General features: G+C 47.6%; 6 protein-coding genes across 16 annotated transcripts in view; 2 read left to right on the top strand and 4 right to left on the bottom strand.

Annotated features, from left to right (window-relative positions):
• Window positions 1-21,270: 21,270 nt before the first annotated feature.
• znf516 (zinc finger protein 516) lies at window positions 21,271-53,320 on the bottom strand. Of its 6 annotated transcripts, XM_011605373.2 has the most exons (7): window positions 52,519-53,316; window positions 46,083-46,162; window positions 32,722-34,890; window positions 29,538-30,800; window positions 27,620-27,724; window positions 26,130-26,200; window positions 21,271-23,881 (listed from the first exon to the last, which is right to left on the bottom strand). In XM_011605373.2, exons 3-7 carry the CDS (start codon window positions 34,442-34,444, stop codon window positions 23,822-23,824), a joined length of 3,222 nt encoding a protein of 1,073 aa, XP_011603675.2. In that variant the 5' UTR covers window positions 34,445-34,890; window positions 46,083-46,162; window positions 52,519-53,316; the 3' UTR covers window positions 21,271-23,821. The 6 variants fall into 6 exon arrangements, with proteins under 6 accessions (XP_011603675.2, XP_029694297.1, XP_029694293.1 ...); XM_029838437.1 differs by lacking the exon at window positions 27,620-27,724 and having other exon boundaries at window positions 52,519-53,320; XM_029838433.1 differs by lacking the exon at window positions 26,130-26,200 and having other exon boundaries at window positions 52,519-53,319.
• A 13,253-nt stretch (window positions 53,321-66,573) lies between these two features.
• LOC101079740 (zinc finger protein 236) lies at window positions 66,574-88,464 on the top strand. Its single transcript, XM_011605372.2, has 32 exons — window positions 66,574-66,809; window positions 68,755-68,879; window positions 69,662-69,826; window positions 69,917-70,095; window positions 70,217-70,347; window positions 70,915-71,087; window positions 72,537-72,659; window positions 72,916-73,089; window positions 73,173-73,350; window positions 73,438-73,710; window positions 73,830-74,033; window positions 74,120-74,246; window positions 74,337-74,597; window positions 74,675-74,904; window positions 75,055-75,156; window positions 76,640-76,782; window positions 77,483-77,586; window positions 77,950-78,101; window positions 78,188-78,364; window positions 78,456-78,762; window positions 79,079-79,182; window positions 79,295-79,729; window positions 80,136-80,284; window positions 80,821-81,049; window positions 81,138-81,311; window positions 81,985-82,143; window positions 83,370-83,524; window positions 83,598-83,723; window positions 83,801-83,995; window positions 84,938-85,067; window positions 85,559-85,732; window positions 87,490-88,464. Exons 1-32 carry the CDS (start codon window positions 66,758-66,760, stop codon window positions 87,606-87,608), a joined length of 5,529 nt encoding a protein of 1,842 aa, XP_011603674.2. The 5' UTR covers window positions 66,574-66,757; the 3' UTR covers window positions 87,609-88,464.
• Window positions 88,465-89,717: 1,253 nt separating this feature from the next.
• On the bottom strand, window positions 89,718-98,469 carry LOC101075449 (myelin basic protein-like). 6 transcript variants are annotated; one of them, XM_029838308.1, is made up of 7 exons: window positions 98,202-98,469; window positions 93,897-94,001; window positions 93,763-93,789; window positions 93,458-93,487; window positions 92,691-92,774; window positions 92,576-92,594; window positions 89,718-90,861 (listed from the first exon to the last, which is right to left on the bottom strand). In XM_029838308.1, the coding sequence occupies exons 1-6, from the start codon at window positions 98,319-98,321 to the stop codon at window positions 92,592-92,594; spliced, it is 369 nt and encodes a 122-aa protein (XP_029694168.1). In that variant the 5' UTR covers window positions 98,322-98,469; the 3' UTR covers window positions 89,718-90,861; window positions 92,576-92,591. The 6 variants fall into 6 exon arrangements, with proteins under 6 accessions (XP_029694168.1, XP_003965970.3, XP_029694170.1 ...); XM_003965921.3 differs by lacking the exon at window positions 92,576-92,594; XM_029838310.1 differs by lacking the exon at window positions 93,458-93,487.
• LOC101079512 (myelin basic protein-like) lies at window positions 98,404-120,360 on the bottom strand. Its single transcript, XM_011605369.2, has 4 exons — window positions 120,104-120,360; window positions 113,619-113,665; window positions 109,275-109,344; window positions 98,404-98,740 (listed from the first exon to the last, which is right to left on the bottom strand). The coding sequence occupies exons 2-4, from the start codon at window positions 113,649-113,651 to the stop codon at window positions 98,442-98,444; spliced, it is 402 nt and encodes a 133-aa protein (XP_011603671.1). The 5' UTR covers window positions 113,652-113,665; window positions 120,104-120,360; the 3' UTR covers window positions 98,404-98,441.
• Window positions 120,361-126,182: 5,822 nt separating this feature from the next.
• Window positions 126,183-134,108, top strand: galr1a (galanin receptor 1a). Its single transcript, XM_003965937.2, has 3 exons — window positions 126,183-127,156; window positions 127,237-127,302; window positions 131,605-134,108. The coding sequence occupies exons 1-3, from the start codon at window positions 126,491-126,493 to the stop codon at window positions 131,923-131,925; spliced, it is 1,053 nt and encodes a 350-aa protein (XP_003965986.1). The 5' UTR covers window positions 126,183-126,490; the 3' UTR covers window positions 131,926-134,108.
• A 2,469-nt stretch (window positions 134,109-136,577) lies between these two features.
• Window positions 136,578-141,807, bottom strand: part of depdc1b (DEP domain containing 1B) — a 5,316-nt gene continuing 86 nt past the window's right edge. Inside the window, exons 1-11 of the mRNA XM_003965922.3 lie at window positions 141,723-141,807; window positions 140,439-140,704; window positions 140,025-140,169; window positions 139,435-139,562; window positions 139,231-139,361; window positions 139,114-139,161; window positions 138,890-139,030; window positions 138,631-138,797; window positions 138,369-138,545; window positions 137,944-138,126; window positions 136,578-137,821 (exon numbers count right to left, since the gene is read on the bottom strand). The exon at window positions 141,723-141,807 is cut by the window's right edge and continues 86 nt beyond it. Of these exons, the coding sequence (XP_003965971.2) occupies window positions 137,657-137,821; window positions 137,944-138,126; window positions 138,369-138,545; window positions 138,631-138,797; window positions 138,890-139,030; window positions 139,114-139,161; window positions 139,231-139,361; window positions 139,435-139,562; window positions 140,025-140,169; window positions 140,439-140,704; window positions 141,723-141,770 (1,599 nt within the window). The 5' untranslated portion in view covers window positions 141,771-141,807 and the 3' untranslated portion in view covers window positions 136,578-137,656. The remainder of the gene's footprint in view (window positions 137,822-137,943; window positions 138,127-138,368; window positions 138,546-138,630; window positions 138,798-138,889; window positions 139,031-139,113; window positions 139,162-139,230; window positions 139,362-139,434; window positions 139,563-140,024; window positions 140,170-140,438; window positions 140,705-141,722) is intronic.

Raw genomic sequence — 141,807 nt, 5'->3', positions numbered from 1 at the left:
AAGGAGAGAGGGAGGAAGTGGACGACAAAAAAAACATGCAATAACGCACAGGGAGCACTGTCAGGCTGGCTGAAATGTGGGAGGAGGGGAGAAAGAGAGAAAGAAAGAGAGTTCAAAGTGTGCCGAGACTGAGTCCTGTCCTCGCCGTGTCCTTCCTCCAGCCCCGAGTCAAGCATTGCTCATCTTGTCACATTGAACTCCAGATGCTCCTACCCTGGAGAACGCTCAGGCCGCGGCCATTTTTCTTCATTCTCGCTAACAATTTGGTAATGAAATATTGATTTTTAGTTAGATTCATATTGATGCCATTAGCTTTGCATTGATAAATCACGTTTGGCCGCTTGTCTAGCGCGGCGGAGCGAGCGCCAGGGCGGAGAGATTACAATCAGAGCCACTGATGTGTTAATTTGATGGATATTTCCTCTTCTTTCCTTCCTTCCTTCTTTCTTTCTGTTTCACTGCATTTTATAACGTCATCTGGTGTTTTTCTTTTTTTTTTTCTTTTTTTTTTACGAAGCACCCCGTGAGGATATTTATGTGCGTGTCCATTTCTCCAGAAATAGCCTTTCAGCCGGGCCTGCCAGTGGCGGCGAGGCACAGCTTTAAAGCCATTTTGTGTCGTACGGAGAGGACGTGATATGAGGGACTGTTTCACACCCGTTGAGTCGAATGAGGGGAAACAGGGGAGGGCGAAACTATTCCTGACATCGAAAAAAAAAAGAAATCACAATTGATGGGAGGCCTCTTCAGTGTGTGATAACCGCCCATTAGCGAGGAGGGTAGAGATATGCATTTTATTCAGTTTTCCCATATTTATTGTCAAAAATATTGGAAATATATGTGAAAGCAGGGGAAGCGGCACTCCGGATGCCTCCGTTTGTTTTTTTTTAGTTTTTTCCTTCGAGGCGGTGACTCGTTTAAACGCCTCAAAATGTTGGAGCCCTGTTAAGCGTTTCACGTGCTAGGTTGGGAGAATATAACATTTGAGAAACATTAGAATCATTTTCCAGATTAAGGCGGTTTTTTAAATGAGTCTCCTGCTGCAGCGTCGCCTTCCAACTGCAATATGTGTCTGCACACAGTCATCTTAATGAAAGGAAATGATGGCATTCACTTTAATGACGTGGAGTTCAAGGACTGCTTATTGTTCCAGAGAAAAGCCATCCTTTTTCATGGTAATATGACTCTTTCTCCCCCCTTTTTTCCCTCTTCCACCGTGCAATTTCATTTTGAAAAACAGACACTGAAGGTTAAATGTGCTATATAGGTTGTCAAAATATGAGGGAGAAATCAGGATGTGAAATGGATATATTGATAACGCCTCCCTCATGCAGTTATCACTGTTTTGATAATGCTTCATCTCGACGTTTTTGTTTCCTTTTTCTATCTTTCTGTGTGATTAGTCAAAGCAGATTACAGCCCTAATTATCGAAGACACGTGAGCGGCGGCGCCGCCTCACTTCAGTTCTGGGGGCATCTTACAGCAGAGGATCAAGGCGGCCTCGCTTCCCTGCCTCCCGCACACAGTCGTCCGCAGCTTTTTAAAGGAAAGCGACCCACGACAGTCCGATTTACGGTCTGTTTACCGCCTGTGTCATAAAACAGCTCCCTGTTTACATTTGTTCTCTAATTTACTGCTCTGCGTGGAGTGAATCTCCCACATGCTACTTCTCCAAATATTTTGGTCCAAATGCAATTTTGTTTGATGGAATGACAATAACTGGTATTAAAGGGAGGCAGATGATTCCCAGACGTCTGGGGTGCTCTGACATTTACTCGAAACACAATTAAACCCCAGAGTTATGGCTTCTTTAGGGTTCCATGCTTTCCCTTTGATCTTGCCCTGCCCCCGTCACTCGCCGTGGATTATAGGGCCAAACGGGCTATTTGAGGAAAGGCCAGTCAGGTCCAAATGGGGCCGGTGCAGGAACAGCGGCTCCACTGAAATCATGGCCAGCTTCGATGTGACTGCAACAAATCTATCAGATTAAGCAGCCAATTTGGCTCCGGTACATGCAGCGGGTGTCATTCTTCAAAATAATGTCCAAAATAACAGCAAATGAGTGGCTGTGGATCCACTGGATCATACAAGATCTGTTTTACAGCAAAGTCACTGTTCTGTTGCAGAAAGTCTCAGAAGAATTTGGCATAACTAATCATTTCAGCACCATCGACCAAAAAGTGTCAAATTGCAAAATGTGTTCTTAAAGTGGCAAATTGTCAAGTTTAAATGACAAAATATGCAGTTAAAAAGGCAAAATGCGTAGTAAATGGGCAAAATATGTAATTCAAATGGTGATCTGTGCAGTTGAAATAGTGAAATGTACAGTCAAAACAGGTCATAAACTAGGTAGAAAGGGCACAGTGTACAGGTAAAATTTCAAAATATGCAGTTGAAATAGCAACTTGTAATTAAAGGATTAAAATCTGCAGTTGAAATGGCAAAATGTAGAGTTAATAACTTTACTTTAACATCAGTCTTACCACTTCCTGTCAACCATGAATGATTGATTGAGAGCAGAGGCATTTGGTATTTTTCCACATCCTGAAAACATTCCAACACCCCAGACTTCAGTTGCTGTACAAAACTGCATCAAAAACATGCTGAACTGCATTTCACCCGCTTTGGTCCAACATTTAATGTATAATTCAGTATTAATTTGCCTCCTGTTGCCCAGCTAGCATCATCCAACTGAGCCACAATATGTACACAACACTATCTGTTTTGGTTGTCTGGAACATAAACACTCTGGAACATAGATCAGAGTGATCAGAACTAATCTGATTTTTGTTGTTGGTTGCTCAGACTTTGTGTGGAATCCCTCCCCGAGCATCAGCCGTCTGGGCGAAAAGGCCGTCTGCTTGATGTGGTCCACAGTGAGGAGACATTCCTCACTTGAAGCCAGACCTGCAGGTAGTTATCTCGTGAGTGCTCCTCTGTGTTTAGGCTGAAAGTCCTTACCTTTACAGTGGAAACACTCCAGCCTCAGGAGGATTTATTGATCCCGACTCTGGCCCATTTGTCCTGGCGTTCGCTGTAAAGGTTTGAACAGTGGATGGGGAGTGTATTTTAGCCGCGGCAATAAAGTTATGGACGAAAAGTTATTCCCTGAAAGGCTACTTTGGGAGAGCTGACCCCTCATTCAACCGAGACTCGAACACCTCAATTTAGATTCCGTATGCACTGATCGATGAGTCTTTATGTGGTGCTGCCCTTTACAGTAGTGTACTACCAGGCTCTTTATTACTTTAATGTCTTTCTAGTGATGTCATCCTGAGGTCATGCTCAGACACGGAGGCTGTCAGTGGCGCTTTGATTGGCAGAGGCACCGCTATGGCTCAGCCAATGGCAGGCCCTGGATGGTGGCTAGTTGTCATGAGAATGGGTAGTCAGGGGAGGGGCTTTGTTAGCACCTCAGAAGCGTGATGGAATCAATATCAAACCCCCGAGGCATGGCTGTGTTCCCCGACTAGCCGGTAGAGAGGAGAAGACAGCCGCTCGCTCTGCAGATCCAATATTACAGCTCAGAGCCACTAAATGAGTGAGAGAGGGGAGGTGGTGGTGGTGGGGGGGGTCTGAGGAGGGGAGACAGAGCAGTCAAACATTTCAGGTCCCGGCATTCTAGAGTAATGAAGCATAGCAAGAGAATATACCTCTGCGACGTTTGATAAAGATGGGCTGACAGACCAATCCAAATAGGTTCCTCTGTGCACCGCCACATGTCTATCTATCACCTTTCCACATTACACGCGGGAAGAAGGGAAACACAGAGGGCAGTTAAAGGGAAGGGGGCAAGCAGGCGGTAAAGGGAAAGTAAAAATTGACTCCGACTGTGGGAACAGGTGGGGATACCAGGGGTGGTGTGAGAACGGTGGGAGTGACGGAGAGGGAGCCGGCGGAGCCTCGGCAGCTGGTGGATTTTATCAAGGCCGACTGGCTGGTGAATGAGGCTCAGGGGGCCCGCGTCCTTGCACCCACCAGTTTGCTTTCTTCTTCTTCTCCCCTCCCCTTACTGCAGCGAGACAATAAAGAAGCAGATGAGTAAATGTTGCACTTTTTACGTTCTCATCATCCCCTCGCACTGCCCCTCCATCTGTTACTCCCTCGCCAGTGCAGTAAAAGAAGAAAGAGATGGTAAAGAAGAGGACGAGCAGTAAACATTTCAGTTGGAATCTGGGATCGCCACGGGGATGATCTGATGATTTCCTGTAGTAATCTACTCTGCCATTCCCTGCAGTACCTGCATTCATACTTGCACCACTAACATTAGCAGGCTTTCCTTACCTACTTGTACAGTATACTGATGATTAGAAGACCATATTCATAATATTGCTATACCTGTTAGCATCTGGCTAACAACCCCGTATCCGTACAGGGGGTGGGGTTGTCTCTAAATGGTTTGCTTCAGGGTAGGAGTTTAGAAGGGACATAACCGTACTGCAACATTTAGCAGGAATGTGCCACAGCTTTAGCCACCTCCTCGCACCGTTCTGAAAGCAGTAATCTCAACACCTGCTCAAATAACAGCACGCTCAGTTGATATTGATCATTATAACAAGCCTTTGCTGACATATGGTTATTTATTTCTCGTCGGTAAAAACTTTTCTTTTTTTGCACTTTTCAGCAAATTCACTCCTTTTTAGAAAAGCTGCTTCGACACAGAGAGGGAGAGAGGCGAGAAGAGAGACAAATAGAATAAATAAGCCTCCCATAACACAACATGGCCGTGCGTCATCCCCAGGAGGTTGTGTGTGCGGAGGCCGGCTGCCTGCTGGCCAGTCAGGTACGCTCATTGCTCTCAAGTCTCTGGGTGATTAATGAAATCTTAACGGCAGGCCAGACACAAATATTCATCACCTGGCTGCCCCTATTGTAATGCACGCGGAGAAGCCGGAGCGTGACAGAGGAGAGGGGAGACGAGAGCCGGCCCAGAGACAAAACACTACATGGGGCACGGGGATTATTACCAGGCCCACAGAAACGGCTTTTTTTTTTTGTTATCCCAAACAAAATGGAGGCGTTTGATTTATGGACAGCCGGCGTCTGTTTGGAACAAGTAGAGACACAGATTCATGTCTGCTATTATGAGCTGTCCATGTTACTGGGGTAAGAATTTAAAAACGGGGGTGGGTGGGGGGTTGTTACGGCCTCCTAGGAGCAAGACCTTCTGGGAAAGTCCAGTGTCGGCTCCTTGTTGCCTGTGGCTCTGCAACACTGTAACGCGTGGGTGAGGTGTTGCATTACACTGTATATCACAAGCAGATGTGGGCGCCCGGGGGTGGCGTTTGGAAAGAGTCAAGTGTTGGCTGTGGGTGGGACTCGGAGTGACGCGCCGAGAAGGGGGAAAAAAAAGTTTGATGCACCGACTGATACTGTGTTACCGCACAGAGCGCGAGGGAGGGACGAGATCTATTGTATCGTCAGTCCTCGCAATAAATAAGGCTTTGTGCGCAAGTGATATGATCGCTTTGATTTATGACATACATGCCAGACTCCCAGGAAAGCGCAGGATTCCCGGGATTCTGTGTGGATTTTGCCACCCCCTGTTCCTGGAGCGGGGGGCCACAGGGACAAAGAGACGCGCGCAAAAGCGGCCGAGGAAGCGAGGCGGTGTTCGGCAGACGGGCAGGGAGATTGCGTGTCGGTGTGTGCAGTGTACCATTGACTCCTGCGTGCTCCCAGTGATAGATAGTGTCAGGTTAGGCGGCTCGGTGGCAGGTCGCACACTGTCAATGCGACGGCTGTGCGGAGAGCAGAGGCCCTGAAACATCCCAACACCCATCGCTGATCCCTGTCAACATACACGGTGGTGCTCTGCAGGTATACCTGCACACGTGTGTGTGTTTTTCCTGTTAGCACAACTTGAATGCAGCAGTGCGCACCTCGGCCTTTCATATGTAGCATCGCCTTGTCTGAGGGAAAAAATAAAACAATTCTTAACATCTCGGAAAACAATTACACCGGTCCCCTCTTTTTTGTTCAGTAAGGATCTTTTTTTCTTCCTCCAGGCAGCAACAGAGAGGCAGAGAAAGAGAGGAAAAAAGCTTTCATTGTTCCATTGTTCACATTGTGTCATTCTTTGCCGCGGAACAGTGATTGTTTGCAGCGTAGTTAGGAACACAATGGTGTTCACATAAAAATGAGCCACTTAGCTCGCACTAAATTGCAAATTGCACAGCACTGCAGAGGAGAGCTGGGCTTTCCAAATTCGCTTATTCACATTTTCCGCTCCCGTCCAGCCCCTATAAAACCCAACGCTTGTGCTGAGGTGGACAGAAACGGCGACAGCCGCAGCAAACGCTCAATCTGTATCCTGCGTTTTGATAGGGGGGGGGGGGGACAGCTACTCAGTTTTATGGATTGTATTATCTTACAATATAAGCACTGGGAATGGAAACCTGTTGCATATTATTTAATTTAAAGTATAAAGTCGGCAGTGACTATTCAGGTAGGTATTAGAGCAGTGGAAGGGAGGGTGAGAAGTTTCGTAAACATTGTAAATTCTCCAACAAAAACTTGCAATTAAATGTCGTATCTTTCTCAGACCTCTGATCTATTTGTGAATGGTTCAATGACACTGAGATCAACTTCACCACAAGTGACCTGTGTGGACAGCTAGTTATACCGAAATGCATTTCACCTCGGCCAGTGATGGCAATGAATGGCAAAAAGTACATTCTGTGAAGTACAGACTCTCAGGTGTGTACTTCAGCTGTTAACAAGCGTACTAGTGCGTACTGCGTACTTACTGCCCATGATTTTAAATCAAGGCCTCACTTCCTGTTTCACCACCCTCGTCCACCCCATCAGCTCAAGTCAACCAGGGTCTCCAAACTTATTTCAATCACAAAGACGCGAGAGCGCCATAGAAGCACGGCCCAGTGCGCTGCTTAAGAGGGTGGAATAGACAATTATAAGGTGTGTCACAGCTGATTTCAGTCACACCAGGTTAGATCAAGTCATCTGCTTTACGGGAATCCTGCAGAATTGCCTTATTGTCACAATGTCAGGTGATTTGTTGGCTGCATTAAATGCTATCTTTATCTTTTTGGCATCCTGTGATTGATTGACCACTGTAGGTTCACGCAGAAGCAAAGTGGCGTGGTCCACTTTTACAGCTTCAGATCTGAAAAGTGGCCATGAGGTGCCGTTTGTGACGAGTGGCTGGAAAGTATTGTGTCATCTGTAAAGAAAAGAAAAACGGTACAGGGAGGGTGGGTCATTTTTCAGGCGGCTGTTAAAAAATAGTTTTGCATGGGTGCCTTTGCTCTCCTCTTAGTAAAACACGTCTCCGAGCTCTCCTGCTGCCGCGACCAAGAATGAAGCACTCTCCTGGGCCAGACAAAATCAATTCCTCACTCGGGCAAATTTCCTCCTTCCCGGCTTTTTCTCTTCAGCCTGCCTATTTGTTTTTAATGCTGTCATAGACTTATGGCCCGAGGAAGGCGGTTATGGCGAACGGCATAAACTACAACACCTGACAAACGTTCAGAATCCCATTGAACTTTCATTCATTTTTCAGGGACGGTGGCCCTCAAACTTCCAGAGGTTTCGCTGCGGGAAGGAGTGATGTTGTGAACTCCGCCGTTCCTCAGATATGGCACAACTTTTTTTTTTTTTTTTAAAGATCGCATACATCTGCGCCTTCCCGATACCCGCATTCATCACAGAGATGAGTTGATTTGAATGATCCCCTGGATGAATTACCTACAGCGAGGCTGGACATGCACAGCATTTACCCGAGATAGAGGTTCTTTCCTGTGGGAAATCAGTACCCAACACCCCCATTAAATCAAGCATAATCCTACATTTACTGCCCCACACTTCTTCACCAGTACAACACTGGTGTCATTAAGAGATGTTGTCCGCTCAGTCGTGATATACATGTTCAAAAAAGGATTTATATTGGCGAGAATTGATTTTCAAAAAAAAATCTATTCCTATTCTCCTACCCGTGTGAGCGGTACTCGGTTAGGGAAATCCTACTTTTGGTGGGCTGCATGAGAGACAGGCCTCTTCTTAATGATCTCAAGTGCCAATTTACAAGCTATAAATTTGAGATATGGACTAACGAATTGGCACGAGACGTGGGCTATTGTACCAGACACAATCCCCTTTTTGATAAGACAAAAATCCCCCTGTGAGCAGTCATCTTTGTGTATTTGTTCAGAGTCACTTTCACACGCTTTGTGGCTCCTCCCCTCTCTTTCTGCCTCGACCCGGGGTGATTTCCATGAGAATCAACTGAGAGATTAATCACAGTGTTGCTCTACTCCCAGATGTCATTCAAGGCCTTTTAAAGACATCAGCACTCTGTGACGTTTATGGGAGGAGAGAGATATGAGCTTGGCAGCTCTGGTCCAAAGACCCTTGTGAAAGCTCCCTCTGGGACACTCATGCAGTCAGTTTGCTACTTGCAGCCCGGGCCGTCCAGAACACACCCAGACTCGGAACCAGTCAGAGGCAGATCTAATTGACAGCTCTGCATAATTTATTACTGGTCTTGCTAAAATAATCAGACATACTTTCTGTCAAGTTTTATTATCTTTTGTTTTTAAAAAAGGAGAGGTATTTGACCCTTGCTCTGACCAGATGTCAAAGTTGCTGCATTTATGAAACATATGATTCAAATTGTTGCTTTAGAAGAAAGAAATGAAAACAATGATAGCATCTTTTTGAAAGTGTCATTGTCAGCATCCATCCATCCATCCATCCATCCATCCATCCATCCATCCATCCCTCCCTCCCTCCCTCCATCCATCCCTCTTCTGTTATCTTCCCTAATCGAGGGTACAGGGCTCACCTGTGTTGCACATATTAAACTCTATCTAGATGTAAATTTCCACATTTAGAACCCCGAAGTTCTGCAACCAACCCTCAGGATGGTAAATGTTTTATATTATAAAGATTGTGTGTAGTTTGGCTAGCAAAGAGCCAATTGTTTGCTTTCAGATGCGCTTATTTTGTCTCTTAACCTTCTTTCCATTACACAGTGCTAACTCTACTTGCCTCCTCTTGACTTGACTTTCCTCAGTTTTAGTTGGTTTCCATTAGAGTTGAGTAAACATTAGTGCTATCATCATAGCAAGGTGACCCAAATCTCATTTGTTTGACATATGTGACATAAACACAAAGGAGGATGTTGAGGTCTTGTGAACAAGTTCCTCACGACCCATCCAGTGATGCCACTGTCTGGCCAATTAGGCGCCTGCAGTCTGTTGATATCACATTTTCGGCTTTGCTCACTTGGAAATAGAGCCGAATATGTACTGTTAAGGTCACTGCTAGTGGGTTACCATCTCTTGGCCCTCAGTCAAGCTGTATAGGTGCTTGTAGAAATGTCCCATAACTGACCCTGGTTCCGTCTGGCTTCTTATGTAGTGATGTTATCATATTTTCTACAGACTCATTTAAAATATAATAAGTAGCGCAATGTATTTCTAGTAGTGGTCTGTACTTTATAACTGGTAATAACAGGAAATTCCTCCACATGTGCCGAGCTCTACCGGGTCCTTGATAATGAAAGAGAGAGCACACAGGCCTCGAGTGATCTCTGAGTGAAGGTGGTGGGTGGAGGGGGTGAGCTCATTTAAAGAATCAAGTGAAGTCAAGACGTGTTAATAAACAGTTATGTAGAGCCCAGGGGGTGGGGGCGCTCAGGGGTCGTGAGGATAGAAAAGAAGGGTGACGGGGTTGGGGAGGGTAAGATGGGGGGGATCATAGTAGTCAAACCTCTGTTTCCTCCTGGGAAGAAGAAAGAAGTTAATGACACCCTAGAGCTTCTCACCCACACCCACCACCCCTCCCTCTCCTTTATGGAGGGTAGGTGCGATACACTCTTCTCGGCGGTGCGGCGGCCAGGGAGACAGCCATGCCGCCCCGCTATAACAAAAAGGGAGAAGGAGGAGGTGTGATAGCTGTGATTATTATTACTAAATATATTATAAAACAGTGTGGGGGGAGCACAGCAGCAGGGCAGGGCGGGGTGGGTATTCACCCATCCGCCCACATGCAGAAAGCCGTTAAAGATGCAAGGAAGAGTTTAAAGACAGCGCCTTTTCAATGCCAGGGCAGATGGGGAGGGGTTAATGAGAGCCTTGGTGAAGGAGTGGGGGTGAAGCCTGGGTGCCAGGGTGTCACTGGAGGAGACAACAAGACCTGAAGTGGGGTGGGGGTGACACCGAACCTGTAACAAACAACCGGTAACAAACATGGCCAGGTGGCAGGATTTTTGAATAAGGTGAGGTGAATCTTTCTCCGGGTTTTGTCAAAATGGGGCCAGGAAGGGGGAGTGGGGTTGAGGTGGGGGATGGGGTGTCTCAGGAACCGCACTTGACGGAGACCCCAGCAGATAAGCTTTGGCTGCTGTGACATTTGCAGAAACAGCGGAATGTCGTCAGCGTGGGGTGATGTTTTTACCGCTCTCCTGTCTGCGATGTATCGTTTCCCCAAGTTTCAGCGAAAGTAGAACAGCGGTGACAAAACCAACGAACAAACACACGAGGTGATGCGGAAGCCGCTGTTTGATGCACAGATGAAAAGGATGAGTTAACCTGCTACACCATCCCACAAATTATCCCGGCGGGGGTGTCTTGACAGCTACGCGAGCGGCACTGACCAGCGGAAAGTTGAGTGGAGTCAAGGTCCTCACAGGAAAGACAGTCTAGGCTGAAGTCCCGGGGCTATAAATCCCTCCTGTTCCAGTCCAAAATTCATTAATGGCCACACAAACTGGCCAGTGAAGCCAGATGGAGGGAGAAATGAGCAGGAGAATAGATGGCGTTGGACGGGTGGGGACACAGGGTTCAGGATAACGGGTTCCACTCCAGCGTAGTGTGAAATTATCAAGCGTTACCTGCTTTAATTTTCCAAATACAAATTAAATCCCCAGTAAGCTGACTTTAAATCAATAGTTTCATTTAAGAGGCCGCGTGATTTAACAAAAATGAAAACTAGCTGGTCTGGTCAATGGAACCGGGTCATAAATCACACGGCTTTGGGAGGCAAAAAGCCGATTTGACTTGTATATGGAGCGCTGCGTGGCCGGGGCGAAATGAACTCACGTTTTATTAGGACTCATATTGACCTGCCTCTCCTTCACCACCCTTATAGCATCATGCTACGCACACACCACCAAGCATTAATCCTTTACCTCGCATTTCTTTTCTGTTTTTCTTGTTCCACAGCTCAATTCTGGCGACTCTGTGGTTCAAGAGGAAATAAAAACAACAGATAAGACGATCGAAACTTTTTTTTAAAAAAAAGGAAGGGGGGGTAAACTTGAATCGGATCTGGAAACAGCAGAAACAACAAATGCATTGTCAAACTGCAGGGGAAAAAAGGGAAAACATGTCTCGGCGGTGAGGTTTTTATTTGTACATCAGTCGTGCATGCCAACATCAAACATTTAATGTCAGCGTTCTTCAGAGACGCAGACGAAAGGAAGCGAGATGCGAGCCTCACATTGTCATCACACAATCAAACAGTCATCCGCTTCTCCAAACAGCTTGCAGCTCAGCTCAGCTGGCACCAGACACTCACATTATAATAAAACAGTTTCTCTTAATGCCGCGCTTACGCACAGACGCGCAAAAACAATAATAACGCGCCGCTTAATAGGTCGTCCTGACAGCGGGAAAATGAAAGTCGGCTCGGATAACAGCTGCCGAGGTCTCTGGCTGAAGAAGGCCGCAGACATTAGGCTTAATTGTGGATGAATGATCCAGAGATCCACAATAAATCCATTATCAAGTTGTTATGTCATACTTAAACTCCCCCCCAAAGTGTCCCCATACGTCTTGTCAGTGGTTCATTAGGCATTTGGACAGGTAAGGCTTTCTGAGCCGGGCCCACAGCTGACCCCGCATTCTGCCTCTGTGTTCTGCTTTAAAATAATGGACATTCCCTGTCCTGCGTCCATCAATCACACGGGGAGAAAATAGTGTCGAGGGGGGGGGGGGGGAGCTCAGCATTAACTGTTCCAGCCGGCTCCCTGACTGCAGATAGATTAGCCGGGCATTAGCAGTGTTTCATTAACCTTGTGGAAAGTGACATCCTCGCTTGATTAATGGGCATTATTAAGAAAAAAGAGATTGTATTTTCCAAAATGAACCTTTTGTGAAATGTGTGCAGCACTTTTAATCGGCCTGTTTATTAATCATTCATGATTTTTGAGGCAGTTCTGCAGAGATCAGATGTGAGGGGGATGGACAGGGCTGCTTGCAGCAGGCTAAAAGGTTCTGTTGTTTCCATTTCCAGTGTGACCTAAAGTCCACGGATGCCTGAAACCTACCGTGTTTTGTTTATTTCTTGATTTTTCTCAGTAAATAACTATTCAGCTTAGCCAGCTGTGCTAGTATTTTTGCATAAACCTGCCATTTTGAGTGGATGCACATTTATGTTTAACCTGTTCCGGGATCATGGGTGTAACATGTACTCCTCTACTTGTCTGGAGATCTATAGATACATAGTTTATACTCACCTATGAACTATGTTTTTCAATGTTTGTGTTGTTTATTTAATAGTTCCTGTTTCATTCCAGTTGACACATTCTTTAGAGAATGAAACTGAGGTGCTGCGTTGGTGAGAGCCACGATGGGCCTCTGCACTAGGTTCTCCACCACGCGGCCACTCGTTATGCATTTTGCGGCACTTACGATGGAGCACTTTCACATATTTGCATTAGAATTTTTTACTAAAGTGGCACTTCTTCCACCCGTGACTGTAAATTATCAGCTGCTGTTGTAACCCAGAGAATCAAATCTGAGCCATTATGAAGACATTTGTTGGAAAAATCCAAGCGTGGGGAGTTTATTTGTCTCACATTTCACATTAAAAAAGGGGGGAGAAACTCAGAAGTGTTAAAAGAGCAGCGGCGGAGCACAGAACGGAGCGCGGACGCCTATTGATCGAAACATTAAACCACAAAGTGAAGACTTCACAGGAACTGCCGCGGAGGAAAAAAAAAAAGAAATCAGCAAAACACACAGACACCTCAGGCACTCTGCTTCCCTCCTGCTGCTGCTTTATGTCACAGCGAGCTGTCTGTCCATGACGTCCGGCAGAGAGGGCGATGGTTCACACGGGAGACGGCCCGTCCATCACCTCTCATCCTGCCAGGCTCTTCTGAGGGTTGCTGTCCGGCAGGTTGGAGGTAAGGCAGGGGAAGGGGGGGGTGCGTGTGAGGAAGATGAGGTGAGGGCACGATGATGCTGTCCGGTCCTCCCAGCCTGCTGTCTGGAAACGTCTGTGGGCCACATGGGAGCCCACGGCACTGCCTGATGGGTCGACCAAACCTCTCTGCGTGCGTGTGTGTGTGTGGGTGGGTTGTTTAAGCGTGTGCACCTGTGTTTACGTGTCCTTGACCATCATGCGTGCGTCGTGGACGGTGACGTAACGCGCCCTTTCCAGGCTCAGTCTGAAAATAAAAATCTCTAACACGTGTTCACGCATATGCACGAAGTTTGAGAGCCTTTAAAGGGTTTATTGTCTAGAAAATGCCACAAGGAGTCTTTGCACGTGAACCCAGGCATCCATTTGCATCCGCCCGCATCCTCTTTAACTTCTACTCAACCTGAACCAGTGGTCGTGCTCAGCCCCGTCGCCCCTCCCCCACCTCTTTTCCTCTTCCCCGCAGCCTGCTGCTGGGCTGGAGAATGACTGACGCTGTCATAACGTCTGGCAGTCAAAGCGACCCGGCTCCTGATGGGTGGCGGCAAACGCAATGTGACACAGCCAGCAGTATCTGGTTTCTAATGCACCGACTACATTTCATATGGCTCAGAGGGGCTTAGAGCGGCCGTGGGGAGGGTGTGTGTGCGTGTGTGTGTGTGTGTGTGTGTGTGTGTGTGTGTGTGGGTGGGTGTGTGTGTGCGTGTGTGTGAGAGCTTGTGGCTGTAGGAGGTAATCGAGCAGATGTCAGGAAAGACTCAGAGAGGGGATGTGTACACTACGGGACGACTGAAACCTGTCACATTGATTTTCAGTGGTCTCGAGCTTGTGTGTGTGAGCGTGCGTGTTTGTGAGTGTGTGTCCATGTCCAATGTGAGGATTTTGAGTGTTTGCAGTTAAAGACCTGCAGAGGCAGACTTATTTTTACTTGGAGTGCTGAGGTGGTAATCGGTTGAAGAAGTTAAATAAAGAAATACATGATTTTTGATTTTCAAACCGTCTCAATTTAGTCAGCATTCTCCACATAAATTGTTGCATGGAAACGACAGATTTAGTTTTACAGTACAGCCAAGAATAATTAAAATAAAAGACGTTTTTCAGTGGGATTAATCAGGCATATTCGTGACAAATTTGCTTAAAAATGACACACAACTATATCTGCTCTCATTTGTTCCAGAAACCCAAATTATTACCCTGCTTACCTGGTGATTAGCACATTTATTTTCAGCCTGAACATCACCCACAGATGATCAGGATGGGTTATTTTTATCCACATTCTCAGATTCTTGTCCTGTAGACAAGATGAACCGGGCCGCTCTTAGACAAAATGTCACAGCCATATATCCTCAGGCTCATTTTAGCGTGGAAAGCAGCCGCGGTAGGCTCTTGCTGAGCGACATGAGCAGCAGCGTGACATCCGTTCACCTGCCTACCGCTCCTACTCCCTCCTTCTCTCCTTCCTCTTGTACAAATCCTAGAAAAGCACAAGAATCCCAGCAGAGGAAACACAGACGCTCTCCAGGTTCTAGGTTAAACACAGACACCATCGCTACTGCTGCCGCTCTCCTCTGCTCCCTCTCCCACCATTCATAGTGTGCCATCTTTTGGCTGCATTCAGAAGTGCCTCCTCTGACTTTCTTTTTTCTACCCCCCCCCCCCCCCCCCCTTCCCTTTGCATGGAGGGAAAGAACATAAAATCAGTGAGATGAAGCGAGCTGCCCGTCAGGGGACGGATACTTGCAACTTAAAGCGAAACTTGAGGAAATCATCAGATCTCCTGCAGCCATGCGGAGGGCTGCTGCTGCAGGGTTTCCTCCCTTTCATCCCCGAACCTTTGCAATTTACGCAGGCACACACACACACACTCACACACACACACACACACACACACACACACACACAGACGTGCATGCCTTTTTATGCCTCATGAGCCCCTTCCTGATCAGACGATTGGCTGAAAGTGATAATGGCTGAGATAAATATGACAACTGGGTATAGAACCAACTTAACTCGTGTATGTGTGTGTATGTGTGTGTGTGTGCACAAAAAAACACAGAGTGAGAGAGATTTTCACCTTCCAAGGGTCACTCTCATCTCTCTGGCTCATTAAAAACAGCCCCATTAGCAGTGTTGCTTCAGAGCCTGACTGCCGACAGACGTGTGTGTGTGTGTGCGCGCGCGCGCGTGCATGCGTGTGTTTGTATGTGTGTGCGTGTGTATGTGTGTGTGGTAAAGACATGCAGGCCTCTGGGCGGCAGAAGAATACATTAAGCAGCAAAGACCCCCCCTCTCACTTCCTGACTGACTCCTGTTGGGACTGCTTTGCATTTCTAGGGTGAAAACTTCGGTCATCAAAGACAACATATAAATGACTTCTGTACGTATTTTAACGTTTGCGGTCGCTCACGTGCGTTTGACGTGAACGCTCGTCCTTCGGTCTGATGAAGATTTCCCCGGTGGATCACGGGCAATGTCACTGAGAACTGAAAAGAAGCAGATTTGAAACGGGAACAAGACATTCAAGGGATGCAAATCCCATAAGAGTCGCAAACAACTTCACTTTGTTAGCTCATGAAAATTCTAGCAGGTTTAATGTGTCTGTTGGGTCAAGTTTTAAAAATATCTCCTTACCACGTTCATGTCCCACTCAAAATTGGAATGACGACTTGAACAATAATTGATTAAATCATAATTCAATCCCCAGCGTTGGTCTCTGTTAATAGCTGCCCCCTAAAAGAGTGTCAGTTCACCAAAATGTTCACTTGCCAGGCTATCTGTTAGCAACGGCCTCCTGAGTCACAACCCCTGTTTCCTTTCATCAAAATGCAGCCTAAGCGTATGGACTCGGTACCTGACCTGACCGCTTTAACAGCCAGCGTTCTGTAAAGCCCCCAAATTATAAAACGACTGGGATTGAGATGCAAATTCTGGATTTGCTTCAAAGAACTGTTTAGCATAAAAGATGCGAAGATAAGGTAAACAATTCCTTGACACGTCTTTTCGGCTCATGAATTAAAAATCGTCTATGTTTCACTCGGGGCGTATTTTGCATGGGTGGGGACAATATTCTCCTCTTTTCTAATCTGTGCTGAAGCTTTGCTGAAATATAGCTTATTTAACTCAAGATTGAAGGTTTTGTCCCAAGGTTACAGCGAGGCCTGCATTAGACGATAGATTGTCTGGTGTGCTTTGAATGCAGTAAAACCTGCGTGTGTGTGTGTGTGCGCGCGCGCGCGCATGTGTGTGTGTGTGTGTGTAGACATGTCGAATAAGAGTGATAACTCACCCCGCCGGTCATCCATTAAGGTTGAACCAGGATTCGAACACTCGACCCGTCCGAGCTGCCAATAACGAGGAGAAAATTACAGGGGGGCTTAAATATGCTGCCTAATGGCATCGGCACCGACACTTCGCCAATATGCATTTAATGGTGCGGTGGCGCCGGTGGCCCGGGACGCCGGCAGAGCCCGACACTGACACCGGCTGAAGATTGGCCTGTCCGTCAACGGGCAGCTCGCTGCCATTACCCATGATCACCCTCAAGACTTTTAGCCGTTTTAACCCCCGCCCCTCCACTGGGGTTTGTCCTCCCCAGCCCTCGCCATTTCCCTTTTTACTGCCACCTCTTAGCTCCATCTGCACAATTACACAAAAAACATGAGATGAATCTGGAAGAAATCCTGATTTCTGCTGCTTTCTGTTGTCCACAAACATAGCAAACATCAGTTGCTCTTTTAAAGTTTTACAAGCTGCTAAAAAGACCTCCAACGTCCCTTCCTCACTTCCTGTTTCCATCCCAGCTCTGACTTTTCCGATCTGCCCCTCGTTGGTGCAGCTAATTTCCAGATTTTGTTGGAAACCGAGTTTCATACGCCTTCATCATTCATTCATGAGCTTGTGTATCGTTTCATAAACACGACCTCGGGGTGGTGTGTGGCGAGGATGCGTTCAGCCTCTTTCAGATATTTTCTTATTTTCTTTGTTTTTATCAGAACTGTTGACCTATCCGCGGAAGCACACAGGGCCTAAACTGCCCTTGAACGAGGCTGAGGGCCGTCGGTAATTACTGAGGGGGGGGGTTGTGGGTTGAAGCCAGCCGACTGTCGTTTCTTGCGCTCTAATCTCCACCGTGTACAGATCTGAGCGGAGAGATGATAATGGAACGCCAACATGTCCGCTGAGAATCTTATCCTCTGTGAGTCGGCTTTGCCGGAGAAGTACGGTGACTGTAGCCGCTGAATGAAAGAGGAGATGAAGGGTATCGGACTGCATTTGTTCAAACCGTGGTGGTGGGGGGGGTTGAGCTGGACGACCATTTTCCTTAATCTGGCGTCAATTGTTGACCGATAGAACAGATTCCTGAATTAAAGGCTTCACCCCCCCATCTCTTAGTTCTCTTTCTTGTTGTCTTCTTGGAGCCGGAAAAAAAAAAGTGCAATTTGAAAAGAAACAGACGGACTGAAAGATTCCTGCCAAGAGTGCGATGTGAGACGTAAGCCGCCACCAGCTTTAGCCGGTTAAGTCTCAGACTGCGAGGTAATGAATGTACAAAGGCAGACGTATGAAATGTCATTAATGTTAATTCTAATCACTCTTTAGCTATTAAGCACAAATTAGCGACGGGGATGTTAAATGTCACGGTCCGTCCTGGGATTGGTGCAAGGATAGGTTCTCATTTACATGCTTAAGATCCCACATAATTCTAACAGGAGGCTGATGGGAAGCAAGCGATGGCGATGATGATGATGGTGACGATGATGATGATGATGATGATGACAAGCGGGCTCCCCAGAAAAAAAAAAAAAACACAAACGTTTTCTGGCGGTTCATTCTTCATTGTTCCCGCTCAAGGTTGTTTTCACGAGCTCGTCGCCGGGACGTCGTTGCCTTGAATAATTCCGCTCAGGCTTTTTCCCCTCTGGTTTTAGAGGTTTGCGCTATTTAAGACCAATCACGTCAGCACGGAAGGGGATTAATCCTGTGGGCCGGGACACGAACGTGCCTCAACATCTCCGTGATTCTGGTCAGTGCATGAGGTGGAGATGGACGGACGGCCGGCTGGGTCTTTCATTGTCAAATAGGTGCTCTGTATCAGTCAGGCGCAGCGTTCCTGGAAAAGACGTCACGTCGGCATTTTAAAAGCGAATCGGCCGCACAAACAATGTGGTGTAATTCACTGCGATGGACAGATTAACCTCGGTGCTCCGCGGAGGCCCTCTGCATACTTGTCCACATTGTTCTAATGGCAGCCCACGGTCTTTGGGTATATCCTGTGTGTGTGTGTTTGGGGTTTGTTTGGTTTTCTTTTTTTTTTTCATGGTTTTTGCTGCTCTCTCTTCCTCCCTTCTGTGGCCGCAGTCGACTCCGCCAGAGTAAATAACATTTGATATGCATAAACAGGCCCTTCCTATTCATTACTGTCAGAGCGTTGGAGTGCAGGAGGCGGAGGTCAGCATGTGAAGGTCCTCCTCAGGCAGCAGAAACGCCTGTGGTAGCTGTCACTCCGTTACCAACACACACACACACACACACACTCACACTCCCCTATTAGCACAGGCTCCGGGTCATAACCTTTCCGTGGCATTTTGCAATTCCACAACCCTTTGATTAGTGCAATATTTACATATTTCACAGTGGAGAGGGCGTTCTTGTGTCGCAGACACTTGAAGGGTTGTAAATGCGTTTGGCCTTTTGCCTGGGAAATGCGGAGGAGTGAGACTCTCCGGTGGTAACCGTAGTCAAGGCTGCAGCGCTGATGCGTAGCGCCGCTCGTTTTTGTGCGCATTTGCCCCCTTCCTCCGCCCACGCCGCCATCGCGCATGCACTTCGGCTGTTGAGTCTGTGATGTGGCCCCCGTCCTCCTGCGATTGGCCGTTTAGCGGCCATTAGAGAGGGATAGTGCTCCCTGGTGGCAGACACAGATCACGCCCTCTGACTCCAGAGCAGCAGCGGGAGGGTTTGCACAGAGGAACAGGGGGCGCTGTAACAGGAGCTCCTACTGGCCTGCAGATCAAAACAAGTAAAAGGGGGGGAAATGAAATATATATTTTTTTTTCAAGGCATTTCTTTAATAAATTTAAATTTAATTTAAAGGCACTTCTGATGGGAGTCACGTGTTACTGCAATTTGCTAGTTTTGATGTAATGTCACAATAAAGTAGCATAACCCCACAGAGCTGATGCACGCTCATAAAATTTTCATGGGTGTTCCATATGTATGTTTACATTATTGAAAAGCCCCTGATGCTAGAAGGCTAGTTATTGCATGATTGCGGGTGATTACGTGTCATTGTTTGACGAGTTTGGATGCAAACATCAGCTGCGCGCTATTTTTGTGAGGAGGGGGGGCTTTGATTTGTGAAGAAATTCAGATGTGGCCTTTTGCACTTGCTAACAAACAAGCTAACAACATGACAGGTGAAGGAAAACACTGATCAGGAAAACACTGCACATTTTTTGTGGTATCACAAATTGAGAGCGTATTAAAGCACCAAAGGGGAAGATCTAGAGGTTTAATTGCCGCCTGATTTATTTCCTCCTCTCCGCCTGTCAGGTTTGGTTACCTGAAGCTGCGAGTCACACACGGAGACCTCAGCTTCCACTGTCAAACAGTGATAAGTGTTTCTCTTTTGAGCATACTGCTACTTTATTTGTGTAACTACGACTGTTGTCTTCCGCGCCTTTGTTGATTGATGATTGGAAGGGAAAAATCTCATCGCGGTGATTAAAACGGTCGTCCAAAACCTCCCTTTTCCCGTGTTGAAAAGGTGGGAGGTTGAATCGGCAGCACGAACAATTGCTTCCTCCCGCCGCGCCGAGATGTGAGATCTTTATACGTATTTTTTAAATAAAAGCCGATTCTTCAGCTCACCCATCCATCAAGTGTCAGTCAGCCTGACGTTCGGCGTATTTTCCATCGCCGTCAGTCACTCTGTCAGCTTCCCTTTGCTGTGTGACAGAAGGAAGAGATGTCAGCAAACAGGTTTTTCCAGGGAGCTCAGGGCCATCACGCCTGCGTCGGCGGTGACTGATGAGGTTGGGAAGAGTGACGGGCAGCTGCGGCGTCTCCTCAGCCCGCAGGCCCGCCTGGCATTAGCGTCATGTGCCATGTTCTCAGAGGGAACCTGTCATTCAGCCGTCGCTCAGGTCGACAGACAGATGGTGCACGTAGCCACCGAACATGAAAGGGACTGGCAAAGTAGCGGCGGAATCCCCGGGTGGTCCCCTCGCGATTGAAGAGCGAGTGTTTTCTCGCCGCCGTCGCCTGGCAGCTTGGCTTCAACCGGGCGGCCACACGTGGACATCAAGGTGCCGGCGGGCCGCGGCGCGCTTCAAAGTTGCCATCCATCAAACACGTCACAGGATATGAAAGAGAGCCGGTTGCAGGGTGGAGCAGGTCCGACCTCGTCTCCATGAATCATCAACGCCGTCCTCTGCTCAGGGAGGTGGACGAGGCTGTTCGGTTGCTAGGTTCCTGGCTTTAATGATATCAAGCGGATCGGGGTTTTTTTTTGCTTTCTGGCAGCCTGGATTGATATTTAAAGTCTCCGCGTGGAGAATCTAACCAATTGTGCAGAGAGGATCGGCTCAAAACAACAGACAAGAGGCTCAAAGCGGCCATGGTTGAATGGATCGTCACCGCTAAATACAAGGTCGAACACAGAGACAAGAAAGTTTAGGGCGCCGTTCGTAAATGGACCAGGGTACAGTTCCTGTGACAGTAACCTTAGGATGAGGCTCTTCCAAGTCCTGAAACCATGGTGACGGTAGTTTGTCCTGCAGGTGCTCCTACTGTAACTCCTGGACTGTAAATTATTACCAAATTTTAGTGACACCTCTTAAATTAAACCTGAAAGGCTGCACTTTAGTCACCTTATTTCAATTCAACGTGGCCGCGCCGGCTAAATGAGGCCTTTGTTTTTGTCCAAATATTTTTGGAGTCCTTTTTATTTCCTCGGTTGAGATAAAGCGCTCGCTGTGGCTGTCACCGCTCTTTGTGAGGAAAAGGAATGATCATTTTTTATATATATAGACGCATTCAACCATTGTAACGGATTGAAAACAAAACAAGGCAGAATCACATGAAACGCCGCCAACAGGTGCCATTTTGTGTGTCTTTATTGTGGACATGACACTACATCTTTTTGAAATGATGTACAAAAGTGTAACAGAACTGAGAACGGCTCAGACGAGGTAGAGCTTTCACATCGGCTTGCTGGCATGAAAACTACACAAGTATATATATAAAAAAAAAAACCAACAACAAAACACAACCCAGAAAAATCAAATGAAACAAACACGCCTGTCTGCCTCTGTCCTCTCATCCTTTTTGAAGTGATAATAAATACAGATATCAACCAAACACTTTCCGAATAACAATGTCTTCTAAGGTAAATTAATCACGAAGCTCATAACCAAGGAAAAACGGACACAAACAACTTAAGAAGAATAAAAACAAAACAAAGGACAGAAGAAGAGCACGTGCCGACCCCTCGGGGAGGGCAGCCGCTCCCGGCTAGCTGCTGAAGACATCCTACAGTTGAGCAAAGAGACAAAAACACTCTCCCGTCTTTTGAGCTTTCTTCTGAAATAGCGCTGTCAACGTCGCCAAGAAGCCGCAGCTGTTACAGGACAAATCATTTCTTATTCAAATCTATGTGATTAGTCTAATCAAAAGCCTCTAAACCAGAAACGAAGCATGTTAGCGACACCATTAAAAAAAAGACATTCTGAAAGGAACCTTAGTTAGAACGCTGGGAGGAATGTTTAAAGCGGTAACCTAGTCTAAGTGCACTAGTGACGCCATTTGGTTTCTACTGCTGTATATGAGGGTTTGGTAAGATTATACACGTACACTTTATATTACACACACACACACGCGCACACACACACGCACGCACTCCTGCTTCATAGGTTTCTAAGTCACACTTCGGAGAAAGTTCATCTTAAAGGGAATTCTGTACAACATTGGTATTAGTACTACACTACCTCAAAGGCTAGAGGATCCGTTTCAAGTATTTTCACTAACCACACCTTCGGTTTACACCTGGGTGTATTTTTTAGGCATTAATCTATGTATGCATTGCTCAAAACCCCACGAAAACACAGTGCTCCCAATGCTCTGCAATCCTTAACTGATCGGGAGGATTCTCCTCTTCCTCTTCTAGTCCCGCCATCCGCGAGCTTCCTGTTCCTCAGAGTGACTTTTGTTTCTAGTGCCGATCAACAAGAAGACACACGAGAAACGGCAAAGGGAACGAGTAACAGTCTCTGCTTCGCACCAGCCTGTGAAACTATAAATATCAGCATTACACAAAGCGTTTAGCAGGAACGCCTGACCTCCAATACGGTACGGAGATCAGAAGAGAACCCACTTCCACAGGCAGAAACGCACATTCCCACGTGGATCTGTGCTGAGGGGGGCGGCCGTTACTGTCCGGGGTTGTCACAGGCTAACGACAACATCGATATAGCTTAGCTTAGCTTGGAAAGGGAAAGGAGGGACAACTTGCCTGGCCTGGACCTTCAATTTGTATAATGTTAAAGTTCCATGCGTTTGAAAACAAAGTTCTATCTACATATCAGTGTAACTACCTTCTGATCCTCCACATGATACTTCTGTGTTCCTGGCTGGGCTGAGTTTGGTACCGTTCACATATTTCATTAAGAGTATTATAGCAGTATCAAAACAGTGGGATACTCTTTTGTTGCAGTGCACCTCTGGGCTGGTTCTAGTGTCTTCTTATTGTTCCCACTCTTTTGCCGTCTTTCTCAGTCAAACTGTAGGAAACACACTCTAATGTGGAGGAGTTATGGAGGAAAACTGCCTTCCCCTGGTCCCTTCCTCCTAAATGGACAATAATTGAATGGCCATAAAACGGCGCGCTCGTTTATATCGGCTATTAAAAAAGTGCACTCTTTTTAATGAGCACTAAAGCAGACACCCCCATTAGCGTTCTCCCTCCTTCCCTCCCTCACCCTGGTTCTAATCACCGGCTGTACGGCAGCAGAGCGGTCACCGTTCTCTCGGTCGGGGCCGGAGGCAGATGGAAGTCTTCGCCTCGGCACCCGGACGGATTCAACCCGCAAAGTGTCAGTTGACGAATTGCAGAGCATCGTCTCGTCTGGTGTCCTGAGGAACGCGTGGACTCTTCCACAGAAGAGAAAGGGAGCGGCGCCGCTCGTTGGTAACAGCGCCGCCGCTCGCCGAGCATCGGCGGCGGGTCGTCCCAAAATGGCTCCTGTTAAAACTTGAGCGCTATGAATCCCGGGAGGTGATTAAAACAGCACAGCGTCTGCGTGGGTTCTGCAGAAGGGTCCATGCTGAAGAAGGCCAAGAGAGTCAAATCATGCAAGTGCGGCTCCTCAGAGTTCCTGTCTTCTCTGTTGCAGCCCTATTGTGGTTCTAACAAAGGCCTCACACAGGTTTAACCAGCTTCCTAAAAATCTTCCTAAAGTGTCTGAGGCGAGCAGGAAGTGGCTGAATAATGACGTTTTTATGATGGTAATGATTGTTTAGTCCAGATCCAGGTCTATCCAGTCTATAGCTGTTGGGGAGTCAGCGGCTCCTCCTGGCTCAGCGAGGAGCTTCTGGTGTCAGGGTACTGGCTGTTGTCAAAAGGCATGTGGTGGACGCTCTGCACGTGCGTCTTTAGGTTCCCTTTCTGAGAGGCTCGGTATGGGCAGAACTGGCAGCAGAACGGCCTCTCCCCTGAGGAACACATACACAAAACAAGGGATTAGCTCACAGGGGCCACCAGGGGGCCGAGAGCGGACATCACGCACAGGATCGGGACAGGAAGGGATGTTCTGGGGGGGATTTAACGAGACAAACGAATAAAACCACAGACAGGACTCTGCAAAGAAAGGTGGCCAGACAAAAACTATCTTAATACAAGAACAAAGCTACTCAAAACCCCAAACGTTCCCTGGAGCTGCAACAAAACCTCCTTTTTAACAAGAAGAAACCTTGAGCAGGACCGGGCTCGTATGGTTAGGACCCTGCTGCTGACGGCTGACTGGGTAAAGGAGGAGGAGATGATGGATACGGGACACGTGTCTATGGAAGAAGAGCCAGGATTCCGGAAAAAACACTTACATGTGGAATGTTGAAGGGCAGTGGAAATGCAAACCACCCAGATTATTTCACATCCCTACAAATAAAAGCTCCTAATGTGAACTGTTCCATATTTAGCAACCATAATTGCTCATTCCTGACCTTGATATTTTTGTATGTGGACTGTAAAAAGTATCCAGACCTGCCTGTTTACATCAGTCACCTGCCAACCAAATTAGCCCCTCCCCCTAAAGTTACATCTGCCTTTATTCCAACTTTTCCTATCAATTCACTGCCATCTGGTGAAGTCCTACTTTTGTCTTTGTGCGTTTCTCTTCATCACAAAGAGCCAACCTTTTCCTCCCACACACACACACACACACACACACACACCTTTACTCCTTCTAATTAGACTGGCCTACAATGGTACAGGCAACGCGGCAAAAAAAAAAATGTATTAGGAAAAAGTAATAGAAGAATGAGCAACACACACCTGAACAAAACAAATGAGATTGCCATTTAATTGCACCTAATTATCATTTTGATAAATGGAAGCATATCAAAGCGGGAAAACAAATGGCCCCCTGCGCCCCTCCCCCACACCTCTCCCCAATGAAGAAATGAGGAAATATAGCTGTTATCATACATCATCATAACCACAACAGAGGGAAACGGAGGTGTGTGGAGGAGAGAGAGGGAGCTAAAAACAAGAAAAGGTGTAATTCATCAGGAAAGGTGAGGAATGGCGAGGCGTGAGAGGAAAGCGGGAACCTCCGTGACACCGCCCCCGTGAGGGAGCGCCACAGTGGAAACCAGTGCGCTACATTACGCTAAAGGTTATCGCCATGGCAAGGAAGTGTCAACGCCACATCTAATTGGACCCCTCCGCCGGGGCCGCTCCAATCAGTCATCGCGCCATGACTAGCTTGAGTCGGCGCGGGTGAGTGAGAGCGTGATTTATGGTGATGGAGGAGCGGCGCTCTAGTCCTGAGCTCCCTCTACCCGAAAGATTTACACGCCGTTTAAAGGAACACAAATCCTTCACTGTGTAAAATGAACTTTGAGCTTCATTTTTCGGTCTAAATGATGGATTCAAAAAGTGCTACATGTGACCGGTCTGGACCAAAAAAAAATGATCCCCGTGATAAAGCTAATCTAACAAACCATAAACCATTTTGGGATTAATCATTTCCAGATTTTGGCCCGAGTTTAGCTGTCGTATTACGTGAAAGTTACGATCACCTTTGACAACCGCACCTTCCAATAAACCATGAGCGCTTCCGTAAGAATAATTAAACAGTTTTGAGACGGAAACCTTTAAACGCTAATTTCTTGTGTGAAACAGTTTCTTGTGATTTCCGAGGGCCACATTACAGATCATTCAAGCCATCGTCTGAACCGCATAACTCAACACAATTTATCAGATATCGGCAATAATCCGACTGTGGCAAATCTGATGACCAACCCGAGATGTCTCCCCGATGCGCCGTTCACCTGTGCACATGAACCTGAACTCAACACGTGGGAGGGAGACAAAAGACAACAAACGTGGGGGGACAGAGACGGACAGCAGCGGCTAACACCAAGACTGAGGCCTTCGCTGGGTGTTTTGAAGACAACAGGAAGTTTGAGCCTTGCGCCACCACGTGCGCGCTCACTCCCAAAGACATCCCATACATTTTTAAACCAGGGTCGGATCTGATTACTCCAATTATCCGAATACTCCGTTATCATACGTTTACAGTGATGTAAAAATGACAAAAAACAAACAAACACTGGGACGGGACTGTCACACACAAACACACACACACGCACACGTGCACATGCCGATGCAAGACAATCATGACGAGGAGCATGCAGAAGCGGTGAGGGATGCCCGTCGGTTAGCCATGGTGCCACATACTTGTCTGGGAGCCTCAGAAGCAGTGGGGTGAGCGTCAGTACTTCTGTGGAGTCCGTTAAAATCAAACCCAACTGTGAGGGAAGAAAGAGGGAGGGAGGGGGGGTTGTGGGGGGGAGGAGGGGGGAGGGAAGTTGAGGAGGAGGAGGAGGGCATTTGGTTAAAAGCGCTACCAGATACATCAACACAAGCATTCTGTTCTGACCAGCACCACCCGATCCCCCACCCCCACCCCCACCCCTGCCACCAGCCTCCGCGGCAGCGTTTGCCACCAGCGCCCTCGCTAATAGAGCGGAGCTGGCAGTGATGATGATGGCGATGATGGCGGCGACGATGGCGAAGGAACCTGGTCGGGGAGAAGCGGGTGATTTAATATGACGCATGTTAATGGAGGCCTCGGGGTGGCTGGCCTTTTCCGCGCGTGCACGCCCGCGCCAAAGACAACCATCGGTGACAACATTAATTACAGCCTCGGCGAGTGTTTACAGATCCATGCATGGATGCGTGTGTGTGTGAGCGTGAGTGTGTGTGTGTGTTTACAACGTGGCTCGGGGAGACGCTGAGCTCTGCATCACTTACCATTTGGCCTCTGTCACTTAGAATCACTGGCGCCGCCACATATCATTCACACTCTCCATAAAGAAGCTACTTATCTGCGTGTCTGCTGCGATCACGGCCGGCGCGGCTGATGGACGTGACGGCGCAGGAGAGGAAGGAAGGAGGAGGACAGGCAGGAAACGGGAGACGGCGGCGGGCAGAGCGGGGCGGAGGAAAGGTGCGGCACGGTGGGGAGAGGGAAATGAGTGAAGGGAAGCGCCGCGTGCGGCTAAACTTATTGGATCCGCCGCGTCCTTCCGCATGCAAATGTAAAGCCGGACGGGCGCCGGGTCGCCTCATTAGGATGCGCGCTGCCATTTCTCTAATTGACAAGCAATTAATAATGTATACAATTTGTCACAGGTCAGGATCCAGAGCAAATCATGTTTCACTTTAAAAAATAGAGACAGCTGTCCGGCCCAGGGCGGCGAGGGGCGCGCGGCGCCGGCTGCCACGCTCGGCCGAACAATACCATCCGCTTTGATTTATCTCGGACGTATGGAGAGTCGGCCGGTGAAATATCGCCGGGAATGAGAATGTGTGCGCATACATTCGCTGTGTTTTGTGTCACTGCTTTCTAGGTGAGCGGATGGCTGCGAGCGGCGACGGAGTGTGTGTGTGTGTGTGTGTGTGTGAAAGAGAGAGAGAGAGACGCTTGAGGGGTGGACTGTTCTGCAGGTTAGAGGCGATGGAATTCATCGGTTTTGATGCTCTTGGAAGCACCATTAGCATTTGTTAGCTTTCAAACATGGCTGACATTCAGATCAACACGTCCCTACTTGTTGGGCTTCAATAGCCTGTGTGTGTGTGTGTGTGTGTGTGTGGGGGGGGGGGGGGGGGGGGGGATAATTCCAAAGGCTGAGCTATCTTAGCATGTGTGGATGCGCGGCCTTCACCTGTGTGGGATCTCATGTGCGTGCGCAGGTGGCTGGGCTGGCTGAAACTCTTCCCGCACTCGTGGCAAAAATACTGTCCCTGCCGCATGAGAGACCTCAGCATCCCTGATGACACACAAGAAAAAGCAAGACGCCATCAGTTGAGTCGATTCTGATGTTTAAGAGAGGCTGGTGAAGCAAAAATAACTCGGAATGTTGGGAAAAGACGATCTTTAGTGCCAGTTTACGTGCAGGGAAGTCGTTTTTCCCCCGCCGGAGAGCGTTTGCCGAGGCTGGACGGGGATGTAAAGGTCAGTGGGAGCCGGCCAGAGTCGTGGAGGTGGCGGCGGACTCGCGCAGGCATCATTAGTATGTCTAATGTGTCATTATGAGCGGCTAGCTCCGGGGGCTGGACTGCAGCTGTCACACAGCATCATCTCAGAGGCTGACAGCCAGACACACACTCCACACACACTCTCACACACACACACCACGCATAAATTACAGGCAATTAAAACGCCCCGGCTGTGATGTGCCCGCTCCGCTGCCCGTGTGTCACATGTCAGGTGTGTGTGTGTGTGTGTGTGTGCGTGTGCAGTTGCGTTTGTGCCAGGAGAGGCAAGAGTGACGCAACCAACTACACACGCGATAAACAAGCGCACAGGCGGCCACAGAGGTTCTAGAGTTGCGGAGAGCCTAACTTTCCGGCATCCGGATCAATACGGCCGCCTGTATCCACGTCTGGGGCTCCCGCTCACTCGGAAGAGGTTGGGAGCGGTTTTTAAATCAAATTCACACCATTTTTAACAGCGTTAATGAGATTTCCTAAATGATAATGAGCGGGTATTGGAAACATTCCCAAGTGTTCCGGGTCATGAAGCAAATGGAATGCACAGCGCGCGGGTGGAAGCGTGGTCATTAAACATAAACCTATTAGGTGTTGAGGGGCAGAAGAGGGGACGCTGTATTTTTATAATTTAGAGCACTTTTTAATAAGACGCCATCAGCCGTGCGGTAATGGAAAGGATCCCATTCTTGCGTGAGGTTAAAGGAAAGATGGCCGAATCCATTTCACCCAAACTGAAACACACACACGCGCGCACACACACACACCTGTGACCTCTGCTGCTGACAGGTAACACGCCCCAGGGTTTGGGGTACTTCCTGTGGGAGTAGGGGGGCAACACAAAGCCCCGGCAGACACGTCAACATCACGCACCGAGGCTGCCGTCCACCTGAGCAGCACCCGGTGGTTCTACGTTTGTGTATCCGTGCACGTTGGAGGGACGGGACAAGGAGGACGGGGGGGTGGGGGGGGGGGGGGGGTGACGAAGAGCTTGTCTGGCAGCCTAACTGCTGGCCTCCAGATACTCTACCTCCACTCTGCGCTGCCAGCCCTTCTCACTGACGCACTCATGAAAGACAAGACAGAGCTGAGCGGAGAGCACGGCCGGACACGCACACACGCTCACACACACTTCGCGGGGACGGGAGAGCGACTAGGTGGCTCAGGAAAGGTCACTTTATAGTTTGTGACTCAAAGGGCTGAGGCAGATCGTGACGCTATGTGCCTGGACGGGTGACAGCGATGTCATGTGTCCGCTCTGGGGCTGTTGTCTCTGACCCCTGGCTCCAAACAACCCCACTTGACCTCAGAGACACACACACACACACACACACACACAAAAGAAAAATGCCAAATAACGTGCGTGGTCTGTAACGACCACTTCCAAAGCAGCTGGTGGGGGTAATTATTCCATCTCTCTCTGACGCTTTCTGCTCGCCCCGCGCCGTTTTGCTAAAGCGCGGCGCGCATCTGTGCCGCTCTGTCTTTGGGGGCGGAGCTGTGACCTAAACAGTTTGCGACGGCTCGTCTGGCAGCGAGGACACGGAGGCGAGGCATGACCCGCAGACCCACAGCCAGATTAACGCCCCCTACCTGTGGGATCCAGCATTGCGTTAGCGGCCCCCCAGCGGTGGTAGAGGGCAGCCAGCTCGTGGGGGCTGTAGTTCTTGAGGTAGCCCAGGATGTCAGTAGGCACATCCGGCATCTCTGCGATTGTCTCCTGCTTCACGTCTCCGCGCTGCTCTGAAAGCAAAGAAGTAGAGGAGGACGCCCCGTGGGGGTGCCCTGCCGCGGAGCTGTGGCCGATGGCGCCGGGCCTCGGGCCGTTCGGCCGGCCCTGGTTGTGGGAGTTGGACAGCGGCTGGTGCAGGAAGCCCCGAGCTCTGCCGTACTCGGCGAGGCCGTGTTTGCTGGACAGCATGAAGCCCAGGCCCTCCTGGGGCATCAGGTAGCGCTCAGTAACCCGGGATGTTGTGGAGGAGCCGGGGCTCGGCGTGGAGGAGCGTGAGAAGGAAGCAGCGGTCCTCTCCGAGGAGCTGGAAGAGGAGCCCGAGCCTGCGCGGTGGTAAGGATCCACTTTGGATCTGACGCGAGGCTGCTGAGTCTGGTCCTCCGTGTGTCTGACGCCGCTGCTGCTGCTGCTGCTTCTGCTCTTGCTCGGTCGAGCGGGGGCTCTCCCACCTTGGCTGCCTGAGGCGGTCGATGATCCCCTGAAGCCTGAGAAAGAGGAGGATGGAGCGGAGGAGGATGGCTGAGCTGCGTGGCTGGCCGGCTTGCTTTTCTTCAGAACCTCGCTGGACTGCGTTGGGGGCCGGGTACGTTGCGCTCGCATCACAGAAGGCAGCGGGGAGCACTCCTTTCCCTCCAGGACTGGAGGGGGCCCAGTGCGTCTCTTGGAGGCTAACGAATTGTCCTTGGAGGATTTGGAGTTGTTTTTTACTGCCCATTTTGGAGCAAGATTGGAGCTGCTGCTGTTGATGCGATGAGCCACAGTCTTGTGCATCCACAGCACCTCAGGATATCGGGTGGAGTGAGAGCAGAAGGAGCACTTGTGGCTTGGGAGGCTCTTCCTGTCCAGGGGTATCTCCCTGCAGCCCTCACCCCGCACACACAGATCCACAGGGGTCAAAGTGGGGTCAAGGGTGGAGGACTGAGCAGAGCGGTAGGCAGTGGACGACACCTGAAGAAGAGGCCTCTTTAGCTTAGCACAACCGCCTGGAGTGCTTCTGTCGGGGCTTGCCACCGGGCTGGGTCTGGTTTTAGGGGATGCCGGGTGGTAGATCCGGACGTGAGCCAAATAGGTCTTGGATTCGGTGGTTACAAAGTCACAGAGACCGCAGATGTAAGGTTTCTCATCTGTGGAGAAAAGAAATGGCATTCAAAAGATCAGTGACAGACCAAAAGATCATTTACTCTCTGCTCAGAGTTCTGAGTCAGAGCGCAACAAATCTGCCTGGGCCGCACACGTGCAGCACGCAGTTCGCAGAAAACACCACGAGGGGGCAGTGTTGGTCAGGATTCTCAGGTCTCTTCCTGCCAACTCAGGAATTCGGGAATACTGTGAGGAATACTGACATTCAACGTTACATTTTAGCCCTGGTCGAAAAGGTCAGTTAATATCAAAAAGGAACAAATAATATCTGCAATAGTTTACAGTGTGTGTTTTTAATATTGACCATATGGTGCTGTAACATCAAAATTATCTATCTATCTATCTATCTATCTATCTATCTATCTATCTATCTATCTATCTATCTATCTATCTATCTATCATAGTTGGTGGTGATGTATCCATCAGTTAAAACATAGGTGACCCTGCTTAATAAACATGCAGTCAATAAACTACTTCCTTTTAATTTACTTAATAACTATTAGGTTGTAATTAAGATAAAATATAAGGTGTAGTGCAATGTGTAGTTCTCCGAGTCTCCACTGGGTGGCGGGTGTGAGTAAAAGTGTCAGAAATGAGCAAGAAAGCTAAAAATAAATCAGGAATGCTGAAAGGAGAAATATTGTTGATGTAAAGTGGAGGTAAAGGGTATTTTCAAGGGTCCTTTTTTCATCTAGATCAATTTAATTAAGTCCGTTTTCTACTTTTGAATTAAATGTCTGAGGCACGAGGGGCTCGAATGTCCTCTAAGTGTCTTTCCTCACTGCCTGCATCCCTCTCGATCAGAAGGTAACTCTATAAATAACCAATCCATCAGCCCGCTCGGCTCAGTGGGAAGAAGGGAGGACACGAGGAATGAAAAGAACGGAACAGAACGATAGGATGAGCAGAAACCTTTAAGCTATTGGCACTGAAACTGGTATGTTGAAACCACCATATTTTATAAAAGAGGTCCTTATCTCAGAAGAGCCTGTGTGAGAGACAAACAGGAGCAATATTAAGACCTAAATAATCGAATAATTATGTATAAAATGTGGATGACTCTTTTGGGATCTGGATTGATAAGCTGTTAATAAGAATGACCCCATATCAAACATTTACATGAAGCCTGCTACAAAACCTGCCGGTGAATAGTAAACGGAAAAAGATTTCAATGGCAAAGACAAACAAAGGAGAGCAAAAAGCATATTTGCACACGAGTTGGGGGGTTGATGGGAGTTTCCTGAGACAGGAAGAACTGAAATAGCACACAGCTTGATCAGGCCTGAAGAAATGTGGCTATTTTTGAAAAGTCTGCCCTAACAGGAAGGAATGGAAGCAATCATTACAGTTCTGCACTTCAACCTACAAATGTGAGTTTGCTAAATGCAGGAGGAATCCTCCTTTTGCCATATTCTGACAGTGGCAAGTATTTTACATGGCCGCCCCTTCCTTTGAGCCTCAGCTCTGTTTATTGGTTGTAGAGGTGAAAAAAATGGTAGGTATTCCAAAAATGCCCTTTCCACAGCTAACATGTCACTGACAGAGGAGTTCCAGCTAAACATTAACTCTGGTGTTCTGTGATACAAACCATCTGGATGGGTGTCTACTGAATGTTACCACTGCATAATGGCTGTTGAACACAATTAGTAATATTGTCATTCTTTTCTAATATTGTCTGAGTTGTTGCGGGTGTAATTCTTCGTTTGACCACGTGGTGGCTCTAGTGCCCACTTCGAGATGAAAAGCAGAACATTTGCGAGGCTCATTTCATGATCTCATATTTACAAAAAAACCTGAGAATTTCAGATCTAAAAACCCTCTGTGTCCTTAGAGTGCTGAGAAAAAAGAAAAACAGCTCCTCAAACTCTCTTGAAAGCCATTTTCCAAACACTGCTTTCAACAAACCTGCAATCTCTGCAGACTTTGCGGTGCCCATCTCGGAGGCCTGATCCCCCAGGGTGGATGCGGGCGGAGAGTCGCCGTACCCTGGCGTGCTGGGCCGACTGTGGGAGCCTGACTCAGGGTCACTGGTGGAGCCCCATCGGTCGTCCCTTGACGTTCTCTCCTTGTATTCGACGGAGGGTCTCCCTCCGTCTCTTCTGTGGACCCGCTGGTGGACAATCATCTGGTGGCGGCTGCGGAACACCTTCCCGCACTCAAAACACTCGTTAGACTTGGAGAGCGCCTGCGACTGCGACGACCGCCGTCTTTCCTGGCGGGACGAGGGCCGGTACTCCGAGTCGCTCAGGCTCTCTGGTGTCCGCTCTCCTGAAGATGCCAGGCCTCCCAAACCGGAGCTACTTCGTCGCCCTGAGCTGCGCTTCTCTTGACCTTGCAGGACAAAGCGGCTGCTTTCCTTCTCGAAAACCACGGCGGCTCCAGCGAAAGCCTCCTCCTCCATACCTTCCCCCTCATAAGAAGCCTTGTAACTGGGTTCCAGCGGTTCCACAACCTTTCCTTTCGTTGCTAATTGCCAGGCCTGGTAGCTGCAAATGGGATCCAGCTCTGGAATTCTTTGACCAGACGTCTTCTCCTCACACTCATCATCATCCGCCATCTTCTCCTCAACAGGCTGGAGGTTCAAGTATTCCATAAAACGTCTCTTGGCAGCCGGCGAGCCTTCGTCATCAGGTATTCCGCTCTGCAGCTTCTTGCCATAGTTCAGACTGTGGACCTTCTCGTGGGCCCTCAGACTTTCCCTGTTGTAGAACAGGTTCCCACATTTGGAGCACATCTGATAGGGTGACGTGACGGACCCGGTGGTGGCGTCCGGTTCCTGTGCTACGTCGTTGATGGTCGCCGGAGGCTCAGCCATGTCGCCTTTAGAGCGCGACCGTGACCTGGTGTTGTGCGTTTTCATGTGTGACTTCAGAAACCACGCCTCCCGGAAACGGCGCCCGCAAATGCGACAGCAGTGGTCCAGGATCCCTGCGTGTTTCTTCATGTGTGACTTCAGGAACCAGGCCTGGGTAAAGACCTGGCCGCAGGTCTCGCATGGGAACGTCCCATCGGTTGGTGGCTGGAGGGGGTTGGGGTCCATCACCGCCTCTTCTTTAACGGCGGCGTCCTCCTCGATGTCGGCGGTGATGTGAACCTTTTCAATATGGCTGAGCAGTTGGTCTTCCCGCTGGGCCTCGAAGCCGCACAGGCGGCAGCAGAAAGGCCTCTGGTCCGTGAAAGACTTCTCTCGTTTCATGCTCCTCCCGGGCAGCTTCCTCCGGGTCTCCTCGCTCACGTCCCCGTTGATCATCCTGTTACAGGCAGAACTGCTTTTGGTCGGACTCGTACCTCCATCGAGACCCTCGGACACGCTCATTTCCTCCTCCGCCCCGCCCTCCTCGTCGTCATTGGAGTGGTAGCTGGAGAGCGTGCCTAGTTTGTGGCTGCGGATGTGAACTTTGAGGTTTCCCTTCTGAGAAGCCCTGTGGTCACAGTAGGGGCACTTGTACGGACGCACCCCCGTGTGGCGCCTCATATGCTGCGACAGGGAGCTGAGGAACGGGAAACTGCGCCCGCAGATGTTGCAGTCGTACGTCCCGGGGATTTTGTCATCCTCGCCCTCCACCAGTGGTTCCTTCTGAGCTTCCTCCTGAGTTTTTATGATGCCCACACTGTCTCTGGGATTCATCGTATGGATTTAACGGCGTCCTCTATATGACCTCTGACAAGTTCACCAAGTCCTGAAATGCCTGCTATCTGCTGCTGCACATCAAGTCGCCCGCTTCTGCCAACCTGCTAAAATATTATCTGCCTTCAATCATGTAGAAATTACGCCGAGTCCTCATTTATCACCATCCAGTTACTTGGAGCAGCGCCATCTATCCGTCTTAATGGCGTCGGCGGCGAGTCAAAATATGTGCAGGCTGGTACCGTAAAGATAAATATATGCCTCTTTAATGTTCATGCACGGGTAGTAAAGTGCCAACTTTACAGCTGGAGTTGTAAAGTTTCTGCGGCGTGGCTGCGCTCAGTTCCAGCCCCTTTTTGTGGCGCGTCTTGAGAGTAATCCTCAATTCTGAAGCATCCTGGCTGTTCCCAGTCCAACCAGTACACACCAGTCACTGCTGTATTCACCTGAAAAAGGGAGAGAGGGAGAGTGTGAGGGTTTGAAAGAGACCTTGAATTGGCAAAGCAATAAAAATGACCCAAAAGATTTCACACACCTGACACAGAATCAAAACATACGCATCCTCCTACAGTGTGTCTTACACATATATATTTATATCCCTCAATTCTAAGGCACAAAGACATCGGTCTATTATTTGTAGATGATATTCCTGGATCATATTTATCTCTGATCTGTGTGTGTGTGTGTGTGTGTGTGTGTGCGCGCGCGCATGTTGTGTTCTTGTACATGCGATGCAAGGACATTTTCAGGGCGCAAGGACATTTTAGCTGGTCCTCACTATTTCAAAAGGCTGTTTGAGGTGTTTGAGACTTGGTTCTGATGTTAAGGTTAGGACTGGGTTGTAGGTCTGGGTCAGAAGGGCTTACAGTGGGGCATTTAGTTGTGATGGGTATAGTAAGGGGCTGGGGAATGCACTATGTCAATGGAAGTCCTCACAAAGATACAAGTACTAGTGTGTGTGTGTGTGTGTGTGTGTGTGTGTGTTGTGCGGGGCATGAGGTGTCGGACTCCACAATGGCTGAGTTGACACTTTACACAATCGGTGTGGGGGGGGGTGGGGGGTGCGGGGGCTGCGATCACATCAGCAAGATCAGCAGTGAAACCAAACTCCCTCCCCACGCTGGCCTCGCGGGCCGCCTCGACTGACACAGTCACATGACCAGGATCTAAAGCACACAACAGGAAGCGGCTCTTGAGACAGTTGACTTTCTCAAAAGCAAGTTTGCAAAGAAAAAAAAAGAAAAGAAAAGAAAAGAAATGCAAGGAAAGGCAAAGAAGTGGAGCGTGATGGGAGGAAACAGACACTATTTTCACTACTGTTATAGCAGAAGCTGCTTTTTTTTAAAAATCTGCCATGGTATAATTTCTACAAGGTAAAAACAATTGAATTTTATTGCAATCTGAGCGGCTGCTGAAGCGCCAGAGCGTGAACTACATGAAAAGTGAGTGACAGCGTTATTACGGGCTTTAATATGAAGTGCCGGAGCCCATGAACGGAGTTACTGCCAGCCTCTAATTATAAGTGGATAATTGATCATAATCATAAGAGGATAAGGTGGTGGAGGAGGGAAGTTAGTGCAAGAACAATCATTTATCTTCCAGCCTCCCGCTGAAAACGACTACCTGGCACAAGAGCCACCGATCCAACCCAAATTAGTGGTCCCGGAAAAATCGGTTCCAGTTAAGCTATCCTAGTTCCCATTAAAAAAAAACACAATGGCGGTTTGTGGATGTGAGTGCTCAGAAGGTCGTGGCGGTGCCCAACCAAAACCACAGGGAGATTTGTCTGTTTTCACGTTCAAAATGGAATTAAATAAACTTGGGGAGGAAATAGAGCAAAAACGCGTAAACGTGATTCACCTCTGTCCGCCCACTGACGCCCATTTACAACTTCCTGTCGCTGCTCATTACTGGCTTGCCGATGTTCTTCCAGTTCTGGTGTTAAAAACGGACGGATAACCTTATTTCCCATTAAATGAACGCGGGTCCGCTGGGAGGGACGGGTGGATCGAGGAGGGAGCTGAGCCTATATTCCAGAGTAAGCCTGTCATCCAGCAGACAGTCACATGTGCAAATTGAAATGTAATGAGATTATCCCCCAGAAGGGAAACAATGCGGCCTCCTCACTATACAGGCAAAAAAATGGCTTAAGGGGGGTGAGAGACACACAAAATGAACCATCAGCAAAGTCATCAAAAAGGAAAAGAGAGCTCTGCTAAAGGCTAACACGGCAGGACAGGAAGGCTAAACTGTGTCTCCTCAAGGTGACCAGAGTCCCCTTAGATAAATCTCCACTGTCGTTGACCTTCTCTAGCCAGCAAACCTGCCGTCTCTCACTGATATGCATCCCAAACGTGTGGATTGAGTAGCGTGAGGCTGAAATTACAATGATGTAGTGTAGTGTTTTGGGAGAACAATGCATTTTTCCATCTCTGAGGACCTTACGGGTCTGACGGGGGCATTCGTGGATACTTTTGGATCGCTTTTAGTGGATATTATGAGTCGCCACAAGCAAGTCAAGGCCGCTTCCTCTTTTATTCTGGCCTAACGTCTCAGGTCCAAAACAAGGAGGACATCCAGTCTTTTCTATCTCTGTTCCTCAAAGGCTGGAGGTCCACTTCTAGAACGTTTCCGAGGTCGGTCCTTTAGGCAGTCTGCTCACATGCGCCCCCTAGAGGCGCAACGTTTGGAGCAACGATAACCTGCTGTGACACAAAGGTTTTGTTCCTAATGACAGAGGACATCGTCATCTCGCCAGGCAGCATCTTGATCATACCAATCATGTTAGATGACACACATCTACTGCACCCGGGGGGGAGGGGGGGGCACCTAATCATTATCATTGATAATAACTGCAGGTCCTTCCTCTGTGGGACATCCTTCAGCCCTGATGGGATCCTTTTTCCCTCCCACACAACTCAGCATTTGAGCTGAAGAGAAAACACACAGCCGAGATGTTGGGGGAGTTGGGGGGGAGGGGGGGTGAAGAGAGAACTTCTTGTGTGGATGCACAACACACCAGCTCATACATGCATGCAGGATCGAGATGTATAACAGGCTGCTTTTAATGACTGCACACATCTTTTTAAGGTCTGTAAGTGGCCGGCCTTTTTGCACCTCTGCATACAGGCAGCATTGAGAGCTTCAAATCTATAGCGGGACATGGACACACACACACACACACACACACACACACACACACACACACTTGCTGCTTCATGGAGCACAATATACAGAGAGCACTTTACAAAACTCCCGCTATCCTGTGTGCATTGCTCACAAAGAGGAGACATTCAGTTCTCAAAAGTAGGACAGAGGGGATATATGTAGACTTATGCAAACACACACACACACACACACACACACCATAGCCAGAGTATTCTCAGACTAATCAATAATCCATTATGAACAAACTGCTTTTGCACTAACACTGAGCTGTGGGGAGAGAGACAGAGAGGCAAAGAAAGAGAGAGAGAGAGGGAGAGGCGCACAGCTGGACACACACGCACGTGCGTGCACACGCACACACACCCATGAGCTGTTTGCTAGTGTGTCAGCTGTGGGAGAGAATCTCTGGTGAAATAGATGCACTTATATCCTAAATCATAACAGACAATAAATCTTCAGTTAGAAAACAGACTGAAATGTCTCCATCTTTCCACCGTATGTCCACATGGAACCTCTTATCAGTGAGACAAAAACGATATCAGCCAACATGCACCTCCAGGACCGACCCCCAGCTATTTCCTTCTGTGAGGACGGGATGGGAAGAGCTCTGCGCAGATGCTGCGCGGTTGCTGCGATTCCAATTGCGGTGTGTGTCAAAGTGAACAACGACTCCAGCTTCACACATTAACTCCAGCCCAAGTCTGGTTGCCCCCCCCCCCCCAAACTCTCATCATGAGGCTGCTGGATCCAGGGCCAGTCGATCTGGGACGGGAAAGTCTGGCAGAGTTACTGTATGTTGGTGTTGCTGGAGTCGGGGTCCGGTCTGTCAGAGCGGCTCAGCCTCACATGCGGGAGGAGCAGTGGGGGGCTACGTGGTATTGTCAACATCTCTGATTCCCATTCCATCCCTGACCCCCCCCCCCCCCAACTCTTAAACATTGCCAGAACAATAGACGTGGTCTCTGCTGTCTGTCCCCCACCCCAGCCCCCGTTAGATAAATAGGCCGAGAGGGGATCTTGCCTGCCTACTTTATTTGCGTGAGAAGCCCATTTGGATTGAAAAGAGTCCACTGAGCTTGTGTGTGTGTGTGTGTGTGTGTGTGTGTGTGTGTGTGTGTGTGTAAAGGAAATGGCAGGTGTTTGGGTCAATACTGTCATGTCACATTTTGGGTGACCATACATGCTAGTCTGTGGGTCAGGAGTACCCCGGCTGTTCTCACAGACCATAATATAACTCTGAATTGCTAAGTGTATCCAACTGATCGTAAACGCCCTGAAAACGTTTGCCTGCACATTTCACCCATCGAAACGGTGCATTCGCTGACCCGCTGCTGTGGTTCTAGCCCGGTTAAAAGCCGACAAGACCTGCCTGTTTCCATCATCTACAACTTCCTCTGGGAACTCATGCATGTGTGTGTGCGTGTGTGTGTGTGTGTGTGTGTGTGTGTGTGTGTGTGTGTTTCCAGCCCCATGGCTCCCCACCCCCACCAAGTTTTTCTCACACCGCTTGTTAACCCCTGGGTGCTCCTGTTCTCAAAGTTCCACAGCAGCGATTCCACACAAACACGCACCAAACCGTCACTGCGTGATCTAAACGTCCCTTTGATTATGTTCTCGTCCTTTTTTTTCCCCTCTCTTTCAAATTAGAAGCATGACGATTGAGTGTGGAGGGAGGCGTTAAATGTGAGCACTAACTCAACCTGTTGGCGTTTCATTCAGGAGACTGACCTTTTTAACGCTGCGGTGGAGACAATGTTTGGTTTTAGCTTCGCTCCCAACTCTCTTCCCCCTCCTCTCTTATTTCCCTTCGCTTCTGCGCTCCTCCCTTCATCTGCAATCTGTGCAACCTCTTCAGATGAACCCAAATCAGTCTCCCTGAAGTGTAATTACGACGCTGACCACGAAGCCCGGCCGCCGCTCTCTCACACTGTCACACTTCCCGATAAAAGAGTTTCGTTCCGCCCAGATGACCCCGCCGATGAGCGGGTTTTCACCAGTGGGCATTGTGATGGAACGGAGTTTTGGTGAACGACCAGCCAAAAGGCTCTTTAGGCTGACGTTGGACATTTGGAGTAGTGTATACAGGCGTGGAGACAGCCTCTTAATTAAATAAGTTTCATTCAGTCATTTAAGTCTTTGCCACTTTAAACATTAATAACATAAAAATGAGGCCCGTCTCTGAAGCCTGGCTTTGACATTTACACTAGATTTATCACTCAACGATAGAGGCCACTGCCCCCTGCTGGTGCGGAGTGTTACACTACTAGTTCTTCCAGGTTTTTCAACAAGAGCTAAAAAAGATGATGTCATTTGCCAGTGGGAGCAGTTCCGGATCATTTAGCTATAAATACAATGACGGAAGCTCTAATGAACACAACCACGCAGGGTTTAGGCTGTTGGGAGACGAGCGATGATGTCGAACGAGAGCAATGAGGATGGAAATCGCTTGAAAGGCAACAGATGATACATCACGCCTGTCAGTCAATTGTTCTGTAATTGCTGATCTAAATCAGCTCTTGAACACATGCGTGGCCTCTTCACGGTACTTTTCACAGCTCATTTAGTTGCTTATTTGTTTTTGAAGCCATTTGATATCCACCGTATTTTCAACTCGTCGCTACCTCCAGGCAAATTCTCAAGAACGCATCCCGCACGAGTCGTCAGGGGAAGAACAGGGCAGCAAATCTGCCTTTTAACTCTTCTTTACCGCCTGCACACACACACACACACACACACACACACACACGCACACACACACACACACACACGCACACACACACACACACACACTCATGCTGGCAGGCAGGATGGGAGGGCTTCCACAGAAATCTCCTGATGGCTCTACTACAGAGAGAATGTGTGGGCTCTGAAAAGCAGTTGTTTTTGAGAGACGGCTCACATGCTGCTCAAACACACAAGCCAACAAAAAAGTAAATAAATAAATAAAGACTCTGTAAAAAATAAATAAAAAAACAGAAAATCACATCTCTGAACAAAATAACCTGTAGGTAAAATCAAATTCCCTATCTGGGGGCTGCACTCAAACCATCGCCTGGTCCAAGATTTACTTTAAATGTACTCGTTACCTTTTAATCCAAAACTGAAATAATCCTGGACGCTGTTACATCACTGTAACAGCGTCCAGGACAATATGCTTAACATTCCCAAATGTTGCACATTCAATCACTATAATTTGCTTTCAGTGCTTCGATTTAGAGTCTTATCTCCGATACACAGCACACGGAGAGCAGACAAAGTCCAGCCTATTCAGAGGAAAAAGCACCATTCAACATAGCATCAGATAAAAATGGAGTTTGAGGAGAGATTATCTAGGCCAGGTGAAACGCACACAATCGCACACTCAACCACCCTCTCACTCACTGCCAGGTTGACAAATCAGACTTCACAGGCTATTCAGTGTAAATAAAGCTAAATGTCACCTGAAAATGTCGAATTGATCAGACAAGATTAGCATTGGCTGTTTTGGTTTGCTGCCGTTTTGTGATAGTTATAAATTTCACATTTCTGAAGAAACCCTAAAAACAGCTCTGAAACCACAGTTAAATGAGAGCAAAGTCTGAAACGGAAAGTGAAAAAACAACATTTTTAAAACCAAAACTCTTTTATGAAATGTAATAAAAAAGAATGTGAGCTCAGGTTAGCATAACAAGCAATTATAGCTCCATTGTATAACACTTGAAACAACAAAGGCCAGTCAGTGAGCAGATTTTAAATTAAGGTAAATAAAGCAAAATATCTTTTTGATTCACTAATATGAGGGGCCGTTGAGTTTAGGATCGTGTTTGCAGTCCCTCTGGGATTATTATGGAAATATGACTGTCATACACAAAGTTCAATAAGAACACTGTGAAGTCGTTATTGACGATCATGGGTCCCAGGGGAATATTCAGAATGGCTGTGTGTGTGTGTGTGTCTGTGTTCTTGTTCTTGTTACATAGTGAGGACCACAATAGATATTTCATGTGCAAAGTGAGGACATGATGGGGAAGTGAGGACATTTTGTCCTTAAAACCTCAATGTGCAGTTTGAGGGTCCTCATACTTTGTGTTAGGATTAAGGTTCGAACTCTGTGCATATTATGGTTAGGAATTTAGGCCTGATGGTTGGTCGGAAAATACAAAACTGTGGAAACGATTGTCCATGGTGGTTGTCACAATGAAAGCAGTGCGTGTGTGTGTGTGTGTGTGTTTGCGTGCCCTCAAACATCTGTCCAGGATTTTATCATCATACATGCTAATAAAAAAAGAATCACACAGCAACTGAAGCTGCTAAAGCCAATAACAAATGCTTTTTGCAGACACACCACTGTCTTCCAGGGAGGGAGAGAAAATGGGCCCAGCAAAGCTAGATGACACATTTCTCTTATACGCAAGCTGACGGGCATCACCGTGAGTGAACGCGTATGCGGTCGTGATGGATGGCAGCGTAAGAAAAAGTACTCTCATCTGGGTCACGTCTTGTCAGGCTGACTGATTCGCATTGATGAAATCAAGCCATCTTGTTAACCCACCGAGTGGAAAATAAAGCACAACAAGCCAAAGACCGGAGGAGGAGAACAAGAGCAGCTGAGGAGAGGAAGACGATGACAAGAAAATGAAAGCGGTGGGGCAAATAATGAGAGGGAGGGCAGCGGAGGGGTGATAAGTGGTAAATAGCGGTGTAGTGTCATGGCAGGGGATGGATTGGGATAATGGGAGCTGACTGAGAGGGGGGCCCGGAGAGACTGACGCAGAGAGAAGAGCAGGTTGTGCGCACGGGAGAATACACCAGGCACGTGACTAGATTAGGATTACAGAAAGATATATTTGTTGTAAAGAGATAGAACACTACATTTTGGACTTTCCTCCTCATGACCTGCTTGTCAGTAGCCTTTTCTCAACTCCCCCGTTCAAAAACCTCAGGTAGCAAACGCTGGGCTGCTGATGGACATCTGGAACCATCGGAGGAGGCAGAGGTGTCAGACTGACAAGCTGCCCGGTAACAGGCAACATCGTGTGACTGGGATCCTGGAACTGTCCCAAATATGATCATGAAGCCTTAGATTCAATGTCACCTGCTTCTTTAAAGGATTTAAACTTAAAACGGTTAATGAGCATGCGGTTAATGACACTCAAAAAAGACACCTATTTGGAAAGCGGCATTATTTTAATGTCTGCAATATTGTGTGTTATTAGATCTTAATCGAGCATGTATGCAATTTCTGTGCTGGCAAATGTTCCTCAGAGCTGAGATGCTAGTGTGTAAGTTCTTTAACAGGCCCCTGAATGCAGCGTCAGAAACTGATATATAGTTAGTCTTCTTTTCACAATTGTGCTCATTTCTGCTGAGAGGTAGCTCCGTTTTCCTCTCATTTAAGTCACAAGCACAAACAAAGAGAGAGCAAATGTTGCATCAATCTGCGGTGTTTGCGCAGATCTCCCCAGAGAGACTGGATGCCTCCTGAGGGAGCTACCTTCAACAGCAAGGAGCAAACAGCCATTATACCAGCCAGACAACGAGCTACCGCTAACACACAACAGGCCTTAAAAGGTGACAGCGGATTAAGCACCCACATCATTGGTGGACAGATTTATTACAAAAAGTATCAGGAGGAGTTCCACCAGCAAACCTTTAACTGGTCATGACGTTAGCAGGCAGCGCTAATGTAGTTAATAGCTGGGCTGCCCCAAGAAAAAATTGGACATTTTAACTGATTATATTCCCCGCCCTGCTGCAAAATCATGTGTTTCTTATAATTCACCTGAAACAAATAAAGAATAAGGAATAATTTAGCGAGTTTTCCAAGATTCAGTAGCCATGTTTGCTATTCGCAGCCGCAAGCTAACGGTTGTTTGTTTCCAGCCTCGGAGCAAACTGGTGGGACATATGAGGCCCTCAGCGATTGTTTTATCTTGTAGAAATAGACAGAGCAGCAAAGATTTGTGTCACCCGAGGTCCTCATAGTGTAAATTTTGGAAAAGAAAACAATGCCTGTTTTCCATTTTCCCAGGAAAAATTCAGGATGTTCTCCAGTAGATTTAAGGAAAACAAATCCATTACTGCCACCGATTGTTGTGGGTTGGGAGACTGGCCTTTATGGCCTCTTTTAAGTCCATTAATTACGTGATTTTGTGGACTTGCACAGGTATAATCTGATGGGATTAGAGGCTATATTCTTTAAATAGAGTTCTGCGACCAGGGATTAAATGATCACAGCCAGCCGGCCTCAAGAGCAGCAGATTTTCATCTTTAGATCGTGGATTTAGTTACACAAGAGGCGAGTGACGGAGGAAAACATCCGAGCCGAACCAAAACCTTGAACCCAAACAAACGTGAAGGGAGAACAGTTGCAGATTATGGGTGTTGTGCCCCGTCTTATTCTGGGGCTGTAATAACCTGGACAACCTGCTCTTTTCTGGAGGGGTGCAGGTCACGTCTGAGGTTGAGGATGGAGGACGGAGCCACTCGAGGCCTCGGCTCTTACTATCCTCCTCACATCTGGATACAATGTGGGCCGGGGGGGCAGCTGCAGGGGGGAGTGCAGGTCTGCTGGGGAGTCTTTACAGAACATCAAGAGGCTCTGGGAAAAAGGTGCTCCTGCCGGTGGTAGATGTGGGGTGTAAAGGTGGGGGGAGCACTCAAAAGCTCCCTGTCTTTGGTGCCCTCCTCTGACTGTAAGGCCCCGAGCAACAGACAGACAGACAGACAGACAGACAGCCTGTAATTGAACCCAGGAAACAGAACGTAAAGACAAAGAGCCCCGATGGGGGCAGAAAAGCCCCCAAACTGGGCCAAACAACCTCACTTTGGTGCATCCTTTATGTCTGCTGCCCGTCCACCAAAGCCACTCTCACACGTGCACGTGTGAACGTGCCCCACTGCATCGTGATGCTGGGAAATCCTAACGAGTCTGCATAAATACAGCAGCAGCCCCCTCCTCAGAGGGGAGCGCAGCCGCGTTGGAGGCTTCCACCACCGACGCTCCACCATCCCGACCAGCTCCAACATCTGCGAGTGCATCCATGCGCGCTCTCTCCACCCCCCCCACCAGACAAGGTGGCGCGTCCACTATGTGGCCGTCCATTTTGTTAAACAGCCGCTTCAGCCAAAGGAACCTAACCTCTGCCGTCAGCTCTGGCTTTCAGGACGCAGCGCCCCATCAAGGCGTTCCTTTGCTCTCTTTCCTTCCTCTGGGGAGGGAACAGCTGCAACCTGCACCCGTCTGCTGCAGACTCATCCTACAGGCATGCTCGGAGTTCCACTCTGCCTCTGATCCACATGTGGACTCGGGGGTGAGCTCATTAGCCCCTGGGCGACCCCCCACTCCCCCTCTCACCTCTGTCCTCAGTAACCCTGAAGCCCGTCCAGTCCTGATAGCCGTGTTTTATACTGGGCAGAACTGGCCTCTCACGGGCAGCGGGCAGAGCCGACCTGTCCTCCTGTCCTCCAAGTGAGGGTCTGCTGGAGCAGAAATGTCTCGTCTCCCAAAAAGGACAAAACAGTAGCGACAGGCGGGGATGTCGATAACAGGCGCCGCTCAGAAGGCCCCCTTATTTAAAAAGTAATGACTTTTATTTGATGTTTTTGGGCGGCATGAATCAGGCCGCCGTCCCCGGCACGCTCGTGCGTGCACTCAAACACTGGCAGATTGGCTTCACGACAAGGTTAGGCTGACATCAACGGCTAACGATCACTTCCTCGTTGGGCTGAATGATTAGCTGCAGTAGCCTGCAGACATTTCCAGCTTGTCTGCCTGAGTTGATCAGACATGCAACATAACTGGGCTCCAGTCTGTGCCGACCCCACACAGACACACACACACACACACGGGTTGCCTTTTTAGTGTGGAAACACACTAAAACTCGAAGAACGAGCCTTACTTTTTGTGATTATTTCGAGAAAACCGAAGGAAGCAACGAAGCAGGAGGAGCCGACCACGATGGCAACAATCATCTGCAGGACTGGTTTTAAGCAGAGAGGAAGTGGAGACCGACCGTTTGTGCCGTTCTCTTTCAAAGTAGGCCAGCCGCGGCAGTACCACTTACAGACACTAGGAGCTGTAGAGATGAGCCTTTCAACTTTGGAGTTTTGGTTTTGAATATTCAGTGTTGCTTTGTGAAGGGGGCATATGTAAAAAAAAAAAAAATCATCGTGAAAGGAGAAGAAAGGTGTGAATTTGTCACTTAAGTGTTTTTCTGGTGTTTTTCATTTGTTCCCCTGTATTTCTCAGGAGCTCTTAGCACATCTGTTTGTGAAACAGGGATGACAAGACTTCTCTTTTTCCATTCTGAATCTGCTGTGAACACAGCTGCCCACACAAAGAACCATTAAAAAAACCCTTAACTTAAACCTTTAAAATATAAATCCACCTCTTTTGTTTCCATTCATTCATTAACTAGAAGAGAAGGTTGAAATCAAAGGAAATGGAGCCTCTCTACTCGGGGAAACAGTCCGCCCATCCCCCACTCACCCTTAATGCCCTCCGGGCTGCTGTGAGTTTGGATTAAGTTTGGGTGCTGCCTCCCCTCCCTGCCGAGCCGGCCATCACCCCTGCAAAACACACACACACACACAGTCAGTGTGGCCCGACGCGTATAAGGGAGGCCGCAGAGAACCAAGACACGGAAAAAACAGCTTTATAACAAAGCCATGGAATAAACTGATCCGAGCCACCTCTGTGGTGGACAAATAATTATTAAAACAATGTGCGGCATCGGTGAAAGAAAAGGTGCATTAAGCTGCTGGGTAATGTAGTTTTTGTGAAAGAACTGACGGTATTACCTTTTTTTAAAGGCCTTTTTTGGTGCTATCTCATTAAGGCTGGAGTGTGTGCATGTGCGTGTGTGTGCAGGCAGCAGCGGATCAATAACGGCAGTCTACTATAGTGACATCTGGGCTCGGACAAAGAGCGCCGTTCCTTCCCCGGCGGCTCCCTGCCTCCATCCCCGACCGCGGCCACGTGGTTCCCTGGGCTGCTTCTCCCAGCTAAGCTTATTCCTCTTCTCTTTAATCCCGCAGCAATCGCGGCAACAATGCCAAGCGCCTGTTCTGCGGCAGGAATCTAGTAACTATGATCACCATGTCAGCTAGACCTGACAAGAGCTGCTAATGGTGACGGCCACCCTGGTGTGTGTGTGTGTGTGTGTGTGTGTGTGTGTGTTGAGTTGTTCTGTCAGAACTGGCCTGACAGTTTCTGGTTCCGCGCCTTAAACATGTGGTTTGCTAAATCTTTGCGTTGAAAGAGGGGCTGAAAGGCTAGCGGCCGCGCCGCAGGCGCTGATAAATTGGGTCGATACCCGACCCCAATGATTTCCCTGCTCTCAACACGCTCCACCTCTGATTTAAGTGACCGTTTCTGCGCCTTTCTGCAGCTGATTGGATTATTGTTTGATATTACCAATAAAAGTTGGAACAGTCGGTCAACAGTGAAGGTTCTAGCGCACGTTTATCTGAGTTGAATCGCTCCATTTATTCACGTGGATGGCATGTGCACTTATAAACTTGGTTGTTTTTAACAATATAATCGGGATAAAAAGCTTCCGGCTGATGAGTGAGGGATCTCTCCACACCCACATTCAGCTGTTATTACTGGTCTTAATGACAGGACATGTGCGAATACCAGCCGATCCCTTTATTACAGTCACCCGCACAGCCCAAAAAAACTTTTCAAAGTCGCAGTAAATAGATATTTTTTCTTTTCATTGAGGTTTTATTTGTTTTTAAATGCCAATCATTGCTTCTTCTTTTTTTTTTACCAGATTTTGGAGTGTCAGAGGGGCTTTCCCACAACTGCGTCTGAGAAGCGGATTTCCATCGAGTGAGATATCTGACGATGAACCATAACTTTGCCAAAAACAGTTAGCACCCCCCTCCCCCGTCCCTCCAGTTTAAGCTGGTCCAGTGCCTCAATCCCCCCAGCGAGCGCCTCCCGTTCCCGCCACCAGCTCGACCCCTCTCCTATCTTAATCCTCTCATTTCTGTATCATTTTCGGCAGGGCTAATTTACCAGCGCGCACACTTCACTACCTGGACGGGGTTCTTTGGCTCTGCGGGGCCTCTATCGATCCATGCGGGGAGGGGGTGACCCATATAGAGGGCTTAGCCACCCACCTGTTACCCAAGTTTTGAGAAAGGGGGCAACCAGAAATGTTTCTGGGCTCACCCGAAACGTGAGGCGCGACGAGAGCGGCAGCGGTAAATTCCTTCCAAGGAAGCAGAAAGTTTCCCATGGAGGGCTCATTTATAATTTAACCCGTTAGCTCTGTGTTTCTAGGCTAACACAGAGAGCTTGCCCTTTCAGAGTGGAAACCCCCACCATGCAGCAGGGAATCAATGCCGTCACCACGAACAGACAGCAGATCTGCGATTCAAATGATCAGCAGCAGCAAAGAGAGAATTAGTTATCGCCTATTTCCGACTTTAGCTGAAACGCAAACAGATAGCAGCAAAACCAGGTATTTTAAAACAGGTTCGGTGTTGTGATCTGTGGCATTAACTATGCACATGTAGGACTGGAACCCTTCCAGAACCGAATTCCTCGAGGCGCAGGAAACCACCAACAGACGCCTCATGCTAACGCTTGGCAGTCGCCGTTTGAAAACCCAGCTATTCATCCGTCCGGAGGTCTCGCGGAGATGTGCACGCTGAGACCGCTGACATTTTCCAGAACACTGAAGGCGCTCAGATGCAGCAGATAATGAAACGTGGAGAGAAACACTGACCTGAAAATATCAGCAGATAGATGTCATACGAGCTGATACCACATATGATAACGCCAATTTAGCAACCGGGCACTCCTTACGCAAATGTAGTTGCTACAGTTGCTACACTAGAATAAAGTTTGAGTTGTCTTTTTAGACACTTTTATGCTAAAACTCCTCAAAGGTTCATCTCATTTTGGCAAAAAGCCTATATTAGCTAGATTTTTTTAAGATATACATACTGTCTCTGCATAAAACTGGCAGCCCACGTGGCTAAATCTGTCGCTATCACACTGGTATCTGATACTTTGCTGCATCTCTAATATTAGGGCTACACATTTAGCGTGACTTGCTTGTCTTTTTCTCCCCTGCCAAAACAGACCAAAAGCCACCAAAAATAAGTTGAACACTCAGTTAAAAGTTGCCATAAATGTCAAAAGGAGAACCTAATTCAAGGACTGGTTTTAAATGTGCACGCTTAAACCAGGACGCAGCAGAGGAAACGTCGGCGTGAAGCAGCTGCGACTGAGAACAAAGGTGCAAATCAGCCTCTCAACAAACCACCCCGGCGTTGAAGCCCCTCTCATTGGGAAGGTAAATGATTCTGTCTGTGGCTAAAAGGCACAAGGCAGTAATGAGTAATGAAAACAGCCGTGTTAGAGCTGCCATTCAGCGAAGGGCCTGCTGCTGTGGAATGTGAGGCGCCATTCATTCACATGCGTTAAAAAATGCATTTCTGCCACCACAAAGCCCAGCCTTGTCCTCATTGTTTTCCACCACGCCAATACAACACTTCCACGTTCTGTAGGGAGAACACGCACCCAAAAAAGAAGGAATAATCCAACTGCTAATTTCCCTCCCATGAGGGAAATTAAAATGGAGGGCGGAGGGGGCGAAATGAGGGAGAGTCTTTCAAAGGGGCAGAGAGCCGCACCGGCGCTGGAAGTTTGATCGAGATAAGCGGCGGCGGACGGAAAAGTAAGCACACAAGCCGCTCGCAAGAGACAAACAGTCCTATTGACAAAAGCGGAACGTAAGAATGCGTTTATTCAGAGCTTGAAAAGAAGCACGACGGTGGAAGGAAATCAAACACAACGAGCGCTCGCTGGACTCTCCCGAGGCCGTTCCCCTAAAACTCCAAACCTGACCAAAATGTGGACGTGGGGCATTTAGGAGCAGACAAACCAAAACTGATAAGAAAAGAAGAGAGGCAGAAAAGCAACCCCCCCCCCCCCCACACACACACACACACACACACGTTCAACAAGTGATCTCTGTCTAATTAAAATAAAGACCAGACGGCCATCTTTAAAACACCAAACAAGCATGACCTCACGCTGCCATTTCATTAAACACTTAAATAGAAAAAACACTGTTATTTAAAGCTCCAGTATCTCCTTAGATCTATTTCTGGTGATGTTCTGGGGCCACAGAACAGGTGCCCCCCCCCCCTTAAAGACCGTTTGTCATCAGCGCTGATGGAACGAGACGGACGAAACACGTCGTCTGAAATCTGACAGGGCAGAGACGACGTAATCCTGTCTGCAAAACAACGCTCTGTGTGTGCACCCCCACCCCCCCAGTGTCTTTCTGTACGTGTGAGTGAGTGACCCGACACGGGAAAATATACTGTATCTGCAAAACAAGGAGGAGAGAGAGACAGAGGGAGGGAGGAAGGGAAGACAACTGAATTCAGAGGTTACATCACCAAACAGGAACACAGTGTGTGTGTGTGTGTGTGTGTGTGTGTGTGAGTGTGTGTACCTGTACATTAACTGAAGTTTCAATCCATTATCCTTCTTAAACATGTGTGCACGGAGCCTGTGTGTGTGTGTGTGTGTGTTTATTTACATAACTCCTCCAGCCTCAGGGACTCTGATGACAGCCTGTATTAAACTGATAATAAGTTTACCCCCACCCCCCCCTCCTCCTCCCCCCAGTAGCTGTAATTGGAACTTTTCTGGCTCCTACTACCGCTCCTGGACTTCCCAATCTCGCCTCTAACGCGTCACAATCGCAGTAAATAAAGGCAAATAACTTCATTTTGCATGTGATTTGCATCGCAAGGCTCCCTGCAGCGCGTCAGCCCAACGTTCCCCCAAAAAATTGCCTCCCCATCTCATCTGCCCCCGCGGCTGGGGCAGTTCTGCCTCCGAATCCGTTCCCGGTGGGTTTTAAAGGCTGCTCCGCTGGAGGGGCAGCAGGAATAACAAACAACAAGGAGAATGACACACTTCCTTACCAGGCTCACCAGCGCCGCGATCGAACACTGACACGCACAGAAATGAGAGGAGACCGGTGCAGCTCGGGAGGGAAAGAAAAAAAAAGAAGCAAATGCAAAGAGTCCAGATCCGGCAGCGATAAGAGAGGAGACACTCAACTGATCCCGGAGCAGTGATCGCGCCCCGAGCTGCAACTGTGCACGAAAACGTCAACAATTGTTATTTTAATTATTATGTCCGACGAATTCCGACCTCCTTGTGTTGAAGCACAGTACAGGTCCCCCCCCCCCCTCTCTCTCTCTATCTCTCTCTGTCTCTCGCTCGCTCGTCTCCAATCGTTTCGCTACTGCTGCCTTCAAATGTGGTCGGAAATGTGGCAATCATTAAAGTAATGGTCGTTAAGCGACGGCTAACGTCTTGTAAATATTGTAATTTAACCACCCCGCCTTTTGAAGCATAAATGGGCGCCGTGTGGAGCGGGCGATACGATTTATTTCGAGGTGGCCGTGAATTGTAGACGAGCAACTTATTCAGAGTTTAGATTTTGCAGACGGTTCCCCATTTTCTGCCACCTGAGTGAAGGCGGATTCATTAAAGACACATTAACTCTCGTGTTTGCGTCTCTCCCGTGTGAGTTTCTGATTTAAGAGTGATCAAAATGGCGACCAACAGTCATTTTCCAGTTTCACTCGAGTCTAAGCGACGTGATCTGTTGCGTGACTGATCAGATAAGATTAGGCCGTTACAATGAGGAAAAACGGACTCAATGTGGGCGCTTGAACGCAGCACAACTAAAAAAAAATGCCTGATGTGAACTATAGAGGGAGAGAGAGAGAGGGATGATCGAGGGTGTAAAAAATAAGTGGGAGAAAAGTTGTCTGTAAACCTGTCCATGTGCGTGCGCGCGGGCATGCGGGCCATTGTGTTTCGTTTTCTGCATTGATTCGTCATGTGGTGCGTTCACTGCGTTTCAGCGAAGTTGGCTGTTGATTCTACACCACACACCCCCCCTCCCTTCTTGCACGCGCTTTTGGAATGCACATTAAAACGCGCACACCCACACGACAGCATAATCGGTTTGGGAACTATGTGTCTGTGTCTTCTGCCTAATTTTAGCTTTGTTTCATTTCTACCTGCGCGTAATCGCCGCGAGGCCCATTAGTTCGGATTGTGTGTAGTCCGATCTCATTACCATGACAATAGGGTCGCATCCCGTGGCGCAGCCGTGCATCAATCCAGAGCAAAGAAATGAGGAGGGGGGGTAAAGTTAGGTACGTCGAGATCCCCCATCACCCAACCCCTCCTCCACACCCGACCCCTCACGCGCGCGTGCACACGCACGCCCACACACACCACATGCAGATGCGCTGCGAGGAGCTTTAATTGTAGCAGAAACTGAGAGAAGCCCACCGGGGATCTTGCAGCGGATTGAGACCCGCATTCGTGACACTCCGGCACCTGCCTTGCTCAGTGGCAGTTATGTCAGGTTTATGAACGCGCACATACGCGCACGTCTCGATAAAGTAATGACCCCTCATCCGAGCCCTCCCCGCGCGTCTCCCAATGAAAAACACGCACAAATCTCTCCATCTTCTCTGAAAACAACTTTTATTGCTGCCATGAATGTTTGTTGATGCCGTGGCGAGAAACCAGCGACCCCAGATGGGATGGGGGGGGGGGGGGCAGTGGAAAAGTTCCCCTCTTCTTCTCTTCATTTGAATAACTGAACAGTTTGGAGAAAATAGTGCCAGTGGGGGGCTTTTAAAAACAAAGGTGCGCGTTACTACTCGGCGCCCCGCAGGAAACGCATAGACGCACGCTCCTGCTCTGGCTGTTGTCTTGACTTGATTACCGACAGGACGAGGTCTTTAATCAGACTTCCATATTTATAAATCAAGCTCGGTCCGCCGACTTTCACCGACGCGCACGCCACTCCGCTCTGACGAGTGAGCGCGCATAAAGAGAAAGATAAAGACGTGCCTACCTGTTTCCTCCGAGGGAATAATTCAGGGTGACTTCAAGAAGCAGAGACAATCCTAAAGGTGAAAGCATGCTCTGTGCAGTGTACGCTGAAGTGCATGATTGAGGCGGTCGAGTCCATTCGCTCCAGCGGGGGTGGAGCGAGAGTTCCTACCCGCAATTACGCGTTTGGTTCTGGCAGGAGGGACACAAAGACGCGTCCGTGCGTGCTGTTGGTGATTCTGTCCGCTGTGTAAATATCACCAGGGTGCTTTACGGGAGACCCTCGGCTGTTTGCACCCATCCGTGCCCCTCTCGCCAAATGGTTCCGTCTGCGTTAAATGGAACTATCTGCTATTGTCTCATCAGTGAAAAGTTGTTGATGCTGCTCGGGAGTCGCGGAAAGTGCGTCAACGGTGAAGGAACGAAGACTTTACGGGAACAATTCGAAGGTTCTGAACGACACCAAAGACAAGAAGAGGGAGGAAGAAGCGAAAAATGGCGGAGTTTACGTCCTTTTCTTTCCCAACTGCCAATACGGGCAATTAGACGGCCGCAGAGTCATCTGGCTTGATCCACCCTGAACATCTGTTAGTGAAACATGCAGTCAGAGCTCACAGACAAATACAAGGACTGACGTGAATAAAAAGAAGAAAACAATAATAATGGTCCCTGCTGGTGCAGTTGCAAACATGTAAATATAGTCTAATTACTGTTGTCCAGCCAAGCAGGTTGTCAGACACACAGTAGTAGCAGTTTGAGCTTCACCTCCTCCTCAAAGAAAGCAGTTAAAATAAAATAAGAGAAATGTTATTATGCCTGTAGGACAATGCTGCAAAGAGTTCACATAAACAAGGATAACCAAAAGGAAAATAATAACGTTAAAAATTGCCTAATGTTCTCTGAAAGGGGTCAAAATGTTCACTTAATGTCCAGTTAAAGTGGCAAAACTGAAGTTGAGATGGGAAACTGTTAAAGTGTCAGAATGTAGATATAACGCCAAAACACGGCGTTCAACCACAAGGTTCAAGTGGTAAAACTTACAGTTAATGTTGTAACGTGGGCAAAGAAGTGTAAATGTTCCTGTTTAATATTACGGTCCAATCAAATATGCTCATTATTACGTTAATATTAGCGTTTTATTTTTAATATCAACATGAACGAGCTCTTATCATGCAATGAAAGGTGGCATATTGATGATTAAACCTTGGGCTGCTTCATTTGTATCACAAACAAAGGACAAACCTGGGAACGCCACTTCGCAAAACTGGAAAATCCAGAAAAACCTGTCAAATAAAGGCGATCGCCTCGAGCTTCTTCTTCGGTTTGATCTGATTGTTGTCCTGTCGTTCCCATGACGACCTCACATTGGACGCCGGAGCTGCCGGCCTTGTTTTCCTCCATATGAACTATAGTTTTGTTTTTTCTTTAAATAAAGGGCCCCGGCTGCGCCAAAGTCATGTTTAATAAGTGTCACTTCTCAGCAGCGTGGCGGGTGTTGTGCAGAGGTCAGGCCTGTTTGCTCAGCGTGTGCACGGTGACAGGAAGCCATGTTGCTGCTGATGCACCAATGGGTTCAGACGCACAGACATCTTACCTGGCACGGGCCCACGCCGTGGAGTTTACCGCCCTTTACTCAGCTGTTCGGCAGAAAACACGTGAAAACATCACACGTGCACGATCAATCTAGAGCAGAAACACATCCATCCGTGCTGCTGCAGATGTCACGGCGCCCACGTACGCGCGGCGCCCGTGCTCTCCTTCGCGAGCCCATTCTTCCACTCACACCCGTGACGGTAATGGGAAGCACACATGGACGTTAGCGTTAGCAGGCTCTCTGTGGCGTGAGTCACTCTTCAGATACTTCCTGTTATTAGAGCGCTGCTCTTTAAAGCTGCCTCCCTCCTTCTGACTCCTGCTTTCCAAGTCAGAGGGAATGTCAGGCCAGATACTCCAAGGTGTCCTCCCCCCCCCCCCCCCCCCCCCCCCTCGTTTTAAGCCTTTAAGCAGTCGGAGCGGAGAAGACTTCCCGTCGAACACTCTCGGGTCATCTTTATTTTTAAATGTGCCACGGTGAACCTTCATGCTAACGGGAAAATGATTGCACGGTGATGCCTCTGCACGCTGTTGCATGTCCAAGGCAATCAGCCACCCAGAATCCAGAAGCAGTGATTTAAAATCATCTTTTGTTTGTGTTGGCTGAGGCTGAATTTCACGTGCACATTTTATTATTAGTTAATGAACAGGCTACAGCACGCAGCTAGTCCCTGGCAGCAATTCAGCATGGCAGAGTTATCAATGCTGGGGGCTGCTTGGTAATCCTTGGGGGGGGGCTCTTTGATATAGGTTTTGCTTGCTTTTTTATTGGCCCACTTTTATTTTGGGCCGTGACGTGTCGGGAATATTTTACAATCTCCCTATAGAACGGACACCGGACAGGCTGAGGGGCTGTTGCTGATGAACAATGCGGCGAAAATGCTGCTTTGATTGACGGAACACACTTCACACTCTTCCCCAGAACAGAACCGTCCTCCTGTCTTTCCCACAGAAATCAGCTTTTCCCTTTGATAGTCACATTCATTCCAAAAAGATCCCAAATTCTCATATTTCTTACACCAATTAAACTTAATTGCTACGGCAATGACACAACCCCACAGTTGATCTACTTTTGTCTTAAAATGGAGCCTGCCGCTATCCCACACCATCTCCTGGTGACTGACATCTCCAGCCCCCTTGTGCGCAATTAGCTTGAAGAGCATTAGCGACTGCATGCTAATTGTCAGCTGCCGAAGGACTGCAAGGAGAAACCCTCAAGGATACACCTCTCTGCGGGAGAAGGGGGGGGGGGCGGTGCCGGTGGCGAGGGGGCTTTGTTGCCTAGCCAGCACACAAGCAAATACAGTAGGCAGCAGTGGGAAGCCCAGGTCTCGCCATACTACATGAAATATTTATGGTATATCACATTACCCTCTGTGTTTTTCGGACTCTGGTTGCCGCCACACCTTCATCAGTTCAGATGAGGAGGAACAAATTCAGCCGTCTGCATGAAAAAGGCTGATTTACAGACGCAACATCTGCACCTTCTTTATCTGTGCTGTTCAGTTTTTGACGTGGCGTTCAGCCATTTCTTCTCGAGATGACTTCTAACGTGGCCAGAGGCTTCCGGAGTGAATCTGCACACTTTTGAATTCAGAAGAACTGGATTCTTCTATTTCCACACAGTTACAGGAAGAAGCTCTCTCTCTCTCTCTTTCTCTGTCTCTCTCTCTCTCTGTCCTTTCTCTATCTTGTTGACTCAATCTGAAACAGCTTTTTTGGATCTTGCTGACTTCCTGGTTGCGCTCTTCCCCTCCCGCTCATCTTTAAAATATTCACACACCCCCCGCCTCTGCACTCCTCTTCTGTCCACCTTCTTATCAAATTCCATAGGGTGAGGAGGGGAGGTGAGGGCGGATCCTCCCAGGAGAATAATCGCTAACGCCACTTAAGCAGCTGGCAGCTTCACAAACCCAAAATCCCACTTTATGACAGCTAATGCAGCAGCAGCAGAGAGGCTACAGATAAGGTGGCTGCTGTTGTTTGTTAGTTCTGGGTGTGTGCGGTGGGTGAGACGAGAGGGGGGGGGGGGGTCGCTGAAAAGCCCTCTCGGTGCGTCGTGAATGTGACTGATTGAGTCGTCCCAGGTTGTGTTCTGTTGCTAATACAGTTACGTGTTGTAATCGTGCAGTAATAACATCATAATCCCATCTGGAAAGAGAAACTGTGGACTGTGTATGCAGTGATTGAGGCCATTTCCTGTGTGTGTGTGTGTGTGTGTGTGTGTGTGTGTGTGTGTGTGTGTGTGTGTGTGTCTGTGGCAGTGCATTTTAAGCAGAGGTGACTGCAGGAGGCAGCCTGATGGATACAGGATCACACTGCAGCGCTTTACATTGTCTCCAGTCCTCCTCCTCACCCTCCCCTACCGCCTCCCCCTCAGCAGAATCATCACTACAAACCCCCCCAACACACACACACACACACACACACACACACACACACACACACACACACACACACACACACACACACACACACCTTGCATATGCAGCATTGCAGCCGGTGCAGGCTTACACATGAAATGCATGAAACTCCCAACACACACGGGGGGAAAAAATAGCCAAGGTGATTACAAGAAGACCTGAAGTGTACACATGCAAAACACTCTGAAGGGAGCTGCTAGTTCCCTCTAGCAAAACAGTAAAAACCTCAGCCCTCAAACACACGCACGCACGCACGCACACACACACACACACACGCACGCACACACACACACGCACACACACACACACACACACACACACACACACACACACACACAAACACGCACTGGCTCATTCAGAGGCAACCATGCATGTTCAGAGACAAGAAGGTGAAAGATGGCACGGGGGGAAAGAAACGGCTACCGGGGATCTGCCGAGGATATCACAGAGCTCGCTTTCATCAACGCCGCTTCACACCAGGATCCCATCGCACAAGGCAAACAGGAAGTTGGGGCCGTGCAGCTGCTGACATACCTAGCCATGAGAGCAGGTTTATTTTATGGTGGCAGCGACCACGTGAGACGGGGAACAGGAAGTCTCGGCTACTGTCTCTCGGCTCTTTATCCAAAAATACAGAGTGGTGTCTGTCTGCGTTCTTGAAAGCAGGCACGAGGCGGGCGGCTGCGTGTCTGCGTGAGGCAGGAACATCCATTGTTTTCCATTTGTCGAATTTTAACACCAATCCACATGTCAATACTGCTCCTTTAATTCTCGCCTGCATTACTGGAGGTCTTTGAACACATCCTGAGTGGTCCTGATTGAGACATCATCCGTTTTACCTCATGCACACACGCACGCACGCTCGCGATGATGTGCTAATGAACACATGGCCCTGAACACGCTGCCTGACTGACATTGTGTCTGACATTGAATCTGGCGGTAGACAAGCGCTCAGAGGCATGTGATGGGTGTGCTGGCGAGGGGCCGGGTTAGACTCCGGGCGACACACCATATGATATTGATTATCTTTTGTTTAGCTATCTCTGCAGCTCCTTGCCCTGAAGGACTCAACTCACGTTATTGTCTGGCATGGGGGCTCGTTTACTTCAATTTGGAGAGCGCGAGATCTCCTAAATAAGCAGGAAAACCCTCCACGCAAGCGCCCGTGTTTGCCCAACACGTCGCATAAATGAGCGGTCACTTATTTCTGTTAAAGCTCTCCAGCTAAGATGCTAAAACAATGCTTTTCTTCGGCGTTTTCAGCCACGTAGCCACTCTTTTCTAGGATCCTGATTCATTTTTCTACTGCTAAGTTGTTTTTACAGCCCATTTTGGTTTTGGTTCCCATGTTTAGGTTAAGTAGCGTTAGCATCTGTGCGACACTGTTTTAACACTGGGGAAGAAGCTTGAGCTAATGTCACCACTGAAAGGGGGCCTGCCACAGTTGATTTAGCTGACCCTGCTTTCGTTATTTGGTGGTTTGCAGCGTATTGACGGCCTGTGAAAGACGGCTGGAGCAGGAGCAGCTATCGAGTTCAGAGCCCCATATTTCCTGCTTTGCAGACGCAAACTCTAAAACGGTTCCACGTCTAAAAAAACCCGCTCACACGCCTACTCGCCTCAAACACTCACCATTACACCCACCCCCACACTCACTTCTGCCTCTGTCGACTCAGAAAAGTTGAAATTGATACACAACTTCTGCTCCTTCTGCTGCCGGTAACGCGGCACAGGCGTCATCAACGCGTCTGCCGTCGGTTTGATGAAAACGGGGTTTTTTTATTCACCAAACAGAGTCGACAGGAATCAGGGCAGAATTAGAACAACGTCAGACTGTTTTATAGCTGTTTAATCAAACACTTTAAGGTAAAGCTTCCCCCTCTCTTTTGCCCCCCCCCCCTCCCAAAATCTCCCATCTCACCGCCAGCCGTTGCTGCTATTCCTCCATCACGTCTAATCGATTCCTGCAGGTCGATGGCGGCTGCCGTTGGCACATTAGCATCGGCGGAGAGCAGCATGAATTCGGATCCATCTTTCAATATTTGTGTTCACGAGTCAGATGCAGTCGGTCTCACGGAGAACCATGAAGCAGCATGGGCACCGGTCAGTTTAGCCTCGACGTACGATGGCTCGGTTGCTAGCTGAGGTTTCCACACATGAGCCACACAACATGCACGTGTAGACTTGCAAAAAGCTCGTGGAGGCTTCCTTTGTTTAATGAGGCACCAGCTCCTTTTTCACAGCAGGAACTTTTATCATTCAGCGGCATTTTGGAAAACCTCGGCGCATTTTACCGGAATACCCGTGAAAACAAGTCTGATTCAAAATTTTCCCAGGAAAAGCACCTAGTCAGGGGTGATTCAGATTCCCTGTAATCCTTGAGAGGCAGTTTTGTCCTGATTGTCCTGATTGGTGGAAAGAACACCACTTCCAGCCTTTATTTTATCTCTGCGAGCTTCGAGCTTAAAACTGAGCTAAGAGCAGAAGAAATTCAGTGGGACTGGAAGACTCTATGGAAGAATAGCCGACAAGTTGGTGGAGCTAAATGCAGGACACACACAGAAACAAACTCCTGAAAAGTTGAAGAAAGTTAGAACAGATTATAAAAATCTGAAGGAGCAAAGCGTCCCTTTGTGCCCTTCCCCCAACATGTCATCTGCCTGATCATAAATACATCATGTGGAAACACAAACAACACAGATTACCAGGAATTCATCCACCCGGGTAAATAAAGTCCTGGAAACATTGATGGAAACGAGGCTATTGCTGGTACACAGGAGACTAAATTAAGAAACTGATGCTCAGTTGTGGATCTGTGAAATAAAAGCTAAATCACACCCTCCTGCATCCAGGACCCTTTTCACTCTGTGATGAGAGTGTTTCCAACCCTCCATTGAAGGCAGCAGCAGGTGATTTGAATTACTGGCTCCTCTCTGGCTGAAGGACATAATCACCTGCTGGACCTGCCTGTCTTTTCCACGCGTCTTCCCCTGGCACACAAATAAACGCCAGCGTACGGGACGTTTGTCTGCTCGGGTCCTGAGCCGGCTCAGGGCTTTGGCGCATGCTTGTCTGCAGTGCCCAAGCTTAACCAGCACTTACTTAGTGGAAAGCGCACAGAGGCGTCTCGAGCCGCCATCCACTTATCTCCATCTCGCTAATTATATCCAGGGCGTGTGTTTGCGTGTTGGACTGTCCTGCTTCTGCCACAGACAGCTGCTGTTTGTGCTGCCCCGAGTGCTGCCTGCAAGTTAGCAATTAGCCTATCTGTGCTTTACTTCACTGAGAAGTGTATGTGTGTGTGTGTGTGTGTGGGGGGGGGGGGTTCTAAATCCAGGAGCCCCTAACCCCCCCACCCCCAACCCCCCGCTATCCTTTGTACAAAGTTTGGATTACTCAGGCACACATGCAGACTCCAGCCGGCAACAATGGCCGCAGCACAGAAGCATGTTCAAAAACAGCTGACAGGGGAAGTGTTCAGGGCCTGACCTCACGCCAAAGACCTGGGGGCGGGGGTGGCAGGTTGGGTGGGTGGGTGTGTGTGTGGTGGGTGGTTGCACAGAGTCACACATAACCATCACAAGCAAACTAATGCCAGCCTGTTGAATCAACATGTTTTAATCCTGTTTATTTTTTCTATCCCGCAATGATTTAAATTAAGAGAAAAAAAACCCCAGACATGGTGAGGAAATCATGGTAAAAGCTTGCATGAGTGTGTGTGTGTGTGTGTGTGTGTGTGTGTGTGTGTGTGTGTGTGTGTGAGGGGGGGGGGGGGGGGAGGCTGTGGTGGTGGTGGTGGCTGTTTCAGACCGTCCCTCCTCCCTCTTCCTCTGTCTTTCTTTTTTCCTCCCTCCGCTCTCATCTTTGTTCAAGAGCTGCCAGGCTAAAACAAACCACAGCAGCACACTGAACCAGACTCAGACTAGCAGAGATAACCCTGGGGGGGGGTTGTAAAGTATTTAAGCATGATCTGGGCTTCATCCGTCTCACTTTTCTGATGCATACTTGGATTCTTGACATTAAAAATGACCTTTTTTTATTCAAACGAGCACAAACGTAGAAATATAAAGAGCCTCAGGAAGACGTCTGTCGTTACCGTCTTCTTCTTCTGGTGTATTTCCTGGTTCAAAAACCAACAGTGACGCATTAACGCAGCTCTCAGCTCCTTCTATATGCTGGGGGGGTTGCAGGGAAACACAAAGCTCCCTCACTGACAACTCCTCTTTCTCCCCGTCGCCCTCACAAAGCCTCACATGCACTCATTTGTGAATCACTTGAGAGCATGACAAATGTGCATTGGAAGTTTCGGAGCGTTCCCCCGGATCACATTTGCATCTGTCTCCTCTGATACGCACACACATCGGATTGTACCGACTGGACACGGGAGCGCTACCATGCTGGACATGCAGCACAGATGCAGATAAGCAGCGCGGAGGCTGCTTGTGCAGCCTTTATCTGTGGTCAGAGGAAGGCGGCGGGTCAGGGCGAGGTGTCTGCAGCAGCTCCAGAAGGACTTTGCTGCTTGTGAAACGCTTCCAGAATGTTTCAGACTCCAGAAACAAAAGGAGTCTTGTCCACATTGCTAATCCCACAGGAGCGTTTCTGGCATGGGGAGGGAATTACTGCAGATTTCAATCATGTGATGGATCATCAAGAACTGGGTTACAGCACTTGCTTGTCAGGCTAACGGACGGCGCGGAGCGCTAACAGATCGGCTCGTTTGTCCATAAAATGTAAAGCAAGGAAGGGGGGGGGGGGGGGGGGTGAATGCGCTGTGTTCCTATAAGTAGAGGTCGTGACCCACAAGAGGGGGGGGGGGCTTTGAGTGCGTCCTAAAGGGGTGCTGGTGGGAAAAAGAGGGAGTACGAGTCATTAGTAGATTATCAGCCACCGAAAATGTTTTAATAGCACAGCACAGATCAGATCATCAAACGAACAAAGGTCATGAAATCTCTCAAGGTTCCTCTCAGCAGCAGCCAAAACAGCCCATAATCAAGAGCTCAATTCATGGGATTAAAACGGAGCGTTTAGACGTCGGCGTGTTTTTAAATACTCGAACATTCGCGTCAATACAAACAGGAGGACGCATCGTGTGTGTGTGTGTGTGTGTGTGGTGGTGGGGGGGGACAGGGGGACTGGAAATAGCCCACATGCCTTCGCAATCTTCCACTGCATTATTTGTACATCCTTAAGATTTTTGGCTTTTTATCAGTTGTGTTTTAAAATATTGAGCAGAGGACTGTGGACACCTGGTCAGGGTGGACAGAGCTGAACCGACCTGCAGTCGGAGACTAAACAGAGTCTGAGGTGAACAGAAAATGACGACTATGTTAAGTTTGGATCGTTATGTGTGATATGTGTTGCGCACCATGTTTGAAAAGAACTGGAGAAGAACTTGAATTCATGGAGAAAAGACCTTGGGAAGAGGGACGCAGCGTGTGGGCCCTCCAACTCTAATATTTTATGTATGGTTCAATTATCCCAGCAGCCACGTCCATAAAAAAAAGTGCTTTTCTTTATGGAAACATGTCCTATTTCTGTCGCTGCTGAGATTCTAACCTGCTTTATCATGTACATGTGAACAATTGAGTATCAGATAGTCATATAATTAGCAGAGAAATAGACCGTTTACCGTATCTTCTGTGGAAGTGCAGCACGTAAACCTGCTATTTTCAGGACAGGAAGTGTGTCCTGCTGCTTTCACTTCACTTTTCAGCATTTTCTCTGTTTGACTATTCCACCTCCTGTGTAGAACAGCCCGGTTATAACAGCAGTAATAACTGATCTGAGGCGGAGAAGCACCTCTGGCCCCAGTCACCCCTTGGAATGGATGCGCAACACTTTGTCAAAGGGTCAGGTATTAATCTCTGGACGGGATTTCAGCGCCTCCAACGACAACGAACGCGGTCTCTTTTTGGATTTTTGCTGCACATCAAAGTTTTCAGCACTTTTCAGCCCGTCTTTGTACCCCCCCCCCCCCCCCCCCCCCCCCCCCCCCCCCCCCCCCCCCCCCCCCCCCCCCCACACACACACACACACACTCACTTTGTGCGAGACCCTCGCCTCGTCCCCATTGTCATGTTAATGACCTGTTTGCTCCTGTTTTGCCACGGCCCACCATCCATCAAAGCGTCTCCATGTGTTTCATCTTTCCCAACCCGTTTCCACCTGTAATTAGGTCTGGGGGCTGTGGAGATGGATTTTATTAGCACCCTGCAGAGGAAGTGGAAGACATTAGGACGTCTCCTTGGCTGTTCTGGGACCAGCCTTTAATGGTGCCCAATTGATCTGGGCTGTCATGGGGCGATGCCTTCATGTAATATCAGAAAATGTGCTGCTGGGCGAGTCATGTGATCTGCGGGGTAACTAATGACTGAAGTTCTGCAGAGGAATTAAAGAACAATATTTGCTTAAAGTGGAAATAAAGGGGGCGGAAATGGAACCGGTACCTGGAATCTGCCTCCCGGAGTAAACGTGCCTGGGAAGATATCAGCGCTCGGACGTGAGGCTTCCAGTCTGGGCAGGAGCAGATTGTAATAACGCAGGAGGGATGGCAAGAGATTAATATTTAACAGTAATCTGGACGGGACAGATGGCCATTCATAAAAATGCTGAGGAAGTGTGAGGATCCAGTTGCATTGAGGCCAAGAAATAAAGTTATAAAAAAAAGAAAGCCGACGCGATGAGAATGGGCGATGAAGCCAGGGGTAGTTCTATATTTAGGAGGTGAGATGTGGACGCGACGTCATAACCACCAACAACTCAGCAGATGTGCACAAGCACCTGAATTACAAAAGCCCGACGCCTCACCCCGGGCTCCGAACGCCTCGTGTTAATCCAGCCAATCACAGAGCAGGCCCGGGATCAGTGAGGAACTGGATTACACTTAATCCTGTCATGTACCTGCAAATAAAGGGCAACAGCGTCTGGAAAGAGCTCTTAAATAAATTATTTTGATGCGCTCTGATGTTATAGCGAGCAGATTACTCTCAGGAGCCCCCAAACATGAGATGGTAAAAAAAAATAAGTTGACCTTTGAGGGGCAAAACCATTAATAATACTTAAATCATCACATTAAGTTAACGTCTGAATGCGTGCTGAATCACTTTGAATAAATAAAAGACATTCATTCCTCCACTGCCAAAGACGTGCGCTTGTCCTGCCTCCACGTCTCTGTGGAAGCTACAGGCTGTAATCTAAACCTCGTTACAGACAGGATTGGATTATCTTTGACTCTCCGCTGTAACAGGCAGCGATTCATGGCGGCTGCGTGGAAGGAAGCCGGGGCAACAATGGGGGCTTGTATGCGTCCACTTCCTGCCGTCGTTGGACTGTGGGGACGTCTGCGCTGCTCTGCTGACCTTCAGCAAAAAGTGTCTGATGCCTCCGGTGCCTTGGCGGGGCCTGTCTCTTCTCCGGGAGATGGACGGCCATGCATTATTGATCACAAAACACTCAATGCAATGCTATTTCATCTTTGGGGGCGCAGCTGACCGGCGGCCTGTGTGTCTACACATGAACATATTTACAGCAGTTCGAATTGATCCGCGCCTCGACGACGGGCTGCCTGGTTACCGTGCAGCCTCCCCTTTACCTCCTGTTCCCGATAACACCCGGTGGGAGGCTCGACAGCGGAGACGTAGCAACGACTCGCTGATCGCCACGTCCCCCTCTGAGAACCGTGCGAGACAAAAGACGAAGGTGGGCGCCAGTACGGAACACCTGGAGGGTGAAAGGCATCGCCTGGCTCCACGTAACACATCACGTCATGAACTACGATGTGTTTTTCCTTCTCTCATTTCTTCTCTGTGCTGAATTCTGTCAATAAAACAGTGAAGTGATCGAAGAGGAAGGACCAGAGAGGTGTCTGGACTTACCTACACCCCCCTCCCACAGTGAGGAAAGTCACGGGGGAGGAGGCCAACGGCGACCACGACTGTCAGTTGCTGTTTCCGTGACGCCGGAGAGTGATCGGCTTCTGGGGTCTCTGACACACCTGGGAGGAGAGACGCTGGCAGGATGTGAAATGGAACCGAACAAGGTCGCTCCAGAGGTCACCGTTAGACCTGTCACCACCCCCCCCAACAACCCGTCACTGTCGATGCGCTGAGGACTGAAGGAACTGAATCTATTGTTCATTTGCAGGACCATTCAGGGCTTTGGTTTTAAGCGCCTGATGCTTCTGTGCTGTGAAAACTCCATGATTCTGACTGATGGTGATGATTTGAATCTCCTCTCGGGGTGAGGAAGCTGCTGTCACTCCAGCCCGAAGAGGACGGGCGCATTTTTGACCACGTTAACATGCGCGTGTGTTATTTTCGTGTGGAATGCGCCAGCAGATCCTGGCTGGGAAGCTAAAACTTTCGCGTGAGGACAGAAGTGAAAGTGAAACTCAGATCGCTTTCACACCTGGATTTCAATTTGGGGAAGCTGCTCCGAAAGGAAGGGAAGTTGCTAAAAAAAAAAAACACACATTAAAAAGCTGACAGATCTCTGAATGTGGTCAGGAGAGTGTTGAAGAACCGTTGTTGCTACCTTACAAGAATGTTAGCAGTTGACATCTAGCATACATGGATGAGGGGCGCGTGGAGGTCATTCCAAAGGTCAGAGCCTGAGACAGGGCGTAACGCTGTGCATATAGTGTCGTAAGAGGCCCAGCAGGTAAATACACTAACTAGTTCCCAGCCAGTGCAGAGTTAAGAATGTATATTAAGCAGGAAAAGAGCAGCGCATTTATTTTTTATTCGGATTCCTCGCGCAGATGCGAGTTTCCGGACAATCCCTCTCCCACAGGCCACGACAATTTCAGTGATTGATCACACTCCTCTCGACTGCAGCGAGAGGGAGGAGAGGAGACAACAGAGGCAGCGGCAGCAGAAGAAGAACAGAGAGGCAGGAAAGAGGGGCGTGGACAGTCCCACAAGGTCGGACTGATGTCCACGCTTTTGTTTCCAGCGCTGAGATCAGTGAGCCGCTGCAGCTGCCAGAGGAGACAGGCGGAGAGAGCTGGCGGCCCGGCAGGAACAGATGTTCTTACAGAATCCACACGCACCGGGCTGGCTGAACGACGAGGCGGCCCCGCTTCCCCTTTTTTTGGTTGAGACAAAGACAACGAGAGAGGCTCAGGGAGGATAGCTGTCGGTGTAAACAGGATCAGATACAGTGTGATTTACATCCTGATAAGGACCCGGCCTGACATTTCTCTGGGTTTTAATACGTGTGAGAGCCTCCAACAGCACGAGGGGGTCATGAACTCTTCTACTCCTCCTCCTCTCCCTCGTCTTTATTATGTCAAACTGCTGCAATCATGAATTATTTCCCTAGATGGACCAGATACAACTTTCTGAACACATGTTCTACTCTTATACTCACAAGTATATATTCGCTGTATAATGTGCTTTTGTAAAACTTTTTCTTGACTTTGTGGCTTTTTAATGTATACAACGGGTCCTAGATATTATGATTTGAAAGAACCATGATATAAACCAGCTTGTACTGTTTCAACCTCTAGTATTATTCCACTTTTATTTGTTTTTAGAGCTTTTATACACATCTTTATTACTGCTTATTGCTGCACCCAGAGATAAGTCAGAAACAAAGACAGGAACTTAAACACGTGAATTTTTGACCCGGGAACAAATAAATTTATAATCAGGTGGCTCCCTCTGCTGGTCAAATGATTCATTTTCATGTTAAACTGTTCTGTCGTCAAAGGTGGAAAAACTGCACTAGACAATAATCACAAATAAAATGGAGAATCGTATTCCCAACTAGTTCATGACATGTTTGAAAAAACAAATTACAACAATGATGGACTGAAATTCGATTCGTGATTGTATTTCCCGTTCTGTTTTTATGTACTTTATCATGCTCACATTCAATCCTGCAAAAAAGTGATCTTTGATGTTTATTGCATTGATTCATATGGAATCTGTATCGAAAGATAATCAAATGCAGTGATGAGAAAGTGTCACGCTTTAATTTTTTTTTTTGCTTGTTCGGTTTCTGCAAAGTGCTACAATGTTGATTATATCAGACACTATATAAATAAAAGTGGTCTCATACATGAATAAAAGTGTGTTATCCGAGTGAATGGGTGCGGTCCTCGTTCTGGCCGCCAGAGGTCGCCCCAGTCCAGGCGGCCGTGTGTGTGTTCGCGGGTACGACGCTGCCGTCTCCCGATGAGCGAGTCGCCATTTTGAAAAGCAAATCGTTCACAGCACACCCACTCCGAGTACTGGAACTATGCCGCGGGGCCGGCCTCGCAAACTGAGAGTTCAAAGCAACGACGAAACAGGTAACAAGCACCAAAATGCAAAGAATAAAAAATACAGATTGTCGGCTATCCAAATAACCCGGCGACCTTTTTGCAAACGCCTCAGGGTCTTTAATAATAACACTTCAATGTGATGTATATAGTCCCCGGATATAGTATTGCGACGGGCTTTGCTTTGTGCGGCGAAGGAGTGATCGAGGCGGAATGATATTAATAACATCTCGGTGCCTCTTCTTATTGGCTTCCAGTGTAATTTGGTGTCCGCGAGAGCGAGGAGCGCGGATCCGTGGGTCGTTAGTCCGTCGTAGTTTTCGCACTTTATCTCCGTCTAACCTCCTTTTCGCCGTTAGCTCCACCTCGCTAACTAGCGCGCCTCGCTACCATTAGCCCCGCTGCTAAGTGGCGGCCGTTGGCCATTGTTATTTTGCCCGGTGATGCGCCGCAGCGGGACCGTCCAGCCCGACGCGGGTCAGCCGTGCGCGGTTTGAATAAGTGCGGTAACGTTGTTGACGCTCCCGGGCTGACGGCGCTCTCACGACGCGCCTGGAAGTCGCGCTTATTTACTTCGTTGGCCTCTTGTGGGTTTATTTCACTTAGGTTCACTCGGTCCTGTGAAAAACTTAAACCTGCGCCCCAACTCTGGACTGATGTGGCTGATAACGTCTACCTGAGGATTATCCAGATGTTGACGAATGGATTTACTTGATCCACCCGAGTCTCACGCAGATCCCACAGCAGCTCACCGTGGATGCTAGCGCCATCAAAAGTGTCATCAATGAAATAAAAGTCAACATTCTAAACATATGTTTAATTAAAATACCTTTTTAAGCACGTATCAGCCCTCTTACTTTGTGAGAATACATTAAAATAGATCAATACACCTCAAAGTGACAAGATCAAAAAGATATTTTATTACTAATTGTGTGTCCATAATGTTAGTTTCATTGTAATGTGGGGTCATGGCATGTGTTGAAAATGGACTTTTATTGCTCCCCAATGGCGAGTTAATCAAGAAACCGGGTTAATCACCAGATGAATCAGATTCATTCTTTCATTTATATAAGAAAATTGGATGAGTTCAGCACGGGTAGCGACTGCAATCATTGCAAGCTGACATTGCAGTCAAAATGATAAAGATAGAATCAGCTTCAATGAAAGACTGTTCTAAAATTCCTTCTGAGGTCCAAGTCTGTGTTTGTGCTTGGCTGCAGGATCATAAATATCTACAGGACAGACGGGGCGTTCAGATTCGAGCCTTCACACCTTGTAAATTTTCACCTGCATAACTTGGCTAGCAGCATATCTAAAATCACCTGGCATTCATCCTCCTCCTGGCACCAAACTGCCCTTTTATGATAAATGTGCAGTCAGGAGGTTATTTCAACCAGGTGTCCACAAATGCAGCCATCATCATCTGTATTTTGACAGTTTCCTGATGACCTTGGCTGATGGAGCGTGTGATTTTCTTTTATAAATATAACACAGGCATTTCTATAGTGCATGACATTAGCCGATTCATTCCTATGTTTACATTCACTTGAGTGGTGTTTATGTAAATGCACTCTATCTGTGCGTTGCTCCTCCATCGTCCCTCAACAACAAGCAACGGATGAATGACCCTCGAAAAAGGACCAATAGCATTTATTACTGCTATTATTTGTGCCTAATTTCTTTTTACATGATTCTCTTATCTGGAATTGCAGTCTGGAGGGTGGAGGTTTACAACAGACAATCTGTTCTTGAAGTCTGTGTTCTCACCAAAATCTCCCACACATGACCTTTAGCTGGTTGATAGGCTATTAAACATGACATTTCATAAATTAGAAAGCAAGAATGAATCCATTTAGAATATGCTCAGAAGCTCTGTCGGGTGCAATTTAAGGATTCTCTTGAAGCTAAGTCACACCTGCCTGTAGCCTGTTGCCATCTGGAGGTGGCCTGTTGACCTCTCTCTGACTCCATGCAGATCCCACGGATGGCAAAGTGGACGGATACAGCGATGGGGAGAAGAAATGCTCAATATGTTCCCAGGTCTTTACCACTGACAGCCAGCGGCAGAAGCATCTCCGCGAGCACGAGAGCAACGATAAGGTAACTACAGCCGCTCGTGGCTGCAGCGGGACGGTAGCGGGAGTGTGTGAGACGCTCCATCTGTCCTCTGGGACCAGACCGCACGTTGTCCTGCAGCGGTCGGCACTGAAGCTGATTCATGTGTAGTAACCGAAGAGTCATTGGACAGTTAGCAGTTTAGCTTCAGCCAAGTTTTTTAAAGATCCTTTTAGGGGGCCAAAACTTCCATCTCCTGTTCTTTCATTGAGTTCAGCGAGTGGAGGCACACGTGGACTGTTGTCATGTCCTCCTACATGATTAGACCGTGCACTCGCCTCAATCTAAATTGGTTCTCCAATGGCACAAGTGTTTAGACTAGTGTTTACTCGGGACGTATTTGAAGCTGCAGCCTCCAGTCTCCTTTGATCTGATGCCACGGTGCTGTCGGTGAACAACCATTTAAGGTCCGTCCAGAGTTTTTAATTGGACTCAAATCAATAGTTAACTCTGGGCCTCTCACCGAGTTGTTCCTCAGCCACTCCTGCGTCCTCTTGGCTCTGATTTTGGAATCATTGGTTAGTTGGAATATGAACTTTTAGCCCAGTCTGAGGTCCTGAGTCTGATCTGACAGCCAGTTCAGGTTGTTTCAAACTCAGGGAGGCCTCCTGTGTTTGTGGAACCCTGCAGTGCTGCGGGGTTTAAGTTGTCTCCACGATCCTCTTTCTCTGAAACCTGCTTTGTCCTTGTGAGGTATCGAATGTGTTTATTTAGCATAATGACGCCACCTGAGAAAATGTTTGAAATGCCTCATCTCTGCTCGGCAGCCTCACAGATGTGACCACTGCCCGCAGACGTTTAACGTGGAGTTCAACCTCACGCTCCACAAGTCCACGCACACAACATCCGACTTCACCTGCCCGGTCTGCAACAAAAGGTTCTCCCGCATCGCCAGTCTCAAATCTCACATCATGCTGCACGAGAAGGAGGAGGTCGGTCACAAATCGGCGAATCGTAAAAACCCATGCTGCCGATCCTTCCGGAGACGTGACGTTCCCGTTTTCTCCTCTCTCCCCTTGCAGAATCTGATCTGTCCAGAGTGCGGCGATGAGTTTGTCCTGCAGAGCCAGCTCTCCCTTCACCTGGAGGAGCATCGCAAAGAGCTGTCGGGCGTCCGAGTCTACGCCTGCAAGACCTGCGAAAAAGAGTTCAAGACGGCGGCGCACCTCAAAGAGCACATGAAGAGTCACGCCAAGATGAGGTCGGTCAGGATGGAGGCTTTTAAAAGCTGCATTTGTGTCACACCTGATGCTCACCATCCCTAAATAAATGTATTTTACAGATTTACCGGCAGCTTAACGCGTTGCTTGCTCCCCCCACAGGCCCCTCACTTCTAGTTCCAGAAACTACAAGAAAAACATCGACCGCAGTGGCTTCACCAACAGCTGCCATCATTGCGGAAAGACCTTCAAAAAGCCCAGCCAGCTCGTTCGGCACATCCGGATACACACAGGTGAGTGGGAGGAGGTGCCCGGGAGCGCCTGGCGTGGCAGCTGAGGGGATGTGGGTGGCCGCTGCCGCCAGGTTTCCTGGACTGGTCTAACAGAGGCACCGTGGACACAGCAGCTGGCAGCTTTGCTTTGTTGGGAGGCTTCAAAACACCGTTAAATCGAATTCCTGGCTGAAGCACCAGCAGCTGCACGCCTCAGCCCAGTTCATCGCTGCTGTCATGCCAGGACGCGGCGTGGTTAGAATTATGAGCCGCACTTCTAATCCGAGTGTTGCTGTGTGGAGGCTGGGGTTGTTCAGGCTGGGAAGGGTTCGAGTGAGGCCCTCGCCTACATGTTTACTTATAATCTGCATCCTGATTAGTTTGGCTGGCCTCTGGGAGGTCTGGGAGTAGATGGAGTAGATTCCAGACGCCTCTTAAGATGACGCATTATTCTGGAAGGCAAAAGAGAGAGAAAGTGATGTTTTGCCTTCTCATGAGTGAGAAAATGAAGGAGGGAACAGCAGAAGGATGTAAAGATAGATGGTGATGTTAAAAAAGTTTTAATAAACTTGGCTTTTTTCCCTCTAGGGGAGAGGCCCTTTAAATGCAGCCACTGCGGGAAGGCTTTCAACCAGAAGGTGGTGCTGCAGACCCACATGGCGAGGCACACTGGAGAGAAGCCTCACCTGTGCATGTTCTGCCCCGCATCGTTCTCCCAGAGGGGGAACCTGCACTCCCACGTCAAGAGGGTTCATTCTGAGGTGAGAACGCAGCGCTGTGAGGACGTCGTTAGTAAAGGCTGAAATAGCCCAAACCATCTTGTGGAAATTAAAGTCTTCTTTTTCGTGCTCCTCTTTTGTTACACCTTCGTTCTAGCTTTTGTTTATCTTTTTTCTTCTTTCTTTTTTTTTTTTTTTACCATTTTCCAACATACAATAGCTCCTGTTTGTATCACCAGCCCTCCCTCCCTCCCACTGTTGCTGCAGCAGACACTTTTCACTCTTGTTTGTCTGCTGAAAATGGAGTTAGGTGAATTTGCAGTTGTCTTTTATGAGCAGCTCACACTGACCAATCTTCAAGGGCTTCAGTGTGTCCCAGGTCGACCGGGTCAAGCTGGGCTCCAACCGTGCAAACTGGAGGCTATTATATTCTGTAACATGCCTGTGTGGTTTTAGGGGTTCTGGGAAAAACCCATTAATTCTGACGATCTGTTCCAATAATGGCTCCGATCAGGACTGGGCGAGCATCCTGGCAGGCTGCTGGCAAAGCAACAAGGTGCAAAGTGCTCATTAAAAGATGCCATCCTGACAGTGTGAAATATGCTTTGTTGGAAATTAGTTTGGTTTGGAAGTCACAGAACTTCTTAATTACCAAAATTCTGGAGAATGTCAGACTAAAACCCGCCTTTTTCCTGAGAATGAACTGAGGCTAATATCATATCAGCGCTCTGGTGGATCTTGGTTTTGTTCCCTGGTCCTTTGTTTCCATGCATTATCTCTCGTTTCTGTACATTGTTTGATAATCTCCATAAGACGTCCAGTTGGTTCCTATTCCTGCACTTTTTCCTACCAGAGACTTTAGAAAATGAGATTATTGATTTTTTTCCCTTCTCTCCTACTCATGAGTGTTTTGTATCCCATCCTCAAATTTTCGGGGGGCTGCTTGATTGAATTACAGCTGGAAAACCAAAGAGCAGCACGACTTGAGTAATGCATCTAATCTTCACAAGTGTTCTCCAGCGTTCCTGTTCCACATTGTTTGCACTGGGCCAACTTTTCTGAATAGATAATCTCCTGGCAATGAGACGCATGGACGATGCATGAGGATGAGCCACATGAGCTAAAGCATCACGGGTACAGAGAAGGAAATGTGGGACGCGTGTCTTCTCAGGTCGTAACACTGTCTCATCAGGCGCTCAGGAGAATTTCTAAGGTTCTGTGAGCATCACAACTCCTCCATCCTCGCTGGAACCCTTCAGGGATGACTTCTAGTCCCCCTGTGGTTTCCTGCCTCTGTGAATTCAATCCTAGACACAGAGAAAATGCTGATAGAAATGCCAAATAAAGGTGAAATTCCCATGGATAGTCGGGCTTTTACCGGCTAAAGATACTCACAACTTTTTTTTAGATGTTTGACCACCTGGAGCTGAGCATGGACAACAGAGACATACACATAGAAAGCAGGACTAATAGCTTCTTGTCCTCCTTCAGAATAAAGGCGTGCCACTCTTCCAGTGCATGGACTGCAGCTGTTCTTTCAAGAAACTGGGCAGCCTGAACGCCCACATTAGCAAGATGCATATCTCTGTGATGGAGGTGCCCTCCAGCACCACGGTAAGAGAGGGAAACACTGCCTGAGTAGACAGACCTCATCTGTCTAATGACCTCTTTGCTATTTATTCATCCTTTTGACCTTTTTGAATAAAATGTCAGCAGGCTGGGGTTCTTGACATGAATGGGGTTCGGATTCATAAATGAAGTCCGTGGCTGTGTTTTATGTAGTTCTGATACTTTAAATTAGCATCTGTCAGGAGCGTGTACGTCCTTCTTCGTCACACTGCTCCTCATCACCGTTCTTCTGCTGTCCTAGGAGGCAGAGGCAGTGGGCCAGGCTCCCGGAGGCTCCGAGGGTGGGGAAGGGGTGACAGATGTCATCCAGCAACTTCTGGAGCTGTCTGAACAAGTCAGCGGAGACTCGGCTCAGCCACAGCCTCCAGGACCGGCCATCGCCATGGATGCGGCTATAAACCAGGACATCTTACAGGTGAGTGAGGATAGTAGAGTATCAAAGATAGTTTCCTCTAAAAGGAGGCAGAAAAAGCAACAGTTTTTTGTTTTCTTCGGTAGCAAGCTCTGGAGAACAGTGGGCTGAGTGTGGTCCAGCCACAGGGTGACACTGCATCCAGGGAGCCGCAGAACCAGACAAGTGATGGTTCTACGCTGGAAAGCAAGAAACTGCAAGGACATGAGAAACCACTGAGGGAGAAGAAAAGAAGCATTTTCAAGAAACCTATACAAATGCCAGGTAGCGATTAGCTATTTGATCATTTAAAATGGGCGCTTAACAATTAAGAAGGATAAAGCGTCAGCTTTGATCTTCTGTCTCCTTCAGGCTTGATCCGGGAAGAGAACGGCATTCGCTGGCACGGCTGTCTGTACTGCTCCAAGGAGTTCAAGAAGCCCAGCGATCTTGTCCGGCACATCCGCATCCACACCCACGAAAAGCCTTTCAAGTGCAAACAGTGCTTCAGAGCTTTTGCTGTCAAGAGCACCCTCACAGCACACATGAAAACGCACACGGGTATCAAGGCCTTCGAGTGCCAGTGCTGCCTTAAGTGCTTCTCCACGTCAGGCAGCGTGAAAGTGCACATGCGTCTCCACACAGGTGAGGGCTGGCTGTGTTCCACAGAAGGCTCTGTTTAACATCAAGCTTCAAGCACTTCTGTCACCAAGAGAATGGGGCGAATTAAGCCGGTTGTGCTGGGTTTTGTTTTCATCCCCCAGGTGTCCGTCCGTTCCCCTGCCCCCACTGTGACAAGATCTTTCGCACATCGGGCCACAGGAAAACACACATTGCTTCTCACTTTAAAGGCCCGCAGCAGAAGAAACACAAGTTCACCCGAAAGACCAACAAAGCCAAAGTGTCCAAGAGTAACCTACCTCTGCCCGACATCCCTCTGCAGGAGCCCATCCTCATCACCGACTACGGTAAAAACATCCTCGGGTCTTGTTTTTTTAAATTGTTTCTTCTTCTCTGAGTCTGCTTCTCACATTGAGGTCATATTGCCCCCCAGGCCTGATCCCGTCTCAGAACTCCCGCCTCGCTTTTCAGCAGTACCTGGAGGGCAACGATCGTCCGTACAAGTGCCAGTACTGCAGCAAAGCTTACAAGAAATCCAGCCATCTGAAACAGCACGTCAGGTGAGGGTGATGGGTGGCGTGATGGGAAGAGTTCGTAGCGGGAGTTAGGCTATATTTTTACTTTTATTTTTGGGGGTTTTCCCTCCCCAGGTCTCACACGGGAGAAAGGCCCTTCAAGTGTGTGCAGTGCAGCAGGGGCTTCGCCTCTTCAGGCGTCCTCAAGGCTCACATCAGGACCCACTCCGGCCTGAAGGCCTTTAAGTGCCTGATGTGCGACACCACTTTCACCACTAGCGGCAGCCTGCGGCGCCACATGACCACCCACAGCGACCTGCGACCCTACATGTGCCCCTACTGCCAGAAGACCTTCAAGTCATCCCCAAACTGCAGGAAGCACATGAAGACACACAGGTTTGGGGGTCCCGTCTTGTGGTTTCTGCACATTTACAAGCCTGTTGAAGATGAGACTCAGCGTCTCTTGTTGTCAGGTATGAACTAGCGCAGCAGCTGCAGCCCCAGCCGGCAGAAGACCCCTTAGGTGCAGCCGCAGTGGCCCACGACATGCAGGTGGAAATAGAGGGAGATCCCCTTCCTCAACCACCCACGTCCTCGGCAGACCAGCAGAGCATGCTGGGACTGGGCCAGACGGAGGTGGTGAATGGAAGCCAGCAGGTGACGCTGGAGGCTCCTCTGACTGACAAGCAGCTCGTACAAGAAGGTGAACAACCGTCAGAGTCGTGTTTGTCCTCTGGTCCGTCGGAGGAAGCTCATTATTTTAAATGTGCTAATCTTAAATTGGCCTCAGCAGTTTATATAACAGAGATCAGCAAATATTCAGAGCTTTTTCTCTCTTTCTTCCTGGTAACAGACTCGTTTGTGAATACCCAGCATGCTTTGCCTCAGAACATCACCCAGTTTGAGACACCAGCACTTTCTCAGCCTACGTTTGACCAGCAAACACTAACACAAGGTACAAAACATTACCTGCTGTCAGTATGAGTCTAAACTTTAGCCTTCATTTTATTTAATAGAATTTGAAACATTCTCAACTGTCATAATTGCTGAAGTTGTCATGTTGCAGCAGTTCATTTTGCTTTTTGTCATTTTATTCTTTATTCATGAACCGCTAACAAAGTTAAACCAAAGCAAATATAAAAAGTTTGAATAATGGATAACAGGAAATTGTTTTTTTGACAACAAACAGATCAATTGTTGAAAGCATTTAAACGTCAGAATCTGAAGCCGGTCTCGTTGCCAGTGTTTCGGCTCGGATCATCTTTATTGTTTAGCTTCTAGCATGTTGCTGTTTTCCTCCACCAAACTGGAGGGTTGCTGTGATGACTGAGCCTTGACAGGCTGCACGGTGGTGGTTTGGCATCTGCTGCTGGCAGAAGCTCACACTCATCTTGAATATCCGCCCCACAGATCAGTCTTTCACAGTCCCTCCAGAGGCAGCAGCTCCAAACTTTCTTTTGTGTTCGTAACGCAAGTCAAATGTAACCTTTTTGAAACTGGAAACTGTCGAAGGCTAAAGCAACTTGTCATTTGCTCGGCGTCAGATAGTGGGCGGGAGAAAGGCGGAAGGACCTCAGGGTGTCATGAGTCCCAGCGGAGGCCTGATGGTTCTCTCGTTCCATGGAGAGCTGAGGCTGTTCTTGATGTCCGGAAGTTCCTCCATAACCATTAAACCACTTAATAAGTGTTTCATTATTTTGCTAAATGTAAACGTGTCAAAGCATCATTCTTCGTACAGCCCTTTGTGACCTGGGCCTTCACTTTAGTGTGTAACCAGTAACCATTGTGACAGTAATGACTGGGCTTTTGTCACATTTTATCTTTGTCCTGTTATAATTCACTCTCACAATTCTTTGACCTAAGCTTAAAACCAAGTCTTTAACCTTTCAAACCGCAGACAATACAATGGTCCTCAATATGCCACATGTGCAAGAACACACACACACACACACACGCCACTTTGTTGTTTTAGTTTTGCAACTTCAGCAATTTTACACAATAACCGTGCTCGTGCTCGTGCTCGTGCTCGTGCTGTGGGCCCAGCTTATTGTCAGCCATCTGCAGTTTCAGTAAACTGCAGATGGCTGTTTTTCCCTCAAAGTTCAGTAAAATCAATTACACCCCCATACCCCATACCCCCACCCCCACCTTATCGCTGAATTTGAGCCTGCTATTTTTGCTGTGTTGTGCAGCAGGCGAGCCAGATATTTTATATTCAATGGAGAAAATGTTGTTGGAGACGTTGTGAGTTTGAGGCTTATTGACCCGGCAGCGGAGTTCTTTCTGGTTATTAATCTAGGTGTTTTCCTGTGCTATCTCGTCTCCCAGCCTTTGTCATATGCAACAGAGGAGTTAATACAACAGAGATTTTGAGTGATAATTGCATTGAAGCGCAGGTGTTGCAGTGTGGTTATTCTGTTACCCCCCCCCTCCTCCAGGCTTCAGTATGACTGAGTCCAGCTACAGTCAGCCCCAGTTCTCCAGCGTCCAGCAGCTGCAGGATTCCAGCACCCTGGAGTCGCAGGCCCTGTCGTCCAGCTACCACCAGCCCAATCTGCTGCACGTTTCCACTGCTGAGGTGGTGAGTGGATGAGCTGTCTGTGGGAAACACACTCTTAGTTTCCACATTATTGTTCAGGAAATCTCCCGAACCATTAGATCACCATACAGAGGTCAGGGTTATCCCCAGATGTGTATGTTTTCAGCATCTAGCAGTAATTTAACATCAAAAGACTGGTGCTGGAGGGATTCGAGGGTACAAAAGCCTCTCTTTTAATGGAAACAAGATCCACTTCGATAACAGCCTCCGCTAACCTTGTTATTCATGTTTTACCTTGCATTGCCCTTTTCAATAGTAGTTTTATTATGGAGTAGTAGAATCAAGGATATTTAACAAGACACACATTTATCCAGTGGCTTCTAAATGCAAATGAGTAGGTTATTATTTGGTTTTCAATGACAGGCTTAACTAAGCTTTTAATTCTGTAGTCAAAGGATGTTTAAACGTGGTTGAATTGCTTAAATTCTAGTAGCAAAACCTCCATTTCATCAAAATCAAAGCGAAACTTAAAGCCAACAAAGCTGTTCAGCACAGGATCTTCTGGGGATGAACATTAAGAGTATCATAGTCTAGATTTACACAGAGCCACCAATAAATCTGCTCAATTATCCAAGCCTTAAAAATCTGATGTTAGAAAAGCGTGATTGAGTCAAACCAGGAAGACGAACCTGATAACGCCACTGTGAAATCCCCATCTGTGTTTTTGTCCTTTGTTATTTAGACCAACGGGCTCCTCCAGCAGAACAGCCAGAGAGAACTTCAGTTAACCACAGAAACGCAAGACTATCAGGACGACAGCGAGGACAACAGCAAGAGAGCCCACAGGTTAGTTTTCATTCAGTTTCTTTTCCCAAATGACCTCTGCCTATTCCCGGCACAATTTGGTCTCATCACTCTGCAGCTCTCAGGCGCTTTCCAACCGTCTGATAGGTTTTCCATCACCGATTTATGGTCAGATTTCACATTGAGGACAAGCGTGTGTGAGGAAAAGAGATGAGTGTGTTGGAAGTGGAATAATCAGCAATAATCGTCACCTGAGGAGGAGAGCGAGACAAAGCTCCTGCTAACCTAAAATGTTTTGAACAACGGAGATTCAGCCTGTTTAAAATCTAAAGTCTAAAAGTCTAAAATCTGCTATTTTGCTTTAAATAATTCAGGTTTTTCTTCACAACTGTTCTCTGTTTTCAGGTGCAACTGGTGTAATAAAGGATTTAAAAAGTCGAGCCATCTGAAGCAGCACATGCGCTCCCACACTGGGGAAAAACCGTACACGTGTCAGCTGTGCGGACGAGCCTTTGTTTCAGCCGGCGTGCTGAAGTCCCACCTCAACACACATACAGGCCAGTTTTTATGATCTCTGGAAATGTCGAAATAATAAATGACCAAAAATGCTCTTCCACCTCACCTCCGACTGTGTCACCAACAGGAATGAAGCCATTTAAGTGTAACATTTGTCACGCCTCGTTCACCACCAACGGCAGCCTCAACCGTCACATGATCAGCCACATGAAGTCCTACAAATGCACCATATGTGACGAGAGCTTCAGGACCAACCTGCTGCGCAAAAAGCACATGAGGAAGGAGCACGACGTGGAGGAGCAAAGTAAGACAGCAGGAGTTCGTGTTTGACAAAACCCCCTCTTTAAGTTATTTGGGTTTAGCTTCAAGCAATATCCGCTGCAATTCTTTTGCAGTTATCGGCCTGGACAGTCAAGATGGTGGGGAAGAGGTAGAGGATGAGGAAGATGAAGCTGGGCAAAAGACCTCCAAGCGGAAGAGCCTGGAAATCATCACCTTCACGGAGGAGCAGACGGCCGAGCTCGCGAAGGATCCCGGAGAGGAGGCCTCGTTGTCGGAGCGAATCCTCTCCCAGTCAGCGGCAGAGAGGGATCGGATCAGCGAAATCAAGGACAAGGCCGTGGAGCTGGAAACAGAACCCAAGTTTGCCAACTGCTGCAGTTTCTGCCCAAAGAGCTTCAAGAAGCCCAGCGACCTCGTCAGGTGAAGATCTCAACTGTCTCAACTGGAAAAGATACAGCAGAGTCGGATCTTTAGTGATGGATTATGTGCATCCATAAATGAAAGGAAATGCTTTTTAATCCCGATGATCAGCCGCTGGGTACTGCTCCTGTTTCAGATTCAGGTTAATCCCAACCACAGACAGCAGCAATAGATTCGCTGCTATGTAGATAAGATTTGTTTCCTTCAAATCCCTTTCAGGTGCAGGTTCCTCTGCACTACCCTCTCATCAAACCTCGATATCTGCTCTGTTTACTTTCCATTATGAGCTAAAACAGTCCTGTCTGTCCAATTCTAGACACATTCGGATCCATACGGGAGAGAGACCCTACAAATGTGATGAATGCGGGAAGACTTTTACAGTCAAATCTACCCTGGACTGCCACGTGAAGACTCACACAGGTCAGAGCTATGAAAGGGGTTAAAATTAAGTTGAATCTACGACTCCTAATGTACAAATACCAACAACTAAGCTAACATCCTTCTGAAAATGGGTAAATTGTCTTCCCCCCAGGTCAAAAACTGTTTAGTTGCCACATGTGCAACACCTCATTCTCAACAAAAGGCAGCTTGAAGGTCCACATGCGCCTTCACACCGGCTCCAAGCCCTTCAAATGCCCCTACTGTGACCTCCGGTTCAGAACCTCAGGCCACCGCAAAACCCACATCCAGTTCCACTTCCGAGCAAGCAGCGAAAGACACAAATCCAAGAGGTTCAGCTCGTCCGCCTGCCAGTCTAGTCAGGGTGAGCCGGGGCAGGCTGTGACAGGAGGACAGGGCCAGTCGCCAGCAGCTCCAGATGCCCTTCAGCCCATGGGTCTCCTCCAGACGTCCAGCTCGGACCCCAACATTTACCTCCCGACCAACCAGGTTCTGACAGGCCAGTTTGACCAGAATCTCCTCCAGCCGGGGCTGGTGGGACAGACCATCCTGCCCGCCTCCATGTCAGGTAGATCAATCATCATTGATCAGGTGCCGCACTCGGATCAGCTCCAGTTCTGAGACCACTTGCAGCAAGTTGTCAGCTGCTAAATTAAATCACATATTCACATCCTGTCACCTACAGGCTCAAGTGCATTTTACTTTTGTTCAATATCACTTTATCATTCTCCGAGTCCTCTCTCCAGATTGAAAGCCTTTTTTGCGAGAGATTGCTTCAAAATTACAGAAATGAAATCTTTCTTAAAAGAAAGCGCTAGAAAATCCATATTTACTCAATGGAGATACTTTAACATATTGATCAAGGAATAAAGGAAGAAGAGTGAATTGCATCTAAAAAACACCAACTGTGAGCTGGCTGCTCAACATCTTCTCTGGTCTCTGAAGAATCCGTTGCTCTCGTCCCTCTGCTGCAGGAGACCTGACCGTCTCTCTCCCAGATGGACTGACCACCCTGGACGGCATCCAGCTACAGCTGACGCCCACCAACCTGGTGTGTCCCAATGTCCAGATCTCTGGCATCGACCCCAGCAACATCGGCAACATCAACAACATCACGCTACAGGTAACGCCCCCGTTCGTACAGGGCGGGGGATGTCATGAGAGTAACGCTGGGTTCTTAGAACAGGGCAGACCGAAGATGGGTCATTTTGCTTTACTTGGACAAGTGAAAGACGGCATGTCCTCGGCAGCAGCAGATTACAGCGGCGCCTGTGTTGTTCTACGGCCCTGGCGGGACGCTTCACTTGCCTGTTTTATCCATTATTCCCAGCAGCGTTCTGTCTGCCGTGAATGTCACATTTTTTCGTGTTGTTTAAACACAGGAAAAATTTGCATAACTCTGTTTAGAACCTCTATGATTTACTGCAGTGCAGCGTCTGTCTGAAGCCCTTGATTGGTTTTTCCTTCTGTCAGATTTAGCATCATCAGACAGTATTTTTGCTTTATTTCAGTTCGGATTGAGTAATTAAAATGTCTTTTGATGCTGGTGGCTTTCATCTCTCTAGAGGACCCTAATCGCATGTAGCCTGGAGATGTTTCCTTATGCCATCTCTGTGTTCTCCTCTTCATCTCCAGCACTTGTACTTATCTCTCTTGCAGATCGACCCCGCCCTCCTCCAGCAGACTTTACAACAGGGGGGGCTCCTCTCTCAGCCCCTGAGCGTCGACACCGGCCTCGTCTCCCACCCTGGCGGCCAGCTCACCTCCACCGCTGACCCCTCCGTGTCTGCCAACGTGGTCATCCACCCTCTAACCAGCCTGGCTCTGCAGTCCTCCATCACACCTGCTCAGGTCACCATGGCAACCCTCTCTGAGCAGGATGCCACAGGTGGGAGTAATAGCCCAGAAAATCGCTACACGAGGACCTCTGGTTACGAGCTCTGTAACTGAGCAGTGCTTCCACGTGGTCTCTGCAGGTTCGCAAGATCTCAGCCACGTCATTGGCGGCTCCGGACTCCTATCTGGAAACACCGGCGGTCAGGAGATCACGCTGACCATCAACAATTCCAGCCTGACACAAGCACTTGCATCAGCTTCTTGCTCCGCCGCTGCAGCAGGAAACCCACAAGAAATCACCCTCACCCTATCAGGTATGAATCCCCTTATCAGATCAAGCTGCATCCAATGGAACAGCACAGGTCGCCGGTGGCGACGCGCTGCATATGTGTCCGTACAGCTGCTTTCAATAACAGGAAAAATCACAACAGTCCCCAGGGATCATCACACATTTATCTGAAATATGAGGGAGAAGAAAAAAACCCTCCATCTAGCCAGATTAAGAGCTTCCCCCTGTTAGCAGTCATGAGCGATGCACCTGCTTTACAAAGCATTTTACCTCCACACATCAGCGGTACATCAGCTGGGGAAACGTTGGATCCACTTTGTGGAGCTGAGTTACAACGGTTGTCTGCCTGCAGTAAAGGAGCAGCAAGCCCGATACAATGAAGAGCGTTACAAATGAGCCCCTCAGACCGAGCTAATATCACTGTAAACGATTGTTTACGCTGCCGCGGCAGTTGCTCTTCACAGTTTATTTACTGGAGATGAAAGTGGCTCCAGTCGGTTGCATTTCTGCAGAGGTGGGTATAAAAGGTGCATTTTATGTTTTTACACTTTCATTTAAATTTAGGACATAAGAGTGTTTGCTTTTCATCGTATGTCCTGGTTCTATTAAGCTGCATGCTCTCTGTAGCTTAAAATAGTCCAATTATGCTTCTGCAGTTCCAGCCTTTAGATAAAAAGGTGTTTTCTACATGTTTGCAGGTCAGGATCTGCTCACCCAGCACAGCAGCGCTAATGGTGGCGAGATGAACGGCAGCATCCGCCTGGCATCGCCACTCGGCGGTCAGCCGCCCGGCGCCACTCTGACCATCAGCAATGAACACCTCCTACCTCAGAGCCCTGCTAACACTGCAATGGCAGGTCAGGCCTGGCGACACTCACTGCATTGGGTTTCTAGTGGAATACAGAGGACTGGAACCGGGAATCTAATGCACAACACATTCTTTCCAGGGATCATCTACATAAATGTCCAGTATTGACGAGTAAACAACGCTCTGCCGCCTCCAGCCCCGTTTAGTTCGTTCGGTCTTTTGGTTGACACCAATTTGGTATGAAACCTTGCAAAAGTCCTGTCTGACCTTCAGCGCGCGGTGGCCAGCGACCCCGCCGCACTCAGCCAAGACTCCACTTAACTCGGCCTCTTTTTCCAGCCAGTCGCTGACAGTTAATTATGTCAGGCTTGCTTTTCCACAGATTTCTTCACATCAACCCACTCGAGCAGAACTGATTAAACCACCACCCCATTTCACGCTGAAATCTTGACTATTTAATATCAGCCTTTGTCCCGCTCTCTCCCAGTATATGGGAATGAAGCACCTTTGAATTCTGTGGTGATTCGGGGGGGGTTGGAATTCACGGGGTCAGGTTTAGGCTGATCTTTAATGGGACGTGCAGGTTCATGTTTGCTGCAGGCAAATATGATTTAAGATGAGGCTTTTTTTTTTTTAGCCTAATTAAATCCCCGATCACACCTTCATCTGTTCACTGCTCTCCCATTTTGGCTCAAGTGGAAATAACCCCCCCCCCCACTTCCCTGAGTGGTGTTATTGTGTATGCAGAAGAATTCCCCACAATCCACCTGTCACTCTATTAAACCGGGCTGCAGGTCCTATTGAACCATCAAATATTAAGGTTCTTTAACACGAAATAGCCATTTTCAGTGTGAAGCAGTAAAAAAAAATTCTTTTTCTGCCACATTGGAAGGTTGAACATTTTACTCTTTAGCGGTCCAGGAAGCAGCCGGACCCTAAAACTCTTCACTGCAGTTTAACTTGCTGTGAGTCAGGCATGCGCGGCGCGCTGGTTACCTCCGTTTCTCAGGAAGCCAACTATACCTGCAGGCTCACTTTATGGAGCGAGCAGCGGGGTTCGATCAGACGAGGCGGTAACCCTGCTGAGAAGCTGAAGCTGCGCTGCCGCCAGCTGTTGCTGCTCATGTATCGCCACGGGAGAGGACCAACATTCACAGAGGCTCATGTAGCTTGTCTGGGGTCCCCGCAGATGTAGAGCACAGCAGACAACGTCAACATTACAGAGGAGCAGGTCAAGCAGATGTGCTTTAAAACCCTCCACTGTCTGCCTTTCAGTCTCCAGCCTGCCCAGCACCACCCTGTCGCACACTGTAGCCTCCCAGAGCTTGGTGATGTCACCAGGGGGCGTGGCCAGCGACAACAGCGTGACGCTGACCCTGGCGGACACCCACGGCATGCTAGACGGTGTCACTCTCAACCTCAACACACAGGTAAACACCACCTGTCCGCCGTATGAATCAGCTTAAACAGACTTGGAAAGAAAACACGTTTTTTTCCCCTCAGGGCCAAACTTTTCCCGCCTTGCTCACCGACTCCGGTCTGTCAGGGCAGACGAGCTCAGGCCAACAGGTCATACTGGTCAGTCACCACTCCCAGTCCACCACCAGAGCGTCTGATAACGGATACAACGTGAGTGTGTTCCCCTCATCTGTGTCGGAGGATGGCGAATGTTTGGCTCTCACCACGGCATCTTTGTGTGTGAGCAGATCGCTGACGACGGCCATAAGGGAGGGAAAGACGGCCAGCTGGAAGCTGCTAACCGTTACCAATGTTACGACTGCAATCAGGTGTGCCAGAACGCCAACGCGCTGCGGCGGCACTGCCGACAGGCCCACGGGAAGGACCGCTGCCACATCTGTCCTGTCTGTGACAAGGCCTTTAAGAGAGCCACTCACCTCAAGGTAGGAACCTGCAGAAAACAGCTGATGTCTGCTTGCCCTTAAAACCTTCCCTTATCTAATGTCCATGCAAGGAGCATTTATCAACTATGGGTTAAAGATGATAAAGAGCCCAGTTTTGTGTAGGAATGAATAAAATGTTGATATTAAAACCATAAATCCCAGGGTCTCCCAGCACAAATCTTATTTTTAGCACCTCCGAAGATGGGCTCTTTTGGGCCGTCGCCCTCGACAACAAAACTCTTAAGCCGAGGGGAGGTTTGCAGCAGACTTCTGATGAGATGTGCGTGTGCTTCTCCTCGCTCACCATCCTCTTCATGAGGTTCAGACACTCCAGCACGTAAAGGATCAGGATAATAAGAGGAGGAGGAGATTATGCATCTCTCGGTATTACAGTCAGGAGTGAAGCCCATTGTGTTACAGGCCTTCTCTTTGTCTTCATAATACATGGTCTCATTATTCCGCCCTGCTCCAACCCGGCTGTCGGTTTTGTAAGTTAAAGAGGTCGTGTTTTTATTGTTTGTCTGAAAATCTAACGTGCGAGAGGGTGTGTGCCCTTTGATTGTAAAGAATAAAAACAGGATTGAAAATAAAAAGGTTGAGTTAAAGATGGGCAAAATAGATGTTTTCCGATTGGTACCATCGCAAATACAATAATATTAATGAACTTTCTAAGCTGTTTGAAAAATCCCCCAAGAATATAAAATTTGTTTTTAGAAGATCAAAGCACAAGAGCAGAAATAAAGGGAACATACATACACACACACACACACACACACACACACACACACACTTATTGTCTGTCTTTTTGATGTCACCATGGAACTTTTCTTTTGCCTCTGGAAATTCAAACTCTGCCAGTCGGACTTTTTTCTGAAGACAAGACATCTGACGTCTATGAACTTGCAGATGCTATAAGCTAGAACTTTTTGGTTCTGCCCGCAGGAACACGAGAAACTGCACCAGCCAGGCCCGTCCCCCAGCTCCCAGAAGCCCCGAGTCTTCAACTGCTCCTCCTGCGTGAAAGCCTTCGCCAAACGCAGCCAGCTGGAGAGGCACAACCGCACACACACAGGTGCCAGGGGAATGGTTAAATACCCATAGTAATCAATTGTCTTGCATAAATAAGAAGAAAAAGTTTAATTACCTGTTCTTTCTTCCTGTTTTTTCCACATCGTTGATGCATTTCAGCAGTCCGGTTAATGACTTATTCAAACAAAATGATCTACGTCACGTTTGTGCTTCACATCTTCCTGCTGTTGTGCATAGACTTCATTACCCACAATTCTATTGTACGATCCAGAAATTAGCCTGTAACATGGCTTCAATGCTGCAACCTGAATAAGTTAAGGCCTAAATTAATGGAGATAAAATGTAATTATGAATTTTACAGTTTTCCAATAATTATCTGTAATTGTGCCTCTATTATCAGTATTTTATGTAAATAGAGACACTTACATTATGCAGCACAAATCTGAGAGGCTGATGATGCAAAGTGAAAATACTGATTGCGGCAACGTTTAATTAAAAACCCATCTGTCGTGTCTGTCATGCGTGTTTGTGCAGGCGAGCGTCCCTTCAAGTGCACTCAGTGCGACAAGGCCTTCAATCAGAAGAGCGCTCTGCAGGTCCATATGGTCAAACACACGGGGAAGAAGCCCTTCAAGTGCGAGCTGTGCTGCATCCGTTTCACACAGAAGAGTAATATGAAGCACCACATGAAGAGGTCCCATGGCTACGGTGAGCTGATGACTGGGGGAGGGGAGAGACTCGGAGACTCATTTATGGTTTTGGCTTATCTGAGTCTGGGGTGGGTGGATCCCTCTAGACCCTGGGGGCCACACCTTCAGCTTCCTCCCTCACACACACACTCATCCTTGTACTTCTATCTTTGTGAGCACTTCTATGGATATAATGCATCCCCCAGCTCCTCAACCTAACCCCAACTTCAACATCCAGTGGACCACACAGCTGCCGGTACAAGCCACGGCGATCTCCCGCGGCGACCATGACGGTGCCCTTCTAACGGGTGCGGCGATGTGAATGGTGAAGCCAGTTCAGATGGTCCAGAATGGTCCAACCAGAGCAGGCCCGTGTCACCCTACTGTCTACCTGTAGCTTCCCACATTAAGTTCAAGTCACTTTTGCTGAACCTGCAGAGGACTGGCTGGATCTGCTCCCTCTTACTTCAGCAATCTTGCACGAGCCCATGCTGCACCTCGTCCACCGCACGCATGCACATGCCCTGAGCTCTTTCATGGCAGGGGTGACCCTCTCTTCTTCTTGAACAAAAGCTCTTGAACACAGCTCTTCCCGAGAGCACCCGCTCTCCTAACATCACTTATCGTCTCCTATCTCCTCTGTCTCTACTCGCCTCCTCTCTCCTGTTTATGTCCCTCTCCACTTCCTCTCCATAGTTCTGCACTGTAGTTGCACTTGGACCTGGTACTTTAGGACTGTAAGGTAGTATTTTATTCACCTATAGTATCGCTTATTTGCATGGTGGCACAAGATGTTAAAATGTGCACAACTAACAATGTGTAGCAAATACAACAACATAGGCATCCTCCTATTTCTCCCTTTGTGCTGACATCACACACACACACACACTCACACACACACACACGGCATTAAAACCTTTGTCTTTTTCAGGAAGAAGCACTATATTTACCACTAAGAGAGAAAAGACACGCTTGAACTGTCTTCAAACATCGCTAACTCTGTCTAATTCTCACTCAGTCGTCAGTCTTATCAATTGATTTTACTTTGCTATGAAGGTAATTTGATTAACAAATACTGATGCCATGGCAACGCAACCGTCAGACTTTGCAGGGCGAAAGATCAGGACGGCAGCTTCCTGTCTTTAACTTCCTCCAGACATACCAGCTCCACTAAAACGCTCCCAGTCAGGCCTCTGACGGCTGGACAAAGTCACTAAATATGCAGAAAATCCAACTCCACATCCCTCACATTCACCCACAGAAACACACACACTCAGGCGCTTTCAAAGCATCCGTTTCCCTGGAAACGGAGGAGCCTTCTGGCTCCACAGGAAGCTTCTTGGGGTTCAAAAGCATGAAAAATCAAAATGAATTCTTAATATTTGTTTGGAATGTCTGAGGGAATTGTCTGTCGTGGGGGCTTTTTCTCACGCACGCCTACGCTCACGGCTTAATGAGTGTATTTGTGAAGTGTCTCAAATGTGGAGGGGGATAATTAAACGACTCCCACTGTAAAACTCATTTCAGCGCTCGGCCCGCAGCCACAGATGTGTTTCAGCCTGTGAAATGGAAGACTTAATCTTCCTCTGTGCTGCAGGTACTTTGGCTTAAAAGTCCTCATTTTCAGGCCTGTTTTTGCGGTTAAAGATGGAGATCTTAAACGCTGGCGGCGAGGAGGGGCGTCATAATGGACCCATTGCTGTTCCAGCAAAGGCTGAGCTGCAGGTGCCGCTTCTCTCCCTTGTTCTTCACCTTCCGTCTCTTTTCTCTCTCCAGGTCAGATCCAAGAAGTTCCCCTGAGCCAAAAAGAGCCGTCCCCCCAGGTGGAGGTGACGCCAGAGCTGGACCTGGAGGTGGTCCCCGAGTCGTCCACCGACTGGCATGTCTTCCACTGACGGCAGCGAGAAGCCAGTGAATGCTGGGACGGTCCCGGAAGCACTTTATTCCTCCTCTTCTGATGAAGATGTTCTGCGACAGCAAGATTGAAGAGGGTGGAGATGTGCTCCGCCGTCCACGGAGGGCTTTTAGCCTCGCAGCAGCCTCCTGCCGTTGGTCCAAATTAGCTGTGCAGTAAAGGGAGCCTGGTTCTGTGCGCCTGGCTTTAATAGGCTTTGTCTGTTTGGTTACCGTCTGATTGTCATCACAGTGATGACCTCCGGAGAGCTCCGGCTTAATAAACACGGACAGGCTGATCTTCCCGTTCCCCTCCTGTCGATCCTGCTGGAAGTACGACCTTCTTATTGGAGCTGTCGCTAATCCAAGACAACAGTTTTTTTCCTCTTTTCCCCCTTTTTATATATTTATACTGTACATATTTCATATCAGGATGTGTTTTTAGTCCCTTGTTGGGAAGTGGTGCCAAACTACACCAGAAACCCGCCAGCAGCGAGTGTCCTGTTGGTGTCTCATCTTCTCAGACACATCAGTCAGCTGATTCTGTAAATATTGTAGCGATATTGCAAATATTTTCTGATGAATTGTTGAACAATGATTGTTGGAACTGTAATTTGAGCCCATTATTGTGTTTGTTACGAACCAAAGCCGATGTACAGAAGGAAGGCTGGGTTTTTTTTTCTATTGTTCATAATAAGTTAAGATTAAAATAATTTTTCTACTAATTTATACTTGTGGTTCTAACTATAAATCACTATATGATTTTTACATGGCTGATAAACTAAGAATTTTTTATTAAATGTATTTGTGGACGCCCTTGGAGCAGCGTTGGAGAAATAAAGATACATTTAAATAAAAGAAGTGAAAGTCAACCATATATCAGCACTAATGATCAGCAAATGTTTAATTATGATTAATAAATAAGATGATCCGTTCATAAAAAACGGATCGATCCATTATTGCAACAAAAACACGAGAAATGTGACAAACACGCAGCTGTTAATAGCGCCGAAACATTTATTGACAGTTAAACAGTTTTTATGGTTAAACTGACTATATTTCACTGGACTAATACTAATTTCTCTGGTTACCTTTGGACTAATTATGAGTGTAACCCTTAAAATGGCCATTCCATAATGTAAACGTGACTGAGACAAATAATATGAATTAATCGGTTTAAGAAAAGATTACTCGACAGATTAGCATTTAAAGTTCTCGGCACTATTTGCTACAGTAAACAACCACATGCGTTCAGTAATTCGGTTCTATTCAGGTCGTCTATACGGCACCAAATTAAATAAAATGATTCGTACAACTTGTATTCGGCTACGCCAGCGGTGTCCGATCCCAGTCCGGGAGGATCATGATCCAACCGGGTTTTCTGTCTGACCAGGTGGAAATGGGCCCTTAAAAAGGCCAGTTGGACCGACTTCCCCCCCCCCCCCCCCCCCCCCCCCCCCCGGGAGGACAGAAAACCCGGATTCCGGCCTCCAGGCCTGGGTTTGGGCATCGCGTCGACGATTGAACGCTAAAACCGCGATATTAATGGCGCACTAAAAAACGAAGAGCGGCTAACTCCTCTACTGTATAAACACCCAAACTGTAACACAAAATACGATCTACATTTGTTTGCTGTCTTTAATTGCGTCACTGTTGAAACACATATGGCAATATGCTTTATTACCTATATTTATTTCACGAGGAACATCTAGAGTCAGGTTTAGCTTAGCATGGCAGTTAAATGTTTAGCCTAGCAAAATATGCTTTTGTAACTTAAGAATATGTAATATGTGTTGTTTTCCACTCAGAAGAGAGTCACACTTGTTATTTTCCACCTGTTACAGACGCCACAGCTCCAAATCTTAATGGCTGCAGAGCTTCAGTGGGAACAATTTAATCTTGTCTCAGCAGGAGGGGAAACGAGCGTCTCCCAAAACAGACTGGTTTCTTGTACAAGCAGCAATCAGGGATCTGGTTTTCTCTCCTCCTCCGCAGGGTTCCATCCTGAATCCGAATATCGCTGCTAGCAAATAGGCCACTGATTTGACAAATACATGTAGAAATATTTAAAATGATGTAACAACTACTGAGGACAAAAAAAACTCGCCATGGCAGGAAGGAATGAGGCTTTATTTTCACTTTTATTTCTTTGTTCTAAGTTAAGTGGCAGCTCGTGTTTTATGGCACAACATCGAAACATTCGGATCCATTCAGGGAAAACAACACCAGGCGAATCCCGGGAGGCCCCGAGGACACACAATCGGCCAAGCGGACAGGTGATGCAGATTTGTTTTGGCGGCTGAACCCTCGTCTGAGTTGGGCCGTGCCGCCCCTGGAAACAAACCTCCAGGGAGTTAATTAGAGCACCTTTATGAATCTGTGTCTGAATCTGTGTCACTCAGAAGAAAGGAACGGGGAAGGGGGGCGGTTATATTTACAGTGCTTATAATTATGAGGCGAGACGGTACAGAAGCAAAGGTGGATGCTAATCCGCCTCAGAAAAACAACAGACTGTGGCGTCACGGATCTCGACATGGCCGAGAAGATTAGCACTCCACAATCCCAAAACTCCGACGGTTAAAGCTGGCGACACGTACAGCTAGCGTCAACACAGAACGACGACACGACATTGACGGCGAAGAGATGAGGGCTGAGATAAAGGCGCCACGGCCGTCCCGGGACGCTTTTAGTGGACGAGGACAGTTTGACAGCACACAAAAAAAGACAACTCCTCTTCCCAAGGACGGGCGAGTCGGATGGACTCCAACCGTGTCTGGTCTCCTCCAGGTTGCCCTTTTTTTATCGTTAAACTAATAAATACTTTAGCAGAAGCACAGGAAGCGTGCAGACAGCGATTGTGTGTGTGGGTGTTTGTGTGTATGTGTGAGTGTGTGTGTGTTGGGTGGGGGGGGGGGGGTGAGTTTGGCTTCAAACGTGAGCGGTTTCAGGTTTTACATCAACATTTCACACGGCAATTGGATCCGAGCTAAGCTAGCCTGACATACGCGCGGCAACAGATTGTGTCGCTTGCTACCAGCCAGTGAAGTGGGGGGGGGGGGGGGGGCTGAGAGAGGGATTTAGCGTAGATTAGAGTGTTATCAGAGGTGCAATGAAAGGTGAATGACAGGTCCTCCTCCTTGTCTTTCTTTTCTTCCCCCAGTGTTCATCCGTCCCCGGCTGTCTGTTGGGGTCAAGGGGGGTGGTGGTGGTGGTGGGGGGGTCTCAGCGTCTGGAGGGAGACGCACTCCTGCTGCCCTGAAAAACACGTAAAGACACACGTTAGCGAGCCGCCAGGGGCCAAAAGATCATTAGCTCACGCTCAGCACATCTACATCTAGCCGGGTTGTTTGTGCGCAGCAACGCTGGGACTCGTTAATAAAGATGGACAAAGATGGATGCTGACTGGTACATTTTAGTGGATTGTCAGCAAATAATATAAAAACAAACTTAGCTGATCAGCACACATCCGGTGTTTCAAGGAAAAACTTTGGTCGTAACTTTAAAAAGGTAATTAGTCGCAGTTTTTAAGAGCCATTTACTGTAGAACTACAGAAGCTGGCAAAAGAAAAAAAGCTGAATGATGCAAATATAAAGAAATATTGACAAATATATGGCATTCTGAGCCAGAATACTTAAAAAATAACCTCAGTTCCAACACCTGCATTTGTGGGTGAGTCAGCTAGCCTAGCTTAGCATATGTAGATCTATGGGGAGGTTTGATGCCTTAAATATTAAAAATGAATTCCGGGTTATTTTATGCGAGTCATCACCGAGTCCCAAAAACTGCCAGGAAACAGGCTTCGGAATGACGGATTCCAGCTCACATTATGCAAATGTGTTTTCCTCGGGGCATTCCATCATTTCAGAAGCAAAACATCTCAAATTCGTTTTGGTTTTTTTTTCGTCCCTGGGATTTCTTAGATAACATGTGTTTATCGCAAAGCTGCCTCCGAGACTATATAATTCCCATCATCCCAAAGTGTCGCCTCAGCCTGGAAAAGAATTGTGAAAGGCGGACAGATTATACGAATGAGACAAACCTTTATGGACTCCTCACACGGATAATCTACGGCGTGGGTAAAAGCTTTTGTTCTCATCTATTTTGGATGGAATTCATTATGAGCAAGAAAAAAGGATCCTCAACACCAGCAACAACACAAACGTGTGAGCGGCTAATTAAAAGCTAAGATGATTTAGTCCCCTCGCTGTGGAGACCACACGAGCGACGGCGTGATGAGCCAGTTGTGCAACCGGTCATGATGTCGCCGCTACAGATGATGCTGCTGCCCAGGGGAGGGTTTTCTTGATTCCCCTTGACTCTCAGTAAATCATAAGCAGAGCTTGAAGGCAGCTGAGTGGGTCTAAGCTAGTTCATCAGCACGGCAGCTTGCTAAAACTGTCAAACTCAAGCTAACAGATGGCGTTGAGGCTAAAATCTGCATTGTCTAAAACTGGCTAAATGTCAGAGTATTCCCATGCAAAGTTATGCTAATCTGCCTCAAAAATATCTCATTAGCTTTTAGCCAGATTAGCATCACTTTGTCACCATTTATTGAATATCTGCCGCTTGCCTCTCGCTTGCATATGCTAAGTAGTTATTCAGCGCTGAAAAATGCAGCTAACATCTGCTGAGACACTGTGCAGAGGCCAGAGTCGGGAAAACTGCGATCAGATCTGATTTGCTTCGCTAATGCCACAAAAGAAGAGAAAAAGCAAATGAGAGAATCTTTAAGTTTCTCTGGATTCTTCAAAAACAGAAGCCTTTCCTTCCCTGTAAGGCCGCTATGAGTGTTAGCATTAGCCCTGCGTAACCATGGTTATAGCAGCACTGACATAAATCCTGCCCTTGAAAGCCTCTCAGATTGTTCCGCTGCAGCAGTAATGAGATTAGGTTCTTCTTCTGCGCATATCAAATAAAGGCGAAGCGACTGAAGCTCAAGTACCCATCCATTAAGTATCGGTTACTCACTCTGCTGCCGATATCATCACTGAGGCGGGGAAGGAGAAAAACAGCAGCCAGTATTAGCAATGGTCCGAATTTTGTAGTTTCCAAGAAAGTGAGAGAAGAAGTGGTGGAACGTTACCATTTTGAAGATCCTGGTCAGGGTCCCTTTGCCGTCTCCCGCTGCAGCCTTCTTGGCTTTGGCCGACTGGGACTTCTGGTCACCCTGGAAGATAATAATGAGCGTTTGAATATCTAAAAATGGTCCCAGTTCCATTGTGAGTGAGCTGTGGACGACTTAGACAAGCAGAGTGAAAAGCTCCTTTCTGTTAATGGTGCAGCAGCAGACAAGCCGAGAAGATGCTGGTGAAAACTCCTGGACGAGAATCAGCACCAGGAAAACAGTAATGGGAATCAATCTTCTATAACCGGGAGCAAAGCTCCTGTTGCTATGGGCGACGCTGTCAGAGGTGTTTAAGAACGCAAATCGCACCGCCGCCTTTTTATTTGGTAGCTTCACTAGGTTTTACCGAGAGCTGAGGAGGGCTGACGCCAGATCAAAGCCATCCGTCCGTCTGTCCTTTGATCCTCACGTCCTCCGGAACCTCCAACTGAGTGCTGAGACCCCCCCCCCCCCCCCCCCCCCCCCCCCCCCCCCCCTCCAATATACATAAACGGCCACGGCGTGCACGAGTCCGGCTGCAGAAATGGGGATGAAAATGGAGCGAAGTCGGTAGGAAATGAGGCCGTTAGCGCTGATGTGCCGGCAGATTACAGCTGCTAAAGTGTTTGATGGAGACCAAATGGAAGCAGGTGTCGCTCCCCCAGGCTGGTTCAGATGGTGACCTCGCAGAAGCGGGGGGGGGTTAATAAGGCATGAGACCAAAAAAATAACCCAACAACACCTACCAGGCTCATCTTGGCTGCTATCTCTCTCCACTGGACGAGCAGAGAAACAAAGAGGCAAGGACACAGAGGGAGAAGGGAGGACGGTCAGTGCAACGGCATGATGGGAAGGGATGGGGGGGGGGGGGGTCCAGCCGTGTGGTGGGGAGTCAGGGACATTTGTCAGCAACAGAACAGAGGAGAGTGTTGGAAATCATCAATATTCAAGAATTCTGGGATTTAGTTTTGTTACTGAGACAACAATTAGTTCCAGTGAGCGAGAAAAGGTGGAATATTTAACGTTTCTGAGCCAGACATGAGGGACTCACCCTGGACTTTGGAGGGGCGGGGGTCACCTGAGGAGGAGTTAATCACAGGACAGTGAGAAGCGTGAAACAGGAGCAGAGAACACGGTGGGAGCGCCGCGGCGAGGAGACGGCGAGTGGCTTTTTACGCTACTCACGATCGTGCGGAAGAAGTGGACCACGGCGTTCTCCGTCCCGCGCTTCCGAGGGGACGTGGCGGAGGCTTTCTGAGGGCCTGGGGAGAGGGCGCCTCGGAACGATCCCTGAGGAAGACGAGGAGGAGGAGAGTCAGACGTGTGCTAAAGGCAGAGAAGACGTCATTTACAACGTTTTGACAGCAGAGTTTGGTGAACGCAGAGTTTGGTGAACGAAGTCCCTCTGTCGTCAAGGAGACCTTGAACTGGGGGAGAAAAGGAACACCCCTGGGTTGAATTGATCCCCTAAAAACCCTACGTTTGAGTCTTGGCTCAACAGCTGGAGGTCTGAGAACAATCCGCCTCCAAACCTCAGGATCCTTCTCCTCGCTGATCTGTTGCAGGTAGCAGAGAGTCGGGTTTCACTCGAGTGAAGCAGCCAAACGTCGCCGACATCTTCTCCCTAATTAACCCCTTTCACAGCGCCACAAAACCCTTCAGCCGCGGGTCATTAAACCCAAAGTAAAACGGCCACAGACGCCTTTTTCCTGCCAACGGCTTCATCTCGACAGTACCGGCGGAGGCAGCGTCAGGTGAGGTGGGGAAGGCTGCCTCATTACAAACTACCTCCCTCAGTTGTTCTTTTGCTACCTATTATAAAGGCACCTTATCTGGTTTTGGCTGCGCAGGAAGCTGATGAGTCACATCCAGTTTCCTCCAGTTGAACGCTTCACTGAGAGAAACTGTCAGAAGATTCTGAAGAGCCAGAAATGGCGCCGGATGATGGAGAGACAGAAGCAGAACGCCCTCGTGCGCACCTCCGATCAGGAAGAGCAGTAGCTGCGCTTGTGCTACATCCCATCGCCGCCGTGACCCCAGTGGCCCCATAATGAGGTCCGGCTGCATTCAGGTGCTCGTGTGTGTCGTGCTGCACTTCTGCCGTGACGCCCACGATGGAACATAGAAGAGAAAATAGAGCCTGAGCCTTTTGTTTGGGCGGGACGGAAGAAGAGATTGGAAAGGAAATGGGAGATCAAATAATGTCGGAAGGATTCTGCAGGTCTCGCTTGTCTCTTTGAAGTCGCTCTCTCCTTCTTTGTTGCTGCTGCTCTGGGCCGCCGCCGCCGAGGTTCCATCAATCTTCAGCGTGTGAGGAGGCGCTGGTGTTGTCAGAACAAAGGTGCAGAGACCAGAAAAGCTCTTCCTACTGACGACAAATGGTTGGCCCATCATTGTCCTGACTCCTTTCCTGTTAATAGAGTTTGAATTTCTCCCCCTTTGGTCTCCCTGGTGGCAGAACCCCCCCCCCCCCCCCCCCGGACAGGTGACCACCATGCTCCTATTTCAGTGTAAGAGAACCTAAACTTTCTGTCCATCCTGGGGTCAAACAAGGTTACTTAATATGCAGAATATTAAAACACCATGGTGGGAACAGACGTTTCCTCTGGAGCAGAACTCAGGAGATTCACAGCTAAAATTATTAGCTCCGTTACAGGATTAGTGCCTCTACAGTGAATAAGTAGCAACGCTGATAAGTCCATTACAATCGATTCTGAGCTTTTTGGTATCCTTCCGTCCTCCTCTGGTTTTCCGGGCCTGGAGTGCAGGAGCAGAACCAGCACCCACACTCGGCTGACAGGGCTCCTTGTTCTTCAACGGCTCTGAACAAACATGTTTTTGGATGCCGGTTTTACAGCCTTGCTAAAAGGCCGACGGCAGCTGCGTATTTAACGGTGCTCGATGTGGCAAAGTGCTTCGTGTGTCGCTGCTGGGTTATCGCCTCGAGCTTAATTAGCTCCGAGAGAGGAATTCATCCTCTGACTGAGAGAAAACAAGTGAAACGGTTCAGGTTCTAAACCCTAAACAAAGCAGCCCCTTGGCTGGGGTGGCGCCTTCATTCCACATGTGAAACCTCTGCTTCTAGCAGATGTGTCTCCTCTCGCAGAGCGTACGAAGATCCTGTGGGGTCAGCGTGCTAATTAGGCAATTATCTGTTCCAAAAACGGTGAAAACAAGCAGGAAAATGCAAAAGACTCTTGGAATTGGGTTTAAGTGGAGTTGCTTCATCTGCTGAATTATGGCCACCTAGAGCCCTCCTGGCCCGGTAAGGTCTCAGAACCACCTTCAGGTTTAAACGTGGCGACGCTTGAGAGCAGGGAGGAATGAATTCCGGCTCGCCTATGTCCCTGAGAAACGAGACAATTAGCCCGAGCCGATGGCGACGCCGTGCACGTTTGGCAGCGTGTGAACGGGAGGCTTGAAAAGGTGCTTCCGTCTCTCTTCCTGCCTCTTAATCTTGAGGCTCACACAAACAAGTCAACCCAGCCATCCATTACGGAATACTCAGATAAGCGGCTCGACTTTCCATTAAAGCTTTCTGTGCCGCTCTTGTTTACGAGATTGCATTTATTCATCGAGCTGATCACTGCAAACTGCAGAGGAGCATCAAACTCCCAGGGGCTACGGGTTTTCGACATCGGGGGGACTTTCTTTGCCGCCCAAAGGGCTAAACAGTGCTAGCAGGCAAAAAGACAAATATAAAAGCAGGGGGTGTTGTTAAAGAGTTTTAATCAAGCAGTAATCCAAAAATAAAACAGCTTAGTACAGGATCAAGTTAGCAAGAGGTCAACAGTCATGGCACAGAGGTTTCCACCGCAGAGTTGAAGGCGTGATGCTCAGAGATCAGCTGCTGGTTAGACTCAAAGACGAGAACCTGAGGTGAGAGAAGTGATGGGAGGGGGCGTCAGAGGACCACCCCCCTTCATCCAAGACACTAGGGTTAGAGTACAGGGAGGGCAGTCTGGGTTGGATACAAACATCTGTGGTTAAGGTGGAGATTTAGACTGAAACGTGCTCTTAAACCTAATTCCAGGTATCTCTTTACTTGATTAAAGACGTTTTGGCATTCCGGAGCAGATTTTCTGCTGTCAATTCATATCCTGAGATTGGAGATTTGGGTCATCTCATACCTTAATACTCCTTAAAACGCCAATTATGCAAACAAGACTTTTTCAAAAATCCTGCAAAATGTTTAATACATTTAGTGAAATGGGCACATTAACTCAAGATGCAACAGAAAACAGGTCAACGCAGCGTTACCCTGCTAATAATGCAGCCGGGAGACAGAGCAGGTCATTTTCAAAATAGCCTGAATCTGCACATGCAAACCAGGAGATAAGAAACCAGGGGAGAGGAAGAAATTAGTCCAGCTTAATGCTTTTGTTCTTGAGATGACATGTTTGAAGGCCGACTGGAAATGATCGAATAGAATTCATACAAGGACAGAAAAAGCGGAAAATAGGCCACAATGTGGAAGGAAAGCTTTAAAAATTGTTCCTTTGACAATTTACCTGAACATTTTGACATTTGTCGAAACAAAAATCTCATCCTCAGAACAGGCCAACACCTTTTTTTGAAACATTTAGAGTCATTTTTAACCCGTCATGACACGGTTGAAGCAACAGAGCCGATCCTTGTTTCTAAGCTCTGCACGCGGAGCTTCGGGTTAACCAGAAAAACCAAGCAAATCAAAAGCCACGTAAAGAGCAGAAGTTTGAACTCCTCTTCCTGACAGAGTTTTGAGGCAACATTTTTGTAGATCGATCTAAAGTTATTCCAGCACAAGCCTACAGGGGGCACAGCTGAGCACAGAGAAGAGCTGATTCAGAATTTTGCACTTTTAAGCATTTACATGATAACTTATATGATTCTATGCAGAGGACACAAAGCTATTAACACTCTCCCAACATACTGTCTATATATTCTAAAGCGATTGTTTAAATATACTCTTTTATATAAACCGTTATACATTTTAGATCTTGTTTTGTAGTATAATCTGCGAGTCGGTGAGAGGTCCATCCAAACGGACCCAGAAGAGAAATAAAATCAAACAGATCTGCTACAAAAGAACCTAAATGTTTACATGTGAATGACACGGGCCCGGGTCGCCTCGTCATCCTCACGTAAACGTACCTGAACAGAAACAGGGCTGCTCTGGCTTCATCTGACAAACGTCCCAATAACCGAGAGCGATTCTGCCGACTCACATCTACAACCTGCTTTTCATTTGGGGAGAGGCTACTAAAGTCACCCAGAAAACAAAAAAAACACAACTGAGTATAAAAACACATCCAGTAATGATTTAAAATCAGCCTGTCGGCTGTAAAAAGAAAAGAAAAGAAAAGAAAAGAAGAAAGAAAACAGCCAGGATCCAGTGATTGGTTGAGTCTAAACTCAGAAGTGTTTGGAAACCAAAACATAGAGCGAATGTGTCTCAGATCAGCACAATGATGGGATGGAAGATCTCCTACACTCTCTCTGCTTCCTCACCTTGCCCTTCCTCTTCTTGTCTCCTCCAAAGAACTTTCCAATCTGGTCCAGGAGGCCGGGGTTCTTCTTCCTGCGACCCAGCCCGAAGGCAGCCTGTCCAGAGCCGCTCGTAGACGCCATCTTTGTTCTGGAGGTTGGGTTGTGTTTGTCAAACGTGGGCAGTTGCTCTCTTAATTGAGAGGCAATATAACAGAGGGGGGAAGAGAGAAAAGAAAAGGAGGGAGTGGGGAAAAAAAAAGCCTAATCTAGTTCCTCGTCGGGATTCTCCGACCCGCAATCTGAACCCGCTCCGCTGTGCTCCTGGATGGTCTGCAGCTCGTCCGACTCGGAGGGTCGCTCTTTGAAGGTGTTGTCCTCTCGTCCCGGGGCATCTCGGGAGAAGAGGCGGGCCAGGTGGGGGCGTGGCGTGGCTTCGTCAGGGTCAGCTGTGCTGGCCGGGGTCCAAGGCGGGCGGGGGCCCTCAGCGCCCGTGGAGTCAGTCACCGCCGGCATCTGCGAGACGCTGCCATTGTTCTGGTTTGTGTCTGCCTCACCCAGGCCTGCGCAGAAACAACAAGGGTCACCACACACCCCAGCAGCACAATGGGCCCCTCTCACCAGGGCCCACCCACTCCTGCCACGCCGGAGGCCAGGAGATAAGATCTGACTCCTGAAGTGGAATCAACCACACCGAGATTCAATGTTTTCAAGAAAGTGATTAATTTGCTGGGCAAAAGAGAACTCTGAAATCTCGATTCTGTACTTGATCAGCACAAACTGAGGTGAGGCTCGTTAGACAGCTGGACCTCAAACCTCTGCAGCTCCAGTTCTCACCAGATCACAGCAGATCTTTCCTCCGGCTTCGGGTCAGCAGGGAAGGGATTTCAAAGTTATGCTGCTGGGCTACAAATCACTGAAAGGTTTAGGTCCAGACTACAATAATGACAGTGATGTGATTTATAAGCCCAGCGGGGCTGCAGATCCGAGTCAGACCTGACTAAATATGGTGAAACAGAATTTTGCTGCACATAAATGGAACAGGCTGCCAACAGAAGGGTAAATCCAGGTTCTGGACCACAGCTTTTGTCTTTTTACTTGCAGTGTATCTTCTGGTAATACATTTAAATCAGCAATTTCATGCCATACGCTTTTGAAAGGAGCAGTTGATGCAATAGAATTCCCAAGGTTGGTTCCACTAAGGCTAAAATATCCCACTGAGCTTTATTACTGAATTGTAAAAACACTTTTACAGAAAAAACATGTGAGCCAGCGTTAACGGCTCAGTCACAATGTGCATAAAACTGCCCCACGCAGAGCAGGAATTTTAGCCCCGCAGGCTAATAATGGGGAGCAGCGGCTTTAAAAAACAGACACTTTAACACAGTTAATGCTAATAATAAGATGGAATCACGGCGGCATCCACGCTGACAGTTATCAGTTAAATTAGGCTGCTCCCACAGCAGAGGACATCCAACCCATTCTCAACCCCCCCAACACTGTCCACAGTGTACTGGTTGTAATGGTGCAGCGCCCCATCAGAAAATGTGCACGCTAACACTGGCTGAGACAAAGGCCTTCTGTCAGAGCTGCGTAGTTATGACTCCAGTGATGACAAAGACTCCAGTGTCACTAAAATAACTCCTATAAGTATGGATTCACAAGCCGGAGCACCGCGACACTTATCTGATTTGGACTGAGATGCTCCACAGGGCAACTGTCTCCAGCAGCTAACTCCGGGATTTATGGGGACGCAAACGACCCCTAAGTATTGGCATAATTGCCGGAACAATCTTGCTGTATTCTCAGCTCCTTCTGGCTGGTTCAAAAGCGACAAATTATGCCTAAATGTGCAAAGATTAGCGGGGTTGGGGAGAAAAGACAGCTGCATTTTTTTTGTAACCCCGGAGGAGAACCTTTGCCGCTCCCACCATGACGTGTCAAAATGGTGTTTACAGCCACAGGTGTTTATCCTGGGGGTGAGTAAATGCACCTGACAGCTACCATATGCACACCTGCAGATTTCCACAAAAGGAAACTAAGAGTTTAGCACGCGTGCCTGCATGCATGGCTGCGTTCCTGTTTATCTCATCAGTGGCTTCACACCAAAATCAGCTGCACACCTCAAACACACACACACACACACACACACACGGGCCTTTAAGTACCGTATATTTAGTTGAAGACTCTCACTGACACGTTGCCCTGCCAGCCCCTTACTACATGTGTAGCCATCATAAAGTCAACAGCCATCAACACTGTTGCTAAACTTAAGGTGTGAGATCCAGCCAAAACGCCCTACCACCTGTAGTCGGGTCCTAACTATGTCTCATATACAGGAACACACACTCTGCTATAGTTTCTTAGCAACACCAGTCTATTAAAAGGTGGCTGGCACTAATAAGGTCACAGGGTTGTTTCTGACCCACCGAGCACTGAGACAGGTGCCAACGTTCCCGTCTAATTCCCAGTTCCTCCACAAAGCACAAGGCTTCAAGGTGAATCAATAATCACCTTCGGCAACTTTTCAGTCCCCTGCTGGCCAAGTCTGATGGATGTTCGGAGTGTTTCCCGAAAACTAAACACAAGTGTTGGCAGAGTTATTAATTTTCCAGGAGTTGCAATCTTGGCTCAGCCCACACAGATTACTCAAATTTGTATAGAAGAAGAATAAATTATTAACGTTGGCCATCAATCAGCATGTCTGGCAACGGAAATAGACAAAACACCAGAAAGTTAAAAAAAAAAAAACAGTCCACTGACTATAAAAGTGAAAAGAAGTTTGGACTAAAAAGAGCCAAACTTGCTCAGGATATCTCAGCTACTGCCTCAGAGTGTTCACATTTAACGACACCTTTTCATGGGACAGCATCCTTGAGCCGGACAGAACTACAACTAACAAAGATGAGGAGACAGCTGGACAACAAGAGCCAGGAGGAAAACAGCGTCTGCTCCTGTGAGGCTCATGTCTCCAGGACGGACTATTAAATTCAGCTCTCTGGAAAATCAGCCTGACAGAATCTTTCAAACGCATCGTTTGGCGTGACCACAGCTGTGATAGGCGTGTAACAGTGGATATTTCCTCATTCTCTTCTCCTTTTACAGCATATAAAAGTGATGGCAGCCCGAGTAAGTCGCCCTTTAACGACTGCACCTGAGCGTGACGTCCTCGGGTGTACCCAACACAATTCAACTTCCATTCTTTCGGGACAGGAGTCCAGAAGTTTTTCAAGGATAGCTAGTAGCCTCATCTTGTCTCTTTTCCTTGATGCCTGTCAATGCAACAGAAAGTCCGACCCTTCATTGATGGGTGAGGCCAATGATTTGGATGAATTTAACCTCTATCGAGCCGACTCAGCGATGTCTTGAGGGTGAAGACAGGACAAAAAGACAGCGGTGCCTAAAGGCTCTTAAGACTGATAGGTACGAGCAAAAGAAAGCATTAACCAGTAGCGTGGGCCTTTTAAAATTCATTTAAAGTGACTGTCAGGGACCAGTTTCTGCAGGTTCAGAACACAGTAGTCGGACACAAGGGGGGCACAGACCAATGAGAGCATGTAGCAAACATAGTGTGAATAACAACGCATTAGACTGTTTGCTTTAGCGCGGCCGAGGGAACAACTACACAAGCAGAATGGCTTCATCTGTCTCTCCCACTGTCCTTCAACCTCGAGTGGCCCTTTTTTCGTGACCTTTCTCTCCGTTAGGGTGCCATGAAGCTCTGCAGGTACTCCTCTGTGCTGGTGACTCAGGAGGAGCTGCTGAAATGTGAATGTGTGCCGAGTTACTGCTACGGATAGAACCTCAGGCCCTTTGATGTGAGAAACACCAATGAAAATCATCGAAGGAAAAAGATCAAAGAACATACTGAAATAACCAAGAACTAATTCTTTGCACTTTCTTCGACTAAAAATTAGAGGAATAGTTTACTATTTCTGATAGCGTTATTCCGTTGGCATTAAACATAATGCACAATTATCTCTTTGATATCTGCTGATCAAAGCATACTCATATAGAAAGCTGCCCTGGGGTGAGTTTGTTTTACAGAAATTGCCCTGTTAGCACACAACAAACACACAATTGATACTGAATCCAAATGCACCGGATTACAACGGGAGTGGAAAAGACAGTCTACTATGGGATGGAGACAGGACAGGACTTTTCTGAAGTGATCTGTGGTAAATTACGCCACACAAAGGAAGCACGGCTTGTAAACATCCCTAAGGGCCAATTAGCTTGGAGTCTAATGGATAACACTGCAGAGACAGGTCTATTGCCCTGACTCTGTGGAACTCTTCCATAAAAGAACTTATTCATGTGCTGAAATCCTGAGATGATAGTTTCTCAGGCCTTTGATCTGGCGTAATCCTTAAGAACCTAGAAGACACAGCCATGAGGCCTAAAACTTCAAATTCTACTCATAAAGGAGCAGGGGACCCTACTGTCCCAGCCAGCAGAACAACCTACCAACGGTCTGGAGACAAAGCAACAAGATGGGCTGGTAAATAAAGGGGCTTTTTCTGGGGCTTTTTTTGTGTTGGGAACAATCGCCTGCAGCCCGTTTTCTCGGTTCAAACATTCAGAAAGTCAAAGATCTGCATCTGGAGGGCACCAAGTATGCAGCGAGTGGGTCTCAATCTCCTCATTTTTCCTCCTCTGCCTCGCCGTGAAGCGGATGTGTACAGCCGAGCTCCTGGAACATCCGGGGACGGTGGTGGGACAGAGGCACGGCAAGTATTCCTGCCCAGGCGTCCCACCCAGGGGAAAAACTATTCTGCTGCCGCATTCATCTACAGCACCCACAAGAAGGAAAAAAGGACCCTCTGTGCTTTCTAAAATCCAATCTGGCATTCAAAGATCCCCCAGAGATCAGACCAGATAGGAACCTCAGCAGAACCATACGGTCCACTCCCTTCTTACGGCCCAGACAACGTGATCATCTTTAACCTGCTGCCTGATTTCTGACCATAAATACGCAAACGTTGCACAAAGAGCTGGTCCTCGGGTGCTTGCATCACTGTCTTCAGTGGAGACGATAACCTTTGATTCCTCCTGCTGGCACACGAAGGTTCTCACCTGAAGAGCTCAAGGTTCCGAGGGAGAAACAATTGACTTCATCCAATTACCTGATCAAGAGGACCCAAGTATGATCAGAATAATGGAAGAGAATCAGAATAATGGAAGAGAATCAGAATAAGGGAAGAGAATCAGAATAATGGAAGAGAATCAGAATAAGGGAAGAGAATCAGAATAATGGAAGAGAATCAGAATAAGGGAAGAGAATCAGAATAAGGGAAGAGAATCAGAATAATGGAAGAGAAACAGAATAATGGAATAGAATCAGAATAAGGGAAGAGAATCAGAATAATGGAAGAGAATCAGAATAAGGGAAGAGAATCAGAATAATGGAAGAGAATCAGAATAAGGGAAGAGAATCAGAATAATGGAAGAGAATCAGAATAATGGAAGAGAATCAGAATAATGGAAGAGAATCAGAATAATGGAAGAGAATCAGAATAATGGAATAGAATGACAAGGAGTGTGGAGGAAGAATGTACTGAAATTAGGAACAGATTGAAGGATTGGAGTGAACCCAATACACAACACCTGATGGATAATAATCTTGTTCCACCTGTGGACAGTCTTCTCCTGGATTAATCATGATGTCTAAATAAAGGCCTTCGGGTGTCTTATTCAAATGAAACCTCTTGATTTTCCTCAGAAGAACACGGACTCCGGCTCATCCTGTCCAACATATGGGCTGCAGTAGCTAGCGTAGCACTCTTGTCCTACCCATAACCCCCCCTCACTGGACTCTTGTAGCCACGGCACCTATGGGCCGGGATGCAAGACCGCAGGACACGTTTGATATAAGTTTGTAAAGTCCGCACGCACGTGAGCAGAATTTCAGGTCAGAGGCAGAAACGTGAGGGCAGCGGTGACAGAGACAAGAGTGTGAACAATGGTGTCAGAGTGAAGAGCGCCGCTCCAGCGACGGATGGCGATAACAATTGCAGCTTTTGACTGAGACGGAGAGGAGGCAGTGCCAGGACCAGTGCCGGCTCGTGTCAGCCTCCGCTACAGAGACAAATAAGTGAGCTGCTGCGCTGCGAGGCGAGCACATGTGAGGGCTGCGCAGCGCTGCTACGCTCAGATGTGTCTCCTGTTGTGCTGTTAGCACAGTTAGCAATACTGGGTACCAGTAAAGAGAACCGGTGCCTCACTGGAAATGCATCTATGTGTGTCTCCAAAGTTCAGACGTTTAAATCTGCCCATGCAAATGTGGTTTGGACACAAAGGTAGAGAAAAGGAAATAGGATATCGTTTCTGTACAGGTTTAGTAACAGGCCAGCAGCTCCGACCAGATCGATGCGCTCTGAGGGAGCCCATTTATAAAGTGTTGCCCGTACTGAAGCTCCATAAAGCAATTATAGGAAAAAGATGAGTGATAAATGTCACAGATTTTATTGAATTTTACTGATAGAAGCTCGACTGTGGCCGTGAAAAGGGATAAAACTCTAACCGGGTTGGCCAGCAGAGGGAAATCAGCAGGATATACTTAACATTTAGCTTCATCCCATCACTGATATTAAGTTAAGGAGCGTTTGTTGGCGGAAGATCAATTATTTTTACCGTTTCTTAGCATTAGCTCCATTTTCCAACACTGTCATTACGAATCAATAAAAGCTATATGATATATCTGCTGTCCGTCTCTGTGCGATGACACTGAAGCTAAACGAGGTCGATGCAGGACCCTGGCTGGACATTAGAGACAATAAAAAGTGCATGTGTGTCATGTGCTGGATGAGCAGTGGCGCTGACGGACGACTGAGATGTGAATGAGCTAAACGTCCTGTCACATTAGCAGTTGACGACACCGAGGGTCTAAAAAAGAAGCCGTGTTTCAAAGGGGCCGGCGTTACGGGGGCAGCAATGGGGAGATTCTTTTTGTTTTCTGCAAGGTAGAAAATGTTTTAAGCAGCAGAGATTTCAAAAGCGTCTTTTATTGAAGAATAGAGACTATGATTACAGCATCTCATGAAAGGGAGAGGAGCAGACTAATTGAAGATGATTCAGCAGAGAACAGATGAGGAACTAATGTTGTTTTTTTCCCTGAGGTGAAACTTAAACTACAAACTTCAAAACATCCGGAAATGATCCAGAGCCGCTGCTCCCCCTAACCAGAGCAGGCAGGGGGCCTCGGGCCCAGATTATCTGACGGGGGCCCCAAAAATTAAGCTTAATGAAAAATGTAGTGATAATTGTTAGTTAACTGTACTAAACTGTAGAACTTAATTATGAACAGGAGCACGATTGTGTTCAAACTGTCTCGCCCATCTTTCAATTCTAGCAAATCATTTGCAAAACTACATGTCAAACACATGTAATGTCCCAACAACAATATCAAGATCAACATAGCAATATCATTCAGTCAGTTTTTAGTGGTCCAAATCAGCGTTTGAAAGTGGGTAATGTGCTATATAACGATCACTTTAGTGTCTGGGTTGGGGGAGGGGGGCAGTTGGGGGGGGCAGAGGCACACAGTGACAACAGCTGTGGAATTTTCTAATTGCTTTTGAAATACTTAATACATTTCCATTAAGTATTAATATGAATAGAAAAAGGTTGAGTGGAGGTTTTATGGGTTTGTTAGGGTGGTGGGGGCTTCCAAAAGCTTAGCAGTGGCCCTGTTCTGATCTGGTCCAACTGCCAGAATAAAGAATGTTCCAGCGCTGCAACACTTCCTGTGACGTGTGGAGCAGCTCAGCTAACTTAGCTAACAGCTGAGAGGCAGCCTGGACAAAGGCACCGTTCAGGGAGGACAGAGACCTCCAGAGGTAACAGGTCATCAATGTACAAGCTCACCACCTGATGGTTGACGCTGGAACTACACAAACATTCAGACCTGATGGGTGCATTTGTGTTGTTACATTAACCTCGTGATGTAAATAAAAAGAGCTGATTGTTTTTGTATGCGGGGTGCGTCGCAGTAACAAGAAGCTGCAGCCAGGAATCAAGGAGGCAGCGGATAAGGTCAATAACAGCTGAGGCGACTAAAATTGATCCAGTCTTGATGAGTGCAGGTGGAGAAAGAGAAGGACACAAAAACAAACTAATAGGCAAAACTCAGCAGAGAAAGAAGCCCCTCCAAACCCTCTTTTATGCCTCCATCCTCTCCTGCTTTTACCTGCCTCAAGGGTGTTACGAGCCGTGTTTATGAGGCTGAAACTGACACAGGATCTGATCTGTGTCTGTCAGAAAGCATTCGCTCCCTTCAGAGTGGGTTGTTTAATGGCCTGCTGAGAGCTAAAAGCTGAGTTTCTTTTGTCATACTAATGCTAATGCTATCCAAGGAACCGTTTTAGTCCTCTGACCATTGTGGTTGTTTTTAACATCAATAATACCAAAAACTCCCCTCTGTAGAGCTCACGCTCACCTTGAGAAACATTCAGTATTATTACCTCGGATAATAAAGACACGCTTGCTTCAATCCTATATTATCCATAATGCTTATTAGAAAATTGCTTATGCAACATCTGTTCTGCTCATTGAAAGTGATCCACATGGCCCTTTACCCCCCAATCTTACATAACAGATGCCCAGTCAAAGTGCATGCCTTTTATTTCTGTCTCTAGAGCTCAGGTCCTCCTCACCCCCCCGTCACGATGAAGGAACAGTGACCCAGACAGAGAGGAATATAGAGGGCGTCTGCTCTTCTGGGGGGGGGGGGATGCTGCTGCTGGTCGGGGCAGGTAATGGAGCTGTAATGGGCTTTTAACGGTTGCGTAGCTGACGGTTCGTGTTTGCCCTTCGGGTGGAAAATCAGTGCAAACAGGAAGTGCCGTACGGAGACGTCTCCAGACATCGGATGGGCCGCGATGAGTCTTGACGCCTGCTGATGACAACGGTGCCAAAACAATCTCAATAAAGCTCGGAAACCCCTCCCTGTCATAAACCGCTCGCTTTGGAGGAACTTCTTTGATCTGCGCCTGGAATCAAGCTAATGGGGCAAAATTAGTTCAACCTTGGTGCACCGCTCGGAGGACGGCACTAAATGTGTCCTAACAGCCGTCTCCCCACAGTAACAGATACAAACTGATAAGAAAATGGGATTTTTACACACGGGCCTGCTGACCGAGGGGTTAAACATTAAGCATCAAAGCAATCTATGCCACGGTGTTCCAGAGGAGCGTTGATAGAGCTCTAACACTTCCACTTCACAGATTTCCACTTATCGTTCCGGCAGAGCTTTAATGAAGAGCAAGTGCTCTTTAGGCTGTGTCCGTAACCCATCTGAGGAGTCTTTGATTGATCCACGCCCAAGCTAATTATTTCTTCTCAGCTAAATTCAGCTCACTATCGGCCTCGAAACGTAGCGAAGGAACCCGCAGATGAGGCAGCTCGGAGGCTGTGAAGTAACCCAGGTGGCAGCAGGTGAGGGGCCGGAAAAAAGTGGAACCCTGGGTAATAATTCAAGACCTGACAGGATATTGGTTTTCCCACAAGCCGCCGGACAAACATCCCATTCGCCAGTTCACAATCACCTCTTGGAACTTAATGATGAAATATTAACGCACACATTCGTTAAGGCCCCACAGAAAACAGCATCAATCTAAATAATCTCTTCTCAGTTCTGATGAAGAGACAGAGATGAGATATTGATTGCACTCAGATTTAAATGACTCTGTCCGGGATGTGCCCTGTTCTTCCAGTTTCTGCTGATTATATAACAATGAGGATGTGATTGAAAGAGAACGCCAGATGAAAATGTTATTTGCTCCGCAATCTGACCCTGGCCGGCCGGCCGGCAGCGGGGAGCTGCCATATTTCAGAATTTCGTTTTCGCAAATCTGAGAACGCCAAATCCGAAACCTCAATCCAACAAATCAATCCAATCCAACAAAACCTCTGGGAGGTTTGAGCTTCCCGCAGAAGTGCCGACGGTCGCGCCAGAATTAGCGTTTGCGTCCATATAACCGTTATTATTAACCATTAGAATAAGCCACAATATTTCACAATGGCGACTGAGCAGAATGTCTTAGCAATAATTATTCCAAACAGTAACGATGCTGCGTGGGTTGTCCTTTTAGGATGAAGTTGTTACCATAGTAACCACTCTTCTTCCTCAGAGCTCATTCAAATTTAAAGGCTTGAAATCAGTCGAACGACACAAAAAGATTGCGCGTCGCGCCTCAGAGGATTCTGCCGCTTGAAGCAGAAAGACTCTGGAAACCAGAAAACTGTCATTTTCAAATCAATAAAGAAAACGATGAAAGAAGCGACACATTCTGACGGCGGCTGACCGAGCCTGAAATTCAGAGTGAGCCATTATCTCTTCAGCCCTCCTGTCACCTCTGGCGCCCTCTGATAACAATGGAGGCTGACACGCAGGCAGGAAAACAGGCCACACTCAGTTTGAAGGTCTGACTTCTCCCCTGAAACTATTCCTCTCTTATTCTGTGCAACCAATTTGAAGGTGTGGTTGCACAGATAGGGCGTTTCGTTCCATCCCATTTTCTATTCATAAGAAAATTATTTCTCCACTCTACAGTGAAATCTGAACCATTAAAGGCAGAAATGGTTTAATTTCCGGTTTAAATATCAATACACCGGCTAGCTTGAGCTGTTGAAGGACTTTTCTCAGAAAAAAAAAAACCACGTAGCTACTGCCAATGCCATCATCTGCTCATCTGTGGTATTACAAAGACTCTTTAAAACGTCACAAGAAACTTGGAACAGCAGACGTACGGCAATAAAATGACAGGAGCGTAGCGTAGTAAAAGAAGAATCTACATTTTGATCAATAATATATTTGATCCACCAGAGGAAAATGGCCGTAGGTGATCTTGGGCAGGAAAAACTCAATGTTCCAGAAAGATATTTTACCTTCAGCACTTTTCATTGGTAGGTTTTTAATGACTGAATGTCCATAAATGCAACGCTGCGTGAAGCTAATGCAAATCAAGTGTGACTTAAATGCACCACGGAGTGCCTGAGAGCAATGAACCTCCTTTCCTTTGCTCATATGAAGTGCCACAGACACTGGGAGCACGTGCACTAACATATAGCGCACGTCCACCGATGTAGCTTCCTTACCAAAGACTTCGTCGTGCGATTCCTGCTCGGCTACTGTCGTCTGTGGCGCCTTTGTCTGAGGTGAAGGAGCCTTGAAAGAGAAAACAAGAACAGATTGGTTGGATATGAGGAGCCGTGGTGCCATGGCAACAGAGCAAAAACAGACACCAATGGAGAGACTCGGAGAGGGGTCGTGATCGTTGGCTTCCTAATTGCAGCCAGATTACCGATTTTGCGTTTATCATTCAAAAGCCGACGCTGATAGAGGGAGAATACCGAGGTTAGCTCTGCTGCGTCGTCTTTGTTACCTCACAGGCTCCTGCTGCTTTGAGACGCTACGAAATATATTATTACAGCTTCCAGGGTACAGAAAATCACCTGTGCACGAGGAGCCACGTTTGAGCTCCCCTCCCTGCTTTTACCCTCCATCCATCAATACACCGTGTGCGATGCGCGTGTGATGAGTGTGCACGATTCAACCGAGCGATGGCCAACCTCGCTCCAGCTGAGCCAAACTACACGTACGAGCGCGTGTATGATCCGACCTGCACTTCCTGATTGCCTGTAGTGTGACTAACAAGCCCCCGGAGTCAGCTGGGAGAAGAGCTTTGGATCTGCCCTCGGACCGGCTAATTTGATTTGGATCCTGATGCATATTACGTGATTTAATCAAAGGGTTGGAGGCCGTCATCCGTCCGAGTTCTCGCTACGGTGCCACGTGCGCCAATGAATTGGCAGTTTTCATCCCTTTTTAATATTTATGAACCAAGACTTTCACTAAACGTTGCAACCAAGTAACGCCACCGCAGCTCCACCGCCCCCTGTTGGTCGACTCCAGCACAGCATCTAATAATCAGCTTCAGAACATTCAAGCCGCTGCAGAAAAACTTCTCTCCCTGTTTGCTGCAAGCAAATAATTCACCATATTTCCAAAACTGGCTGGTACTAAGTTTTCTAATTTAATTTACATGCTGGGAGAAAACAAACGAGCATAAACCCAACTCCGACTGTGACGCGTTCATCAAAACGGATGGGCAACAGGCTGAAAAACCAATTATATGTAGGAACTTGAGATATTGGACTGATTTACAGATTTAATAAGAGCTGATGGAGAAAAACATGTTTTCAATCTTTGAAGACCTTTATAATAATAATAATAATATAAAAAAAATCCCCTGTGCACACACTCGCTGACATTAACCTTCGAGTGTGTGCTTGAAAATACAGACGCATGTTTGCTGATGAAGTTACAAAAAGGCAGGCTTATTTTCTTTGGAGCTAAAACAGAGGCAAGCGTGTGGAGAGTTCAGTCGTGTCCCCGCAGCAGCGAGTGTGACTTCACACTCGATCCTCATCAACACTTATTAAGCTCTCGTCTCGCTGCTCCTGGAGACACGTGATGCTGCATCAGCCTCTGGAACATGCAGAGGAGAGACGAGCAGCTCGCAGACAGGCTTTATCCCACTCCACAAAAAAGCTGATGTGTTTCTGGACTGATGGAGAACACTGACGCACGACAAAAAGGAAAATTTTAAAAATTAAAAATCAAATAATAAAGGAAACACGGCGGCTCGGCCGACATGGAGGCTTTAGGTCTTTACAGGAACAAGGCTGGCTGCTTCTAATGGCTCAGCCTTTCAGGATTACAGCAACAAAGAGCACATTTCAGAGCTTAACAAGTTTTTTGCATCAATTTTTTAAAATCAAATCAAAGCTGAAATCCACTTTTTTTCCTTCCAGTTTGAACACTGTTCACTTCTTTTGGAAACAAGAGGCCAGATTTGCTTCTCCTCCATCTTAAAACAAGAACTATTTCACATTTATGTATCATAAACAAGACCCAGATTGTGTATTTCTCCACTTTTGAGGTCCTGCTGTCAGCGACAGCAGTGTTCCACCTGTTCCACCTGACATCAATAAAATGAGCTGGGGAGTCTCTGGGGAGCCCCATTCCAAAATGTCACCATCTCAAGGTAATATTGTTGATCAAATTTCAACAAGAGGATCAATGTTCAGAGAAGCCTCGGCTGGTTCATTTTATCTGCTGAAGGTTTATAAAAGAAAAACAACTTCAACACGGCGTCACTTCAAAAGTTTAAGACGAGGAATGACTGAATTCCCGGCTCAGAAAGATATTTGGGACATATTGTCAGCAACAGTTGTGCATTATTCAGAGATGAGCCTGCTGGGAAAGACAGAACTGAGACCCTCTAAGTGGCTGTGGAGAGACAGATGACAGTTGGAGGTCTGCTCAGACCCTCAAGCTCCCTCGGCTGCAGACTTCAGCTTTCATATCAGTTACGACATCCCGATGAGACGCGTGTCCGGAATTTCAAATCGGGACTGTGGAGTATAAACCGTGCATTATATGCAGCAGAATTCAGCTCCAATTAGCAGAGAAGACTGCTCCAAACGCTCTGGAACAAGAGCTGGAGGAGCTGCTTCCGGATGCATGAGGTGGAGATGAGCCCCCTCATCAGATGGATTCAGGAAACGAGCGGCGTATTAGCATCGGAATGACTGAATGACTTCAGAGATGAGCTCGTTATCGTGTGTCATTCAGAGAGCTGAACAGCTGTGTAGCTGGCGAACTTCATCGCTATAGATATTCAGGAACGGTTTGAAAAGGGGGGGGGGGGGATGGGTACGTTTCGACCTCCGAGCACGGCGAGGGTCTCGGGAAGATGTCAGGACAACAACTTCTAAACACCGTCTACCTGCCTCTGTCATGCTCTGACTGTCACCATGACAACTGCTGGCTTCTGCCAGCCCTTCAAATTGCCTTTAATGCCATACTCATCGATGCAGAATGGGGGGGGGGTGAAGTGGGCAGGGCGTACACGATGATTGCACAGCACAAAAAGACTCCAGTGCACAGCGGTGAACCGACGCCTCTGTCGGTTGGTAAATGAATCCCTTCTCCTGCTGCTGATCCCATCGCTCGGTCTGGAGAGACGGGATCAGCCTTCCAGGTCGAGCCATCAGCCCCCCCCCTCCGTGGCGCTGGGCCTCCATCTACGCCTGCCTCATTGCAGCATCCATTATAGACCAGAGAAGCTGCCCGTGAGCCAGAACCTGCTGCTGCTGCTGCTGCCGCCCCCAGAGACTACTTTTATTCTCCAGGTTTATTCCCCACCACACCAACATGGCAGGTTATTGAGTTTCTGCAGATATGCAGCCGCCACGTTTGGGTTGGAATTAATTGGGGAAAAAGGACAATTCTTTTATGTATTGGCTCTGCTCAATGACACTCCTATTTCCTGAAATTTAACTGCTCCAACTCCCTCTAATAAAACTCAATCAGGGCACAAATCAGGTGTTTTTAGAAGCCAGCGCTGCTGATACTGTATGTGACGCTTTTGAGTGCAACAACCACAAAGAAAAACCTCAAATGGCTGCAAACGCCATCCAGATGAAAATATTCTAACCCCCGTCTCTGCTCGTGTGAAACAAGCTTCAACGTCCAGCGTGTGTTGCGTTCGGGTGCGCCCGGCAGGCAGAAAAACCCGCTCCAGAGTCAACAACCGGAGTCAGGCAGCTCCCGCTCTCCGATGTCCAGTTTGTACATCACTAAGGTGTCACGCTGGCGTGACGATGTCGGCGTCTGACATCGGTCCCGGGGCTACTGGAGGACGCAGAGGAGAACCTGGGGGGGTTCTGGGTCAGCCTGGCTGCACACAATCATCTGACTATTCCCTCTGTTTCAAACTCCTCTCCTGGAGCACTGCTGTGGGGAGGCTCTTGAGTTCCGGGGGTCGTTTCAGGGTGACGCACAGACTCGCTTCGGGTGTTGCCATGACAACAGGGCAGAGCGTCGTCGGCGTGCGAAACATTATCGGATGCTCCCACCTGACCCCATAGGTGACAAGAGCACGTCGGAGACTGTAATTAATTTGACTGTTTCTGTGGCAGACTCATCAACGGGGCATTGAAACCATCATCCTTCTGCACTGTTTGCAGCGAAAGTCCGGTTGGCATGACGACGGCGCATGCGCAGCTTCACGGTGCATTGAACAGCCCAGCGTTGCCCGCGGTAGCGAGGTGGCCACACAAGCAACAACAACTAAACTACACACTCCGGCACGTGAGCCTAAACACACGTGCACAGCTCAGGACTGTGCACAATCCTGCATAAACACGCCAACCTTTAGCCGGAGATTTAGACCAACTCCGCCGACGGCACGACTGCGCATGAGTGCCATAAATCTGAGTTTGGAGGAGGCTGACGGCCGCAGCGCTCGGTCCAAAGTCTGTCTGATAAAGCCGCCGCCACGCCGATAAGGCCGGGTGGAAATTCTTCAGCACCTGCTTTGCTCTCAGGGTGAAAGAAGATAAAACAGCCAACAGGCAGTGACGCCGCCTCACCTTGCTGTCCGTCTTTGCTTGATTCTGGCCCATGCTGCCGACAGAGACTGGAGGAAGAAAACAGGAAAAGTCGTTAGCAGCATATTACATAAAGATCGCACGCTGATCTTATCCGAGCAACAACTCCTTCGCGAGTCGTGTGTGAAAACTACCGCTGCTCACACACACAAGCATGGATTCGATAGGACAGAATGCTTTTTATGCATCGCAGTAAACACTCTACAAACGGCAAAGGAAATCTTATTTTTAAAGAGTGCATAGCAATGTCAATCTTAATTGTTTTAGCATTAGGCAAAGAGACTACTCAATAAGTCAGATAATTCAGGCATTTCTTGTTTTCTACCAGCTCTAATGTTTGGGGAAAAAAGGCTCTATTTTTCCTCCATCACACACCAGCGCTGTTTTTAAGTCCTGCATATTATAAATAAGATCTGTTTGGCCCTGCAGCACCAACACTCCTCCAGACATCATTAGCATTAACATGTTAGCGTGTGATAGAGATAGCAGCTGATGTAGCTTTTTAAAAACGGCTCATGGAGCGCTGCAGGGTGCAACGCATGAGCCTGAGCCTCGCTGTGATCCACAGCGCCGCTGAACGTGCACCGGGATGGACGCGGCAGCAATATAAATGCTTCTTCCTCACATTGAATGATGCTCAGTTGCTTTGAATTTAACAGGTCTGTGTCCTGGAGGAACATTTCAAACACACCAAACTCGAGCTGACGATTTCTCTTAAAACTTTAATAGTTGTAAAATTGCATAAATCAAAACCAGAAAGCCTCAAAGTAAGAGTCTGAAGAGCTGCAGTCCTAGCTCCTCTTCACATAATCACAGCGTGCATTTGTGGGCTTTTAGGCCAGTTTTCAAGCTATCAAAAGGAAGCTTTCATCATCTTGGCCGCCATTTCTTTTTTCTACCCTTTCTTCCTCTCAATGAATGCTGTACACTGCTGCCACAAGAATGTTTGCAGGTTTAAAAGTTTACAAAGGACACCACAGCGGTACTTTACAAATCTGTAATAACAAGTCCCTTCAGAGATATAGGAGGGACCAGGGAACCATGCAATAAATAACATTTTATTTATTTTCACAATGCAGAACTTCAGGTCGCCTGTCTGCGGCGGCTCAATGATGCCTGTAATGGTTTTATTATTCTGGATAACACAATAAACACAAAGAAGCGGACACAAAGAGTGATAAAGTAGCGAGAAAACGGCTGCAACAAGGGAAAAACAGATTACAAACTTACCTTTTAACATTCAGGATATTGCAAAACACGTGGAAACTCTTACCATTAAAATTGATTTTCTTAAGCCCCTCTGGGGAGAGGAGCAGCCATTTCTGGAAAGGACTTTCTTATTGAAATTTAACAACCCAGAACCTCCTGTTGCTAGACTGTAATTACTAAACCCTCGTGGGGTTATTGCGTGAATTACTCGGGGTGGAAGCTTAACCGACAAGTCGAGCGGGTAGCTAACAGCAGCGAGCAAGCCGGGTTAGCTGGCTATGTTAACACCTGCGCTAATGAGAAAATGAGAAAAAATAAATAAATCAAAGATGCTTTTCAAGATGCCAAAAAAAGCCACATAAACAATGGGTACGTAGATAAAGTTTATATAAAAATGTCTGAAAAGGGGCTTTTCTCCAGGGGCTACGTGAGCGTGCAAGTATGGCAACGTCGGGAGCAATCACTGAGACCTCGCAGCCAGTTTTACTATGGGATGTTACGTAATCAGAGCTGAAATCCTGTGAGGATGCGGGGAAAAAAATCATGGCACAACAGCCTGTGCGTGTGGGGACCAGCATGCAAGAAACAAGGACCTTTTAATACATAAGGACATTTTTGTTGGTCCTACAACTATGAGGGTTGAGGTAAAAGCAGGAAGTCTGCACCAAGATAGAACAACAAACATGTGTGTGTGTGTGTGTGTGTGTGTTTGGGAGATCAGGGACTGCAATTAAACCTCCTGCGCTACTTCATATAAAAATAAACTTGTTTATTTTCCATGTACACAAACACACACCCTAATGTCAAAAAGCCCTCTTTTGCACTTCCTGACAGAGTCGCGTCATTAATTGGGAGAGATGTTTAAGTACGTCTTCATACATTTGCCTTTGGTCGTCAAGTAGGTCAGGCTCGTAATAATCTGTGTGTCTCAGGCGGCCATTACCAGAGACGTTTCATTCCCAAATCAAGACATTTTTAGACGTTTATGGAGGAGAAGTAGGCCACTACCAACTTGAAACTGTGCAACTACCTCGTGTTGTTAGTTTAAATTGCTAAGTATTCAGACGCTAATTAAATGGATCATCTTTGGCTAAAGTCCACACGTGCCTCTTCACATGGTGACACCCTCCCAAGAGGGTCAGGATGGAGTCAGACCCAGTTTTATGGAGAATTTGTGGTTTGGTATTTCACTCAAGGATACTTTCACATAAACGGCGGGGAGGGGGCGTCTGAACAACAGCGCGACACGGACTGGCAGCAGCCGCCTCACAAACAAACACCGCTCGTGAAATAGGCGGAGCGGGAGAGAGGAGGGAAAACTGTTTTGATCCCCTGCGAAGCCTGTTTATCAAAGTGTTCCGTCTGGTGAAGAGAATCCAGCCGTCCATCTTTAGGCATCCACCCATTTCCCAACTGCATTTTCTGAAGAAGAGTTTCACATCAACTTTCCCACAGCTGGAGATGGAAAACAACCTTCTGGGATTGAAACCGACTTTAGCTTCGTTTTGGGATTAAAAATGGGTCAGAGGTCAATAGGTCCACAGAGGCAGCTGTCAATCAAGAACCAGAGGAATAATAACCCATTCACAGATCCATCGTCATTCCATCTCATCTTGGAGGGGGGGGCACAGTCATGAGGTCGTTTTTCTGTGCACTTTTGGGAATTTTCATCCTTTCCGGGCCCTCTTTCTCATGGGGTCCTGCAGAGCTCTAATTTTGGACCTTTTCTCTCTGTACCTGCTGCCATTGGGGCAGAACGTGTACTTGGTCCACCTGGGCTATTTTCTGTCATTCAAGGATCAGCAAAGAATTCCAGCATCCAGCAACAGGAAGTTGAGAGACATGTACTGAAGATAATGTACAGTCGCCTCAGCGTGTGTTGGACTGGATAAGCGGGCTGTACTGCCGCACAACGTGCTGACAAACACATTCTTCAGTCGACCACTTAGGCTCGAAACAGCTGGAGTGTGTTTGCGCAGCTCGGTCCCGTCGTCTCAGGGAGCTCGTCACAAGAGCTCCTTTTACCGGCTGCTCCCTCCGTCTAACCCAGCGACATGGCTCTGCTCAGCAGGAACAGCAACTCAGGCCTGAGGGGGCAATCTGTTGCTGGCATGAGAGCCCAGGTCGAAGGTCAACATCTGTCCCGGAGCGAAGGCATCTGTCCGGTGATGAGCGTGAGCTGGTGCAACCATCCTTCTCCACATTCTGATGCTGCTCCTCTCATCTCAACGAAGGTTTCTTTTCACAAAAATCAGAACTTTTTACGGGCCAGCGGACGAAAAGAAATATCTGTTCCGGGCACGGTCGCACGACTCAGCCCGCTGTGGTTGCTAGCTTTGCAGCTGCGCGCGGGCGGACGCTCACGTGAGTCACTGTTGTTTTGTTCAAACAAAACGAAGAAATAAATGAAGCCATTTCAGTTTCTCTGGACGCCTTTCGTGTCTGCTCAGGGTTAACCTCACATCATCAGCAGAGCAAAGGAGAGAGCCGCTCCCCCTCCCCGTACAGTACGGTCGGCCTGTTGAGCAGCCGTGCCTGTGCAATCTGAAGTGCTGAACAAATCTTTTCTCATGCTCTAATAATTAATCAGCCGCACTCGGGGGTCATTGATTAACCCTCTAAGCTCAATACTGTAGGCGCGCATGGTTGCACGTGAAGCCTACAATTATTTTACTAAGAGCAGAAAGATCATTTCCATTTTGGCAACCTAAACAAGAGGTAAACACACAGGTAACCAATCACTTAGACCATTACCAGTGATCTTAAAACAGGGGTTAACCCAGATCACAGGTTCAAAACAAACAACGTGCAGCCACATTAAAAACAAACGACGACAACTGGGGTTTGTTCGACAGCAGCGATGCAGAGTTCAGCTGTTAACACCAGGCTGCAGCGTTTGGCGTCCCTCTGGGCCAGATGGGGGCCGCGCTGGGCGACACGTCAAGAACTATCAGTCCGAGGATCAAAGCCGTGACTCAATCGTCGGAACTGTGCTCCGACAAGTGAGGCCGGACTCTTGGCAGCTCGGCGGCTCGGTCCCACGGGGAAGCATCTTTCGCCTGCGGGCACCAACTGCCCATCTGAATCATCGGGGTCGCCGCGTTCAGAGCTTCCTCCCGAAAAAAAGAAATGCAATCGCGTGAAACGTCAGAGCGTTTTTGCAGGCTCACAGTTGTTACCTGGCACAACTTTCTTTGAAATTCACTCCCAGGCTTCCCTCCTAAAAGTGCACATATGGCTCTCAGGGAAAAATAACACTCATGGAAGCAAGTATGCAAGCTTTTGCTGCTCTTGATGCACGCGCACGCCCTGCTCTCGCCCCAGGGGGGCCCTCGCAGCCCAGAGTGACAAAGCATAAACCCAATTAACCTTAATGAAGATGCACAAGCAATGCCCACCTGGAGATAGTAGTAATTGATGTTTAACTGTTCTCTCACCCTGGAGGCAACATAATTACAACTAGTGGAGAGAAACAGATTCATCGCGTTTGTTTGCACAGGAAACCTTTGAAAGTGATGACAAGCCCAGGCCCCCTGCAAATATTGGTATGAAAGTCCCACACCTTGATGACGGGTGGCACCACACCCACGGCGGCACTCTCACGCAGTCACCAGGTTTGTTAGCAGGTGGTTACTCATCACGCCTGGCAGGAACTGACAGAACTTACAGACCCGAGGGGAAGTGAGAAACGACAGGAAGTTTGTGAGCGCAACAGCAAGGAAGTGAGCTAACCTCAACTTTATCACCTGAGTGTTGCAGACGGAGGGGGCGGACGCAGCGTTGGCCAAGTGAGACGGAACATTTCCAAATCCTGGCACGAGGAAATTTTTAATTAGTGACGCATTTGGGGATGATTGACGCTTGAAAGTGAACTCGTGCAGTCCCAGAGAAACGCAGGGCTTTGCTAGTCCCTGCACAGGTAGTCACAGGCAATTGGAATCTCCCAGAGAGGCGACGTAAAGGTTGAGCTGCTGGAATTCCAGCTATGGAATCTGGTATGAGCATAAATACAGGGAGCAGTTTGCTGGATGCTCACGCACAAACCCCCCATTCGACGACGTCATTCCATAATGTAGAGCCGACACAGAGGATGAAACTCATCTCATATCTGGTGAAGGGAAAGCCAGGGTTTGGTTGGGTCAGGTCCAGAGGCCAGAGGCCAGAGCCGTGTTAAAGTGACACGGTGACGGGATGTGCTCTCACGTCTCCGCACAAATGTAACATGTATGTAGGAAAGGGAGCACACACCTGTGCTAAATACCTGGGCTGCACAGTCTATTCAACAAATGAGTTCCTATTTTAATCTTTATGAATCAAAACAGCGTGGCAGCAAAGAGCTGCTGCATTTGCATAAACTGTCACAGTGCCACAGGTTGGAGCCTCCGTTTATGGGGCCTGTTTGGGGAATGTGAGGATACCGGTCTAAAGAAAGTGCTTGGAACACACAAACCATTTGAGTAAATGTAAATCACCCATGAGCCAGCATTGCTAACACGATGCATTTTCATTTACAAGACCGTTCATGGCAACAGGCGAGTGGGCAAGACTGGGCAAGACAAGCTGAGCTTGTGCCATGCCTCCCACAACTTGTGTCTGGGCTAGAAATGAGATTTTAATGCCTCCTAATGAGATCGGCAGCTTCATTACATTGATAATACCTCCGCAGTCCTCGTGTTCCTGCTGATCCCTGGCCCCTTCTGCTATGCTTCGACGTGGCGGCCATGACTAATTGCTCGATTTCACAATAATATCCCCCCGTATGGCTGCCAGTGTGCACGCCGACTGAAGGGCGGGTGTGCAGTGAGTCAAACCGAACACGGTGTCTCCGTGGACCGGGTTGTGGGAGCGAGGAAAGCGTAAACGAACCCTGAAATGCTTGAAAAGTTAACCGAGCACGCGTCGGAGAGCTGGTTCTGGTTGTTGTGGTGGTGGAGGGGGAGGGGGCGCTGCTGTCACAACACATGACAAATCTGCTTCCAGCTGACTGTCAGCAGAGCTTATTTACCTACAGTAAAAACGAGGTTCTGGGTAGTTCGGCACAGTTCCGGGGGTGGGGGGGGAATAAAGCGTATGTCTTTAGCACGCCGCTCGCGCGGGTTGCGAAACGTCGCGTTGGCACCGTAAACAAATCGCAGCGCTTCTTATTTCGGCTACTATCGCGACTGAAAATGGGACAGACGAGCGATATGAAAGGTAAAAAACACACTGCCCCCCTCCCTCAAGGTGAGTGTTCTGTTTACGGGGGCTTGCGCACGTACCCTTCTCCGTCTCGTCCCCGTCAATCGCATCCACAGCCGAGCGTCGAGCTGGATGGACCCGAGCGTCGTCTTCGGTCGGCGAAGGTCGTCAACAGCATCGGCAATCGTCGCCCCCTGTGCTCCCCCGTGCGTGTGCGCAGCGGGGTCTCCGCGCCCTCAGAACCCGAATATAAGGAGGAAAGGGAACGAAAACGACGCGTCTCGGCGCTTCCTGATTCGGGCACAGCGGTGATGGTGATGATTGTGAGGGGTGGGGCGGAATGCGGCTCTCGCGTCGCCGAGAAATGCGGGCTAAAAGGGCAGGTTGGTGCACGTCCGTGCATGTGCACGGCGAGTAAGTGGGATGCAAACCGCATGGAGATGTTTTTTTCGTAAGAGATAATCCCTAAAGGTTTCAATTCTGCCTGGAAGCACATGTGAGACGAGGTGACATTTGTGCATTTACTGCTAGAAGAGTTCGCCTTGACTTAATTTCCTGTCTTATTCTCCGGAGCTGCGAGGAATCGCCCCCACTGACAGCTGATGATTATGTTTTTCATCACCGCTCTTATTAGAAACCACAGGTCCGATCTCTGAAATACTGTTGACGATGGCGGACGCAGCGACCCCCCCCCCCCCCCCAACGCCCGTATTGAAACCCTAAATGAAGTTGTTGTTAGCAAACGGCGCCTCTGATGGTGCCACAGTGAGACATCTCAGCTGTTTCTACTTCCTGTTTAGAGTCCAGCACCAGACCATTCAGGCCACATAAACATTTTCTTCCATGTAAACATATTTTCCACGTGGCCCTGATTTCGGAGCCTGTTTTGGTCGCACATTTCTCCCCATCTTATGTCTGACCCGTGCGCTGCTCGGTCCAGTGTTCCTCTGCCCTCCGCTGCTTCTGGTCCAAGCTCTGTCTGCTAAAGTATGTGCAAACACGCGTGAGCCTGGTTTAGCATATCAGGAAGTACAGACGTATGTAGATTACGTAATAGCCGTAGCTACTGACAGCACCACACACTCCGTGGCCACAGGCCTGGTTCCAAACGATGCTTTTGGCTTCCTTCCACAGCGCTCCAGATGGGCTCCTGCGTCTACGCTGCTGCTTTTGCTTCTCCCTGTGAGTGGCACTCAGCGTGTCTTTTTGACCTGCTAACGATGTTCTGGCATCTGTTCCAACCAGCCAAGCAAGGATCTCTCATTTGCAACCGGCCGTGTGTTTCCTGTCACCGGGGGCCGACTGAACCGTAATCTCTCAGTTGCTGCACTGGAATAAAATCAAATAAATTTGTGAGCGATAACACCGACAAACATTGCACATGCTTGTTGTTTTTTCCTGTGTGATAAAGCCGCGAGCTTCTCATCTGAACATCAGAGAAAACAGCCTTCATAAGGCTGCATAAGGACGGAATCTGATTTTAAAACATTCCCGTTTTCAAGAAGGACCCTGCATCTGTGAGCTGTGTGGTCACATTAAATGAGGCTGTTTGCTGATGAAAAATTGCTCAAGAGCCTCGGAAACCTTCTGTTTTCATCCCAGAACAACAAAATACTTAAGTGAAATCACCCTGACGCAGGTCCATGAATCAAAGGTTCCATCCACACCAAAACGTCCATCACAGCCTCTGCATAATCTCGATGGTAACAGGTGATTTATAAATAAAGTTCAATTGCTCATATAACTGTAACACACACACCCCCTCACCCGCAACGCCCGTGTTAGCATGCTAGCATTGTCAAATCTGCATTCGGTGAGCCAGCAAAGATTAAATGCCTGTAAAAACTATTATTGATGGACTGGTGACCTGTCGTGCTGACTCCTCCTGGGCTCTCACCAATCCTCCCCAATCATGACTCAACAGTCCTCGGTAACAACGATCACGTCTGATGATGTAACGTGATGATGTGGTTAGAAATCAAATCAGCGCTGATCATCCATCCTTAGGGCCCGGGTTCAATCCAGAGCCCCTGACGCTGTTGGTGGGGGTCACGGGGGAGCAGCGGCGGTGCCAATCATCCCAGAACAGAGCGCCACTATAAAAATGACTTTGGAATAATTTGTGATATGATACTAACCAATTATTTTTGAGCCTGGGCTGATTTTGGCAAAAATGGAAATGGGTCTGAACTGAGGTAATGGGCTTAAAACACCAGAGACCAGTACGATGGGGGAGGGGGGAATCGCTCGCCTATGTTTGGGGTGTCAGAGGGTCATATTTCCCTCAAAACAAGAAGTTGCTCTCATCATCGCACATTAACTGGAAACAGACGCAGACGGGAGACAGATGGCAAATTATCCGCCCGAAGCGGTCGCATCCTCGTGATTTCATGTTTTTATGTATTGCTTCCGTGCTTTGGTGGGGCGACTCCCTGGAAATAAATCCAGGTGTCTCGCTCTCATCCCTATTTGTCTGGAACATAATTAGCTTGATTGAAAGCACTCAAGCGGGATTGACTCGCCGAGGGGAGGCGGCTTCATTCAGATGCAGATTGAAGATCTTCCACTTCTGCGTCATCAAGACTTCTGGTCAACTCCTGCACGAACCCGCGAGGGGCAAATGGCATCTTGGATTTGCTCAGGTTCAATTGTTTGCTGCGATTTGAAAAGTCCCTGTGAAGCTTATTTAGAGATATCCACCTTTCTTAGGTGCCGAGCGCTGTTGTTAAGCTGCAAAGCTTTCCAGATTCCTTTGTTTTTGTCTCCTTAACTGACTCTTTTTGGAGCCTGGCAGTTACCGGTATTTCTTTGTCTGATAAAGGTTCATTTATTCACATCGCTTCTGTTATTTGACATCTTCTATCAATGTTTGATGTTTATAACTATCAGGAGAACGATGCTAAAGTCGAAAAAAGAAGAAAAATTAGAGGAGTATCACGCTCGGCATGAATCACTGGTGAGATTTGTGATGCGGTAGATGAAAAATAATTACTAATCAATGCAGCTGTCAGAGAGGAAGCGTCCCGTTGAAGCATCTTTATTGATATTCCTACTTTTCATCTATTATCAGGCTGAATCTGAGAATTTTGCTCTGACAACCTTCAGCAAACAGTCTGCAAAGTCCCTGCACCAGACATCAGGCCGCGGAGCACTTCAGCCGGTAGTTACGGCCACGACCGTGAAATTAGCAGATGTTAATGACCCTGGGAGAAGGAGGGGGTAACCTCCTGGGTCCTCCCAAGCAGAGTTCAGAAGCTAAACGTGGAGGCAGCTGGATGTCATAATTCAGCTGTTTCATTTTTCATGATGCACAAATTCATCTTCACTGCGACGGCTAGCTTTTGTGTTGCTGCGACCGGCGCATTTGCAACATTTTGGATGCATTTTAACACAACTCCTAACGCTGCGTGTAGCCTACACACGCGCAATCAGTGCCGAAATGGAAGAGCTAAAAAGATGGATTTACGTCACAAAATGTTACGTAAAGCCTCGGAGAAATAGCTGCTAGTACCACCAACAGTGGCCCCACATGTGAGAGGTTCACATATAAGCGTCTGTATTCATGAGCTGCCTCAGATATTACAAGCGCTGACGTTTAAATCCAAATGGAAGGTTCAGGGTTAAAGAAAAGACGGTTTGAAGTGTGACCCCTGTCCCTGAGGACGTTTTCAAAACAACTGTCCGTCTGCTGAAAAGATAGAATGTTTGCCTGGAATAAAGTGTCTCCAAACATGGGACCGATGATCCAGAAAGAGTGATGCATATTGAACATCACCTGCTTTCACCTCTAATCACAACTCAACAGAAGGATGAGTGAGACTCCCCTCACACGGAGGATACGCCTCACCCCAAACGGCGTGTGTGTGAATGTAGGGATCCACTATTCCCAATTCGAATTATCCGATTTTAGACAAAATGGCCACCGTTGGTTAAAGGTCCAGCTGGAGTTTCTGCCGTTCCTCGTTGTCTTTTGCTGACAAATGGAAGCAATCAAAAGACTTTATTACACCGTGTTTCCATTTCAGCTACATGGTAAAGCATAATCGCTTTATATTGACCCGCTTTATCTCCGAGACAGAGGATTTGTGCCGATCCAACAACGGGATGTTCGTAAACTGACATTCCTGATTTATGTATTCTTTAGTCTGGTTGAAAGAAATCCATACAAGCTGCTGCAGCAAAGTGAACTAGTAAATAAACTCCCGGTTCAGGCATGCTCCCCATCTGTTCATGCGTCCCAGAGCTTAACCTTTGTGGGCTTTGCTAAATCACATCAGCCAGCAGTGAGTTTTCATTATTTCCACCAAACATGCCGGTGGAATTAGCACCACAGTCAGCGGTGATTTAGCAGGGCTGTTGGCAACGAACTGATAATCAATAACAGCCCAGTCTAAAGAGAAGTCATGGAGAACTGGGGAGAACCTACGTGGATGTCGGGGATCCAAGCCGTAAATGGTACTTTCTTGGTTGTAGCTATTTTTAGAAATTAGACAGTTAAATGTCGCTTTATAAAGCTTTGAAGCATTATGACAGTTGATGTCTCCACTGTTAAATGTTCATCAACTGGACCTCAGACTCTGATTCCATAAACATCCGTTTCTAGGCTACTGTTCTCCGATCACTATCGCTGATTTATCCGATCGGACTTGCGTCAGTGTCACACTCATCTGGCTCCTGGTTAAAGTAGGTGGGTGGAGCCAAACCACCAAAACCCAATGTGGCCCCTTTTGTCACATGACCGATATCCAGTCCTGTTACTGGTTCTTGTAATCACCCCTCAATATCATGATATGCTGGAACATGTCAGGTCATTTTCCAAAATGTGACGAAATCACGACTGAAAATACAGTTTCGGAGTCAAAGCAGCATCCGTGTCCAGGTGAGAGATGCCCACAGGTCAAGAGGTCAGCAGCAGTACAGGAGATACCGTGCATTGGTAATGGAAGCTCCACGCGCTGCCGTAATCACCAGCTCTGCTTCTCTTCCTCCGGTCTGGTATCGATCGCCGCTGTGTGTCTGACCTTTGAATAACATTTATATCAATCATGGCGCGGTTACATTTAATCCGATCAGGTCCAGATGGATAGATGTTTGCGGTGATGAACGTACTCTCCACTCTTCTGTCTGGCCCTGTCATTCATCCCAGTCATCTCTGGACGGTGAATTGTTCCCTCCTGCATTCTCGTCCACACTTTTCACCACCTCTGCAGCTCCAAGAAGATAACGTTCATTTTACCACAGCTGAAGCTAATGGGACACAAACTAAAGCAAAATATGAACACCGAAGGAGGCGGAGCTGCTAACATGAAGGAGATGACTTTTCTCCCAGAAGAGTAATTCCCCCAGAGATGAATGTGATGCAGACAACCCAAATGCCTCCGAATTCCAGAAAGTTTAAAACCACATGATCCAAAAACATTAAGAAAAACACTAAAGATATGGTGAATATAGTTTAAATTGCAGCAAATGTGACCATAAAGATCTTTTAAGATCTCCCAAGATGCAGAAATTCAGTCTTGTATCAATAATTCAGTACTTTAAATGACAAAATAAAGACATAAACGGAGAAGTGTTCGGGTTATACGAATATATAAAGATAATCGGAAAACAACGTCAAAAACAACCTGAGACTAGATATTTTCTCTGCAGCTTGGTTATCTGAGTCTTCATGCTTCGGGAGATATACCTGTCGGTGTAATCACTGGAAAGATCACCTCAGATGGCCTCTCATTAAGAGCTGGAAGACTTATTTCTCCTGGGTGAGAGGGTGACAGATCATGCGGGGACACATCTGTATTTTGTTAGATGTTAGAATTACTGTGTTTAAAACGTAATAAGAACCCTGGATCAACTCTAGGGTCTGACTTTTTTGCAGTTTCTGTTTCTTAAAGTGCTGAGAAAACAAGTAACTGTTGTTTGGTGACAGGAAATAAGCAAAATAAGCTATAACCCTTGGGGCATATTTCATTTTCATTGTAATCTCCTTCAATATATGTATTTTAAAGCTGTGACGGAGAAACCGACCACCAAGAGCTCACCTTGCGGTTACAGGCTCTGTTTCCCCCCATTTTAATGGGAGGTGGTATACTTGTGCTGACGTGACCGGCACAAGCCAGCCCCCCCTTTATAACGTGAGGGGAGAGATCCAGGCGCAGCGAGAAGCTGGGAAGTGGAGCGGCGCGTTCGGTGCGCAGATGTATCAGGTGCGCACAGGGAGACGCGGCAGGTGCGCAGCGAGTGCGGCACGGAGGCGCGCGCGGAGGATTCACCTCATCACTCTTGTGACGTTTATGAATAAAGTGTTGGATTCCCCAACTATAATCAGGCATGAAGACGCGTGAAAGGAATGTAGGGATCACAGGAGCGTCACAAAGCTGTGCCAGGAAGCTTGAGCCGCGGGGGACGGAGCTGCCATAGGTCGGTCTGTCAAAGTTTGAGGCTCATCTGACGCGGAAAATACAGCAGATATGAACTTGACAGAGAACGTGTGGCTCATGGAAGAGCCGTGGAACCTGAGCAGGGCGGAGGAAGAGGGGCAGAAACTTTTATTCGGGATCGGCACGGATAATTTCATCACGCTGCTGGTGTTCGGACTGATCTTTACGCTGGGAGTGCTGGGAAACTCCATGGTGATCACGGTGCTGGCCCGGAACAAGCCGGGCAAACCGCGGAGCACCACCAATATATTCATCCTCAACCTGAGCATCGCGGACCTCTCCTACCTGCTCTTCTGCATCCCTTTCCAGTCGACCATCTACATGATGCCGACCTGGGTTCTGGGCGCCTTCATCTGCAAATTTATCCACTATTTCTTCACGGTGTCTATGCTGGTGAGCATCTTCACCCTGTCTGCCATGTCCGTGGACCGGTACATCGCCATCGTGCATTCCAGAAAGTCCTCCTCCATCCGGGTGGCCAGGCACGCGTTGATCGGGGTGTTGGTGATCTGGGTGCTCTCTCTGGCCATGGCCTCTCCCATCATGTACTACCAGAACATTTTCCACACGCTGGATAACCACACCTTTTGCTGGGAAGTGTGGCCAGACCAGAACCAGAAGAAAGTCTATGTGGTGTGCACATTTGTGTTTGGATACGTGTTGCCCCTGCTGCTCATCACATTCTGTTATGCAAAGGTGAGGCGTGACTTTATTATTTAATAATCCTGAAAAAAAAAAACGTATTTCATTCCGTTTTAATTGTATTTTTGTTACAGGTTTTAAACCACTTGCACAAAAAATTGCGAAATATGTCCAAAAAGTCAGAGGCTTCGAAGAAAAAGGTACGTAAACCTGCTTGATTGTGTGTGTGAGATGATGCCACATGTTTGCCAAATAACCTGTTATTAGTAACACAAGCAGAATAAGCACCTGCTTCATTTTAGGTCTCTGATTAATGGAAAACATGCAGGAACAATAATCCAGCCAGGTTTATATGCCCTTACAATAAACAATATTAATGCATCAACGATCACCAGACCCTATCAGGCTGTTTCTGTCTTTTGGCTGCGCGACCTGGTCGTCCAGAAGAGCGTGCACATTACAGACATGTCATCATTTCTCCCGGTCCGCTGAACTCTGCTGAGGCACCTGCGTGATATAGAGACAACCTCTAATACATAAATTACCCTGACAAGGTATTTGTTGTTAAAGAGTAACTAACGTCCACACAGACTGTTTGTGCACGCTTATAAATCTCAGCAACAGCTACAAGTGATGAGAAATATCAGTCAGTTCAGCTTTCAAGCACACGGCACCGGAACGTGTCTCTGCTTTTGTTTTATTTTTTTCCCCCTCTTGGAACTTTACAGGAAGAGACTGAAAATGTGAACTAATCGGCTGATGACTCAATCAGTGGAATGAAGGAACTTGTGATTTTATAATGGCTCATTTCCTCGCCGGGTTTTTGAATGCTGACGTGTCTCTTTGAGAACCCTTTTATTTCTTAGCACAGATCTTTTAATCATCCCGTTTTGAGCCTATTGATTTGTTAAACTTTGAGTTACTCAAAAAAGTCTTGGATGCTTCAATATAATAAAGGAAAAAATGACAATACGGTGGTAGATCCTGATGGAATCAGCGTCAGGACACCGTCATATGCAAAGTTCCTCACATCAGTGAAAAACTTCAGGATGGTGTAATCTGTATGCAGTAGAGGTGGCATTATCTTGGATACAGCATGTTTGGAGGCAGTGATGTGGGTGAGAGGGTCTGTATGCACCAAAGATTACTGTAGATGGAGCAGGAGACTGACAGAAAGGACACATTGTTGCTGCTGTCCAACCTGACACTTCAGAAGATGTGAGGGAAGTCGTCAGGATGGAGCTTACATCTATATTTAAGCCAGCGTGATGTGATTCATGAACTGCAGAGGAACAAGCACATAACCCTGAGGAACTCCTGGGAGCTGCAGTTCATTTTGATGACTGTTCTTCTGTAAAGCTGTGATCTCGGCCAGCAGGGGCAGAATTCCAAGTGGTAAAGGGAACTGGATGGCTTGGGTTGTCAGAGAGAGAGAGAGAGAGGACTTGGACTATTGTTGGTGAGTTTGAGAACCTTTAAAGGAGCCGCAAGAAAGATTTCACTTGAGTTCCTGAATTCCCGTTGAATCAAGGAAGATGCTGGGGTTAATTTCAGGTCTTTACAGAACAGAGTAAACAGCTAAAATAAGGGTTGGAGATGCTAAATTATGGTGTGTGCGTCTTACCTGCTGCTTTGTGTTGGCAGTTGATTCTGCTGTCACATGAGCAACACTGAATGCTGCATGTTCTACTGATGCAATCAACCCGGTTATCAATACGCACGCTAACCAGGCCTCCTGTGTTGTTCACACAGTCACACACTGCAGCGACAAAGCAACCCACCATAAATCACCATGAACACGCTTGTAAAGAGCTGTTCATGTGAGACGGATATTTCTTTCCATACGTTAGCTGCACTGACCATTGTGAAACAGGCCGCGTGCCCACGTTGAGAACTGAAGGCCACTAGAGTGTGACAATCCAGCAAAGGAACTCGAGTGTGCTTGGTGGAAATCAGGTGGAAATTGGTTCAGATGAAGTATGAAATGGCCAAACTCTGTGTGTGTGTGTGTGTGTGTGTGTGTGTGTGTGTGTGTGTGTGTGTGTGTGTGTGTGTTCAGCCTGTGAAATATAACCCAAGTGTCAGCTGGGAAGAGCGAGTTGAGACCCGCTGTGTTGGGAAACTCACCCCCAACCACTCACCCTCACAGAAATCTTCCGACCTTGTGGGGTCCAGTGTGGGAAAGAGAAAAGGGAGAACTCAAAACAAAAAGAAAAACATTAACAGTAAATCTTCCTTAATGTAGCGGGGGGGGGGGGGGGGGGGGGGTATGTGGAAATCCAGTTCAATATTAATCTTTCCCTCCCTTATGGTGTGTTTGGATACAAGAAAAGATGAACAATTGTTGACTTTAGGAGTTTGGGAGCTGCTGCTTCACATTCAGAGGAATGTTGCAGATTAGAATTTATTTTACTTGGCAAATAATAACCTTTGCAATTGAACTTTAAAGTTGAATGAGGGGTTAAAAATGTCAAAATGCTGGTAAAGGGCACATTTTCGAACTCAAAACATACTCAATTACAAGTGTGTGCTCTCTCTCTCTCTCTCTCTCTCACACACACACACACACACACACACACTCACACACACACGCACACAGATAACGGAAGCTACTTCACAGGCTGACACATGGTCATCAGGCCAAATAACCAATCACAGTCATTCATACTGCAGAGATGCAGCTGGAGGGGCAATTTGGGTTCATAGTATCAAGGGGAAGTTGAGCAAAGGGGTCTGAGATCAACCTAAAATCCTTTGTTTCGTACCTCCGTTGCGGCCACTCAGGTTAGTGGTATTTAGTGATCATATTTGGAACCAGCAGCTCCAGCTCTGGATCCCAGTAAAGGGACTGAAGTGCTGGTAAAAGCAAAATATGACGGGTAAAGTGATAAAATGGTGAAAACATACTTTGACTAAGTTTAACTGTTCGCTGTACCTTTAAGAATTAGTCACATATTTAGTCTTTTAACACATAGAACATCACCATCGGCCATCTTGTTTTACCCTTGTGCTTCCTCTGGGTGTCAGCTCTCATGTCTCATGTCAGCTGGACCCTCTTTTGAATCCGACTGGCTCTGGCTGCAATGCGTCCTGGTCAAATGGAGCTGCTCCGAACCTCGGCACAAACAAATTAGCAACAAATTGAAGGAGCTGGCGTCTTGCGAGATATGCACCAATCTAGCGAGGTCATCAAGCTCTGATGGAGGAGTAAGTAAAGTAAATGAACGGTCCACTGGTTACGTTCTCTGGTGTAGAGAAGGAGAGGTGGACGGTGAACCTTATTGGGTATTGGTTGTTTGAGGTGATGGCGGATTTATATTAGTTCAAATAGTGGGACTGTGGGAACCATGTCCTGACTTCTGTGTGTGTGTGTGTGCGTGCGTGTGTGTGTGTGTGTGTGTGTGTGTGTGTGGGGCTAATATTGACAGTTCAAATTCATCATGCTTCCTTCTCAGCTGTCTGTATATCAAAAGATGTAGGCCTGTCCAGCACTGCAGCCACTGGGGCCATTTTCACTTCAGTTTCAGAGTTTTAATGTATAAATTATGTGTTATTTTTTGTGTATGATTGACGTCAGTGGGGAACCTTCATATCAGATTTGATCAACTGTTTCATAACATCAAAGTCCTGGAAAGATGCCCTCTTATGATTCAATTATTGGAACAGTCAACCCGTGAACTCGTGCGTTTCCCCATTTCTTTCCTTCCTAGCTCAGCTTTATCTCGTCAGTCCTCGTTGGCTGGCTCGTAAATCCATCCGGAAAAATGCGAGCTTCTCTGTCCAAACCTCGTGTACGGGCTCAGCCGGCCGGGAAAGATTTCCCTGCTTAATATTTCACCATTTCACTGTGTTGGAACAAACACAACCAGCGTGGTGCTGTTAGTTTCATGCCCTCCAGGAGCAGCAGCCAGTGTTTGCTTGAAATTGGACAACAGGTTGCCATGACGATTTATCAAGCCTGTGTCTGAAAAGCTTTGCTGTAAACCATGTTTGTGAGTACATTTTGAATTGTGCTGCCTGTCTTACTACTGCTATCAGATCCATCCTCAGTTACTCACATGAGGAGGCGTGTGGGTGTATATGGGCGCATGTATCACATTAATTCAACAGAGGGGCAGCAGAAGCACTCAATTAGTCAAACATGGTGAAGTCAAAGTTGCCGTTTTTTTTCCCGACCTGCTACGTTCAGAAGCTGAACCGCCAGTTTTTGACATTAACGTGCTACGTAAACCTTTAAACCCCCCATGGGTGGACGAGTGGCTTCATTATCTCATCATCTCATCGTTTGGTGGATCTGCTGCGTAAAAGTCTTTCCTCTCTCTCTGCACTACCTCTCCTCCTCCTTATATATGGATGGTCCTACTAAAGGTTCCTTCCTGTTATAAGGCAGTTGTTTTCTGCCACTGTTGCCTTCCTGCTTCTGTAAGGAACAATCTTCACTGAAAGCGATGCTGCTTAAATTAAGCCAAGTTGAATGAACGCTGCCTCTTTGTGTCCCCCAGACGGCTCAGACGGTCCTGGTGGTGGTGGTGGTTTTCTGCCTCTCCTGGCTGCCTCACCACGTGGTCCACCTGTGGGTCGAGTTCGGGACCTTCCCGCTCAACCAGGCCTCCTTCGTGCTCCGGATCGCCGCCCACTGCTTGGCATACAGCAACTCGTCCGTCAACCCCGTCATCTACGCTTTCCTGTCGGAGAACTTCCGCAAGGCCTACAAGCAGGTGTTCCGCTGTCAGCTCAGCACCAGCAACTCGCTCCTCAAGGACATCAAGGAGATGCGCAGCAAGGCAGACACCCCGCCCTCCACCAACTGCACCAACGTTTGAGGCGTGGAGAAACTCACCCTGGTGGCTGTTGGTGGCATCACACCGGAGAATTCGGCAGTTTTGTTAAAGTTGAGGTCCCCGACGATGCTCTTTAAACCCAAAATAAAGGAGGTTTTGAGAAGAAAAAGAAAAGAAAACACAGGAACTGCCCTCGTAATGAGAGATTATTCAGACATTATTGACATTTTGTGGTGCTGGGCAGTCTGTTAGCTTTAATATGCAGGTTAGGATAGTAAAATAAATCTTGCAAAGGTCATGAATGAGCACATAAAGCCAGACAAGATGGTTTTATTTAAATGATGCTAAAGTGGCTTCAGTTGGTTGGTCACCGTAGAGTTCAATGGTGTGTGAACACTGGTATAGATGATATATTTGCCATGAATTCTGGCTTCATCGGAGCTTTTTAAGGCTAAAATACCCCAAAGAAAAGGATGCAAAGAAAATGTAAGCTTGTTCCTCATGTAGCCATCTTTGTAACGGGGGAGTTAACAACCTTGGCTCAATATTTCCTGCATTTGTCCGCTATGAAATTAAAAAAAGACGCTTTACGTTGGAGAAAAGATATCATTCTATACTCTGGTGAGACTTCCAACCTTTCATATGGAGGACAAAACAGTGATGGTTGATTGTGTCGCCGGCTCGGCCCTGAGGAGAACTCATCTGTGTGGTCAACAGACTCTTGACCTCCACATCAGGAGCATCTGCATTCACTCCGACACGTGCACGAGGGCCCTCTTTAATGCCCCACAGAGGGCCAAAGCCTATTTTCTGATTAGGATGGGAATCCAAAGGAACATGACAGGAGGAGATTACTGCATAGTTCTCCTCACCCGAGAATCTTTTGTCGGAGGAAAACGGTGATTTTCTGAAATAAGGAGCACATGAACAAAGTAATGCTTTTATTTCAGATGTCAGTGCTGATTGCAAATCATTGTAGACTCTGTCCACACGTAGCGATTTAAACAATTGTTCATTCATCGTGGGTATAATCTGAACACACAGGACAGATTGGATCCAATCTCAGCTAGGCTGTCGCCCAGGGAAACGGCTAAATTGCTTTTATTCCATTTTTCTCAAAAAGGAGAAAAGGTTTTAAAACATTACGAAGGGTATTTGGCAACATTTCAGGGGAAAATAGGCTTATGTTTGAAGAACCTCTGCCAGTTTTAAGTCAATTATAAATTTAAAAAAAATATATATATATACTTTTTGATGCAAGATATAATTGATGTTAGCATGCTATTGTGCACGTTCTGTTTCTCTTGGGAACCATGCAAATGTGAAACAACACACATATCAATGTACCTGTTTCCTTTAATATATATATATATACTGTACATATGAAGTTTCTGAGACATCTTTCATTCAACAAAACCCATCGAGATTGTTATTATTCCAACAAACCCGCAAAAAAGCAAAATTACCAGAAAACTAGCAGAACGAACAGAAAATCAAATCCACTCCAAAACGGAGATTTATGTGTGCAGATATTTGCATTTCCTCTATAACGAACACTAATTATCTGCCTTTCCACCAAAAAATCAGAGCTGAATTTGGGTGCACGCATGGTGATACGATTATCTTAGAACCAAGTTAAAAAGGGCTCTGGCTCCAGGATCTTGTGTAGCACCTGAAGACAATCTTGACAGACACTTTTTTTTAATAAAATAGACTAAAAGTGTAAGGTCGAAATTAGATGTTTTGACCTTTAAATTTTCAGCAAACAGCTTACAAAGGCAAACATTTCAGTGTTAATGCGCGACACTCCTCCCCCTCCCTCAACATGGAGGATCCATAGTTGTAAATTTGGTCTTTTTCAGGAATTCACTTGTTTTCAGTCTCATTTTTGAATATATTTCACAAGGTGAGAACATTTGTGCAACGTTTCGGTGTTTTGTCATTCTGCTGCATCTCTTCTGAGCTTTTCTGTATATTCAGCTGTGCTTGAAAAAAAGTAGAACACAATAATCTGTTGGTGTGAACTTCTTTTGCTTTAGATGCGACGTGCATGTGCTTATTTCCAAATATATCCGATGATGTATTGATGTGGTGGATATCGCAGAAACACACTAAATGTTGTTTTCGTCATTTCCTTGTTGATCTTTGCATTTATTTTCAATCCCCCATGATTGAAAATATCTTAAATAAAGGTCATTTCTTCGATGAAAGGTTTTTAATTTACACTTCCCCACTGTTTTGGAATAGTTGGACTCTCATAGCTGGGACGGTTCTGCAGTGTCATTAATTATTAACAGCCATGCAGCTTCTGTTGCGGTAGAATTGTCCAAGTTTGCTCATGAGAACTGAATTTAATCAGTTCCACCAAACAATGACAAGGGAGACTCAATGACAGTGTCCCGGTGTATTCCACTGTTTATTTCTCTCACACTTCCGGGGCCTCTGAGGCTCTTCAGGCTCCTGGGTTTAAAATCAGATATTCAAGGTTCGATGGGCCTTTAGCCAGGCTGCTGAGCAAAAGCCTTTAAATAATAGAATCTCATAAAATGGGGAGATGCTACAGTCGTCCTGGCCTCCAGAGAACAGGGATGTCAGAAAGGGCAAACAGACTTTCATGTCTTGCTTTTATTGATGTGATTTATTCCTCAGCTCTTAAAGCTAAAGCTAACCTAAGCCTGAACCCATTTATAGCTGTAACCTGAAAACCAAGGACCTAAAAGCAGACCATTAAAGTTGTGTAGACCAGACACAATGTCCTCATTCGGTGGATTGTTTATCTTGGTCCTCACTATGTCGCTAATATGAGAACACACACACACAAAGTGAATTTTTATTGGTCAGCGTTAACACGGAAAATGATGTTAAATAGATGCTTTCTACCCAAAAGAGACTGGTTCATCATCAACAAGTCAACAAGTTGTTGTGAGCTCGCCTGGTTGACATTCAGCTCTGTAGCCTGGCACACTCTAAGGTCAACCCTAGTTTCTACCCTTCATAGCTGTACAGGTGGAGGCGTGGAAATAAAAAATGAAAATGAATTTTTGTCCTCAAACACAGCAGAATGAGAAAAGAAGCATCAATGGGCTCTTTTTGACAGGTGGATTACATAAGCAGTGACCTGGTCTGTCATGATGGTTGATTATACTGATACGGAACATATCTGAAACTAAAGTAGCCTAATATGTAATGCTAGTGGAGGAAAAAAGCGCACGGGAACGTGCACAAAGCTGCCTTAAAAGCCCCTACACTTTCAAGCCATTATGCCTGTTGCTGATCCTGAGAGGCGAGAGGAAAAACATGTTATGTGCATTTGGAAGATGGTTTTTTGCTCATTATTTTGAGACCTCATCAGAATCCTGTTATTTAATAGGTCAGGATGCAGCCAGGTTGGAAAGGTCGGCCGCTGCCTGCCGAGTGTGTCCTAATGCTTTTACCCTTTGAGAATTTTTCAGTGTGATACACAAGAAACCTCATTTCAATCTGGCCTGTCCGAGTTTACAAAGGTGAGTCAGGTTTTAACCAGGTTAAAGGGTTCAGATGAGGACGGCTGGTGACTAAGACGGGTTGAAACACACTTTTGCTGCAGGTGGATGTCGTGCTGGGGAGACGACCACGCTCCATTAATCACGGGGTGGCACGGCTTTTGGGAAGCACAGCAGGGAAAAGAAATCTGCATCAATAAAGGAAACATTCATCAGGCCACTTTTACACGCATTAGTAGGCTTTGCTTTGTTCTCCAGGCTTTTAGATGAGGTATAAAACCCCTGTTGCACAAGGTGGACAGTTCCATTCCCAGAAGAGCATTAGGGAACCAGCATGGTGACACACTGACTCAAACACTGTGACACAAAAACCTGCGGTGGAAGGAAAAAAATGTGCACGGCTGGTTTGCAAGGAGTGTAGTGGTGGGTCGCAGTTCTGACGGAGTCAGTTTGACCAGGGGTGCAATTACATCGACAGGCAGACGTTAATGAACGTTCTATAACCTCCAACAGAGGCAAATTAGCTTCTATTTATGCAGGTTGGGTTCTGCCCCCGCAGCTACAGGCTGAAGAGGCCCCCAATAATGGATTTAATTCCTCCTCCTTTGCCAGAGGACAGTGGATAATCTCTCTGAAGAGAACACCTACTGTACATCTGCAGGCAGGAATATGGATCACACCCAAAGCACGGTGTACCCGGTACTCCGGCAGATCATTGGACAGTCGTCAAATTATCGTAGTGTTCCACATTTTGTCACAAGGTCACTGACGGGCTGATCGTCGCTCATTTCCTGTCTTTGAAACGGAAGCTTATGAGGGATGGTACAAGATGTTGGCTTTCATGTTGCGTTTCAGTGAGAACAAAGCGTTCAGGTGGAACCTTTCAAAAGGTTCCCGCAGGAGCTAGAAAAGGTTCTCATATGTAGAAAAGCCAACAGTTTGGTTCTACTCTGCCTAGCCGCTGACGTCTTAAACATCAGTGATGCTCAAAACATCCAGATTAAAAACATTCAGCTGATCTGGGATCAGCATTTGGTCTCTGTGCTCACGAAAGAACAACACAAAGGCACACAGGGACAAAACACAACCCCATTTTTGGCTGCATATCCTGATTGTGAGACTGTTAGCAGGCTAAACTTAGCATCCCCAAATGCATCTATACCAGTAAACACGAAGGGAAGAGCTCCAATCAAACCAAACAAGCCTCCAGGAAACAGTGATAAAAAGGTTTTAATCTGAGAATCAGCACCTGTTCATTTTCCAGCATAGAGCAGCAATTCAAGTGTAACAGTTATTCCAGCATAATCTGCAGCAGTTCAGACGATTTCAGACGTATTAAAGTATCAGGAACGAATCATTAAGAAAAACAATAAAGACAGCAGGTCACGAAAAGGGACCGAGTGCACAAGAACATGTCAGAAAGGTTCTAATATACAGAATAACGTGAAATAACTCCCCCAACAGGCGGAAAAACTCCTGGTATGTTCCACAGATCAAACTAGACTGCGTTGCCTAGCGTCAAAATTATACCGACCACAAGTTCTTTAAGTGCATGTTTGCATTTGCGAAAGTCAAATTCATGAAATTTAAATGGGCTTTTTTTGAAGAAATGTACCAGAGAATATCAGCATTAACATGCTGCTTGATTTGAATCTTTTGAAATATGACCAAAACCAAGATTTCTGAAATGTTTTTCATGGGTTTTAAGTACCAAAACGTCAGTATCTCACGAAGATTTACAGCCCTGGACATCGAATCGTTCAGAGGATCAGTGTTGTCGCACCATTATTAAAGAACAGTCTGATGTCTAAGCTGGTAGCAGAGATTTGCTCTGTCCTTTTCTATGTTACAGTGTTAAGACAAAAACATGATTGGAACATTCTGAAGTACCACGAAATCTGGCTAACGCTAATGTTAGCATCAGACCTATTACCTTAATCTCTGACCCTCAAATCAAACTCCGTTAAAATGTACACAATCACCAAATTACACAGTTATTACATTAGACATGAGGCATTCCTGAGACATCGTATTCTAAGGAAGAATAAACGAGAGGACGGACAACACACACATACAGGTTAGGATTGATAACAACATAGATGAGTTGTTTGTTCAGTGTGCTCGTACGTCAAGTGTAAAAATATATCTTAGGGTTTTAAACTATTAGTTCAGCAACTTGTGTTGTTAATAACACTGAGAGTAAGAACGTGATTATTACAGCGGTGCTTTTGTTTTAACAGTGCAGCACTATCAGCGGCGCTGCTGCCGGATCCTCACAGAGCTCCGGCCAGCTACGCCCTGAAACTCCAGCTCCTCTGGAAGGGCTGGAGGGGTTTCTTGAAGCTGAATAAGGAGAGAGGAGGCTTAAATCGTGGAGCTTTCTCTGGTATGACGGCAGCTTCGCTCTCCTCTGTGGGAAATCGTTTGCGGTACACGTCAGGGTAGGATCTCTGGAACTGAAGAGTCGGGTGTGGAACATGAAGGTGTGATGACAGACGTACAGCCATGATTTTAACACCCTGCCCCCCCTCCCCGCACCTCAGGAAATTACCTTTCTCTCCCAACAATACAGCCATACCTGTTTCATCCTCTTCCTCTTGTCTTTAGCAGGAAGCTCTTTATCTGCAATCAGACCTTCCAGCAGCTCATGCAGAGGCACCCGGGTCCCCACCACCTTCTGCTCTTCAGGCTCTGCTCTGCGGATCTGTTTACAGAAGGCTGGAGAGGCGCTGAAGTCGGTGTCTGATCCAGCATATTTGATCTGACAGAGGAGGGAAAACATCAATAAACTGAGTATTTGGAGCATCTCTGTGCATATGAGCTGCCCTCTTGAGGCACAACAGCTCCCACTTGTGGCGGGAGCTATAATGTCACTTGTGTGTTTATGTTTACTGAAGGAGGAGCTTCAATGGGATATTTATATAGCGAACCCCTGCTATCATAAATGGCTACAAAACAGACAAACAAACAAGTAAATGATTGATTCCTTCCTTCGGTGCTGACCTGAACTCTTTTTAGATGTGACAGGTGCTCTTCAACCTGGCGTCGCAGCTTAGCAGGAACCAGGAAGATGGTGCTCTGGTGCTCCATCATGAAGGTCACAAGTTTAGTGGCGAGGAGCTCGTCGAGGTCCATCTCATCCCCAGAACCCAGAACGCAGTGAGAGAACATCTGCACCATCTAGACAGACAGGGAACAGGACCAAAGCCCGGTCTTTCAGGCGCAGGACGACATCAGGCACGCAACCGTTGGTGCGCCACCGTACCAGTGTGCGTGTGCTGATGAAGTCGTTCAGCGGAGGCAGCTGAGGGTTCTGGCAGACCCGGGCCATGAGGCGCAGTAAAAGCTGGAGGCGTCTTCTGTTGGGTGGTGGCAGCAGGAGACAGCTGACCTGCAGAGCCTCGGTGGCCACCTCCCGGTCCTGCAGCAGACCTGTGGGGGGGGTCAAGATAGCAGCTAGATCGCTGGCAGCTGGTTGTGCGTCGCACAAACCTCAAGGTGCGTCCACGTCCTCCTGCACTCACCGAGGATGTTGACAAAGACTTCGTACAGGTGGAACGTCAGCAGAGGTTCTTTGAGTCTCTGGAAGTAGTCCCCCACTGTCCTGAGGACGTCCCGCTCAAAGCCGGGGTACAGCTGCTGCCTGCTGTCACTGCAGTTAGGCCCTGAGGGGGGGGGGGGGTCATGTGACTTCCAGAGTGTAACAATACCAGAAAGATAAAGATGAGCACAGAGGTGTCAGACTTACAACTGGCCAGACATTTCATGGCCGAGACCACCCAGTACGGCATGTCCTCTGCAGACAGAGGGGACGTTAGGGACAACACTCATCCGGGGACAGCACAACAGTGGAGTGAGCTCGCACCTGCTTTGTTTTCCAGAACCACGACGCCCGACTTGTTCACGCTGAACACGTTGTGGACGATGTGCTTGCCGCTGACGTGGGCCGGGTTGAGGACCCCGTCCAGCGAGACCAGCCCCAGGACTCTCTGCAAACTGGCACAACAGCAGAGGCGTGAGCAGCCCGGCGCAGCCAGCCGAGCGGTCCGCGCACGCGAGCCGTACGTACTGCGCAGCCGTCATGGACTTCCAGATGTGGTCCACCTGCTTCACAGATATCTCCTTCCTCCGGATCAGCTTGCATTCGTGCACGTCCCCTATAGCGACACTGTGCCTTTTATTCCACAGATCTGAAGTCTGAGCAAACAAGAGCGACATTCATGAGAACCACAGGCGGAAAAATCAGCTTCACACAACAAAACAAGAATCTGGCTCTGCTGCACACACACCCTGCTATTTCTATCTTTGCGAGGACTTCCATCAACGGAATACATTCCTCTTTACTGTAACCCTAATTTAACCTCACCCTGTAACCCGAATCTGAAGCAAACTCGAACCTCACCCTGAAAAACCCCGTCTTTACCCTCAAAGAGTAAACTGAGGTAGTGGGGACCGGGCACGGTGGCTCAATAGCCTCCCTTTGCTAGCAGAATGAGTATTTTGCTACTCCATATGCAGCAAATCCAAGGACACAGCACAGCCAGAACCCAGACGTAATGGTGCATCTTCTCTCTTCCTCCCTGGTTACGTCATTTGCTGCTGAACCGACACGCGGCCGGCTCCATCGGCCAGGCCCAGACGCGTTTGTCTCTCTCTCACCATCACTCGTGTTTTCTGGGGCGCAACATTTTCGCTCTGAGGCAGCTCTTCATAATCGTCCCATCGAATGAGCCTGGGCAGGTCGCCGCCGTCCTTGAGCAGAGGCCGTGCTGGGAAGGATTTCAGCGGAGACAGCGTGGGGAACCTGGGGAGGAGACGGTGGTATTTGAATAGCAAACAGAAAAACCCACTCATAATGCTACACAATTAACTTTTTGACACTGCTGCACATGGATCTTTATGGGTGAGGAGAGGGGACCAGCAGAAGTTATTCCAGGTCTAAGAAGGTTATCCAGGCAAAGGTTACTCATTAACGTTTGCTTTCTAAAGGTTAATATCTCTCCCAGGATGATGCAGCACAAGTATTTTAAGTAATAATCCGTTCGCTGATGCGTGAAAACTGTGAGAACGTGCCTGTAGAGTTGTCCACTGTCTTCAAAGTTCTCTGTCCCGTGGCGACCCTTGATGTCCTCGATGACGTGGGCTTTGAGGAACTTCCTGAGCAGCTGCAGCGTTTGGTAACGGGTCACCTCCGGCCCAAAGTTGTTGTTGCGCCTCAGGAGCTCGTGCAGGTAGTCCACAGCCTCGGAGCCGGTGAAACTCCAGTCGTAGCATCGGAAATGTGCCCAGTGGCGCCTCAGCGGCAGGCCTCCACGGAAGAGCTTGATGGTTTCGTTCCACTGTGTGAAAGGACACATATTTGGGTCTGAAGAGGCGCAACCATCGGTTATACTGTGTTTAAGGCCAGAAATGATCTATTATTTGTATAAATTGTAAGATTTTCTTCCTCAACAAATGATTTATATATCTCTTCATTGTTGCGATCCTTCACAAGGATAAGATAAAGGTAAAACCTTGAACTGAACACGATGTCTTCATTGCTATTAATGTACAAGATATGGATAAAGGGAGGGATGAAAAATAAGATAAGGGTTGGGACTATATAAGATCATCATAACTCATGTGAATAAGAAAATCCCCCATCTGAATTATAAAGAAGGTGAACACGTCGTGAAGAGGATTAAAATAAGTTGAAATGAGAGGAAGCTGCCCTTGAACTCATCAGGAGGATTTTCCAGGTAACTTCGGCCTGTCTCAAGGAAACAGCAGGAAACTTAATTTAACAGATCGAAAGTTAAAATATAACAGAGTCTGCTCAGGTTCACGGTGTCTGTTGTTTGGATCGAAGACCTTGGGGGATGGGGGGGTTCAGAAAGTTCCACATTGATCTGAAATTGGTAATAACTGTTAATAAAATCTAGCTTCAATCTTTGCGCTTTTGTAACAAAGTTAAATGTATTGAGTGAACCACAGAAAAGGGTCGATTGTGGGATTATTAGTGGTAAATATTAGAACTGGTTTTTACAGGTGCAAGTGAGCAGAATGGTTCAGGTGCAAGAATGGCTGCACATCATGTTAGAACTGATAATACCGGTGTTATTACAGTTCAGAAAACGTTGTTTTCCATCTAAATGAGCACACATGGAGCCGCATAAATACAATACCGATGTGAAAAACGCCCATAGACATTATTTCACGTTAGAAATGTAGCCTGTGGCTTTATTAAAATGAAGTAGATCGGGATCACGTCCCGTCAAGTTATTATTACACCATTATTAGCATATCTGGCGACGCTTCTTCAGACATTTAACACCACGCAACGTCGACTGTAAAGTTTACAGCTTTCACCAGGCTCACCAGCTTAGTCGCCCTGTATGGTCCCGGTCCGATAACTTCCCCTTCCATTCTGGTGCCGAAACACCCAGTTTATCATCTGAAAAAG

This window comes from Takifugu rubripes, chromosome 7 (assembly GCF_901000725.2).
Source record: "Takifugu rubripes chromosome 7, fTakRub1.2, whole genome shotgun sequence".
Classification (NCBI taxonomy): Eukaryota; Metazoa; Chordata; class Actinopteri; order Tetraodontiformes; family Tetraodontidae; genus Takifugu; species Takifugu rubripes.
This window is presented reverse-complemented; position numbering and strand designations above follow the sequence as displayed.

Bases quoted from the DNA above. Each gene is read 5' to 3' on its own strand.
- znf516 (XM_029838433.1), bottom strand. From the start codon at position 34,444: ATGAATCCCAGAGACAGTGTGGGCATCATAAAAACTCAGGAGGAAGCT. The intron at 30,801-32,721 runs GTTTGTTGAAAG...TTTTCTCCACAG, and splicing joins AAAGTCTGCAGAGATTGCAG to ATGAGAAACCTTACATCTGC. The intron at 27,725-29,537 runs GTAGGGGGCGTT...GTGTGTCATCAG, and splicing joins CGCAATGCTGGATCCCACAG to GGATGCTGAGGTCTCTCATG.
- LOC101079740 (XM_011605372.2), top strand. From the start codon at position 66,758: ATGCCGCGGGGCCGGCCTCGCAAACTGAGAGTTCAAAGCAACGACGAA. The intron at 68,880-69,661 runs GTAACTACAGCC...TCTGCTCGGCAG, and splicing joins AGCACGAGAGCAACGATAAG to CCTCACAGATGTGACCACTG. The intron at 74,905-75,054 runs GTGAACAACCGT...TCCTGGTAACAG, and splicing joins CAAGCAGCTCGTACAAGAAG to ACTCGTTTGTGAATACCCAG.
- LOC101075449 (XM_003965921.3), bottom strand. From the start codon at position 98,321: ATGGCGTCTACGAGCGGCTCTGGACAGGCTGCCTTCGGGCTGGGTCGC. The intron at 94,002-98,201 runs GTGAGGAAGCAG...CGTCTTCCTCAG, and splicing joins ACAAGAAGAGGAAGGGCAAG to GGATCGTTCCGAGGCGCCCT. The intron at 93,790-93,896 runs GTGAGTAGCGTA...ACTCCTCCTCAG, and splicing joins TCCACTTCTTCCGCACGATC to GTGACCCCCGCCCCTCCAAA.
- LOC101079512 (XM_011605369.2), bottom strand. From the start codon at position 113,651: ATGGGCCAGAATCAAGCAAAGACGGACAGCAAG. The intron at 109,345-113,618 runs GTGAGGCGGCGT...TTCTCTTTCAAG, and splicing joins AAGCAAAGACGGACAGCAAG to GCTCCTTCACCTCAGACAAA. The intron at 98,741-109,274 runs GTAAGGAAGCTA...GTTTCTGCGCAG, and splicing joins ATCGCACGACGAAGTCTTTG to GCCTGGGTGAGGCAGACACA.
- galr1a (XM_003965937.2), top strand. From the start codon at position 126,491: ATGAACTTGACAGAGAACGTGTGGCTCATGGAAGAGCCGTGGAACCTG. The intron at 127,157-127,236 runs GTGAGGCGTGAC...TTTTTGTTACAG, and splicing joins TCACATTCTGTTATGCAAAG to GTTTTAAACCACTTGCACAA. The intron at 127,303-131,604 runs GTACGTAAACCT...TGTGTCCCCCAG, and splicing joins CAGAGGCTTCGAAGAAAAAG to ACGGCTCAGACGGTCCTGGT.